We start from the raw sequence: 121,896 nt of genomic DNA, 5'->3' as shown, positions 1-121,896 counted from the left end.
GATTGTGTGGTTTGGAGCTCGTTGCCTTCAATGAGAATTTTCAAAGCCACCAAGGAGTTAACAGGTTATTTTTGAAGAAAGGTAGATAGCTACCTTACTCATGCCATGGCAGCTCAGATTTCTCAACCTGTTACGGGAGGAGTGGAATAGTGTACAAACAACAATGGAAGTTGCTGTAAAGAGACTGGAAGCTTAAGTAGATTAAGCACCAGGTTCAACTAACATACAGCCACAGGTTTTATAAAAGGCTGTTAAGGGAAAAATAAGATGTTTTAACTGATTGCAAAGCTGATGACATGGCAGATTCTTGCCAGCTGGAGTGTGGCAGGATGCAGCAGAGAAATGAACTAGCTAACTTTCTTCTACAGAAGATCTAAAACTACATGCCTCTTTCATAAGCTCCACACTGCCTCAAGCTGTGGGGCACCTCTCTCTCAGGTAAGTGCCATGACTGCTAGGCTACAGAATCATGCTGACTCTTTGTCTCTGGCCCAATTAATATTCAGGTTGTTCATGTTCAGTGGAAGAGCTTGAAACAGGAGCGAATGAATGCATCTCATCCTGGAACACCATATGGCCAGATATTAGATGTCAGTTTGAATCCCATCAAGCAGAGGAAGATATTAAACTTGGTCTCCCACATGCTAGGAGAATTGCTTTAAACAGTGCGCCATTTGATAGGCAGGAATGACACACTTCTTCAGCCATATTTTGTGCCCGGCCCAAACTGCAAGATACACTCTGAAAACACAAACCAAACTGGGCCCTGAAGGCAAGATAGGTGGAGGTAGAGAATGGGACACACCTAGTTACTGGAACCTGAAAGGACTGAGGTGCCCAGCTCAGTAGTGTAAAGACTGAGGAACTTTCAGGCACACCTAGAAATGGAACGTAATTGCCACACACATCTAAACCTTGGCCCAAGCAAAAGAGCAAGCTTCAAAGCACATCTTGATCAGACCAGGAGAAAGGAGAACATCCTTCCTATACAGTCACATTTTTCCATTTAAAAACAAGGGCCCCCAGTACAAGTACCTAGGCTGATTACAGCCATGATAGCAAGGAGTGAGGATAGGGGAACTTGAAAAAAGGTAGCTCCCATGCCAGCTCTGTATGTAAAAGTAAAAAAAAAACCCAACATAGTAAATATTGCATATTTCTTTTTATAAACTAGACCAAAAAGACCCTTTTACAAACAAACCTAGTATCACTTTCCCCATTTTGCCCATAAGGAATCAGGGCAGACTGCTTTACCTACTTGACCTCAGTCACATACTGCAGGTCAGAGAGAGTGGCAATAGGACCTCAGTTCTCTGTCTTATGTACTCTGAATGAAACATCTTTTTTATGCTTCTTTTATAGTTATAGAATCCCAGCCAAAGCCAAGACAACCCTGTTCTAGTACAGAAGAATCAGAAAGTTACCAGTTTAGCTTCCTCATGCAATCATATACACAATATAAAGGAAAAAATAGCATGTACTAATCTATAGTTTCTACGAGTTGCTCATATAGCTGTGTAATTGTTTTTTCCTACAAAATCCACGTGTGCTTCTGTGCTTCTCAAACTCTCCAATTTAATCCAAATTCAAACCAAGAGTTACACAAAAGTATTCACAGAATTTGGGGGTTGATGGACTTTACAGCTTGACATTTAATAAGAGGCAGAATATTGCGTCTCTTACCAAGGCAGCAGAAGCTTTGTGAAACTCCAATTCTAGTAGGTATACATTAAGTTCATTGGCACTGCAGTGCTGGTGTATATATCCTGTGGGTCTGTAATTAGTTTCATAGTTTCATGGCCCTATCTTTTCTGTCCCTATCTTTTTAGAAACACTTTATGAAGGCTAACTTGCAGCGGCCCAAGCTCCCCGGCTCATTTTGTCACACTCCTCCTGAACAATCCATCTGGGTGAGTGCAAGCTGTGTTCTACCCCAGTTGTCACCATTAATGGCTATGACTAGCTATTTAAAATGAAATAGATGAGCTTACTTTTTGTACAGGTGACACGTTTAAGTATTTTCTACCAATCAGTTAAAAATTCTATATATGACGGTCATACCATCAACACTGAAGTTAAAGGACTAAGTGGAATTGATGTTACTAAATGAGGTATGAATACATTTAATAAGCCAACACGTATTGTAAGCATCTCCTTTATTTGTTGTAATATAAAGAAGCATACATCATTCAGTTCTTTTAAGTACAACTCAAATTGTACACTAACAAAAAAATCAATATACACAGACATCCGTGAGCCTGTCACAAAAGGACTCATTACATTTTTGCTCTGCTGGTATTGCACTTTGAATAGTTTTTAAGTAAGGCACAGTAAAAATAAAGTCATTTAGTGCTTCTACAGCAGATGTCTTTTTAAACACATATGCTACATGACATAAAAGTAGCTCTTCTAGCTTATATATATACACACACATGGAAAAAAGGAAAAAAGAAAAAGGCATGCACTAGAAGGCTTAGATTTCAACATTTCCTGTTGCTTCATAATATACAAATAAAGTAGTTTAAAGATGTAAACAAATTGCATGCACATAAACTAGAGCAAAATCTTTAATACAGTATCTGAAAGCTATTATGTTTAAATAAAAAAATATAACTTAGTACTCAGCGTTTATGTGCCATTTTTGTCCTGTAGAAACTAAAACTTGGGGGGGTAGGTGGGTTGCCTTACATATTGGCAGCATGCATATTGATAGGAAAGACAGATATGGCTTTTGCAATACACAACACAATGTAGGGAAGCTTCTCCTATTCCATTTGAGTGCAGCATCCTGGGTATTCTCCAGTTGAGGAAAAAAACCCAAAAAATTCAATAGGATTTAATGCTCTGAATTGGAAAAAAAATGGAAGTTTCAGCAGCCCTTTCTGGAGACAAACTCTACCAAAACCAGACACTTTGCTGAATGTAAATTCTTAAAAACAAAACACACAAAGCCTGAACTAACCCAAGCTTTACTTTCCACTTCACATACTAGAGAACAAAAATTAGGTCTCCATCTTTCTTTCCCCCCCACCATGTCTCTGTGATAGCTGAAGTGCTGTTGGATTGTCCAAGTAGTTAACTGGGTGGAAGTTTTGGGGAACATTTACTCTTGAAACTAAGCTTCCATCTTTCTTAAATCAATTAATTTTGGTTTGCTTTGGTTTGTCTGCTTGTTACCGGTTTCTCTCTTTGGCAAAGAACAGACCATTTTTCAAATTAAGTATAGGGATAAGTACAGCTCCACACCTCAACACACCAGGTGGAAAAGGCACATTTCCTTCTGTATAGGTGGAATGGGAAGACTTCTTCTTAAATAAAAGGAACAATATTTAGTATGACTTCTCCCTCCCTCCCTCCCTCCCCCCTTCCCTCCCACAGAGTGTTTTAATTAAACCAGATAAAGTTCTACATAGCGACTTCCCAGGAGCCGTCCGTTTTTCTCAGCCACTGCTTTTTTAGCAAGGTCCAGGCTCGGAAAAGTCACCAATGCTTCCCCACTGGGCCGGCCACTAAAGTTGTAAAGCATAAGGATGGAATCTGTGTGGAGCTGCAGGAATAAGAACACAAGAGAAAGAGAAAAAGAAATACTGTTAAACTCAGAGGCTTTGTCTCTAGTACTTGTGCTCTCTTGCTGGTTTATTCCATTCCTTTGTCAAACTATGTTTCTACTGACCTAGAAGTTTATAAAGAACAACTTCTTCATTTCGGATCTTTTTTCTGGCTACAAACAGCCAAGCATTGTAGAATACTGAACAGCATGGCTTTTAGGTTATCTTTGGAAGCAGAAGGATCACAAGTTATGCTGGTGTGCCAGGCAGAAAGATTTAATATGCCTCCATAGGAACAGTCCAATAGAGGAGCACTGCACATGACTCAGAATGACGGTTAGCAAGATGATAGAGTTTAAATGTTAATAAAGAGCAGGCCGAACCAAGCTTGCAGTGAAGAATTCTTGTCCTACCTGGCTTGCTTGCCAGAATAGGTAGATGAAGACTAACCAAGACAGCATGAATACTCACAGAAAAGGTAGGAAGTGACATCAGAACCTCATGGAAGGACAGAACAGCTTGAGGCGTGGCATAAGAATTAACAGAACTCAGATAGATAAGAAAAAATATTTGCCAAAAATAAGACAGTTAGATTTGTTGGGATACTTTAAACTGAATCAAGAAAATCTCTATTAAAATGTTAATGGGGGGGAAGGAAAGGAGAGGGACTGAGGCAATTAAAATGCTCTGTGATTGAACTTAAGTCAGTTGGGGTAATGTGTCCTCATGTATTCTCAAAGATTTACATTTTATAAAATGTATTTCTTTCTTTATTAACTAGTCTGCAGACATGCTATGACTTCTCTGTGACATCTCGGGCATCTCTCACAAGAGCCTTGAAAAGTAAATTTAGAAGTCATGTGTATTTGAGTATGAGAAATCTGACCCAGGTTTAAAAATCAAAACTTGAAGAAACAAGGAGAACAGAGTACAAGATCCTCGTTTACTAAAAACCTCAGATGTGTCACTTCAGTGCCAGAAAGCACACACAAACACCTGCTAAGTTGGAAGACCAAACTCAGTTTTTTTAAATTTGGTAATGCAGAGATGAAGCTTAAAATATTGCTTTGTTGAGTCTGATTTAAAATGTGAATTTTGTGGCTCAGGAAAACAGCCACAAACTTAAACACCTGGTCTAATGCAAAGAATTTTGGTTATCACCAGCATTAGCTTGTGACCAACTTTATATTAAAACACACAAAGCCAGTACATGCCTGAACTTTAAATCACCCAAATGCTTGGCAGGACATGAAAGCACTCAAGCTATAAGCAACAGTATGTTGGAAACTTAAAATATTTGTCAGGAAAGTTACCACAGAAACCATTACATTCATTCAGTGATACATTTCCTCTCCAGAAATGAGGTGAATTAGAAAAGAAGCATGCAGAAAAATCTTCACAGACTTCATATAAACATTTCTGAAAGAAGCCCAAGTTAGGGTTAGAAATAGTCCTTGTAGGTTCTACATTACCAATGGGCTCAAAAAGAAAAAGTGATTACTTTGTGTACAGCTTCAACTGGAGAAAATATCATAAGTGCAGGTGTCATGCTACAGGCCCACACACAGGTCACAATACAATGGATATGGTTACATTCCTAAGTGCAGGAGGCATTTAAGAGTTTTCATAACCATTTGCATGTGAAGTCAGTGTTTTAGGATGTCAAAATCAAATGTTAGAAATAAATCACTTTTGGTTTGTTTGTTTTTTTAATGAAATGGGGATAGTTGAAAATTCATTAAAAAAAACATTTAGAAGGTCAGTGAAGGTAGAACTGCACCTTTGTTTAAATCTCTTTGGTCTAACTTGTTTACATTCCCAACTTTAGACACATTAAGTAAACTTATTAACATTTATATATGTTTTTAATTATATGCGTAGAGGAATGATGCATTCAGTCCCAACTATGTCTCAGAAGATATAGTGTAAGTGTAATGCTGAGAAAGCCAGAATCAGCATGCAGAGACAGACAAATAGGTGTGGTTCACTATTAGACAGCTTATTTGCACATATGTAAAAAAAGCCCTCTTGCCAAAGCAAGAACTTACTCATGCAAAGTGAGCAAGAGCACAACCACCTCTAGATAACAACACAGTGTGGGAAAAACTGATTTTTAAATGTGTGTTTTTTTATGTCAACATTAGCGGAAGTATATACTTACTGCTACATTCAACAAACAAAAAGAAAAGCACCGGATTAAAATCTCACAAGAAATACTCAAAACAGCAATAAACTATTGTGAAACTTTAACAAAAACATTTTTGCACAAAGCCAAGCCATCACAACCTCCACCATTTAACACTGCTCTCCCCTCAGCTAAAGATCATAGGAGTGGCCTCAGTTTCACCAGGTTAGTTGATTTTTATAGGACAGGAGAAGGGAAGTTAGGAGCAAGGATCCCAAGGCAAGCTAGGAAGGGAAAAAAATCTCCATGTCACCAAGCCCTTCATTTCCCTTCCCATTCACCACTGGAGACCCAGTTTCTTCCAATCTTACCTTCTTTGGAAGTTACAAACAGTTACAAACAGACCCACTCTTTCGGTGCTTGTAACACACTCCTTGCTTGATCGTTCAGCTGAATAAGGCCATTGTAGTCATCAGGTGCATACTACAGTACAAGTGCGATACATGATAATCAGCAAGAGAAGGAACAGTTCTGGTATAGCAAGCCACACAGACTAGAATTTGCAGCCTTAATATTAAGGGCATCAGCTACAGTAACTGGCAGGAGACAGTGAATGTGACACACACTACTTAATATGTAATCTATAGAATAAATCATGTGAATACTTGGTTGCAGACTAGATTTAAGGGAAGTGTACAGAGAGGATTCCACAATGCATGTGGTAGCTTTTGCAATGCAAGTTTTCCTTACACTATCTAGTACCCTTTTTTCCCTTGATATTCATAGAAACAACAGCAATAGCTGTGTTGGGTTAAAAAAAAATAAAAAAAAAATCAACAATGTGAAGTCTACCTATCAGACTTAGAGCAGAAACTCTCCTCGAGACTGGAGAATTCTCTCCAAAATGTGCACTGAAATGGGAAAAGAAAAAGGGGTAGAAGACACCAGGGTCCCAATTCATATAACTTATTCACACCTCTGTGAGTGAGAAGTCCACTGAAGCAAAGGGAACTGCAGTGGTGTAAAGCCAAAGCGTGGCCTTGTCTACGCACAGAAGCTGTACAGCACTAACTACACCAGCATAGTTAAAGCAGTACAACACCCTAACATGAATGCACTTACAACAGCATAAAAAGTGCTCATACTAGCTCATACTACCATTGCTTATTCATGTACAGAAAAAGGTAATAAGCCATGTCAGTGTAAGGCCCTTTTATACCAGTACTCTCATCAGGGTTGTCCCAGCATAACTATTTCAGTAAGAAGGAAAAAAAAAAAATCATACCTCTAATCAACATACCGGTACAAAAACAGTATGTAGACCAGATAGAGGGAAGAGAGAATAAAGTCCATGGACATTAATCATGTACATTTAGAGCTTAAAGAGCATGATTCTTGCATGCAGATAAAGTCAGACATTGAATGAGACCAGATACTGCTGGATGCATCACCTCTCCAGAAGTGCACATGCTCAAATGAGACTAAGCCTGCATATGATATGGAGATTATTAGAATGATTCCTATTACTTTGCAGCAAAGAGATATGCATGACCCAAGTTATATTACCTCCTTTCTGCAGTAAGAGGAAGAGTTTTCTTTTCTCAAATACCTTTCTTTGCATGTATTGGTAGATTACAATATCACACAAAATAAATAATAACCACATAAAGCATGTATGTACTATGCTGCCCTTTGTTCCTTTGGTACAGAAAAATGTCTCCTGCCAGTTTACAGTGAAGAATTAAATACTGTACTTATAAAGGGGATGGGGGACAAACACTTCGTAGCCATCTAAAGTGAAGTTTAAAGGATCACATCATACACCTGCCACACAGACCAACATCCAAGAGCCCAGAGACCATAAGGAACAGAACCCCCACAGTCTTTACTACTGGATTCTAGCCACCTTCACATCTAGACCCATGCCATTAAGTAAAGGACAAACATAAGAAGTGTTTTCTAGATAGTCTCTACCAGGGCAACCAGGCTGTGCAAATATTAATCAGCTCCCAGACCTGCCCTTGAAACAAATCTACAAAAAGTTTGTTCTTTGAAAGGAATGTCTCAAGATAGTACATACTTTAGATTACCAGTAGATGTACAGTAGGTAAAGCTCTGTAAACTCTACAGAAAGTCATGGAGCAGGGGTGGGGGGAAGTAGTTGAAATGCATAAGCCACAAGGAAAACAGAGAGGACTGGGAAAATGTTAAGGTACTAAAATGCCAAGAAGAGCGTTCAGTCAGAGCTTAAGCATACAGGAAACTCAAACAACTAGTATTAGAGAAAAATAAGGTATTTACAAGACAGAAATATAAGAGAAGATCATATTTAATTAATTAAACAGACATTATGATGTAGAGAATGCTTTAGAACAATTTCTAACTTAAAAATATGAAAAGCAATATTGTAAATCAAATTTGAGAAATAATGGAATAGGATAGACCTTATATAAGACTGGCTCACATTGACAATAGCAACTCCCCCAATTAAGAGTGCATTAAAGAGTGTTTCAGATGTTGGCTGTATTTCAGGTGCCTCCTAAACCAGCAAGCCCAAGATAGATTACTGCAGAAATCTTGTTAACAGTAGCATAAGTCAAGCTCGGTTTGTACTCAAAACAAAACTCAAAATGGAATTGCATTGTTACCAGATGTAAGCACTAGAAAACTATTTACAAACATTAAGCTTGTCAATTCAACATTGAAATTCACATGTTAAACCAATCCCCTAATTTAAGACTGTAAAATAATGATCATATAAAAAATGCACTATCATGGTTTTGCCAGGAAATATCCAATGCCCCATACTCTACTAATGACAAAACCAACATGTTACTGAAGACAGCCTCAAAGGCAGACAAAGGCAAAACTGCTGTCACTTCCTTGCCTCCTGTCTGTTAAAACCTGGCATGGGTAACATTGTCTGTTCATGGCCTTCGTTCTTTCAAACCAAGGCAAAAGACAGCATTTTCAAAAGAACTTGGTATGGGTCTTATTCTATCTCCATTTGAAATGAGGGGAATTTAGAGCAGTTTGAAAATCCCAGCCAAAGTGCTCAACTGTGAATTAATGAAACTGGAGGTTATTTGATTTGGTTTTATAAATCCACTGACACATCAAGCTTGTTCACAATATCTAATGTGAATAAAGGCTGCATTTTAAAGACATGCTCTTTAGTGTGCACCTGTGACTCACTGAAGTTCACCGATGAAAGCTTAATCTTTAGTAGATTGCTGCAGCCATTGATGCTTATTATGTAATTATTCACCACTGAAGCAAGTTTCTATTGAAAATGGTTTCTCTCCCCTCCCCAACCCACCATCATATTTTCTTCGATTAGTGACAAAAGTAATTCTTCTTTCCAAAAGAGACAGTCATCAAGTCCAGCAGAAGATGATAGAGGGGGGTCACAACAAAAGGCAGGAAGAGACCACACTGACAGGCTGCCACTATATGGCTTCTTTAAGGAGCTCATCAACTCACATTGAGGCTGAAGGGCAATAGAATATAGTTTTCAGACTGCCCTCCAGTATTATTGTTCTCTCAAGCAAGGAGTAAAATTGCATCAAGAGGGTAGGCTGGAAGAAAGTCATATAAAACAATGGCAAATAATGTATATAGTAAAGATCTTACAGGCTAGAAATAAATCTAAAAGGACTCTAGACAAAAGCCACAGACAAAAGATTGATACCAGGCAGAATAGGCAACTGGAGGGGAAGAGTGGTGCTACCAAAGGAAACAGTATTACACCGAGCTGGCTTGATCAGGCAAACAAGTCAATCCTCTGAACAAGCATAGCTCATTTTGTTATATTAAAAAAGCTTGGAAACTGCTTGTTCAGCCTCCTAGTGACTGTTTTACCGAGTGTGAGACATCAGACAGTTATTTCCAGGATCTCCTGGACAATCTTTGTGGGACTTTCAAATTGAGAAATCTCCAGATAACTGGATTAATGAAGGCTGAAAAACATTTACAGCAGCCCCATTATACCAAATCAAGACTTTTTATATATTTCCCTGTGTCTCAGTATGAATTGGTAACTTTATGTAAATATTAATCTTATTCATTGCTTTGTTTTCAGAATGGATGGCAGGTTCCATCTCTTCAGTAAGTCCTGTTGAAGCAACTTAAGTGTTCAATAAATTTATTTTTGCAATAAGCATTCAGTGCAGGATCTTGCAATCCAGGTTCTCATTCTTGTACAATTGTTTTGGTCTTTCTACAGGTCCTCAGCACAGATAACAAAATGACAAGTTGAGTCCCATATGGTACCAGTAGGAAGGCTGAACCTCAAACAAATCCGTGGGCCTATGTGAGCTCACCTCTCCCTCACGAAGCTTTTTTTAAACTTGTAGGTTTATATCTTTTCCCTTTGACATTTCTTGACTGAAAAATATTCCCTCTGCAGTTTCAAGTGGTAGTTCAGTACACAAGAAACATGAACTTCAATTTAATATTCACTCTAACAATTCTCTCAACATTTTCCATTTCTGACCAACCATCTCCCGGTCATGCTAACCTGGCTTATAACCATCAGCTATGGTGACTGTAGTATGGTGCTTTCTAGGGAGACATCCCTGTTTCTTCAACTTCTTTCCTAAAAATGAACTCAAACATGGGCAGACTCAGCATACTGAAACGAGGAGTATAGATGGTGAGGTGCATCATGGCATATAAACCCAATGCACATTCTTCTCCAAAAGAAAAACGATTTTAATACAATCTGCAAGGCTCTCAAGTAAAAGCTTCAGTACTAGGAGCAGATAACAGACAGCAGAATTACAGAACAAGGGCTTGCTTGATTGGTGGAACATCAAGACCATTAAAAAGAAGAGAGGGTTGGTTAATACCCATGGAATTAAGAGTTTAGAAGGGATCAGATAAATTACAATGAGCCATGAAGTCATCGACTCCTTCAGCGCTGCCTGACTTGAAATTCTGCTTCCAGGGTGGAACAGGAATGAAGGGGGAGGCTTCAAATGCACCCTCCCTGGACCCACCCCTAAACTCAAACCTAAATCTTCAGGAGAACGTTTAGTGCACCACTATCCCCACTGACTTTACTTTCAATCTAATCCCTCACATTTTCTCTTCCACTGTCTTAGTGCCTCCTGAAATTTCTGCTACCTCAACAGGAATAAGAGCTTGTCCTCATCTTCATATACTTTGTACACATATGTAATCATTTTAGAAACTAATGTTTATGTAATTATTACACCTCCTGGTGTGGATACTTAAATCTGTTTAGCCCATAAAAACTGATGAAACAGTGCAGGTGAGGAGCTTGCACCAATTTAGCTAAACTACTTAGATAAATAAAGGAAGGTGGTGTATTTAGACCAACACTAGGAGGAAAGGAAATAGGAACCAAGACTTGTTTCCAGCTGGAGAAAAAAGATCACTTGTAGCAGTTATCATTAAAATGGCATGTCAGGGATGCAGCTGCAATTCTATCCCAGATATAAATGTATCCAGTCACCAAATGATGATGCTGGTGTATGGCCATAAGAGGGTGAACCCCACTAGATATGGTTTAGTAAGGTTGAGGGGAAGGGGGAAAGATTCCTAACTTTGAGATTGGGGGGGGGGGGGGGGGAGAGTGTTAATGCATTGTGTCATGAAACAAAAATAATGATATAAGCACAGCAGCAGCAGCAACCTGCATGTTCAGTGAAAGAGCTAGATAGACCTGTTTCATATTAGTCACCTTCTGGGCACAGCTGAGAAGCAGTGCCACTTAAATATGTTGTTTAATGTGTGGCAAGCAGCTTACTATCAGAAGTAACAGCAAGTTTGCTATCCCAGCTTTTGTAGTCTCTCTCCTTTCGGGCAATGCTTTCAATCAGAAAAAAAAATATATCCAGGTCAGAAACAACGTAACATAGGCAGTGGGCTGGGGAGATACCCAATATTCCTCCTACTGTCTGCAAGCTGGCTTCTAGATGCTACAGTGAGCAAAATTATCCCAACTTCACATCTCCAACCCGCCCCCTTCTTACCCTCTCCCAAATCACAAAGGGGCCATGACTAGAATTGGCAGCTAGACATGGATCAAGAGAGTGTCCCTCCAGGACTGTGTAAGGTGTCAGATTTCAGTAGGAAGTAGAGAATGTGCCTTTGTTTAAGCGTGCACTTCAGACAAAACTTAATCCCAGAGAAGTCAGCAACAAAGAAGCCTGCTGTCCTGATGCTAGAGAGAGGGAGAGATGGGTTGCTAATGCCCTTGAAATTTTACCATCAGTCCATCTCCGTTATTATTGTTTAAAAGTAATATATTTATGCCTTGATTTCCATCTGTGAAGACTCAGATGATTAGGAAATGGCAAACATCTTTTTAGCTATAGATGAAGAAGGGTATAAGAGGAGAAATGACATCCTGAATCAGGTCCATCTAACGTGGTATTCTGTTTCACAGTGTCATTGAGCTTAGTGCTCTCCCTAAGCACAGTACAGGTTTAAAGGATACTTGAATTTATTTTGAATTTGGCCTCCACAGAAACACTAAAAAGACATCAAGTCTCTATCCTAGCCTTGTTTTAGCAAATTTAATTTTATGAGCAAGTTTCTGATGTTGACAGTAGTCTCTCAAACTCATTCTTCTCAGATTGTTTAATTTATGACTGTAGTTATGAATGATACAGGATGCTCCAGTTGGTACCAGTACACTGACACTAAGGTTAACTAGGTAGGCAGGTCTGCCTTTTAAGAGGCCTCTCCAGGATACTGCAATTCTGTCAAGGCTACATACACTCCTATGATGGGAGCAGGCATAAAGAGCCTGGAGTGTTCTTGCAGTCCAAAAACATTCCACACATATGTATAAATTCAATTAATGATCACAAGAAAGAGGATGAGATGTATGTATAGTGGTTACAGCAGGTGTGTCAAATATACAGCCCATGAGCTGTATCCAGCCTGCAGAGGTGGTCCAATGCCCAAATCTGGCCTGTCAGGCTTCTTGTGGCAGTTCCCAGAGCCACCATGTTGGCCTTTAACACATGGGATTAACACCCTGCCCCTCCCCCCCAATCACCACCACTACCTGCCCCAGAATTTTCAGTTTTTGATCACCATTCAGCATGCAGACTGGTAACAGCAGCATTAACATATGCTGGCCATGCTGACCCAGAAGCTTTAGGAAACCTCTGGGCAGGACATATTCCATCAACTCATTTGAGGGTCCTTAAACATGTCCAGGTAAAAGTGCAAGGAGATCTAATGCACAATCCACACAATTGCACCTCCTGCCATGTCACACACACATGGCAGAAGGCATGATTGTAGGATCACACATCAGATCCCACTGTACCTTATTGCCAGTGCAGGGGAGCACAATCTCAGACTCCCCTTGCACCAACAAGAAGCAAGCTCCCACAACCAGGAGCCTGCTCAGCTGAGAGACTGCCAGCCACAGAAGCACCCCCCTGCCCGAACATCACCTCCACAGCTGGAAGATGCAGCTGCTGCGATCTCCCAGCTTTGGGGGTATGAAGCTGGGACCCAGATTTGCTGCTGCTGGGGCAGGCCCAGCTGGGCATGGTATATCCCTGTGGCTGGGACCCTGCTACATGTACAAATTAAAGCTCAATAGCAACCAGCTAGGAAGTTAGCACACATTTTCAAAATCTAACTGGTTGATTGTGTGATACCTGTGCCGTATAGAGGTGGGATGAGTTTGACATCCTTAAGCTAGTGTAACATACAGAAATAGATTAAATCAAATATGTTACTTTTTCTCTTTTTCATGATTGCATGCCTTTTTTGCCTTGGCACACATTATTAACTGTTTTGCATAAAAACACCATCTTACTTCTACAAATACCTAACAAGCAGATTTCAGGTTTTGTGTTTTCCCGTTACTTTATTCTTTCCAACTTTTGTGACAGCTGCTTAGAGAGCTAGGCTGAAGCAATCAGCTGAATATTTTACTAAATGCCAGTATAACCAGCAACTTATTTTTCTATTCTCCTCTCTGACACTTTGGCACCTGGTGCAAGGACTTTACTGCCCAGTATCTTGGCCAATATTACTTTATTTTTATCTCATTTATCTCGTCTGTGTGCATTTACCTGTTACCTCTCATTATTAAGGGATTTTAAGATCTTTTGGGCTTTTTCCATGTATTTGTACAAAGGGTTTATGGTCCTGAATGGGACTCTTAGGGAATACAATTGTAAGAATTACATATACAATTAATAAGAAGTTACATAATGAGTTATTAAATGTCAATATACTAGAATTAAATATTAAGCACACTGCACTACAATTTAGTGGGGTCTAAATAGCTTCAAAGATGTTCAGATTAATAGCTTTTTGCAAGGACAGTTCATGTCTATATGATTCGACTGACTATAAATTGTAGGAGAGCTGACAGGCCCTACAAGAAAGAAGCCCAGTTGCTGAGCTATTAAATAGAAGAGGTCAATACTAACAATTGGAGTCAAATAGTTAGAAATGTAGAATTATAAAAGTTGAACATTACGTACTATTAAAAGCATGTACTGAGGTTGAGACCAGCTTGTTAAAGCACAATCTAAGCCAGGAGTATCTCTGTTATGAGGCAGGTCTGGTGTGAAAGCTGTTTTCAGTTATGTAGCAACATGTGCTTACATGCAGTACATGGAGCCCATGAAGACCAAAGAAATTCAGAGAAGGAAACAGCAGAAAATAAATAAGCAAGAACTGAAACTTAACTCATCCCTTCTAAACCAGGACACACAGATAAAAATCACTCTTTGTTCACAGCATCTCAGATCCAATTCCCATGTCCACTGAACACCAACTGCAATTACTTTCACAAAGGGATTAAAGACCATACCCAAGCCACTGGTGGTTAATAATGGCTCACTTTATAAAGGACCTGAAGCATCGTTCAATACATCCTTGAGGTAGCAGCAGAAAGAGAAGAAATGAGGGGGGAAAAAAAGATAATGTTAGATATTCTTACCAGAGACAATACACTGTCCCAACACAATATACCAACAGCTCTTTCTTACAAAAGGGTTTTTCCTTTTTATTTTTGCAGGAGTGGGTATTTGTGTGCATGTGTGAGTGCAGAGCTGGGGTTACCACTTATGCATCCCAGTGATATCATAGTGCACTGTAACTGCTCAGCTCCTTCACAAACCCCTAAAGTCCACATCTTGTTGGAATAACAAGATTTTCTAAAGACTTATTTAAATCCATCAGCTCTTTCACCATAAATAGCTGATGATAACTGTGGTTGTAAACTTGCAAGTACTTTGCCAAGTTCTTTATATCATCAGCAACAGGAAGAGAGTTTATCTGGGAACATGAAAAGAGAAATGCCAGTTCAATTCCTGGAAAGGACAGTGACTAAGCTGCACTTTTAAGACCATTTTTGAGTGAAGCAGAGTAGTGATATTTTTTATTAAGAAAAATTAAAAATGAAAACTAGAAATACATCCCTGATTATCAATGCTATTTCTATATATTTTAAAATGTTAGATATCCTTTAAATACTCCTTCAAGCTGCCTTCCAGGGAAGGGGAAATGGAAAAGAAACTGAGCAATAGAACTGAAAACTATATACTATCAATCTAAGATCTGGTGCATAAAAACAGGCTACTATCAGAGATGAAAATTTCATTGATCCATAAGCAATTGCCTGACCAGTCCCATCTACAGAAGGGTCAGATCTAATTGAACACATTTTTCATGCTGACCGGTATTTACATTTCTACCTGGTATTTTAGCATGGGATGCAATTCAACATCCTAAAAATAAAAGCTCATATTAAAATCTAGCAGGCCGAACCAAACCCCCCCCCACCAAAAACCACATGTAAAGTAAGTAGTAGATGCAGGGCTACTACTAGGAAAGTATCACTTGGAAGACTGGGAGGGGGGACAGCAGGGAAGGAGTAAGAAATATGTGCTTTTTTTTTGGTTTGAACTTTTCTTTAAAAATATTCTGAGAAGTAGAGGGGAAAACCAAAAGCTCTGCCAATTAAAAAAAATAAAATTAGGAATTTGCTGGCATAATTCAAGAAACCATGTTTGATCAAAACTCAGAGACTAATTAGCACTTAATAGAATCACAGAAAAACAAGTCTAGAAGGACCACGTGAGGTCACCTAGTAGAACCTCCAACGATGTGAGCAGATGTTGCAATGTAACTGCTACCTCTCCACAGTTCTACAGCTGTAGAGGCCTAGCAAAACCACTGCATCTTTAACCTTGTTTAATTCAGGGTTAAAATTACAGCAATTTAGCTCACTTACAGAAGCATGGAAAGGTAACAGTTATATAATTCCTACTGTTGTTCATTCCTAAGCAAGAACTCCCTCCACTTAAAACACTAAAAAGTTAGATCCATCCACAGCCCAGAAAAGTTTTTGAGTTAGAATTTCAAATCACCGACTGCAAAAGACATGTAAAATGTTATAAAATTATTTCTGAATTAGCAAAATAGAATGTGTAATGAATAATTTTTTCTCTTAAAACAACACTAGTTCTCCAAAAGGCTCAGAATTCTTAAGACATATCTAAGCATATTATCCACTCTAAAAATACATGATCATATGGCTGACACACACAGTAAAATGGCTGACACTGTAAATAAAATCTGCCATAGCCCTTTCAGAAACTTGGTGAAATGAGGATCTGCAACGCTTATCTCCTATTCTAAAGCATCTTTCTTGCCTCAGATTTGTCATTGCCCATTAAAAATACCCCATCTACCTTGCAGCCTCTAAAGCAGTGGTTCTCAACTGGGGTACCACGTGCCCCTTTCAGTGGTGCCACAACATGGGAACTGCCTCAACTAGGTGGAAATGCACTGTGCACCTCCTGTGGCAGCAGACCAGAAAGCAGCTACAGCTGGAGCCTGCACTCTGACGGACTTTACTGGTTCAACCTTACACAGTCCTCCTGGAAACAGAGGTGTGCCAAGCAGGGGAGACTGTCCCATGTTTCCAGAAGGAGCATATGCAGGGTCTGATCAAAAAAAGGCTGTGACCAGCATGCACACTCCAGCCACAGCCCTTTACTCTGCCTGTCCAGGGAACTATGCTGGGCTGGAATAACCCCTTGCATTGCCTAGCTAGAGGAGCTGGGTATGGGAACACCTGGGCCTGATAAGACCACCCTTTCCACCCCCTCCTCCCCAGCCCTACCAACACAGGAGTTTTGCCCACAGCACAAAGCTAATTAATTACACCTCTTCTCCTACTTCTGACTTAGGTTTATCAGAAAACCCTAACATAGGCAGGGACACTCCACAGGACACTGGCTGAAAACCAGAGGTAAGCAGAGGCAGCCAACCATGGTTCTCAACCAGGGGTGCTGCCACAATCAAAAAAGGTGCAGAGGCATGCTCTGACTCTAAACAGGTTGAGAAACACTGCTCTCAAGAGAGAATGAAGGTCAGAATCAGCACTAGCTTGGCATCCTGTGGAAGTTTAAAGGATGGACTAATGTCAAAAGTGTTTGTTTTTTAAATCAGTCTACATGGAATAGGAGGCATGATATATGTTGAGTTTTTAATAAAATCTCATCCCAATCAGCAAAGGTTTGGAATCTGTACTATGTCTTATTTTTCCACAGACAAAATTACCACCTTGAAAACTTCAAGCTGGTTATTTTTGCCTTTCCAACTGTTTAATTACAGTACATGGATTTAGGGAGCTGGTACTATAAGAAAACAGTCATCATATGAGCTGTATGGAGGAAGACATAGAGGAGTACCATCCCATACATTCAGATACCTATGCTTGTGAATTTTCCAGGGATAGAGCTCAGGTTCTTTACCTTTAAAAAATGATTCATTTGATACTCAACTGCCCACTGACCAGTACTCAGTGCCTCTGATACCAGTAGGTAGCTAGTTATCTGCAACAGTTGCTTAAGACAAAGTGTGGTTTGAAGGGCATATTCTCCTTTTGAATGAGATTAGACATGATTATTGTAAATAAAATGTTTCAGCTTTGAGGCCAAAGCAGTTAGTCCTGGACTGTATGACCTTCATTTTCAGATGCATCTCTGTTCCCTCCCCACTCCACTCCCTGCCCTCAAGTAAGGTAACAGAGGGAGCCTTTAAAAACTTTTGTTAGCTTTAAGAACTCTCTAGCACCCAGTCTTGTGCTTTGACCACTAGAACCTACTTCCAGAATTTGAACAGAAATGCCACGATAAATAAAAAGGGTATAGGCTGTAGCCGTGTTCGTCTAAAGACATAGGCAAAAAAACTTTGTCTGCCTATGATCAATAGAAGGGTAAGATTTCCAGAAATGCTTTTGAGGGCATGCCTCGTATGAAATTTACCTTATTCATCTGCTTAGTTGCTGACATGACAGTGAATGTACAGTCCTCCTTTTCCCAAAGCCAAGATTGACTAAGTTTGGACAGAGAGCAATTCCTGTCAGAAGCCCAAGTCAGAAAAACATACCATATAAAGGAGAAGCACTGAATACTAACCTGATATCCCTGGAAAAAACTCAGAATTTCCTTCATTCCTGTATTATAAGGCAAGCCCTGCATACGGACCAGAGCTCCAGGCTGGGGCATTATTGGAGTGTGTGTGGCTGTGGCAGCAGCTGCTACAGCTGCTGGTGGAGCTGTGATATAGCCCACTGTGGTGGGAGATACAGGAGGGCTGTAAAGAAAAAAAGAGAGGAGCAAAATGGTTAACATAGGCCAATGAGTGACTTGAGAGCTTGGAAGGAGAGAGAGGTTTTAGTGGCCATTTTATCTTAGTTTTGATAGTAGCTTGTGCAGGCTGCCTCTGAATATTGCCCTTTCCTACTTCAAAACTTACTGAAATCTGTGGTAAAGGGAAAATGAATCAATAAATCCCAAACCAGAAGGTGATGGCTCTTCTTAGTGCACAAAACAGGTTATTAAATGATGATGATCCAAGCCAAACAGGGAAAATATTAAACCACATTATCTTAGGGCTGAGAGAGTGAGGCATGGAAGAAAATGAATAGCTCCAGGGTTATATAACTAAGCTATGAAAGTAAATTCTTGCCTAGTAGGGGGTTTTTTTTAGTGTATATTCCATCATCAAGAGGGGGAAAAGGTCACAGGGACATGGTTAAATTTAAAAACTCTGCAGACACCTGGGTCACATCCTAGTGACTGAAATGGCATCTAATGTTAGGATCCAGTTTAATTTACAAGGAGCAAATTAAATAAGGTATTGCTGTAGGCTTATCATAAGGGCTGGGGAAGACAAAGTAAAAAACTCCTTTCTTCTTTTACCTCTTAACTAGAGCACCATGTGTTAGGACAGTAGATAAAGACTATATTGGTGAAGTGTTTACCTGCGTTGTTTGCGTGTGTGACTACACCCTCTAAAATATTGCTTGTCCTTTCCCTCAGTGCCCTTTGCTAGCAACACTTCTTCAATGCTGTGATGCTCAAAACTACAGGAGGTTTGATTCCAGCCAGCAAAGGTTAAGCTGCATTATGAGACCAGGAGAGAACACTTACAGGGTCATTGCCAATAATGGTAGTGGGTTGTTCAGAGTAACAAAACAGAGTTACACGAAGTGGGTTAATAGTTGCCTCCAAAAAAAAGAAACTGATTCTGCTCCACTTATATCAAAGAGCTTAAACAGCAGTCAAGGACAACAGTACCTGGGATAGTAAGCTGTGTAATTCATGTAAAGCTGAGCAGCCTGAGCTGGGTAATAGGTAACAGCTTGAGGGGCAGTAGCAGAGGCCTGGGGAGTCCTGGTTGTCGGTAATAAGGCTTGAGGCTGGTAAAGTGCTGCTTCTGCTGGGATCACTGCTGCTGCTGTTTGGAAAGCAGCATAAGCAGGAGGAGAAAGACCTAAAAGCAAGCCAGAAGACGGGTCAATCAGAGCACTTGGGTGGGAATGGAACTCTCTCTTCCAATGTGACTATTATGCATTCTGAGAGCACCTGACCATGGTTAAGTAATGCTCACACAACGACTGATCTCAAGTCTGTTGTACTAAAGGCACCCAGTGCACCCAAATGGCTCAGTTTCTGGGATTGTTAAACTTAAATACTTACCAATGCAGAAATGAGGACTCTGAACCATATTAAAAATTCAGGAACTGCAGAATTATTCAAAGGAAGCATGAAGCAGGGGGATTGAGTATGCATCTAGGCACATCCTTTGTTCCTTCTAATAGAAGCTGCACTCTCTGGGGTATGTTTAAAGATAATGGCTGCACAGGTTTTCCTACATCTGTTCACCAAGAGTCTATATACCTACTGCAGCTTGACAAGCTAGCAAGATATTGTACATACAAAAGACTAATCATGGGCATTTTCATACACAGTTGCCCGATTTGTACATGAGAAGTAGGTACAACAAGCTTTTTTGAAAGCCCAGCTGTCTATATTGTTTTGAAAATTTATATATACCAGCGCCCACTTTGTAACCACACTAGTTAGAATGGAAGACTCCTACCCACAACATTAAACTAATACCCCAAACATTAAACTAATATTGTAATGTTTATGTATTCTTAAAAGACCTTAAAATTATTCTTTGCTGAAAGCATTCAGTATACAATATTCACAGATGATAGCCAATATAAGCCATCCAGTGCCACTATCCACTGGTCCATTAGAAGTGCATCCCAATGGAAGTTCCCTTCAAAAACAAGTTATCCCCAAAGAGCAGCACCTTCTCAATGCTCAGAGGCAGGATAGCAAGAGCATTCATTGTCAGCTAGAGTGTAGCATTTTCCCCATTAAAAATATCCAATTCCAAATAGGTGTCACTACAGGCAAGTCTACTGCAGAGCTCAGAAGAACAGTACACCCAATAAAAGCAAAGTGCACCACAAATACACTGGCGAGGCATTGCTGCCATCTATTTCCCCACCGAAAACATAATAAAAATGCCTCAATCAGTCCCATTATTTCCCCAAGGGAACAACTTCCAAATCTCAGCCTGTATACAGATGGATGATTACTGATCATGGCATACCCCAAGTCAAAAAGTGAAAGGCCACAGAGCTTCAGCACCTACCACGTCAGCCGTTAGCAGCAGAGAGCGTGAAGAATTGGAGACTTACATGGTAACTTACATGGCGGTGGGGATAAGCCACTACGATTTAAAGTGCCACCCATTAAAACAAAGTTCATCTCTTCTCCTGAACACTGGAACACTTCCACATAGCGGTCCTTCATCATTTTTTTGTGACATTTCTGGGCCACCAAAAAGGCTTTGTCAGCTGATTTCATTTGGATAAATGCATCACCTGATGGTCGTCCCTGAAAAGTTGCAAACAGCCATGTTCAGTCAGTCAGTCGCACAAATTTCCAGAGCATAAAAAATGAAAATAGTTCTAGCCAGTGCTATGATCAAGTGTTTACTGAAATTTTACAGGATTTTTCCCCTCTGTTGCTAACAGTTAATGACTCAGCCTCAGATCATTTCAAAAGCTGGGTATGCAATCCTACATCATTACGCTTGGCTTTCTTCAGCAACAACTTATTACCAATCTGTTTGGGCGCATAAGTGTTCAGGTCAAGCCTTGCTTCAATAAAGTCTACAGGCACTTTGGAAATTAATTCCCAGGTTCCTGGTGTTTTAAAGCACAAGAGAGTTTCGTTTTATTTGAAGCCGATAAAAAAACACCACACACAAAAAGAACCCGAGTCAAAAAGGCTTTTTGACAGACTGTTCGTTTAGACAAAAGAACCTGTCAATTAAAGAAAAAGTGGGGGGAAAAAAACCCTCAACTTGTTCAAACAAATCTCCCCACCTTTCTGACAGGGGCTAAAGAAGAATTAAAAAGAAGGTGGCAGCAAGAAAGCAAACCACTTCAAAACCACATTTTTTATTTTCTAATTTAGTTTCTATTTAATTTTCACTTTGAATGTTTTGATAAAAAAAAAGCACTGGTAGCCAACACAAGCTCTGACGTGATAATCGTAGGTATTATCTCCTTTTTATAGAAGAGGACACCAAGAGCATTTTATCCTCCAAGCCAGCAGTTCCCAGACTCTGACAGATTGCATACCACCAATTTAAAATGATACAACCTTAAGTACTACCAGCACATTTTTGTCATATAAAGTAATTATAATAAATCTGTTAATGTGTACCACTAGTGGTACCTGTATCACAGATTGGGAACTGCTGCTCCAAGCAAAAGAACTGTTGTTACCTGTTGATTAAGGACCATGTGGACTCCATGCGGCTTGATATCTCCTGTAGCATCTCCCATGAATTCTAAGATATCATCAATGCCAGCAGTGTAGGGAAGGCCTCGGAGTCGGACACAGTCACGTATGCTACCTGTGGCAATGGTGTAAGGTGGGGGTATGACAGGAATTATGGGAGTTGGCAAAGTGGGTATAAGAGGAGTTGACATGTATCTATTAAGAACCTGTTGGCCAGAAAAAGAAGAAAAAACCGTAAGTGGGTGGATAGGAATATAAATGGTGATAGGATGCACACTACCACTTCACATATTTAAGTGTAACCAGCTTTATTAAACTGTGAAAAAGGAAAATTTTGCACAAAATAATCCTGTCTTTTTTTGTTGTTGCTGTTTGACATCTACCAGTTTCAAATAAAGTAAAAAAAAAAAAAAGACCCTCTGAAAAATGTGTTTGATGGAAACCAAAAATAGACCCCTCATTGGATAAAAACAAAGAGAAGTGGATTGTTGTTACTCTGAGAACATCCCCCCCAAAAAAGTATTTATCATTTGAAAACACTGGCTATGCTGACAAACCCAAGTAATTATTATTGTCAATTATTAAATTCCCTTTGCTTAATGCAGTATTTATAGTCAGGATTTTCTTTTCTTTTTGTTAAAACCAGTTTTACTCCCCTGCTTTCCTGAGTAAAGCACTGTTAGAGCTACATACTAGCCAATTATTCTTTTTATTTAGCCAGTGCTCATACTCACCCTGCATAGAGAAGAGTAAAAGGCATGGGAGATCCATTTTCTCAGTCTCCTCACACCCCACCTCTTGTTAGCATTTTATTTGCTCTCTGATTTCTCCCAAAGGAGAAAGAAAGAGATAATTGGGAACACCTTAGTGACAAAAATGCTGTTGGGACCTATTCTTCAAGAGATAGTTATACGATGAGTAATAAAATAAGCACAGACAAACAGGTTATACTGATAGAAGCAGCCTTCTAGTAGCAAGCCTTCATTTTGTCAGCAGCAATTCTGCTTAAAAAAGTATCTTGCTTCATTAGAAACACCCTTGTAGGATTCTAATGCTCTGAATATACTGTACATGACAGGTCAGAAATCATCTTTTTCAGTTAGTTACTGAACTGGCTATTGTGGTTATGTTTTAACACTAGCCAGTGGGCTGGCTCTATATGGTTGGCTCCTGAACAACCAGGTTCTAATCCCTCTAATTTCTTGCTATTCACTCATGAAAGTGCTTCAGTCATGAGATATGAATGCCTTACTTCAGAGACAACCCACAGCAAAGAAAAACAACAGTATTTTCCTAGGACCGGCATGGCATCTTAATCTAGCTCTCCTTAACCAACACAACTTGGTTGGTGGGCCTTCAGTGATTTTGGTCCTAGAGGACTTATGCCCCCCTCTCAAGGATACAAAACAAATAATCTAGTAGTGCTATTTCACTAACAAAATTAGTTAGCAGTGTCAGATACTTTGCTCTTCTCATGGCTATTACCCCCAGTAGTGCTGGTAAACAGTAGTGATCAACATTCTTCTGCTCACCCCACAAGCTACTTAGAGAAAGGATGCTTATGATGTGGCTTGGACAAAAGTTGATGGAATGCCCATAAAATTACTAGATGGAATCTTACAGCTCCTGTTCTGCAGGAGGTTAGACTAGATGTGTGTAATGGCTGCTTTTGGCCTTGAATATTACAATATTCCATAGGCAGGCAGACCCAGACTGCCATATCTGGAAATGTTATCTCCTTAAATGTGGTACAGTACTTTCGAAGATTGAGTTTGCTAATTTCAAAGTAAAGAATTTTTTTCTGAAGTGACCTATCACTGCTGTGGACAGTGCTTGATTTTGCAAATATGAGCAGGTGCCCATTAACACTATTTGAAGTTTATATATTACAGGAGGTGGAGAGGGAAGTAAAATCAGAAATCTGAAACCATAATTTTGAGAAAGTGAGAATTTAGTTCCAATTTCCCAATTCAGGCACTTAAAAAAAAAATCCAGGGGCCAGATCCTATTCCACCCTGCTCAAGTCCCTGGAAAACTTAATACAAAACACACGCGGTTCCATCCTATTCATTGCCTTTTTTTGCAATTCTCTCAAGGATGACACAGCAGCATTTTACAAAATTAGGTGTATTAATGGCTTTCAGGGACTCAAGCAGGGTGGAATAGGATCACACTTATGTACCGAAGTCCACATTCATGCATAACAGGTGTCCAAGCAAGAGCATTTTAAAAAGTTCCTTAAATATGTGCAAGTTTGAATGCTGTATTACGCTTCCATTTGAACATGCTATATTAAGCTTCCATTTGTAACTGGTTTGTAATAAATATTAAAAAAGCATGTTGTAAGTATGAGCAGGGTTTATTGATAGGTGAGATGTGGAGAGCATTGTAAATGTCCATTTAGTTAGAGAGCAGTGATTTATCAACCACTATACATTTTGTATAGCTAGAGCCTTAACACTTTGACTTACGTGCTCATAAAGCTTTTCGTAGTTGGGCACCAGAATGTCTTAAAATAATTCACAGATTTTTGGAATGGCCTGTCCCTTAAGGACCTACTGCAAATTTTTAACTTTAATTTTTAAATTTAAAGGCAATCTCAAACTTGTTTGAAAAAATATTATTTTTCCTATATTTATATTTGATTAGATGGTAAAGGAAGAAACCATTTTGAAATACTATGCAACCAATAGTTATAAAATACCATCCATTGTGTATGATGTCTTTATTATAACAGCAATTTCTGTTTTTATATGTAACAACATGTGAAGTAGAGTTTCATAATACGAACATAAGAACCTAGGAAGTGCCTTATTGGGTCAGACTTATGGTCCACTTATCCCACTACCCTGTCTCCAACAGTGGCAGCAGTGAATACTTTAGAGGGAGGGTGTTGAACTGGATATAGCTATATATCTAGCAAGGGTATTCAGCCTCCTGCAAAGGTGGCTAGAGAGCAGTGGCAAGTAAGACTTGCCACCGGCCACTCTCCCTTGCTGCCAGATTCCTTAAGTTCCATGGGGCTGGACCACACACCCCTGCAACTGGAGTGGGGTTGAGCCACACACCCTTCCTCTCCCCTGCACAGCTGGATAGGGGCTCCTCCCATGCCTCCTCACACCCCCTGCCCTGTACAGTCAGATCAGGGATGGGCCATACTCCCCGCAACATGCAACAAATTGGGCCCGCTGGCCAGATCCAGTCTGTGGGTGGACTGAGCACTGTTCACCAGACTCAAGGGGAAAAAAGATTGGACATTACTGATTGAGAGTGATCTATCCCCTATTCATTACCCTCCCTGGCATCCAACTTCATTAGTTTAGAGATGCCAGAGGAAACATCCCCAACCAGTCTGTTCAATAGCTATGAACAGATCTAATATCCATTCATTCCATCTAGCCCTTTTATGAACCTGGATGTACTATGTGCCTCCACCACTTTCTGCAGCAATGAATTCCACAAGTTAACTATACACCATGTAACAGTTCTTTTTCTTGTTAGCTTTAATCTGTCTCCTGCTAATATCATTGGGTGCCCCCTAGTTCAAGTATTCTGGAACTTGGTGAAAACAGTTCCCTGTTCACAGTCCAACCATTTCATGATTTTGTAAACCTCTATCATATCTCCTTTTCTGCATCATTTATGATTTTACTACGACTTTTTTGGGTGGCAGACACCAGAAGTGTATGCAGTATTCAAAATGTGTGCACACCATGGATTTGTATAACGGCATGATGATCTTCTCTATTTTCAATTCCCTTCAGTGATACTCAACATTTTATTGGCTTTTTTTGATATTGAGCTGATGTTTTTAGAGGACTATCTACAGTGACTCCAAGGTCTGTTTCCTGAGTCTGGTTCAGTACCCAGTATTGTGTACACAGGGTTAACATTCGTAGATGAATTATATAAATAAATAAATAAATTTTTCTGGGCTTCACAGCCCATGGTTATGACCTGCTGGACTTCAGCTGCTGTGCTCCTGAAGAGTTCAATGTAACGTTTTCCAAGTATCTCCTTGTGTTTTTTAAGTGCATTCTGTGCATATTCTTCACAGGAAAACAACACAAATGCATCTCCTGTAGGTCTGCCATCTGGATACTTGACAAAGAGAAGTCCCTCTTTCCCTCCTGTGACAGGACACTCAGGCCCCAGGAACCCCAAGACATCTTCCTGAGTAGCTGTGAATGGAAGACCTCTCATCCGGATGATGACTTGATTCTCTTTGGATAAGAACTGAGCCACTTCATTGGAGGTACCTGACAGAAAACGGGTTGGGGGTGGGACGAAGTAGGTTAATTTTGTTTGAAAAGAATCGGAAACCTAGCCACAGAGGAAGGAATGAAACTGCAAGAAGATCCTTTGTAAGTCACGAGTTCTGTAGGGCCTGCGACAACAGAGATTTAGTCCACAATCCCATAAGATGTGGAGCTACCCCTAGCTTCTTCAGAAAGCAGTTTGGCACTGTGCAGCATCATGACGTTAAGTAACAACATGAGAGACACGTAGCTGACAAAGCTTCAGATCACTTAACTGCATGCAGCCCTTTCAGGGTGCTTATACCCTGGGCACAGTGGTTAAAAAAGTGACATATAAAAAGTTAAAAAAAAAAAAAAATGGCAGTTAAAAAAGTGACATACAAAAGGACTGGCTGAAAGCTTTTCACATTATGATTTTAGGTTTGGCAAGGAAAAATAAGGCAAATAATGGACTTTTCCAGTGCACACATTCTGTTTCTCCCTCTAAACACCAAGCTGCTTGCCTGTGGGTGTCACAATCAGAACAACCCAACTAGCACAAGCTCAGTAGTCCCAAAACAGTTGATAACAGCATACAGCCATATCAATTTCTGAAGAGTAAATAAAAAATGCTATTTGGTTATTCCTTTTTTTTTTCTCATACAGCTAAAGAATAGAAAGAGAATGGATTACAACTACTCACCTCCAGCAATCTTTAGAAACTCTTCTCCAGTAGCTTTGTAAACCTTTGTAGAAGGGGAAAAAAAAAACCCCAAAACAAAAACACTCATATTAAAATTACAAAGGTCATTTAAAATTGAAACGGAACATTTTCTAGAGTAATGTAGAACTTTGTAAAGGTTCTTTTAATAGCTGCCGAGTTCTGCCAACAAATAAAATTTATTTTTAAAAATTAGAGGAAGATTGGATTTTCAAAAATAGTTGGTGAGGGTAAAAGTGGCCCACCTCCCAGTAACTTTCAATAGAAGCTGAATGCCTTAATTTTCATGGATTTTTTTTTATCTTTCCTCCCAAAGAGGAAGTCAATTCCTACTAATTATATAATAGGTTTATGCTCATTTAAAGCAGACTGCTTCAAATATTCTCAGCACAGTAATATGACAGTTGGCATATCGTCAACATATGTTCTTTACCTCAATGTATCGACTACCCATATGATGCTTATGTCTTTCTAAAGCCAAGTCTCTCTGTTCAGCACTGACAAATCGCACTAAGGCTTCCCCATTTCTTCTTCCTTGAGCATTCAGACACAGAGCCACACCACCTCTAAATAAAAGACAAAGTAAAAGGAGAGATTGAGTTATGAAAGTTTTATAAATCATTGGCATCATTTCCCCACTCCTATTGATCTGAAAAATCTTGAGACCAGACTTTAAAAATAAGTCGCTACTTTTAAGTAGTGTTTAAGTGCTGGTGCTGCTGCAGTGATGGTCGAGGAAATCTCTCTAGTATAAGCAAATTCCCCCCCCCCCCCCCCCCAAACTCTAGATTACAAAAATTGTTTATACAAACTATGATTTTGGTATCTAATCCATTGTTTTATCAAATCAAATCAAAATAAAGTCTCTTGCCACACAATGCTCTCACTAACTTACAGTGCTTTGCTTTTCCTGTTTTCTATTTTTCATTATAAAAAAAGAAAACCTTTAAAAAAAATTCCATCTTCAAACTGATATGTTCTTAGAATTAACACCTAAAACAAACTGATGTCTGGGATATTCCTTCATTTTTACTATGAAATATATTAGGGCCCCTAAATGAATGAGTATATTTAATGCTTAATATATTCAACAACTGTGTGTGTTTTGTTGTGGGGTGTTCTTCAAGCAGTCTGAAGAAGGGCACTTGATGCTCAAAAGTTTGTCCAACTTCTCTGTCAACTATGCAATTGATCCAATAGATACCACAAAAATGTCCTTGCTTCTCATACATTTCCTGGACCATCACAGCTATGACAACACTCCAATCCTATTATATTGATATAAGAATATATGCACGCATATTCACCTACCATGCTGATTAGATTATATCTTAGACTATAAAAGATAATTATGCAAAACTTGACATATTCATCTCCTACATCTGAGACTTAGAAAAAAATTCCTCTAAGCAATGCTGGCGGTGCCAAGCCTGTTCTAACTAGATGAGGTGACATTCAATCCTGACTAGCTCAGAATTCCCATAAGCAGCCAGTATTAACCAAAGGGTCATAATACAACACGCACATGCACACGTACCATGATCAACATCCAGTTCAATAGGAAAAACTGCAGAACATTAATTAACTTCGATGGAAACAGACAAATTGCAGAATAAACAACATGCATTGGGTATGTTCTTACACACACACACATATTTTAGCAGGACTTTTTCCTGCAAAGAGCCATAGGCGATAAGCTGAAAAGCTATTTGTAGTTTGTGGCTTGTTTTAAGCATCACTGCCTTAAAAACTAAACTAAAACTTTGAAATGTTATCCCCAAATTAAAACTTCTCCAATTAGCACAGAACATCTGAGAATATTTTTGATTACACTCCAAGTCTGTAGCTGTAGAAGATTACAACAGGTGATTTAAAATTTGTTGTTCTTTAAAACAAAAACAAAAAATCCTCTTCATTTTCTTGTTTGAAAATGCTTTGCTTGCTTTGTAGCTTTATGAGAAGAGGAATGACAACTTTTTGGTAGAAGTCTTACCCATAAGAATCCAAGCCCTTGGAAACCTAGGATAGGTTACTCAAAACAACCCATGGCTTATGGCAAGTTACTGCAAGATAAACTAGGGTGTTAGCTTATAGCATGCTAGCTACTCTGCAGCAATGATTCCTGTGCATCCTCCTACCTTCATAAGGGAGATGAAGTAGCTTAGCCTACTTGCATTAAAGACAAGCTACTTCACACACAGAACAGGGTAAGAGCATGCATACAGGCAGCTTTCCCATACAAACTCCTATTCTGTGAAATTCACATCCCACTTTGCCTTTTGGTAACTTGCTTGTGTGGCCATACCATCTGTTTCCTCACTGGCAAAATATGCATCCCAAACCTCATAGAGGTGAAGCAAACTTCTATACTGTGCTTTATATCCAAAGGTCTTAACAAAGTTATCAGTGACTGATGGCTGGTAATATAGCTCCAAGTTTACACTAAATACTAATTTGCCCTTTCTAAAAGCATAATAAAGGGAGGGTAAATATGGAGGGTGGGGGGGGAAGTCAAATAAGATGAAGCAAGATCTGAAATAAGGTATGTGTCGTTGGGTTTTTTTGGTTTTTCTTTTACAAAACAAACCTGTTTGACAAGGTTTTTCCCCTATCAATGCACATGTGCAGTAGAGGATGCACCAAGAAGTTATGAAATAGGAGTAAGAAGGAAAGAACACAATGTTAAAAAGGTAACATAGAAATCATTAACTATGGTTCTGTTCCCTGAATAGAAAAATCTCTTAAATTCTGATTGTTCACATATCAATATGGTATTCAGTTACGTCTTTTAAAAACAAACAATATTTAAAATTATACATACGACAATACTGTCATATTCCTTTAAGTCACAATATCTATAATTTCTATATACAAATTTTCCAAGGTTATGCATAATACATTACCTACAATTCTTTGTTTTGAAGAATATATGTAAACTAGACAAAAACTGCAAATTTTATTATAATTGTATTGTAAATAGTAAATATTTACAGTTAAGATATCGTATAATTATAAATAATATGTAATATTTTAAAATTGTACAAACCTGTGCAAGTATCTTTGAACTACAAGAATAAAGAACATAACAGAAAGATGTGGATTATATAATCCCAGCCTTGTGTTCTTCTTATTCATGCAGTTCACAGTGAAGTGCATATATACTTCATATATACTGTGAATATATTTTATATAATAAAATTATGTACTACATTTTAAAAGGATTGATGTTAAAAGCAAAGTTAAATGATGTTACAGAAAATCTCATACTCTTACTTGGCAATATTGAGTCCTTTGAAAAATCGGGCAATATCTTGGTCTGAAGATTGCCAGGGCAAACCTCTGGCACGTATTACTGTTTCACTGTCTACTGCTTCAGATTTGCTACTGCAGAAAGAAGTCAAAGTAACCATTAAGCCAAATCTTCTGTGATACCATTACCACCAAATTTAATTACAATTACTCATTCAACAAATGAGTCATTGGGATATTTGCTGCTGCTTCATTTCCTTTTTCGTGTCCTTGCATGACAAGGTATTTAGCAGAATTCACATATTCGTCAGAATCTGACAGGGCCAAACTGCAAGTGCTTCTGCTACAGCTTTGAACTTGCGAGCTCTGGGCTGTCAACCATATGGCTTTATGCACCTGCACCACATCATTTCCTTTCTTAACTGAATAAGGAATATACCATAATTTTCTCATATATAATATGCCCCTGTATAGAGTATGCACCTTGATTTTGAAGGAAGACTGAAGGAAAAAGATTCTTTGACTGAATGGCAGAGGCTACTCAGTTGAGTACCAGCTCCATGCACTGGATGGGAACCATGGACCAACCAAGAGCACTAGGTCTCGGGCCATGCATTGAGTCTGACCCCATGTACCGGCTTTGGAGCTAAATGTCGGGGCAACCCAGTGAACCGAGTCCAGCACCACATGCCAGGTCTGGGGCTGCCCACCAACTCGAGCCACATGCTTGGTCCGACTCAGTGTGCTCAATCTGGGGCTACACTCTGGCCCTAGAGTCATGTGCTAAGTCCAACCTAGCACACAGCCCTGGAGCCACCTCATGGTCCCAGACTTAGCATACCAGGTTGAACCCATCATGCCAAGTTTGGGGCCATGTGCAAGGTCAGATTCAGTATGCAGGGTCTGGCTGTGGCCTGATTCAGCACATGGCTAGGAAGCAGGGCTCCCCATGGTTCCAGAATTTGGCAGTAAGGGGTAAATTTGGGGGTGAAAGTGGTGACTGCGCTTCTCACCGCCTCAGCTTATCCCTGCCCCCCACCGTATTTCCAGACCTATGAAACTTCTTTTTCCTTGCATATAATGCAAATCCCATTTTCCTCACCTGGTTGGAGGGGGGGTGGGGGGAAGGGGAGGTGCAGATTATGTAAGAAAATACAGCATTGCAGTCGTCATACCACGACAAGGCCCACGTGTGACCTTAAATGGTGCCATCTTAAAAATAAAATAAAAAACTTTAACAAGTCTGCAGGAATTTTAAGAAGGTTCCTCTTAGTGGTAGGCCTGACAGTACACTGCAAGATGGTTACATGCCAATACTGAGTATAAATGATAGAAATCAAAGCAAATTAGATCATGCAGATTTCATATAGGAATATTCCCCATTTACTCTAATTTCTTTCAAAACAAAAGTACATATATCCACTCTGCACCTCCCCTCCCCCCCCGCCATTTTTTTAGAATTTAGAAAAGCACAAATACTGAACTCATCTAAAGAGGAAGATGAAAGAACCATTATTTTACAAATAGTTTGTTAAGGTAAAAATATTTATCAAAGAAAAATATATAAAACAGTAATATGAAACATTTAATGATAAGAGTTGCAAGATGCCTGATCACTTAAATTTAGGTGTTGGAAGACATGAGGTTGTGAAAAAAATGTATTTCTTTCTAACCAAATCTCTTCCTTTCTTTTGAGTGAAAGAAAGAAAAAAAAAATTCAGAAGAGAAAAGAAAACTAATTCCAGAGATACCTGTGAAGCAAATATCTTTATCCAAACCAAAGGCTGAACACCCACTCGGTCATGAGCAGTAATACACATAACAAGGCATCATATTAGCCCCAAAATTCACATTATTTGAGCCATCAGCAACAAAAGTGAGGAAGATCCAGGGGCCAAGACATAGGCCTGCTAATCATCAACTTTTGTTTAAGGCATATGAAGGAGTCACAGCCCAGGGGGAGTCATAGAGTCTTTGCAAGTGACATCTAATAAGCTCTGGTTCAACAGCAAGTGATTAACGTTTCATAGTTGGCAAGGTTGGAAGGGACCGGAGCAGATCATCAAGTCCAACCCCCTGCCATGGGCAGGAGAAAGTGCTGGGGTCAAACAATCCCAGCTAGGTGATTGTCTAGCCTTCTTTTGAAGAGCCCAGGGTAGGAGCAAGCACCACTTCCCTTGGAAGTTGGCTCCAGATCCTAGCCGCCCTGAATGTGAAGTAGTGCCTCCTGATGTCCAGCCTGAATCTACTCTCAGTCAACTTATGGCTGTTATTTCTTGTTACTCTCAGTAGTGCTTGGGGGAACAGAGACTCTCCCACTGCCTGCTGATCCCCCTTGGCAAGTTTATAAGCAGCCACCAGACCCCCCTTCTCAGCCTTCTCTTGCTGAGGCTGAACAGGCTCAGGTCCTATAGCCTCTCCTCGTAGGGCCTGCCTGCTGCCCCCTGATCATGTGAGTGGCCCTCCTCTGAACCCTCTCCATGTTGTCCACATCCCTCCTGAAGTGTGGCACCCAAAACCGGACGCAGTACTCCAACTGTGGCCTGACCAATGCCGCATAGAGGGGGAGGATCAGCTCCTTGGACCTGCTCATGATGCATCTATGGATGCGTGACAAGGTGTAGTTAGCCTACTCAGCCTTTGCACTGAGTAGCTATCTTATTTCGACAAAAAAGTTTGGTGTCTGTTTCTACAAACTGTCCAGAATCCTCACTCTAATCTATTCAGCCTTACGTTGCTCCAATTGTCTAATTAATTGCAGTTTGCAACAGCATCCTGTACAACTGCACCCTTTTGTAAAGGCAAATGGTATAAGAGATTATGTTAGTTTAGTGTATACAACACACTGTTCTTATCTATGCTAGGGAAAGTGTCTAGGTATTTTTCTGAATCAGTGGGTTCAGCTCTATTCAGACACTAATATAGGGGGACAGCCAGCATTTATACATGGTATCAATTTCACTTGAACACTAGGCCTAGATAACATTGCTTGGAATTTCAGTTGCAACCTGCCTACATTTGAGTTTGTTCTTTTGTGACTACTGCCAGAGCTGAATAAAACTGTCAGTGAGGAGACACATTAGAAAAAAACATCCTTCTCCTTAGTTTTTTCCTGCACTATCAGCTGTAGACAGTTGTAAATGCACTCACCAGGGACCTGTTTCATACTTGTATTTCACAGTTTCAGGGTCTGTAAATATGTGACCTGTAATAAAGATGAAGGTAAAAAAATATGTAACTCAGAATATATATAATTCAGAATATATCACTTAAAAATATATAATTTAGGCTTTTCAAGTAGTATTGAAAAAGCCATTGATGATTTGTTTGAAGGAAAGTATCTTAAAAAAAATCACTCCACAAGAAAAAAGTGTCACTTACTGCATGTTTCAGATAGCATGCTGAAAATAATAGCCACCATAGTTTTCACTTGCCAGACACCGAAGTCCTCCTCTGTTTCATCTGTTCCTAAGCTTAGAACTATGCAGATGGTTAAAGAAAATTAAGATTTTCACAGTTATTTGCAACAAGTTGTAAGGCTTTGCTATTATCTACATAGAACTGGAATCCAATTGACTGGGGGGGGGGCATGACCTCTGTGTATGTGTTGCTGGCCATGACTGATTAATATTCAATTGACTGGTGAAGTATTGTTATGCTAAGATGATGCCATCTACCAGTACACAAAAGTGAGAGAACTTTCTATGAAGCAAAATGACAGATTCAGGGAGGCTATAAAATTTCGTTCAAACAAGGGTGTTTTTACTAACCTCACACTGAATCTGTCAGATACTTGGAGAACTACCATTGTCTGCAAGCACTTTGAGCAGAACATTAGAAACTCCAGTCCAAAAAAAGGGGTTTTTGACTCGTTTCTCAAATAAGCATTTACTTGAGGCCAAATAAATTTCAATATCTGAAAGAATGGAAAAAAGAAAAAAAGATAGAAGTACCATAAACATTACTAGATGAAAACTAGGTGTGAAATAAATTTCCTGACTTGAAGTAGCAATGCTGGATCCTATATACATAGGATGAAGTTGAAAGTTCCTTTGGCTCTGCACAGAAAATAATTTTTATAACCAGGTTATTGATTTATTTGCAGGATGGAAACTATCATAACTGCATGGAAATGCACAATTTATAAGTAGTTAAAAACTTCTCAGTTAGAAGCAACAGCATAAGGATACATTCTGCCATGGATTTGATAGTCTGATCCCTCACGGTGGCCGAATTGGGGTAACACATGTGGAACTCTTTGCGTAGATCATAAAATGAATAAAAGTAGTCAGACAGCAGGAAGTTCTACAGAGAAAGGAGGAAGAAGGAACATAAGCTGACATTATGAACACTACATTCAAATACATTAAAAGCCGATTCAAATCCATTAAAAGCCAAGGCTTCTCTAGGCTGAACAAGGATCTTCCTGGCCATATTTCATGAATATTTTGTTATTTTCTAAATACATATTTGCTTTTTCTTTCTGCAATTACAGCAGTATGTCATAGGCTTGGGAAAGAGAGCCATACATAGTTCCCTTATAACCAGCCTCTATTTTATGAAAGAAGCAATTCAGAAGGGTTTTGCAATCACAGAGATAGGCAAACCAATTGCAATAGAACCCAGATTTTTTCCAGGATTAGGGTCCTAACCTCGCATGAAGATGAGTGCAAATTAGCCAGGGTATACCAAGTAAACATCATAGGCTGAAATACAAAATTGTTCTAGTACCTAGAACACTAAGTACTATTGGAACATCTTACATCCTAAAATAGGATTACATTACTCCTCCTCATTATGGTCTTTATGAGGTTTTTTCTTTGGCCAAATCTGATCAATCCCCTACCTTTTTGGATGCTTCTGGGTGGAGAACCTGTCGAATGAGTAACTGGCCATCAGTACAGAGAGTGTAAGAGCTTCTTCCTAGTAACTTCAGATCACTGGATACCAGCTGGCTAAACTAAAAGAGATAAAATTCCATTGTATTAGTCCAGGGTCCTCTACTTCTGGCCCACAGGCCAAATATGGTCCAAGCAGCCATGATATCTGGCCTGCAACCCCCATGAGTCAGAAAAAATTGGCAGTTGGGAAGCAGGGGAAGCTCCATGCAGCTGGGTCCAGCCCTGCCTGGGCTATTGCAGCACAGTGGGATCAGAGTTGGGCCCACTCACTGCACGTCCAGATCAGGCTAAGCTGCTCCCCATCCTCTCCATGTATCCAGATAGGGGCCACTCCAGCCTCCACACCACCCCAGGCATCTGGATCAGGGCTGGGCTGCTCCCCACCCTCCCCACTGCATGTACAGGTTGGAGCCGCTTCCCCCTGCCCCTCCACCTCCTTAAGCATCCAGATTGGGACTGCTCCATCCTGCCTTGCGCAGCACATCCAAATTGAGGCCAGTCCATACCCCCAGTCCTCCATGCATTCAGTCTGGGACCAGGCTGCTTCTACCCTTCCCTGGGTGGATGGGGATGCCAGGGAAATTTGTGGGGTGGGTGCGGACACTTTATAGGAGGGTGATGAGCAGGGTTCTGGTGAGGAGTTTTCTGGGGGAGGCATTTGGAGCGGACTCCAGGGTGAGACAACAGTGTCGGCTGTTGCCAGGGCTCTTTGTTTGGTGCCATTGAGCCTCTGGCACAGCGGATCAAGGGGGATAGGGTGATCAGCGGGTTTAGGGTGCTGAGGGAAGGGGAATTAAAAATCCTCTTATACATGGCCAACATGACATGTGTGGTGAGGGAGGAGGTGTCCCTGGAGAGGGTGATGAAGCATGCAAATCAGTTTGGGGAGGTATCTGGGGTGAGGGTGAATGTGGAGAAGAGTGCTGTCTTGGCAGTGGGGAATTGGGGGATTTGGGGAAATTTGGATTGCAGGTGGAAAGGGAAGAACTTAAGGTACTGGGTGTATGGATGGATACCCAAGGGAAAGGGAAGTGGGCATGGGAGGTACTAGAGGGGAGGGTGAAACAGACAGTGGGGTTGTGAGGAACACTGGGTTTATCATCTGGGGGGATGGGGTTTCCCCAACACAGAGGTTTTTGTTTATGTCCACTTCTTGAAAATGGTGCCGAGAGAAGTGAGGGGGGCACCAGGGATGGTTTCAAACTTCTGTAGGTTCGGGGGGGGGGGGGCTATTATGAAGGTTGGGGCTGTTTGGGAGCAGGTGGAGAGGAGTGTGGGCTTGGCACATGTCGCTCCCTTATGCACGACTGGGAACTTTTGTTACGGGACAAGGCTTGGAGGGTTTAGGACTTGAAGGGCTGGGAGATGCAAAAAGAGAATTTAAGCTCATGAAGGGGAGGGAGAGGATGACAGATGTCGGGGAGCTGAGATCAGAGCAAGTAAATAGGGTGTAAAAAGGGGTGGTGGGAAAGGAAAGGGGAGCATGAGGAGCTGGCATGGAGGGCAGTGAGGAATGCTTTGCTGGTGCAACGGGTGTTGTATCGTTGGGGGCTGTCGCAGTACCCCAATTGCCCAAGGGAGCTTTGTTGGGCTGCACACTCCCCGTAGCTCGGGGCGGGGAATTATTTTGGGCAGAGGGCCGCTTACTGAGTTTTGGCAAGCCATCGAGGGCCGCATGACAGGCAGCCTAGGGCAGATAAATATTAATTTTCTAAATTTTTAGGGGCCCCGTGGGCCGGATAGAATGGCCTGGCAGGCTGCATCCGGCCCCCGGATTGCATTTTGCCCACCCCTGCCGTAGATGGATCGGGCACCCCTACAGACCCTGTGTGCCAGCTGGATTGAGCCCACTGACTGGATCGGACATGGCACTGTCCATGAGGTTCACAGGGCAAAACATTTGGGCCCCACTGCATTAGTCTATATTACTGTTATTATATTATTTTCCATAATATATTTTTAAAAGATACCAAAGGAAATTAACTACTTCATAATAATCATTGAAAGATCACAACTGGGAGAAAGTATAGGCAGAAGGCAAAGACACATTAGGCAGTCACAGGCTAGAGACTAGGTAAAGGACCAAAACACTACAGGCAGTGCTGAAGCAACAAAGTTTGGCGCCCGGGACAAAGCCTGCAGTGGCAGCCCGCCCTTGCCCTGCGCATGGATGTGGGGGGCACATGCCCCCACCCCCATGCTTGCCCAGGAGTGCATGAAGCAGCGGGAGCTGCCCTTCCCCCATCCCCGCACCCCCCCAAATGTGCACTTGCAGCTCTGTTCTGTGCTCTGCCCTAGCTCAGCAGAGCTTGTTGGCACCCCTTTGCTTTGGGGCCTGGGGCGGTTGCCCTGCTCGCCCCTGCCCCCACTATGGCACTGACTATAGGCAGCACTACAGCAGCACAAAAACATGTTGGAAGCTGCATTGAATTCTCATCATAAAGTTCAAATAATTGGACTTTTTTCAGCCCAATTAATTGCAATGCTGTGAGAAGAAAGAATACACTGGAATATGATGCAATCCTGACTTTGTCACATCATTTCTTGACCTAAACTGTCCAAGCTGGTTTAAAAGCTTGTGTTACAATGGTCTGTCTTTCTTTTCTTTTCTCACTCTCTCTCTCTCTTCTCCACTACCCTCCCTCCACAGTTAAATGGAAAACAACAAGAGCCAGGAAACTACCCAGCAGAGGTTATCATTAACTGCATAATAACTAAACCCAGCCCTATACCCCCAATTCTGGTGTGTTCATTACTCATGTTATAATAAAATCTGCAAAGACCACAGAAATGTTGAAAATAAGAAATTATACAGAACAGTGATCATTAACTGAAACAAAGCTACTAAAGTTTTCTAGGTTCCAAATAGGTTTACTCTGAAAAAGAAAAGAACAGATAAGCATGTGTGCACAATTTCTGAAGTACTCTAATACTAAACCAATACTAAAGTCCCCATCTTTAATTGTTAGCAACTATGTTACCATAGCTAACAAGCTGCTATTTACTAATTTGATACATACAGATATCTTCAAAGGGAACAAACATAATTTTAGTTTTCTTCTCAATTCCAATCCCCTCCCTGGAAAAAGGAACATGGTTAATAGCATGAGTCAGTATCTTACAACTACTCTCAATGTTTTTCCCCCTCTAGAGAGCACCTTGTAGAACTTTATATTATGGCCTCCTCTCCTATTCTTATTTACATAGATGTCTATGACATCATGTTAGACACCAGTCACTGCCTCTGACTGGCTCGTTCTAAAGACCTGAACATGTATATATTATACATGCAGTTAGCCAAATCACGTGCACTCTGTACGGAAACTGTAGAAGCAGATCCTAAAGTCCTAAGATCATGTCTACACAAGGTGGAAAAGAAAACATGGACTTCGGTTAAAATAGCAACTAAAATATCAACTCAAGATGAAACTAGAATTGTTCTAGGTTTGCACTCAGCAGACCATTGTAACAGCTAATCACTTACTATTTCTTTGCTAGTCTTTAACCTGCTAGTATTTAACCTCAGACCACACTTTTATTGCACACTCTCTGTATTCTAAGACATAACAGAGTGAGACTAAGCCAGAACACTGGAGCAGTTAAAGCAAGTTACTTGTTTCTGGAGTACAATCATTAAATCTACTTGTAATTCACCATTTTTATTTCCCTGACCCCACGATTCTGTGGCAGGTGGCTAGGTCAGCTTTGCCAATAGACTTGAAAGCTGGTTTGAAGGAGAACATGAGCTATCTGGCCTCAGAGCATTACAGGTTAAAGCGAGGGCAATTCCTGTGCAATGACAACACAGATTCAAGCCTGTTTTGAATGGTTGCAATTTCCATTTACTTAAGTAAGATTTGTCTCAACTTCAGTCAGGGCTGAATCTTACCCATTATGCTGAAGTGTTCTGCCAAAATTCTGCCTGGGGGTAAGAGACCTTTCTTTCTTTGAATGCCCAGAAAGGAGAAAGGTCACTGCCAGGGTGCATCAAAGGAAACAGTATTGACATAAGCTAACCACAGAGGATGTATACTGTCCTCAAAACTGGCTCTTTCACCATCTTCCCCTTTCTCAGAGTAGAAAATTTCACCAGGGTTTGGCACTGTTTCCCTATTTTAGAGACAGCTGCTGCAGAGCTCCTTTCCCAAGCCTCAGGTCTACTGTGGAAAATGAGTAAGGGGGATGCAAGAGGAGCTTGTGGAAGCTTCTAGTGCAGAGAAGGACAATTATTTTGGCCAGAAGGCCACTTACTGTGTTTTGGCAAGCCATCAAGGGCTGCATGACAGGCAGCCCAGGGCAGACTAATATTAATTTTCTAAATTTTTAGGGGCCCTGTGGGCTGGACAGAATGGCCTGGTGGGTTGCATCCAGCCTCTGGGCTGCATTTTGCCCACCCCTATTCTGGTGAGACGTGCTGTATTCTGAGAAGATGACAAGTTCCAGCTCAAATGAACAAGCAAATATTTCTGGCAGGGAATAGTTGGGCAAGGCATACGTTTGTGTCTCCCACATGCTCGCAGTTCCCTCTCCAATAGCTTTAGAATTCTAATGGTCTGCCCAGCTGATCTTCTTTATAATATCTGCTTGACCCAGAGATTGATCAATCCATCTATCTATTGATCTATCTAATCTATTGCCCAGGCAAAACGTGTATACCAGCAAGTTCCTAGCAAAGCAATCATGATATTCTATAATTAATATTGCTTTTCTCCCTCTTAGCGCTTTCCTCACCAAGGGATCATTGCATTTACAATGATGAGTACAGCATTGAGGCCCTGAGTGTGGATGGCAGACAGAATCCTCTTTATGTAAAACAAAACAAAACAAAACAAAACAAAACAAAACAAAACAAAACAAAACAAAACAAGAGATTCATAGTGTGAAAAATATTCCTACCTGCTGTGGTCTGAGTTCTCATTCCTTGGAGTCTCAGAACAGCAGAGACTCCCTATGGCTCAAGAAGGGAAGGGTAATTGCACCCGAAAGCTTGCTAAGACCTTTTCCCCCCCAACTACTGAGTTGGTCTAATAAAAGATATCACATCATTACAAAAAAATGGATGGGTGCAGGCCATCGACGGACTTTTTTTCCCCGCTGGGCCCAGGCAGGCGTGGTTGTGCCGCCGCCGCTGCAGGGGCCGGGCTGTGCCGCCTCCCCGCTGGGCCCAGGCTGGCTGGGCTGCACCGCCACAACTGCGGCGCCTGGGCAGGCCGGGCTGCGCTACCGCTGCCACAGGGGCCGGGCCCCGGGCAGGCTGGCACCACCTCCCTGCTGGGCCCAGGAAGGCCGGGCTGTGCCACCTCCCCGTGTATACGCTGCTGCGGGGAATACTCAGGAGCAGCGTATACATGGACTAATTTATAAAAATACAATTTTCCACGGGTTATACGTGGGTGCAGCTTATACCCGTGGGCGGGCTATATGCGTGAAAATACGGTACTAAAAAAACCTAGTCTGCCTTGCAACAAAAGAATAACTATTGTTTTTCTGTAGTAAAAAAACTGGTATTTTCTGAGGGATGCCTCAAATTTAATGAGGGGTGTCTTGAGTCTAAAAAGGTTGAGAACCACTCCACTACATTTTAGTTTGGCTTTAAACTCTGTTCCCATGCTGCCCATTTCAGAAAGATGGCTTTCACCAGAGATTATTTCACTTGCTAAAACTGTTTTTTGCAAAACAGTTTGAAGTGAAAAGTCTTCTTTTTTTTTTTTTTTTTAAGTTAAGTAGGGGAAAATATTCAACTATCAAAAGAAAGTGGGGGTTTTGTTTTATTCTATTTTTTTCTTCTCTCTCAAGAGAAGTGTGATGGTAAATGCATTTAAAAAATAAATTAAATGCTCCCCTCTCACTTTCTAAACTTAGCAGTTCTACCATATTTCCATGTTAAAACAAAGAGAAAAAATAGGTAGGTTTAGGGAAAAATGCTTTGACATTTTTTTATTTATTTTTGCCCTGACCCTTCAACTAGGGTCAGTTGTAGTAGTAGTAAAATAGTAGTAACAGAAAAGTAAAAGTTTATAAAATCCTTTTCCTACTTGAAGGGGAAGCAAAAGTATTGCTTAAATATTTTATATATTGTACACATTAAAATAAATTAATATATTAAAATTAATAATATAACATATTTTATGTATTACAATAAAACTTAGAGAAATGGGGAGGACATGTTCCTCTCACTTTTTAGATTTAAAAAATGTAAAAAAAATGGGGAGAGTAATTTTATCTGCCTCCCCCATTCACCCCTTGGAAGGTTTGGGGTGGGGGGGAAACGCTTATATATCTATATCTCCACATTTCTCCAAATTTTACTTTTTTAAACTTTTGTTGCATTAGGGGGAAAAGCAGAAGAATGTGCAAAAATCTAAAACAAATGTTTTAAAATGAGAAAGATGATTTGCATTTTTTAATTTTATAGAATTTCTTCATTGCAGAATGAAAACTATGAAGAATTTGCAACAAAAATCCCCCTACACTATCCCCAAAGAAGTCTGTATCATTATGAACTCAGAAGGCTAGTTGCCACATAGACTATTTATCTTGCTGCACCAAAACTCATGTTCATCAGACCTTTGACTTGTGTGCTTGAAACATGAGATGGCATGTCACTGTTTAGGATGGATTTTCAGTCACTGCTTAAAATTCAGAAATCAAGTTTTAAGAGTGTTCAAACTACCTTAACTGCAGTGTAAACACCAAAAAGACAAACACATTCCAAAGAGATGTAGCCACCCTCAGAGATGCAGTTCTGAGTATCACCACATTGGCAGGATAGCAGCAGTCAGGAGCTCTGTCTACTGATCAAATGAGGCAGCTTGTTACACCTCTTGTCTATATAGTACATATAAAGAAGAAGAATTGCCTGCAAAAAAATGGACATGATATAGGAATAGAAATTAACCATGCCATGAATAAGAGTCTCAATGAAAAGAAAATGATTGCACAAGTGGTAAAGTATTTCTGAAACAATCTACTTTGTACCCAGACTGTGCACAAATCTTAAGAAAGGAATACAAATGGGGACAGATTTGTTATCATGAATCTGCATGGGATTCTGGCGTTCTTTTCAGGAAAGGAATACAATGGAAAAATGACCACTGCATTTCAATTGTGAAGCTGCAGATCAGACAGCATAGGAAAAAGAAGATTCCCCTGGGGAGAAAATACTGCAAGGCCATATACCTGGCTGGTATAAATCAACATAGCTCCACCAGAGTCTGATCTTAAATTTTTCAGATGTGTGGAATTCAAATCAAGTGATGGAAAAGGAAGAGAGATTTAGGCTAGTTATTTTCATCTAGCAGGAGTTTCACATAAGGCAGCATGCCACATTTCTGTTAAGAATGATGAGATGTCATATAAAGTCACAGAGGAACCCAGCACTAAGCAGGCAGAAGAAATAGAGGCAGCCTTTGGAAAATGGGCCGGAACAAACCCTGGTTGTATTTTTGCTTTGTTTTGTTTTTAAATTAGCAAATTATTTACACTGTTTATTTATAAAGGTAAACAGTAAAATTCAGCATGACAAACCCACAACTACTGATAGATATCTATCAGACCAGCAACGCTGACACAGTCCCAAATCACCTACCCTAATTAACAGAGTTTATAATTTTACCAATTTGTAGCTTGGCTAGAGAGTTAGCAAACTGATCAGATTAAAAAGACTTCATAAGGAGATGCACAATGAAACAGGCAGTTGCCTACAAAAACGTAGGCATTTATGAACAAATTAGTCTCCATGGTAGCACCCTGCCCTGCCATCTGCCTATTAATAAAAGACATATTGAACAACTATTCATGCAGAGAAATGGCAAAGAGTAGCAAAGATTGGTTCCTTCTTGTCCCTTCCACCTTCCCCACTCAAACTGTGGAAAGTTCAATATGACTTAAGTAGCTCTGGCCAAATTCTCGCTACCACATGCTCATTCATGGTCTTATACAGAGCTCCAAAAAAACAGTTACAGCCCAACATGTCTGTGCAAATGGAGCTGGAACTTATCAGAACAGAAATGGTTATGAATCTACATTAAAATCCAAGCCAAGAAATTAAAGTTTTCAGATGAAATGCTGCTTTCTGCTTCTCCTTTTGTGCCTAGGTTTTCTAGGTGGCACCTTAAAACGATGATCTAACACACTCTTGAGTTCATTTTGGCCACCACAGGACAAAGTAATGCCAGCCAGCTTTACACTATACTTTCCTGCTTAAAGGTGGTTTTGTACATTAGCCTGTCTCAAATCTTTTTTTTATCAGTTTACCTTTTAACTCGTTCACACTATTACTGAAATCCATCTCATCTCCATCTCCTTTTTACACTCTTTCATGCTGCCTTCTTGCAGGTGCCGGTCCTCCATTTTGAGATGCAAGACACCTACCCTCTCAATTCCAATTCCTCTTTAAAACTACTCCTGTAAGGCTAAGAAGCACTAATCTACATCAGTAACATGCTTTAACCACCCCATTATTATACAAGAACTGTGTTAATACTGCTGTCTGCATCCTGCAGCAGTTCTCTCCTCATCTTTGATTATACTACGATCCTGAGAAAACAGACAGCAACTTTGTGTATTGTGCAAGACCAGTCATGCTATTGTTGTTTTAATAAAATCATTTCATATATGGGGATACATTTAATAATTCAACACTGAGATAAAAGCTTAATGGAGAGAAGTTCTGTGACAAGCTGCTTTGCACCTTAACCTCCAAGACTGTTATTTGAGGAAGGGTGGTGGGAGGGGAGAGTGTTTGAATGCCACATTGAAAAACTGGCTGAACAGGATTCTGGTCCTGTAGCTGAGTACAAAGAGAAGTGGAGAGACGTGTTTAGCCAGCAGCAAGCTGGACAGGAGCCAGTGCAGGCTGCTGTGTTTTCTACAAACCAACCCCAAGTGGCTGAAATGACATAGCCCCCCTCGTGTTTCCTTAACTGTGACTGAACAAATAAGCCATGGGTCATAGAAATATGAGGATTCCTCCACAGGCTCTTTCCATTATCATGATTTACAAAGGGTTAAAATAAGAAGTTGTGGGTTATTGGGGAAAATGGGAATATCCAACAGTCAATAATCTCTCATCCCTGAAAGGCCAATAAATATCTTCACCAGTTCCATATGACATCTACAGCTGGCACAAACAGAGCAGGAGCACAATTCAACTGTGAAATCACCACCCATGATATCCCAATCAAATTTGCCATACCTAGCAATAAGAGAGAAATTTCATCATGTGCTTCTGCTCCAAGAAATGACAGGAAACATGACAACTTCTTCCTCACCAGACCTGCTCCTCTCAGGACTCAGATTTACTTCCTTTAAAGAAAAATCCAAGTTTTCTGCTTTGGGTAATACTATATTCCAGCTCCCAAAGGCAAGACTGCTAATGGCAATGGAAAGATCCAGAAGGAGCTGAAACTTAGGTTGTAGACTATATTAAATCTTTGTTTGCCACTATCCCTGCATAGATGTGCTCAGGGTATACAAAGCTTTCTTTCCTTCACTCCCCTATGCAAAACCCAAATGTCCTTCACCTTTGCATTTTGAGAGGAGTGTCTGCATGATAGGAAAATGACAAGATCTCTCTCATTAAGCAATGCTGCACGGCAGCAGCATCACATAGTGCACATTCTGAAAGAGGTAAGCAGAGACTTCCCTAGTCAAGCTCCTCCTAGGGACATGACATCCGACTTAACAAATAAATAGATAAAAAAAAAAAAGACATGCTCTCTCTGGAACCTCCAGTAAGTGTTGCATGATTCTGTACCTCATTGTGCTTCACTGGCTATAGATGTTATTCAGAAGGCAAGGTAGATAAGCACTTTTATAAGCTAATTCAATTATATGAATTATATATGAACGAGAGAGAACACTTTTTTGTGAAGCCAAGTTCACTTCATCAGATGCTGGGAAAGGACAAGCAGAATGACCTTATCCCAATTTTGCTGGTTTAGTAGTTAAAGGGTAGAGGAATCCAAACCATCTGCATTCCTCTACCTCTTATATTTTCCATCTACACTGCACTATAGACTAATTGATTACAGACAGAAAACTAGTCTTACGCACATACAAACATGCAGCCACCCAATTCTTCGGTGCAGACTCACATTATGTCAGAAAGGAGAGTTTGTCTGCTGCTTTACTTGCTAGGCTATTGTAAGAAACATCTGTGTAGGCAAGAGGCCTTTCAATTAAAAATAAATAAATTTCAGGGACAGTTTTAAAGTCCAGTTCTTGGAAAACTGCATGATTTGGCTCCACTCATGTTCTGTTATCTTGCATGTATAAACCTCACATTTAGAGGAGCATAATTTACAGAGTCAAGATCCAAACTATGGATTTGTAACAAACTATGTATGATCCATGCAATATAAATTTTAATTTGAAATTCTGTCTGGGTTTCACACACCCCAGGTTTGGAGATCAACCAAACCATGGTTTACTTCAAGTCCACTCTCAGAAACCGAGTTTATATGCAGATATCTAATTACGGTAAGAGTTGGGTTCTTTAGTTTTCATTTCAGACCCGCATTTCATAGAGCACACATTCTGTGCAGCTCCATGCAACAACTCATAAGCCACAGGAAAGAGGGAGTAATGGCAATTGTACAGCTTCTGCTCAAGTAGGTAACGATATTAGCCCTGCCTCTGGGTCTGATCCTGAGAGAGGTCAAATACCTACTGTCTCTATTGCAAAGAAAAAAAAAATATCAATGGAAAAGGATCACAGGTCTGAGTCCCTAAGATGAGACTTCCTCTGCACCTTCTATACATGCATTTCGTATGTTCTGGCTGGGACAAGGAACCACACTGACAAGCCATTATTTACAGAGCATTATTTTGTTTAAAGTAACAAATAAACCCAAACCCCTACCATTCACAATACACACACCAACTAAAACATGAGCGCCTCCCAAATGTTTCCATTGCTTCTCAGTCTGTGCAAGATAACTGAACTTTAAATATATCAAAATAGAAAACATAAGCCTTAAAGAAAAAAAAACACACAAAAACAAAAACTAAACTAAACCAAGCAGATGTGCCTCTCCTAAAGTGCTTACAATGGCCCTTAAGAGTTACAGGCTATACATAGCATAAAAGGTGAAATCTGAAAGACCAAATCATGAGCTGGGTACTAGACAGAGACTTGAAAACAACACACCTCAACTTTAGAAGTGTTCCCATTTGTACTCTGGTGTCTCAGGTCCTAGCCACATCTAGTAATAATATGATCCTTAAATGGAACTGTTTTCTGCCGCCTTACTCTCTATATCTGGATGCTGGCTGTCTAATCCACACACTGAAATAATTTAAAATTTGCCAGTACTACAAAGACGTGTGTGGACTGCTTCAATAGTATTTGCAACCATGATAACCCCTTATTATGCTGGGTAACTTTTTAAACAGAGAATCCTATAGTAAGCCCTTGCCTTTGTTCATCTGTTAACTGTTATTCCACATGGCTGATAATGGGTACATGGTGACCTTGTACTGAAATCACAACACACGCAAAAAATGTGCAATCCATCAAGCCATGGCTAATTTCTTTCTGCTTCTGGCAATGCAAAAGAGCTACCATATCTGGTTAGTACTCTGAGCCTGGCACAAGAAGGAAATAATGCTTCTACCCCTCCACGAGAGCAAGGCTTCAATTTAAGCTGAATTTATTTCTGATGAAAAATCATGCAGATCAAACACTTCTCACCTCAACTTATTAGATGAAGTTACCTTCCATTTCAGAAAAAACAATACAGAAAAAAAAAAAAATCAATACTCTTCTGATTACCAGGTTATGGCTATACCCTCTTTTTGTACTACCACACAGAAATAAAGAATATCAACCCAGCTGCTACAACATTCATTTTCAACTCAAGGAGATGGGTTCAGTCACTCCTCTGCCACAGACTTTTGGAGTGACCAAGTTACTTAGTTGCTCTGTGCCTCAGTTTCCATTCCAAAAGTCTTGAAAAATAACTATATTAAAGATGGTACGTTGCTCAAATATTATGCCAAATAAAATGTAAGACAGGTAAGCAGGTAGGTAGGTAGATTCACTGGTTCTCTTAACCCAGTCATTCACATAGTCCAACTTCAAATAGCTTCAAAATGTGCAAATTTAGGGCTAGATTTTCCCAAACAGCAGCCAAACTGTGCATCAAGTTTGGAACCACCTTGAATAGTTTCCTCTTGGAGGAATCTTAGGTCACGTCTTAAATGGCTGTCAAGTCTTGTCTTTTCTTACTACTGCTCTGAAAACAGAATTCTAGCAGCATTTTTTGCCCCTTTTGTGCCTATAAAATAGCTAGTGTGCAGCGGAATTACTGTTTGTACTCCAAGTTGATGCCATCTACATTGGCTGTTACTATGAAACTAATCTATTGTCATTAACTCAGCCAATTATGGAAATTGACCCATTTCATCTTCCTATAGCAGACTCCAAACAAAATTCTTCGGAGAATAGAACAAGAATTATTTAAAAATCAGGCTCTAAACCAGTATCTCATTTTTCTGAGTGTGGTCTTCTCATTGCCATTTTAAAAAATATATACTTTTCACCAGTAGAAGTTTTCCACCCTTATATTCAATGTGCCATGAAATCTAACTCTTGGGAGCTAATGTGACTGACGTCACAATCCCCTAACCACTGGGAAAGAGAGTAACTATGGAGCCTTAGGGGGAAAAGTACATAGAGCTCTTACAATTGTGGGAAAATGTCCAAGAAAAAAATAGAATTACCCATATGAAAGTCTGTTAGAAACTGTCCCTTAACAGAAAATGGAAAAATGAACAACTATAAAGGAAAATGGGTTCTATAGTATAGTTGAACAGTGCTATCTAAAGCTGTTTGACCATGCATAGATTAGTAAGGAATAATTAGAATGATAAAATATCAAATATCAGAAAAATGTTTGCACAATATCTGTTTAGGGCCAATTTATAGCTGTAGTTAAATGATATGCTGGGGTTCAAGACAGCATAAAGCAAAACCCACCCCTCTTACAAGACAGTCTTTTCCATTTTCATTACAACTGGTGACATATATAGTTAAGATAGTAAACAACAGCTGGCTATTTAAGTTTCAGTTCTTCCTGGAAAATAAGTAGAAAGCTAGTTTTGACTTTAGGAGAAAAACACTGCCCCAGCCCTGCCAATACAGAGCATTTTATGACTATTTTAGATTAATTATTTCTTAGATGGAAGTTTACAAGAGTCAGACTATTTGCATGCCTTCCAGCTATGGGTACCTACAGCATCTAGCTCAGGTAAGTCAGTAAAGCACAAAAGGCAACACCATATTACACAGTAATTAATCTGCAGCTTTTATCTGCAAAAATATAATCAGTTTATTTTAATAGCGAGTGTTTATATACTGAGGCCAAGGACAAGCCACTTGATGTGCTCCTCAGAGAAGACAGAATAGCACATGCCAAAGGTATATAGAACAAGCAGCCCAATATTCCATTATTGTTAGGCTTGCTTTGATACTGCAGCTGAAGCAGCTGATGATTAATTAAATGTTTGCTTATTGAGGAAAAAAAATCCCTCTACTTTCCAACTAATTCTCCTGGTCTCTTTGTTAGACTATGCAATGGCAACAACAGACATTGCACAAGTCTGCAGCAGAATATATGCCCAAAGCAAGATTCAGAGCTTTGAATGACTTAATCTCAGTAAAAGAAGGACTTTGCTGGGACTGAACAGCGGCAGCAAAAAAGTAAGGATAAAATCTCAAGTGTTTGAAAGGAAACTCAGAAACTTTAAAAACCATGATGTAGCATGGAGGAAAAAAAGAAAACCCCTGTAGCCCATATAATTTTTCTGGACTTGCTCTTTCATACCAAAACATTTTCTTAAATAGAAAAAAACCCAAAAGGTGAGGCTTCTTCATAGCTAAAAATAGCACATAACAGTGGATTGAAAAGAAGAGATGAACCTTATAGTCTAACTAAATCAAAGATGCATAAGTAGGGATCTACCTAAATTGTGGTTCAGCAGATTTTGTGGAAGCCACAAAATCTGGGGAAGCCCACAAAAAAATAAAACTTAATAGAAATAAGTTTTTATTATAAGCAGCCTACTTGGGAGGGAGAGATGCATGCTGGTGAGACAGCACAAAGGGTGCAACAGACAAGATGGCAGCTGCCCCCCCCCATTAGGGGTGGGGCCAGACAAAGGGCAGAGCAGTCAACTGCTGGCCACCCCCTCCTCCCCCCTGGGCTTCTGTCAATCAGTGCGGGGGGGGGGGAATGTGTGTGTGCAGGGTCTTCTCACCAATCAGCACCAAGGAGCAGGGCCACTGTGAAGTGCCTGGAAAATTAGCTCTTTGTGCCCAGACAAAGCTGTGAAAATTACTGTGTCTCACTGAGAGCTAAGTAAGCCTAAGGCTGCTCTGATCCAGCTTAGCATACTGCAGATTGTTTGGCTGGGGCATGAAGGTGCCTCAGTGCAGGGCTACTCAGCAGGCGGCCCGCACACTAAAGCACCCTCATGACCCAGCCAGCCGGGCCAGTGTCTACATGTATACTACTGTGGAGTTAAAAAAAAAACTGCAGCAGGACAGTACTTGTAATACAAGTACTACCCTGCTGCAGAGTTTTAGTTTACTCCAGCCTAATAACCCTGCACATGTAGATGCCAAGATGTTCACTGCAGAGCTAATCAGTCTGTTCCACAGTAAAAGTCTCATGTAGGCATGCCCATCTGGAAGTTCACGGTGACCTAATTCGACATGCATAAGGACTCTCCATAAATAATCAAGTTCCAAAATCTCCTGAATTTTCATGCAAGTGCATGCTCCACTAGATATTGCCTGTTAGGCTGAATGGTAGGACTCCTACCTTAGTAACTCCCCATTAAAATCATGCAAGACTGTATCATTTTATGGAGCTATTTGCTTAGGCTTAGTCTGCTTTCACATTCCATTATTAATATATACACATAAAAAACCGAAAACTAAAAGCTACCTTCAAGAGCCAGCTCACAATACCGGATTGCCTCTCTTTAACGAAGGCAAAATGCCCACTGAATAGTTAAAGAAACAACAGAAAACTTTTAGAGCAATAAAGACTACCCTCCGTGTTGATAATTTTACTGGCACAACTGCAATTTTAAAGGCTCCTGTACCAGTAAAAGCCTTTGGTAGTTGCAGTTAGAGCTGTATAAAGAGATTTTATACCACTATTTCCTGTTTGGTTCACAAAACCAAAATAAGATATAGCTATGTGGAAGTGTCCCTGCACTTCCACAGCAGGGCAATGTTGTTGGTTTATCCATGTCAGTATAATTAAAGTAAAACTGTTAATAAAGAAATAAATAAGTTGACCAAGGCAAAATTCTTCAACCTAGGGAACACACATGTTGGCACCCTTTGCAGAACACCTTCAAGCCAACTAAACCAGCACAGCATTTTTGACCCTTTACCCATATTTCTAGATTGTACAATAACAATGTCTCATATTCATCAGGGGCTGGAGTATTGTGCACTTTACTTGTGCAATCTATTACTTCAGCATGAAAGACAAGGTTGAACATAATTCCAAAACTGGATTACTTTGTATGGTTTCATCATTATATTCCCCACAGTGATGTCTTGGGTTAAATACAACCTTGCGCACACAGTATTTTATATTCACCCCCCACCCCCTCTCTTTCAAGGGCAAACTTTCATTAGCAATGTGATCTTTAGCACTGACTCTATTGATTGTAATGCATGGGACTACTGTGTTTACTCAACACTGTCTCATTGTTTGTAGTGCCAGCCTAACCAGTTGGAGGCCAGCAGCCAGTCCCTGCAATGAAGGAACGCACAAATCTGCTTTTTCTAACAGCAATTTTTTAAAAGAAATGTTTTTCTCCCCTTTTATTTTTTAAGCAAAAGATGAAAGAGATGGGTAGGTTGGGGAAGGAGGTGAAGGAATGCCACTCAACCCATCTCCATACATTTCAGTCTTCATCAAGATACTTCATGCTTCTGCTTTGCCCTGATTCTTAATCTTACCACAGCAGTTTAAGCACTTGAGCTGGATGTAAGAGGAGAGGCCTTTGGTTTCATGAAGGAGTGACTTTGCTCCATCACATGTGAAGAGCCCTAAAACACAAGCCTATATGAACTGGCTGCACCTTAAAAATAAACTGGCCTCTCTGACTCCCCTCACCTCCACAACACACAGGGGTTTTTGCTTTCCCCAGCCAGGATACTCTTTTTACAAACACTAAAGGATGCTGTTAAGTGTGAAGTGGCCCCTTAACACGCTATCACACTCCAGAATCCTCAGCCCAAAACTGTCCCTGGCAGCAAGATCCTTCAGGACAGACACTGGCTGTGCCTGAGGAAAGGGGAAAAAGGAACAAGCAAAACAAGTTTTTTAAAAAATGCTAAAATGTCTAAAATAGTCCGTCTCCTTCAAGGCTTGGAAAACCTATTCCCCTTCCCCCATATATCAGTGCTGCTAGCACTGATAGTGGTATCTATCTGAATGCAGTATAGAAGGAGGAAGAAAGGAAGGTAAGCTTTTACTACCTTGATAGAAGCTGTCTCCATCACCCCTCCCCCTCCAGCTGTCTGTCTGTACCAGCTAGAGAAGCCAGTACCAGAAACCCTTCTGTCAATAGGGCAATCCCAACCAACTCATACAACTTCCCTAATCAGGAAGCAATGGACTACAAGATACCACCACTACAAACAGAAGAGGTATATTAGGAGAAAAGCCTCTGTCCCTACCCTACATCCCATGTTTCTGTGCTCAGTTACCTCCAACAGTGCTATACAGTAGCTGTATGCAGACTAATAGCGGAGAAGCATCAAATCATTAATGTAACAGAATCACTCATTGTGATATCGGTTCGGAATAGATGTGTGCATATGCCTATGCACATGCTGTAAAAGCCAATTCATACCTACTCGTAGAACGTAAAATTTAAGCACGTTTATGAGTTTTCCCAAGAATGGGACCTTCAGTCACCTTGCAAGGCTGTATCACTGTCAGATGGAGATCCACACTACTGACAGCTCAAGAGAAGTTCTTGAGCTCAAATGACAACCCTTTTAAAGCCAAAAGATGTTTCAAGGGAGTCGAGAACTAAGAATGACCACTATTTTCAGAGCTTACAGAACCAAGTGCAAAACCCATTCCTTCAAATTTCTCTACTTTTCAAGCTTTTCTGTACAGATGACAGCAGCAAGAAAGTAGGGACATATTTGTTACTTTTCAATCAGCTCCTACAGGAGCAGAAGGGAAGCTGGGTTTAATTATTATTATTATTATTGTTGTTGCTGCTGCAGCTGCTTTTCTGCTATTAAATTACAAAATTTCTCTCACACTACTCAGCATTTAGGCTTCTACTCTGAATACACTGTTTGGCTTATAATGAACGTCTAGCTTTGCAGGACATGAGCAAAGTGGGTTAAAGAACAGGTTGGCAAAGCAACTATATCTTTCCTACAAAAGTGGCATGGCCATCCTGACAAATTTAGAGACTAGAATAGGTTGGGAATGGTTTCAAGAACATAAGCTCATCAAACATATCAGAGGTGAGACAGATAAGGTCCCAAAGGAAGATACCACAGCAAGCAAAACTACAATCCAATGCATTCTGATGGCTTTTCAAACAATTCATTTCCTACCCTTGTACTGAAGTGAGGAGACAATTGCAATAAGAATAGTAGGAAAAATTGTTCATGACCAAAAGAAACAGGAGACATGTGGTTTTCTGGATTTTTTATGCAGCGTTTGTGATTATGCAAAGCTTTTCTATGAAAAGACAAGAAGAAGAACCTTATTTGCAACAAAGAAGAAAATATCAATGAAACAATTATGGTTTGGGGTTTTTTTAAGAGATTTAATGCAGCAAAATGAAGAAAGGAAAGGAAAACTAATTGAGAAGTTCAGCAAACACATTTTAAAGCTTTGTTGCTGTTGATAATGGGTCAGGATGGATAAGTCCATGCAACTGATGCATCTGTAAACCCTACACACTAAGATCATAATTCCTTCCCAAAATCCTTCTGTCAGTGATTGACTAGATGGTAAGCAGACAAGCTTCTTTGGGTAAATGTGATATCTTTTATTAGCTCAACTAAATAGTTGGAAAAAATGTTCTTTGCAAGCTTTTGGACACAAACACCTTTCTTCAGGCATAGGGAGAGTCTCGATGGTAAGCATTTACTGTTATATTTAATATGCCAGGTTAAGTCTATGCAAAGAGTTTCTTTTTCCAGAGAAAAGGGACTTGGATATCAAATACTATCTCTGCATTTGTGGATTACTGAAATGTTTACACTTCACTGAAAGTTCTCTCTTTATAATCATTCTTCTGAATACAGGTTTGTCAGCAAGGAAAAAAATAAACAAAACCAGAAGGCAGCCACTCACATAATTACAGACAAGAGATAGACAGAATTAGTGTTTGTATTTCTATCAACACCCTTAAACTTTTAGGGGAAAAGAAAGCAATGAGCCAAAGGACAAAAAAGTAGTGTCTGAAAAAAGGGACCATCCCCTATATTAAACAAAGTATTAAATGCAATGGTTTTGCATAAAGCAGGCATTATGAGGGCAGTTACTCCAAAACCAAAGTCCAATTAGCCTTTTTATAGCTCTTGCCACAATACTGGCTTGCTACCTACACCAAAAGCCAGTCAGCATCTATGCTTTACTAATATGCCAAACTGCCCCACCTAGATGTGCCACAACATGTTAAGAAAGGTGTTGTCTTGATACAGCAGTGGTTAACTACACAGCATCTGCAAGAATGAGGCTTAGAGACACTTAAAAAGTGCTGAGTAGAGCAACGTGCAGAAGCACTGGCTCTGCAGTCCTAGAGGCCAAGTGCAGCTAGTCAGAAAGCCTGAGGCTGAATCGATTCAATCTTTACTAGTTAGTCTAAGCTGTGTAGATTGAACCAATAAGTGAAAGGATATTCACTTCTGATTCTGGAAATGCAGCCAGATCCCTGCAGTGGCCCAGGTCAGAAGTCTGGGGAACTAGAACATGCCACCCTGGAACAGACAGCTTGGGGCAAGGCTAGCACACCCGCCCTGCCAGGGGGATTTGCGGGGAAAGTGCAAAGCATCCTGGGGGACAGAGAGTTGACTTGAATTTGGAGGGGATCTAGGATAAAAGTTCCAATATACCAATTTAACCTAAATCAGTTAAGTCTATATTACATCCACCCAGGTTCATCTTAAACCAGTTTTGGTCATTCTGAATGCAGTTTATGTGCACTGAATTTCTGTTGTGTTACAGATTTGAACTGGCTTCTGATCACTTATACCGGTTTATGTGCAATTTCTCTGTTTAGCCCAAGAGCTTCCACAAGGACAAGACTGAAGACTCATAGGAGAGCAGTGGAATAAAAACAAGGCAATGTGAAAGAACCAATATTGTTCCACAGAAATAATTTAGTTTCTTAAGCTAGTGAAACCATTTCTCACATCATTCTCAGGTCTGCGGGTTTTGTTTTGATTGAAGTGCTTAAACTCCAGGACCAGGATTCTTAGTTCAGCAGGACACCTAGGGGGTATTCTGACAGTACCATGACTCGTTGCCAGCACATTTGACTGAATAAATGCTTACAGTAAGGTCAAGAAAATAAGCCAAATATCCTCTGGGGTCAGGTGCTCCTAACTCAGCAGTCACTGCATTAGACAATGAGCCCTTTGCTTTCAGATGTGGCTCAGTGTTTTTCTAAACAGTAAATAGTGTCTCAAGAGCATTCAAGTCCTACACACCACTATGAAAATGTTAGACTATATTAATGACACATGCCCTTTAAAAGCTACATGGCTTCCAAGCATGTCATCATGTTAGCCAATGTGAAAATATGAACAATCCAGGCAATGCTTAAACAGGTCATTGTGATGATTTACTTTCTTATAGCTGCTAAGCCATCCCAACCTGATAAGAAGTTTCAGTTACTGTTTAATTTTGCCAGAAGTAGGTAGTAGCATCAGGCAGGAAAGAGTATGCAAACTTTTCCTGTCCACAACTGAAACAAGGTATAATCTCTCACTAAGAGGCAGGACTAATCTGGGCCAGTTCTCAAATGATGACAACAATGGTAGCTAGGGATACTGGATTTTATTCTTCGATCTGCAAATAGTCATATAACTTCAGGGACGTTGCTTACCCTATCCATCTCATTTTAATCAGATGTAAAATGGATTTAAACATAATTTGTAGAGGAAGCAAATCTTAATGAGGCTTATATGACAGTTTTATAAGATTAATAATCCTTATACAGTAGTTGGGTTGATCAAAACTCTTACGGCCTTTAGACACGTAAAACTTATTACATTGACATATTCCCTATAAAGCATAAACTCTGCTGATAATGCACACATCTATGGGACATAATGATCCTTTTTACAGAACCATTTTATATGCAAGCCCTTGTTTGGCCTAGAGGTCGATCAGGGGTAAGCGGTCCAAATGTGACCCACAGGGAACTGCATTTTTAGTGAAAAACACACCACACCTCTAAAGGTGTAGACTTTGGGTATCAATTAACCATTCTTTTCCACTGCCAATGATATGAAATCCCACTCTTGTATCCAGAGCCCAAAGTACAAAGATCTGGAGAAACTACACACTGCAAGACTAAATGCAAGACTCTTTTTAACTAATATATCGCTAAATTCAGAAGTAAATTGGAAATAGAAAAACAACTGACATGCAGGACCAGAATATTACATAAAGCTGATTGTGATAGGTTTGTTTCTGTGGTTGGCACTGGAGGAGTTTGCTGCAGGAAATTGCACACATGCACAGAGCAAGTTTTTTTTTTAAAAATGGCATACAGTATCCTTCTAATTTACTCTCAAGCAGGAGTTCCAGCTTGCACACCTATTCAACAAAACAGATAATTAAATACACTGTCCTGTTCTCCTGAGCTAGCCAGTTAAGCCAAAACACTATTCAAAAAGTTTGTATTCAGCCATTCAAAACAGTTGTGAATTTATTTTAAATCATTAAATGCCCTCCTTATAAGGAAGATGTTTTTCCCTCCATTCCCCTGAAGCAGTTTTAAGAAGTTGAGCGAGCTAGGCTTCTGTTCCCCTACTTCCTTCGAGAGCAAATCACCATCAGCATTTACATGATTGGAAGTGCTGATAAACTTTTCAACAGTGGCCTCATTTCACCCATTTCCTAAAGTTAATCAAAGGTCCCCATGTAGAAGAAAATATAGAACTGGTAAGCGGAACTGGGAATATACATGACCATCTAGTCAACGGGTGTTGTCCTTTGTGTCAAGAGAATTCTAGTTTAGCATTTGCATCTGCTTCCTCACACCCATGCAAAATTCTACACTTCGCTTTGCACCCTGAAGACTGGTTTGGCATGTCAGCAATTCATGCTGAGGATCTAAACACTGCTGTAGAAATAACAGCCTGCTTGGTTACAAATGCCAACTGATCACTAAACACCTGTTCCAAGTTTCAGAGAAATAACAAGGCAATTACTCCAAAACTCAAATGTATGTGATAGCAGTGTTGGGATAAAATTTCTTCAGAATAATTTGAAGTTGAAAGACCCATTATAAACTTCAGTTCTTAAATTGCAGCTTTTTGTGGGTTGCAAGTTGAGTACTTCAGAGAATCTATCTAAAGTTTGTCGTTAACTGCAAAGTCAACTCAAGTTATCTACACTCTACTTACTACTTGAGTTTGCCTAGAAGTGAGGGGTGTCCTTACCACAAAATGTCACATGAACTGCTGTGTTCAGATTGATGCTGAATGTACTCTAGTGTAGTGCTAAAGCTTTGGGGAGCAAGTCCCACAGCTACTACACTAAAGTGAGGTGGATCATTCTACTGGTTCTATTTTACTGAAGTATGAAAGAATTTGTCCATGGCACAGTAGGAACTGTGGGAAAGTACTGGAGGCCTAGTGGCAGATTGGTAGAACAAGACCATACCCATACTAAACTGCCTTGTTTACATAACTCACCAGACTGTAACTTGGGCTTTAAAAAAAGTTACTGCACTTTAGCTAGTAGGTTTTGGGCATCAAACCTGAGTTAGGAATAACACTTTAGTTGTGACTTGAGCTCCATGATGAAAACAAATCTTGAAGCACTTGAATCACCATAGTCCCTTTCTCCTGTTCCTTAGTTTTTGCTCAGTTAAAGCCATCAGCCTACCACGTGATAACAGAGTTCTTAAGTAAAACTGCTATTTTCCTTCATCCACATCAATTGCTCCATTTTTTCAAAATGGAAGCAAAAAACAAAAAAAATTCAGCCAATATTTCTGCTAGTATTTTGGAGTGCAGAACATGGAAAAAGGATGCTGAAAGTCACTGGGGAACGAGAAGCTGCACTGTTCAACTATTGAGTGAGTTATGTTGTTTCCATTATTGCAAGATGCCCACAGTACTGCCAATAGAACACATTTAAAAACCACGTCAAGCCTCTAAAATCATGAGATTACCATAAAAAAAAAACCTTTAGATATGACTGATTTTGCATTCTTTTTATTTTCCTTCTGGCATCCGTGCTCTTATGGTAAGAAGAGGATGCAATACAAGTCTCGTTAAATGAAGTTGCAACCTGTTGATCAGGCTACAGGAATTTACTGTTTCTTTCCATTTCCTAGTTTAAGGGCAAACAACTACCTTGTTTCCTGATGGCTCAGGTTATGTTTGGTAAAATATGTTGTGTATGTGGCTCATTTGCTGGGTTGATAAAAGAAAAATTTTGCAATGATGCATTTAGCAATTTGCTTTTATGGCCATCTAAGTGAATGGTAAACCTGTTAGTATTTTCAACTTGTGCTTAATTCCAGGTTCTCTAAGTGAGAGAAGATTAAGTGCTCTGGGGTAACTTGACTCAATAGATAATGTGATGAAAGGCCTGAAAACTTAGGACAGTCCAAAAGGAAAATATGCAAGTAGAACTAAAAGAGCCATTGCATACGGTTCCATAACTGAATTTTGGGGGCATTTTTTGAGAGGGGAGATATGTCAGTTCCTTAATTATGGAAACCTTCCTCTTTTTATGAATGTTTTTCAAAGTAAATCAGTAACAGGGCACACAAGACACCACATATTTTCATTTTGTAAACATTTCTCTATTGTAGTTACTTTTTTAAAGCTGTGTCCACTGTCAGGTTGGTATGTGAATGGCACAACTTTGATAGAGAAGCAGGGTAACCATATTATTTTTTTAAGGAAATCCAGGAGACTATCCCCTACTCTCCTCCCCCAAGTCAGTAGTGCTGCTGCAGGCATCGGCAGGTGAGCAAGGGTGCGGTACAGTGGAGGTGGAGTGGCATGGCGCACCGGACAGGTGCCACCCTGCCCACATATGCCCCGTCCGCTCCTCCTGAGCAGTGGCTGGAGGCAGGGCATGGACCAGGCTGAGCACTGGTCCAGTCTCCTCGCCTTACTCCTGGCCCACTGTGCCACTCCACCTCCCCACCAGACTGCGCCCTGTGCCCCTGCCTGCAGCAGCCAATTCCAGGACTTTTCTTTCAATTTGCACCAACCAGCCAGGATATTGAGACAGCCTGTGAAATCTGGGACTTAAATAGGTGAAACTTGCTATGTTTAGCCATGACCCTTGTAAAGCACTCAGAGAACTGAGACATAAGCAGTGTTATCATTTCTTACAGCATTTTGTGTTTTACTTAAATAAAGTTCCATCTCCTAGAGTCAGAGAAATTCATGAGAAGCTCAACCTTTACATTTTATTTGAACACAAATAAATATCAGCTTCATGGTTGGAGAGGTGCCTGAAAATACACCAATCTTACTGTAAAGGCTCAGAAACCAGAAAGCAAACAAAGACTTAAATTTAGAAAAATCCCATGATTTTTAAGACAATCTCATGACTGAGAATTGGAGGGTGGCTGATTAATGCTTGGAAGAAAATAATGCTAAAACTGGCAAGGCTTTCCTTTTAATGCCAAGCCCAGATACTTCTGTGTAGCTTTGCTCTATATTAAGAGGCATTTATTTAGGATTTGTTGCTTGTACCCTGACATAAATCCTAACCAGCAAAAGGAGTTTATCATAGGTTTTCAAGTACAGAGAGGACTGATTTAGAAATTAAATCTTGGAGTCATTTCCATTTTGGATTCTCTGCATATGACACAATATAACTCAAAAGATACAGATTTAGAAATTCATGAAAGAGCCATATGTCAATCTTTGTGCAGTAACACAAAGCTTTCCAACTGTGACACTGTGGGTGTGTCTACATAAGATGCTTACTGTGCAAGTAGCATGCTGGGCAAAAACCATGCTAATATGCTACTGTGTAGTAGTACTAATCTACTAAGTACTAAGCATCACTAAGAACCTGTGTGCCAACACTACTATGCAGCACAGCGAGTTACTGTGCATTGATTTAGTACTTGGTTAGCCAAGTACTAAACTTAATGTACAGTAACTACGGTGCATTAATGAAGATGCACACTGTATATCATAAAATGTAACTGCACACTCAGATCTCTACAGGTATGGGAGCGTACTGCTTTAGAACAGCCAAAATAAATTTAATAAATTGATTATTTTTCTTTGAAAAAGATACTGTCTGAGCTTTGAAACTATTTTTAGGATAATGCTGCATAGCTGTCCCTGGAGAAGATGGTCAGTTTTGTTCAGGGGCACACATGTTTCCTAGAACTAACATCAAAAAATCTAATTAGAAGACACCTCTTCAATTAAAGCCTCTATTCCACAATTAAGGAACTCAGAGCATATGCTTTTGATGGTGAACATGGAAAGCTCTCTGAATAAGAAGTAATCTCTTTTTGTTCAATGGAACAGCTCAGCCTCACTCACTAATTGCCACCTAGAAAACAAAGCTGAGAGTTACCATATATTGACATACTGTGATTTGGAAACAGTCTCCAGGACAAGCAGAGACTTAGAAACTCAAGGCGAAGTCAGAATAGCCAGTGAGGGTTCTGATGACGTGGCTGGCATGGGTGTGTAACCACCCATCCACTTCTCCACAATGATTCAAGCAAATGGAAAGCCAGTTTCATATACTCAATTTTGCAATCTTATATCCAGGCATATGTTTATACTGGTGTTTTTAAATAACAACTTTAGTTAATTCCCCTTTTTAAAAGCACGTCTCCATTTGCAAAAATAAATTTAAATGAAAAAGAAAATAAAACCTAGATTTACTGACTAGACTTAAAATACTTGATACCAGCAGAGCATTCAAGGGTCATAACAGATGCAGGATTTGGCACTATACCCATAGCATTCAAATTCTCCTGTTCTCCACCCCAGCATATGAGCACTTCATAGACATGAATTAATAAACCTTTCCACACTCGCATGAAATCAAATAGCACCGCCATCTCCTTTTTCCCCCTTCCTTCTTCAGATATGGAAACAGAGGCACAGATTAATTGAACTGCCTATGGCAAGAAACTGCAACAGGCAGAGGAACACACATCTTAAATGCCATTCCAGTGCTTTAAAACAGAATCCTCCTTCCTCAACTGGATGGATGTACCACCCAAAAAGAAAAAAGGAAAAAAGAAAGATGTTTTGCAAGAGTCTGCACCACACCTCCACACAAAGGTACTATTTCCCTTTATAGGCTGAAGCTGATCCACCTACAGTGCAATTTATGACAATAAGATACAATCTCTCATAAAAGTATTGAGTATAATTAAAGTATGTCTGTTATAAAGGTAAACAGAGTGTACTTTGCTAAGCTGTTCCAGATGCTTTAGTGTAAGATCTGGGACAAGATCAAACCTGCAGCTGTACATTTTCTCAGGGGTTAGTTCAAAGCTACACAAATCACTTTACACTCTTAGCCTCTTGTGAAACCTGTGTAACAAACAATCATAAAAGATAGTGCCAGCACAATTAATTTTGAAAGATAAGTTAACACTGAGGGTACATAACTGTGCATTAATACTTCAGAACACAGTCAGGTCAAGTACAGTGAGACGTTAAATATCCAGCGACAAAAAGGATTTGTACCCACTCCGCCAAGTTGTACGTGTTTCAGGAGATGTTAAAGCAGCATGAACCTGTTTTACTGCCTAAGCAAGTTTCTCTCTGAAGCGCACCTACAATGATTCAAACAAGGTGTGGAAAGCCAGTTTTATATACTCCACAAAACTGCACTACTATTTTTCCTTTCATGTACATTTTACTCAGCTATCAAGTTTTAAAAAACAGACAGAAAGCCACTGTATATAGTCTATACACACTAAAAATTGAAAAAAAACCCAACTGTTTCTTGAACTGTGAGAATCATGAAAAAGTATAAGTTATTGTATTACCCAATATTGAAGTGACACAAAGTGGTTCATAGAGCAAAGTGTATCAATAGTAGAAACAAGAAACAAAAAGAAAGGTTTTATCTTCCCTCTACTATGAATTTAGACTCAGACTTAAAAATGTCTCTATCACTACAATTACCCACTTTGGTAATTAAAGATAATTCAGTGAAACATGAAAGAGAAGTCATGCACTCACTGCACAGGTAATACTTTACAGAAACAAGTTTTCCAGTTAATTATTTTTTTAAGACTGAATTATTTTTTCAGAACATGAGAAAGACAAGGCTTGACATCAGCACTGAGGCTGCTGGATCATAGTGGACAGATACTTCTTTGATCAAATCTTTTTTTCAAAAATGTAGTTAGCATGGTTAAATTCAGATGGAGCCTTGAGTTAGAAAATTAGGTTAAAGTCAGGACAGAGGTGGGTCGGAACAAAAAAAGAGGTCAGAGCTCCAGAGTGCCAGCTCAAAAATTGCTACATTGTACATAGGCCATTATTCAATTCCTCTGTTTGTTTTGTTTCCCCAAAAGTCCAGTTGCAGCTAGCTCAGGTCTCTCCAGGGGGTCAATTTCGAGGTGTTGCTGGTTCTGAAACAGCAGTGATTTCAAAGCAAAAGGCAAAATCAAGTCTATTTGCTTTATGGCACCAGTTGAATCTTGCTCCCAAGATTAACCCTCAGCTGCCCTGGTTGGTCCTCACCTGTTGGAGAACTCGGTCCAAAGGCTCAGCTTTGCTCAGTCCCTCTGGTGTTAAACCACTCACTTCTTGACATGGGTCACTCAACTCCGGATTGTCTGCTTTCACCAGGGATTTGTGCAATGTCCCTACCTGAAAACATTTAAGCAGGGGGAGATGTGAGGAGCCAGGGAAGGAGTCCCTTCTTCCACTGCACTCAGAAATGCGAGGAAGATCCAGGCCCCTTTCCAAAACAGATGCACACACACACACCAAAAAGCAATGATTTGACCAAAAACAATTACAAGGCATTTGTCAATTTCACAAATCAAAGCCTCTGACCTCCTCTTTCCTTCCCTCCCACCCCAAAACACTCCTCTGCTGCCAGGGCCCAGGCGGGTTGGCGAGGCCTCGGGAGAAGACCCAGTGCCTCTCGCAAGCCAGGGCAGCTTCTGGCTGGAATCGGGTCATTTTGATGAGAAAAATATGAGAACGGTAACAGTGCCTGGAGGGGCAGGGGTGCCTCCACCCCAGCTGGCTCCTGCCCATTGTGTTTTAAAGAAGCCCTGCAGGTTGGCCTAGGAATGAAGCTCATAGAAAAAGCGAAGAGCTGGAGCATGAGGAGAAGAGGCGAAGCACAAGGCCGGCCCGCTTCTTGAGGGGGTCCTTTTAGACCGGGGAGGGGGAGGGGGGGTGTCTTTTAAGGCTCCAAAAACGAAGGGGAAAAATCTCTAAAGGGAACGAATGACTTTAAAGGGGAGCCCAAAGGAGAAGGGCTTTAAAATATATATACATAAGTCTTTGCAAACTAAAGCCCGCGCCCTCCTCCTCCCCGGTGCATTTGTGAAATGAACAAACGGCCCCGGGCGCGGGTCGGTGCCGCGGGCCATGTGGCACAGCCGGGCGGCCGCGGCCGGGGGCTCCTGCAGCCGGCCTGGAGCCCTGAACGCAACGTGGAGGGAAGAGGGTGAAGCCATACCTTCTTGCTGTGCAGATCCACAACTTGCCACACCAAGAGAATTAGTTCCCTCTCATCCGAACCCAGTTTAGCCCCATATGCACCAGCTGTTGCCCCAAACAACACCACCAAAGAGTCACTGTGCGAAGCCGTCATGACCACAGGGGGAAACAACTACAATCAAAAGCAGAGGTCAAAAAAAAAAAAGGGGGGGGGGAGAAAGACAGACAAAAACAAAACGCAAAAATCCCCACAAAGGCTCGTCCCCGTCCTCCAAGTGATCACAGGGGAATAAAAGGACAAGGAGGAACGATATGAAGAGAAGAGCTCCCGGGGCTGGGAAGGTTTGAGGCGAAAATGGAGAAAACTTCTTGCAGCTCTACCTGTTCCCAGTGATTCCTTTCCCCGGGTCTGATTGGGAGGTGAAATTAACAAGCTGTGGGTTTCTCTCCCTCTGACATCATGGTAGGACCCAGCCTGGGCTTGGGCTTTTTTTTTTTTTTTTTTTTTGCCTCCTCTCCTAAGTTACCTGCCCTGGACTCAGCCCATGTGACTCTAGTCAATCTCCCAAAGGGACAAAGCCATTGGGTCTTTGAAAAAGGTGTAGGAGGGACGTAGGGAGAATCAACGCCTGGAGGATCCTGCCTGATTGGTTTTTGAGAGAGATCAGAAGAACCCCCCCCTCTATTTAATTCTGCCTCCAGGAAGTGCTTTTACCTGCTTTCAGTTTTACAGGAGTCTTTTATCAGCAAGTGGAATGTGACGGGCAGCTGAATTTTAAAGAGACACGGGCCTTCGAGGGTTTGTTCGCTCACTTCTGAAGTGGGGGTTGTCCAAATGCTGTCGGGTATTTTCATGTTTACCTGGGAGTCTGTTCTCTTGGGCTAAGTTTCACTCGTTGGAAAGCTTAATAACGTATAAGCATAGCTATGCCTAGTGCATGATTTTAGCCCTCACATGTGCCCGGTAAAAACCTGTCTACAGTACTTTAAATTCAGAGGTTTTTGTCTACAGTGAATGTTAATGTCTGTGTACTCAAGGATACATTTGTCAGCTAACAAGAATGAAAATGAAAGTACCTTATAATTGTTTAAGAAGATATTCTAAATGGTTGGTATTTCAGTCAGAAATGCCCTGTATTCAGACCCTAACCCTGCATGCTTTTATTGCAAAGTATCCAGTGAACTCCTTTTGCTTTCCTTGAAAGTAGGAGCATATACCAAATCCTTTGCTGGTCATGGGCCTCAAGTGCAAGAAACTATAGTTCTTTTAACCAACTGCCACCCAGTAGTGGCTGTTCCATAGGTATTAGTTGCAATCTGATTTTCAATGGTTACACTTCATTTTTTTTCTTTTACCTACCTAGCTATGTGTAGGGGGCTTAGTTTGGCTTGGGGTTTTTTTCTGCTTTATGAAACAAATTGGGAGAAACTCTTACTAAAATAAGTGGGAAAAAATGATACGAAGTAAGGGCTTGATACTGCAAAAAAATGTACACAGTAGTTTGACTGGTTTCATAGTAGCTAGGGTCAGGAGGAACCTGAACAGATCATCTAGCCTGACCCCCTGCCACAGGCAAGAATGAATGCTGGGTCACAAGACCCCAGACAGATGATCATCCAACCTCCTCTTGAATTTGCCCAAGGGAGGGGTGAGGACCACTTCCCTGGGAAGTTGGTTCCAGATTTTGGCCACCCTAACTGTAAAATATTGCCTTCTGATCTCCAACCTAAACCTATTCTCCATCAGCTTTATTACCATTGTTCCTTGTCACCCCAGGTGGTGCTGGGGAGAAAAGGGCTCTACCTATTTGCTGTTGATCTCCCCTGATGAGTTTGTAGGCAGCCACCAGGTCCCCCCCTCAGCCTCCTCTTGCTGAGGCTAAACAGGTTCAGGTCCCTCAGTCTCTCCTCACAGGGCTTGTCCTGCTGCCCTCTCACCCAGCAGGTAGCCCTCCTCTGAACCCTCTCCAGGCTGGCCACATCCCTTTTGAAATACTGTGCCCAGTACTGGATACAGTACTCCAACTGCGGCCTGACCAAAGTCACGTGGAGGGGGAGTATCACCTCTCTGGACCGGCTTGAGATGCACCTCTGGATGCATGACAAGGTATGGCTGGCCTTGCTGGCTTTGGTCTGGCATTAGCGGCTCATGTTCATCTTGGAGTCAGTAATGACTCCGAGATCCCTTTCCGCCTCTGTGCTTTCAAGAAGGGAACTCCCCAGCCTGTATGTGTGCTGTAGATTCCTTCTCCCAAGGTGCAGCACCCTGCATTTATCTACATTGAACCCCATCCTATTCTCATCTGCCCACTTTTGTAGTCTGTCTAAATCTAGTTGCAGCCTCTCCCTCCCTTCAAGCGTGTCCACCTTGCCCCACATCTTAATGTCATCAGCAAACTTGGACATCGTGATTTCCACCCCCTCATCCAAGTTGCTGATGAAGATGTTAAACTGTGGGCCTGAGGGCCGAGCCCTAGGGTACCCCACTGCTCGCATCTCGCCAGGTTGAGTACAACCCATCCACCACTACTCTGGGTGCACCCCACCAGCCAATTTTTTACCAATCCAACTGTATAGGCATCAGTGCCACAGTCGGTTAATTTATTGATGAGGATGGGGTGAGAGACAGTGTCAAAGGCCTTCTTAAAGTCTAGAAAGACTACGTCCACAGCAACACCATCATCCAAGGATTTAGTTACTTGGTCATAAAAGGTAATTAGGTTGGTCAGGGTGATTGCCCCTGAGCATGATCTCCCTGCAGGCCCCCCACAGATGTGCTCCTTGATGATTCTCTCTAAGATCTTCCCAAGCACCTACAGTTACTTGGGTCCTCCTTCCTCCCTTTCTTGAAAATTGGGACCACATCAGCCAGTTTCCAATCCCCCGACACCTGGCCAGATGACCATGAATGCTCATATAGCTGGGCCAAGGGCTCTGCAATGACCCTTGCTAACTCCCTCAACACCCTTGGGGACCTGCAGATTTAAAAATATCTAGCCCTTCCAGAAGATCCCTAACTACATCTGCACTGACTGAAGGTCTGACAGAGCTATCCCCAAGGTTGAAGCCACTCAATTTAAAGCCAGCTAGTGGTGGCTAACAAGTATGAAATATGTATCATATAGGGCTCACAATATTTTTAGCACCTGTTGTTTAAGCCTGCTGTGGTTCAAAATTCACAAAAACTTCAGTCCTCCCTATCCTACAGCTTCCACCATTGCTAGCTGTGCTGGAACTGCACAGAGAGTGAATTGCAAACACTGCATTTCTGTCCAGTGGGATTTCACTTGGTGAAAATCTCCCATCAGGTCCTAAATTTCAGCTATGTTGGTGGTCTGCAGCCAAAAAATTAAGCTTATTTCATGCATTATGGCACTTATAGTGGCAATTGATTGCTATTATCTTGGGGAATAAGCAGAGCTGCACATTTCATTATGGCTGTTGAATAGACCTAGTTTTTTGAGAATTATGTTTTACTTATACTTCTGTTTAATGAGATCTTGTAGTTAAGGGAAAAAATAACCATCTTGAAACACTTATGGAATACTACACGGTATGCCCCAATCCTGCAAACACTGGTGTACATGCCTAACTTGGTTTGTGTTTCTTCCAAATGATAAAGTTTAAATGTATGTGTTTGTGAGATTGGAGCTCATGCAATATCTTAAGGATTTTTGCATTCAGAATATTTGCATGGTAACAACCATGCAGAGAAATCTCAGAGGGCATCTTTAGGTGTGCTCCAGAGGTGGGTGGAGTTGCTTTAGTTAGAGCAGCTCTCAGGAGCCACTCTAATCAAAGCCCTCCAGCCTCTCATGTATTCAGCATCCCACTCTTCAAAATGGTGGTGGGAAAGCTTTAAGTAAAGCTTTAGTTAACCCCCCCCCCCCCCACTGTTTTGAAACACAGGGCTGTTGAATACCCAAGATGCTGAGGATACTATTTAGCATGCTCCAGCACGTGATTAATTGAGTCTGCTCCAATGTGCTGTAGTTACAGAGCATTGGAGCAGTCGTCCTGCATGTCTACATGCCCAAGCTTGGCAACTTGGAATTACCATAAACTAAACTAACATCTGTAACATAGCTGAATGCTTTTCAGCTTTTGCCTTTCCTAGGCAAATATGCAGCTGCTTAAGAATTAGATTTTTGGGATGCATATTCATCATATAAAAGAAAAAACTGACCCCAAACTACTTGGACTAAAGCAAGCTAAAAGTTGTATTGCTTTCATAATACATTTATTTAGACAAAAAAGCAGGTTTGGTAGTATCTTCTAGGATTGTGCTAAATTTTCAGGACACCTCTAGCTCTTTTTTTTTTTTTGCTGCTAGAATTTCAATATCTGAACAAAATATTCCATTGGCAGGTGAGTAAACATCACGGTGATGAAAGAGCATAATCACCCAGACAGTTAACTTTAAGCAGTCTTTCTAATTATACTATATACAATATATGAGCATAATGTGGGATGTGTAGGGCCGCTTTAGCTCCCACTGAAGTCGACAAAGTGTTATGTGGACTTTGGGAGTAGATTCATACCCAGACATCACCCACACAAGTGATTCTACCTGAAACTGACCTTAGATATGGTGTAATTAAAATGGCTGCTAAAAATTAACTGTCTGGGTGATTTATACCTTTTATCCAGGGCTGGACACGGGCATGGGTGAACCGGGTGGCTGCCTGGGGCCCGGACAGAAAGGGGGCCTGAAAATAGTAATTTTTATTGTTATTATTATCATAATCTCTGACAAATGGAGGCAATACTAAAAGTTCACCCAGGGCAGCTAGGAGTCTAGGTACAGTGCTGCTTTTATCGCCACGCTATCTGACCACCTGATGCAAGTATGAGATTACAATCAGCAGGCCTCTGTGAAATAATAATACAAACAGTATATTAATCATTAAGAAATATATTTGAGTGGGAAAGATTCAAGTAATGTAATAAAGATATCCAGCAAATATGCAATGTCCGTGATTGCTCTCTTTAATTCCAAGATTGTTGGTATACATAATTCAATGTCATGGAGCCAGAAATTTTGGAATGAAATACCCTGTTCCGTTAGCAGGTTTTGGTTCTGCTTTAGAGGTGAATGGAGAGTTTCATGGATGTGAGTTGAGGAAGAAACTGTAAAAGTAACCATGTCTATTAATAAGGCTTCAACTGAACCTGCTGATGTTGTTGTTGATGATGATATTATTGGATGCGTACACATGTACTAACTTTCTGACAGTTAAGACAGCTTAACTTTGTTAAATCAAGTTAACTCAGAGCATACACATGTATGTGGAGCAGAGTCAACTTAAATGCAGCACAAGTTAATGCACCTCCAAGGTATATTATCTGGAGCCACTTTAGTTAAGGTGATTTAGCTCACAAGATGGCTGCCATCATGGCAAGGAGCTGTACGTGTGTATGCTCCAATGTGGCTTAAGTTTAACTTGCCTTGGTTAAGTCACCTTACTTTAAATTGACTTAGTATGTGTATACACCCATTGAGCCCATTGGTCAAAAGGGGGGCAAATATATAATCTACTTTATGGACCTGGAGCATCAACTGACAGAATACTGAAGTTAAAACTCTTCTACAAAATTCCTCTTTGTGTTTTTGTTTTTTGTTTGTTTTTTTTTGTTTGTTTTATTTGCCACAAGTAAGTTCTGAATAGAGCAATGCCAACTTTAAGTTTATTTCCTAAAAATATTTCAGAAGATCCCCTTGATAAACACTTGATGTGGTTTCTTTTGGTATGTGTACCTAAACACTTATTGTTTGGTTTTTTTATTTTGGTATATCTTGAAAACTGGTCTGCTCCTCAACAGTCTGCCTGTATCTCTGACTATAAGAATGATAGAGTTATTATTGGACTGTGGAATTATTATTACATTATGCCACACCTAGGGGCTCTTTAAAAGCAAAAAAACCCTTCACCAAGATAAAATATATATGTGCCCATTATATCGGCTTCAATTGTGTTGGCAAAAGTAACCGAAACATTAGAAGGTTTAAGTAAAGTTAATAAATAAATATATATAACTGAGGTCAATAAGTCTCTTAAACACTCTTGAAAATTGTGCTGTTTGTCCTTATTACTTTGTCAGTTAACATCAACACAAACTGCTACAGTCTAACACAGCCTAGATACAGTCACATTTAAACCTGTAAGTAAAAAAAAAATGCCTCAGACACAGCATAAGTTTGTTAAATGTTTTCTGACCATTTTTGTAAATGGAAAGATGTTTTTTTCAGAACTGAACCTCTTGTGAAGGAAGGTGGGAAGAGAGAGAGAGAGAAATCCACTTCTATCAAACACTACCAGATTTTCATCCAAAAACTGACAACTTTCTTTTGGCATGTGATCATTGATTTGGTTTTAGTTTTTTCGAGCAAGTGTTTTAGTATGTTGCCTCTTGAGAGAAACCCAACATTTTTTGAGGAAAAACTTCCAGAAAACTAGATAATTTGTATACCTTTTCTGTGGCAGAGAAAAGGAGAATAACCTTCTGGCAAGCTGCTATATATGTTGTCATGCCTCAGTGAAAGGGAATAGAGAATACCAGTGTCCATATATTCATTTCCAAACAAAGATGTTTAAATGCTATGTTGTGGGTTTTTGGGGGTTTCTTTTGTTTTTCTTTTAAGGAATTGGGCAACAACATTGCTCAAGAAGAGTATAGATTTAAAAGAAATCTTATATATGTTGGGGTCAGGTGACAATTCAATATTTTATATAGAAAACTGAAATCCAGTTATCTGGAAGGAGAAGGTTTTAAAAGTGGCTTTATGAAAAACATTTAAACCAAAGCCTTCAAGAGATCTCCAGTTTTGAAAACATCTGCAGCTTATGTAGCTGGTAATCCATTTGCTTCTCCCTATAACCTCTACCTCTCCATGTGGAATCCTGAATAATAATAGTTACACAATATTATCTCTTGTGTAAAACTTGGAGAACCAATACAGTATGTATACACAGAACAGCAACAGGATCCACTTCCTGAAGCGATGTGTAGGGTAGGCCCTTGTGCACTAGTGCCAGCAAAGTTAATTTGTAACCAAAGTCTTGCTGAAATAGAGTTATTGCTCACCTTTAACTTTAATTCTAGCAATCATATTTACCAAGGTTCTTGTTTGCAGTTTACACACAAGGATAATGTCCCATAAGTTCAACTGGCTGTAGAAAAGTTTTGAAAAAACACCACTGAATGTTGTCTTGGCTTAATTTTGCAATTATTTTTGTTTGGTTGTTTTTCAGCAAACTGAATGAGGCATCTGGAAAGCTTGGGTAATTTTTGGTTTGACCATATAAGTTTGGAAAGCTGAAAGGCTCATTACGTGCTTTTTGCTTATAATAGACAAGTCTACACTGATAACTTCAGTTCTTGCAGTGGTGTATTCAAGCCCCCCCTGATTTTTTTTTTTAAGCGTTTATTAGGAAATAGTCTTTTGAAATGGGCATTGAATTGAGAACTGGCTGCAGCTGGGAGATGTGAGGTCTGTAGTGAAATTGTGACCCATTCAAGTTTATGGCAGAACTCTTACCAACTCCAGTGAAACACTTTTTCAATCATGCCTTCTAGTCCCAGCTTGTGTTAAATAGAGAGCATGTTGCTTCCTTATTGCCAGTTTTATTAATCAGTAAAGAGAAAGATGATTTAACAGTGTAGTACACTTTGAAATAAAATGCTCTAGACTCCATTAAACACATAATATCTTCATTTATTGCCTGCCTGCCACCCCCTAATAAATAACCCATAAAGTATTTTAGTTTCTCTAAGCTGTGCTGTTATATCACACATACCTGAAAGAACCACAAACAGACATTGAGGGGCTAGGAGGGGAAATAGTATTTCTTAGTTTCTGAAAGGAATATAACCTTGGTGTTGGAAGTTCTAGAGCAGATACTAATTTCTTGTGGACAAGGCCATGCAAGTTTCTTTTTCTGACAACTTCTTTTGATGCATGTGAGAATAAATTTTGAATACTACTGCTAGAATAACTGCCTTAGGTGTTTTGAGAAATCAGTTTTGTTCCTTACTTACCTAGGTTTGTCATGACCAAAATGCAATGTAAAGCCTACCCAAGCACTTTGTCTTTAAATGTTTACAAATGTATCAGTTTGTCCCATGCCCTTAGTTTCTTGAAGATGCCCCTTCTCTCTGTTGATACATGTTGCTGGTATCCACTTGTCATCCTGGGCCCAGTAAATGCTTTTCCACTTGCATGCATGCTCAAAGTATGAATTAGCTGCCGATGCCAAGCTAATCAAAACAAAAATGATGAGTAGTGTAGATATTAAAAGTACTTCCTGCATTATTTTACACGGCTCTTTTCCTTTATGCGGGAGACACATAATCCTGTACCCTGATCCTGAAGAACTTCTGCATGTGCTAAACTTTATGCAAGTGGAAGGCAGGGCACAGTAGTGGCATCCTAACTGGTTCAGAGAAGCATAAACTTTCATAGGCAACAGCCTACTTTATCAGTTGCTATGCTATCCTAAATCATAGCATGTGACAAACTAGGCTGTCACCTACGGAAGTTTATGCTTCTCTTCTACAGTCATGCTTTCGTTCAGGTAACTTAATTCAGATGTTTTTTCAATACAGTTTTTGGACACATTTACACTCTAGTTGATTGTGAACAGATCAGTGAAACCATTCTACACTTGCTGTCTGACAGATCTGATCCTGGATAAACAATAACAATCAACTGTTACCTGATTGGAAAAGTGGTAAGCACTTCTTGCATGACCCTCCCCACCTCCACTTCTGACTCTGAAAACTCACTTTTTCTGACTGTTCTTAATCCTAAAGTCTGATTTAATAAATGCATGTTGAAAATGAAATTAAAAGGAGGCTACTGTGGTAACAGCAATTCACCTAGACAGTGCAAGAGTGTGTGTATTTCTACCCCCCCAATATTAGCTTACCTGTAATCTAGTCTTCCTATTTTAAAGTAAAAGCGTGTAGGAACTGCATTGCAGAAATTAATGAAAACATGATGATACGATTACTTTTCACCTTCAGGTCAGCAGTTCAAATGCAGCCCAGGTGCACAAAAACTACGCTAGGTCTTTGGGTGTGGACAAATGTATCCTTGGAGTGGCTTCCGAAGGGGAAAGAGTTTCAGCTCAGGACTGCACAGCATCTGATAATACATCACAGCTTATTGTGCTTCATCCATGGTCAAAACTAGAGCAAATTAGCTCACTTGTATCACTACTGAATCGTGCATGCACAACAGTTAAAGTTTAGTTAAATTTTTGGAGCTTTCTTTCTAAATCCTCCATGTCAATCAATCTAACCTTGTCCAGGATAGGCAGAGGCAGTACTATAGCAAGGGCATTGCCAGAAGTGCAGCGTCACTGAGTGCTCTTGTATGAGAGGGGCCAAATCACATGTGGCTCCAGGCACTCACTGTCACCTACACATACACAGAAAAGAGGCTCAATAAATAGCCAGTGGCATGCAGTGCATGCATGCATACACAGCTTAGAGAAAGATACTGATTCACAGCCAGCACTGCCTGACTCCTCCAGCACACAGAGCACACATTGTACTCAGCCATACAGCACGCATTTGGCACATGGCACATGCAGACATGCAGCATACAACACAAACTGCAATACATGCATAGATACCCACGCGGCAACATAGATACAAGCACAGAAGGCACACTCCAAACAAAGCCCATCACATAACACAGGGGTGGCCATCCTACTGTGTGTGCACCACTAGTAGGATGGGCAGCCTCTGTGTGCAGTACCTGGCAGACCAGGAAAGGAATTGACAGCATAGGGTAAACAGGGCAGGGGGCAGGAAATAGAGCAGAGGATTGGGTAGGGAGCCAAGGTAGGAAGCAGATCAGGCAAGGAGCTTAGAGCAGGGAGCAAAAAACAAAGCAGCCTGTTAGGCAGGGAAAAGGGGGTTGGAGTGGCACTTAAGAAAGATGTAGGGCTAATTTGTGGCATGGGTGGCAGAAATTCATGTATGATTTTACACAAGAAAATATACAGTATTTATATGGGGAAACATATTTTTAAAAATTGTCTCGGGCCAAATTAGTCAAATTAGTTTCAAATTCCATCCACTGAGCAGAGCTCAGTCATTCAGTTCCATGTGGTCTTACCACCAAAAAGTATGTTATCTCCCAGATTCTTCAGCCTGGGGCTGCAGATACTCCCAAATCTCTGTATGTAGCTGCACTCTCCAGCCCTATCTCAGGTAGCTGCACACCATGCATTCTGCTGTCCTCCCTCCATGGAAGGGGGGTGGGACTTCAGGAAGCAGTGGGCTTTGCAAGAGGTCCCACAGTCAATCGGGGCTAAAAGGAAGGACTCCATCAGCCCTAATCTATCAAACACAGGTGTTTGCCAGGTTCTGTTGCTACCACACTTCCCTGGCTAGAAGCCACATGTTCCACAACTTCTGGGTGAAAGGGCACTGCTTATGCTCCCTGTTGCACAGATGGGAGCTTGCCCAATGAAGCTGGAGCAAAGAAGGGAATTGGACCTTGGTAACTAGTGCAAGGCAAGTGCTCTAATCCATGAGCCAGTCTTCCACTTTGGTCAAGACATTTGTGTGTGCTGTCCCATGTGTGCATCAGTACACTCCAATGCATATACTAGTCCTAATTAATGTACGCATGGTCCAGCAAGCACACACTCCTCTTCAGCACCTTCAGACCTTCCAACAGCTACCCATGCATAGATATAAACATGAACGCTCACACAAGCAGAGGCATACTCGGCTGCCAACACCCATAAGCATCAGGGTTTTGATTTTATATACATTTGCATGTACTTAAGGTATCCTCATTTATATCATACATGCATCTTCTTTCAAATAAAAAATCCCAAAGCAAAGAATGATACACAATAATTTGTGTTATGTAGTAGCACATAGGGAAGCATTCTGCACATGACCTGTACCAGGTGCCAAAATACCTGGTTATGGCTCTGGGCAGAGGACAAGGAATATAAGCATGCAGGGCTCTGAACTGATGTCACATTCAATGCCATCCAATTTGCTGTACACGTCTTTGTTAGACTTAATATAATAGCAGTCTGTAACAGAGCTGGAGGCTCCTGTTACTTTAAAGGTGAAAAAGCAGCAGAGAGTCTCAGGAGGGGGAAAGCTGCCCATTAGGAGATACCTAGGGATTTAGCTAGTACAAGTACTTACTGCTGAACCAGCTGCACAACAGTAGTGCACTGGGCTGGTATCCTGCAAGAGAGACTAGTTATTGTTACAGCAGGGGTCAGCAGTAGTAAGTTGCCCTGGGGGTTGAGCTGGCAACCTAAATCAGGAAGCACCTGTGGGAACTCAGGAAGTCACATGACCGAACAGGAACATGGCTTCCAGCCATATAAACTCAGGGTCTGAGTGAGTGTATTTGGTTTGCCTCTGGGAGCTGATAAGGGAAGAGCTCCAGGGCAGGAGCACTGCAGAGGAGCTTCTGGCCAGTGTCTGGACTGTCCTGGGAGAAGAGCAAGTAGAAATGCTGCTCATTTGCAGGGGAGTAGGAAGGGTAGGGGGCAGCTGAGGGATACAGCCAAGGAGCTGAGGTTTGGGCTTTGACCCAGCTGGGGATTTGTGTAACAGCCAGAAAGCTTATTTTGGGTTAAAGTTCTATTCTGGTGGTTTGTGGAATGGACTAAGGGGTGGTTTGGAGGTCGCATTAGTGCCTGAGGGGCACACAACTACCTTGAGACCTGCCAGGGTACAGCTTGGAGCCAGTGGACCCAGAGCATGGAGAAGGGCAGAGCTTGGGGCCAGAGAAGGGCAAAGGTAGGGTTAGAGATCCCAGATAGTGCTAAAGCAGGCTCAGTGCCCAGAGCAGGTTGAAGATGGGGTCAAAGGCCCAGAACCAATGTAACTGAGCTAAGAGCTGGTGCCTAGAAGCCAGGTCCAGTACAGTGGGCCCAGGCTAGAGAAAAGGGGTAGAGGTTAAGAAAACCTAGGCCCTGAAATGGGAATGATAGTACAGTGACATCTGTGAGGCATGGCTGTAGTGGAGGTACAGAGAACATGATTAGCCCATAAGGTGACAGGTGCCTTGGGAGCACATGCAGGCCAGGAGGGCCCACTTAATCGGACAGACTTGCGTGACCAGTGGATTCAATGAGGGAGAGGGGATCCACTGATGGGAATTGACTAGGGCTTCTTTAATCTCTTAAGAGCAAGGCATGGCAGGTGAGGATTCAAGGGAGGGTATCTTGGAGACTGAGCCAGACAGGAGCCATTCCCCCACCAGGAGACATCACATCCATCCCTGGGGGCCTGGTCCTACTTAGTCACACAGGAAAAAATGTCCATCACATTCCTTTCCTCACAACTTAATGGAAAGAACAGATACAGATACAGTTCTGCTTCTCTAATCTTAATGGAGGAGAACTTTTTTGCAAAAGACAAGCACAAAAAAGTTTACTTTCTTTTAGTAATGATCAGATATACCAAATTGCATTTGCCCATTCTTCTTTAAGCAATAAAATTTCAGTGGACTTCAGTGGAGTGGGGCTAAAAAAAATCTTACCTTTTTGCTAGCTCAAGAGGTTAACCTGCATCTAAAATCAGAATGATCTGAATGGGTGATATCTCCATAATCTGGCAGCACTCTTATCTATTGAGAATGGAATCTGTCCATCTGGAGTACAATCTTTCAATCTGTTAACTGAGTCAAGGGAGCATTTTCTTGTTTGCATCTGATGCTTCATTATTGTAGGATACCCTGGAACTATATTGATTATGTTCCTAACATCATCAAGTGGGAAAGGGTGATTGTTGTTGGGTTTTTTTTGCCGGGGGAGGGGTTGTTCTTTGTTTTTGTTTTTGTTTTTTTTGTAGTTCAGTTCTTTTCTAAATGTCTCGGCCTGAAATTTCAGTGCTCTGTTATCCAAAATCTTTAGACGCTCAAGTCCTGTTAAAAGTATCCAAAACCCTTAGACATGATTGAAAACCCCCATGCCTACCTCCAGCAAAATAGCTGTTTACAATATGCCCCTCTCGACAAAGGACAACTAATATAAACATTCTGCTATTGCTAGCCTGCACCCATTAAACCAAAATTAAACAAATGCCTTCATACAGTGGGAGGGAGTTAGGATTGTCCAGCTAGCTATGGTTTTACCCAGACTGACACTTACTGTTTCTTGGGCTTCATCAACACTTAGGTGGTGCTAGGATCATGGTGGTGCTTTGAGACAGATCAGCCAAGTACAGCTTTATCTTTTGATTTAAATTATGCCACAAAACTCTTTCTGGACTAGATTAAGCCCTTCTGAATAATGGATGGATTTGTGGTCATCCATTGCTTTGTTCCGATTTGATTTAACTCAATAGCATTAACTAGATCCTGGCTGTCAACAGGGATGGGGAGCAAAAAATAGCTTTTGCTGTAGCTGCAAGATTGTAATTGTAGTAGCAGTGGCAACTGGTAGTTGCTGCGGCTCCTGTGTGTGGCAGCTGTCTTGGACACCCTGCTGTGTTGTTACACGGCTGATTTAACTATTGTCAAGGCTGAAAGCTTTTCTCTAGTCCCCTATGTATCTTTTTGTTTTAATGTAAAGTACCATAATGTATATAGGTAAAAGTAGGCTAAGTGTGTATCTTACTGTAAGCATGACTTGCACATAAGCTAAATTTTACAGGGTACTACTAATTAGTTAGGCCTTAGAAACATTTAAAGAAGAACTTTTTGAGAATGAGTGAAACTGCATCCATAATAGAGGTGATGAGCAACTTATCTTTTATGGGTCTTGCACACATAGTATATTTGTTTCAGTCTTCCCCATTGCTAGCAACCCCAGATGTTTAAGATCTGAAACCAGGAATTCACACATGCTGATGGCTGGATGTACTGGTTTCTGTCTGCTTAAGAATAGGGAACATCTGTTGCACTGAATTAGGTCACTGGTACAACAGCCTGTCCTTGTTTTTACTGTTCCATGTTGAAAGAAATGCTCAGGAACTGAAAATGTTAGATCATGCTATATGACTGCTTACTAGTGGATCTTGAAAAAATGGGTTTGTATCTGCCTATATAGTTCAGAAGATGTAATTTATTTGCAGCCTTAGAATGTGAAAAATTAGCCAGGACATCTATACTTGACATGGTGGGCAGTTTAGTTCCCTCCACATTGTGATATTTACTACTCCAGGGCAATTTAGATGTTTGCCTACCTCTTAGTGACCTGGGGTGCACTAACTAGTGCATGTATAAAATGGTGTACTGGCCAGCTGGCTCTTACTCCAGTAGGGATCATTGCTTTCTGGAGGGCATGGACTTACTTTGCATGCTGAGCTCCTCTGCTTCTTTATCCTGATGCGCATTATGGTTACATAACAGAAGTCAGCCAAAAGCAGTGTTTATCACTGACACACCTGAACGATAATCCCTCATGACCTGAATTGCTGAGAAACAGAGGCATTAAGGAGGCATGTTGCATGTAAAGTAACTATATCTGGATAAAAAAAGAGGGAGCCTCCCCCTTTGTGCACTGCAGGAATTTTTAAATGTAAGATGCCAGATGATGCAATTCAGTGCATTTAATCACTTTATAACCTTGGTATTGCTCTGCAAACACTGATGATAGCTTGATGCCTGGTAAACAGGTGTAGTTAGCTGTACTACTCCCCTGACTGGTGAGCTGGAGCTGTGATAAGATGCCATGACAGAACCCTCCTATGTGATTTTTCTTGTAAGCACCACCCTGTGTCTTTTCTGTATCAGCCTGCTAGCCTGGCACACCCTTATTTGACTGGAAATAGCACTTATGCTGCTTCTGAGACTTTTTTTTTTTTTTATTACCATGTGAAATATTCAGATGGCATTTGTACCAAAAGTTAAGATTTTGACCCTATTTCCTAGAAAATATCTCTGATTCATGCACTTTGCAGTGGATACTTTCTGGGATCACCTTCACTCAACTGGGGGTGGTACCAATGCTTAAAGTATGACAGTCAAGAAAAGAGGGGATGCTTTCTCCAACTATATCTGGTACCTGTGCTACTGTTCTTCCAGGGGTAGTGCTTCCCAGTGCTCTATAATATGAACAAATGGTGGGACCAGATCCCATATACCCACTGTCTGATAAATGTGGGGAGGATATAGGGGTCTGGGACAGACGTTCCATAAACCAGTTTGACCTCAATCAGTTAAGTCTGATACTACATAAACCAGTTTCAAAATGGTGATACTGGTTCAAGATAAACCTGGTTGAATGTGCACTGAACACCTGTTCTGTTACAGGTTTAAACCAGTTTCTGTTCACTTAAACCAATTTATGTGCAACTTCTGTCCCTAGCCTGGGTATTGGTGAGGAGTACCAGCAGGAACAAGTAAATGGAAGGAAGTGCCTGGGGTGTTCTGGGACTACCTTATGGTGAAGACAGTGAGTGTAGCTGACAGTGCTTTGGGTATGGGAGGTGTCTGAGTTGAGGAGGGCAATTGCTACTGTAACAGGAGGGTGGTCAGGGTCGCCGTGCTCTCCCCTGCCGCCTCTTTTACCATGCCAAGTTGCCAACAATCACCCTCAAATCCTCCCCTGCCACGACTTTGACGTCATATGTATTTTATAGGGAGGCTGCCTTTCGTCCTCTTGTCCACAGTTCTCCTGTTATCACTAGTTCCTCTCCTGTATTGGGTGTTCTGTACACCCCAACCTTATGGGCTGTGCGTGGCTCCAACCACCCCTGTACTACGCCCCAAGCCTCGCAGATGTAACTGACGTTGTTCGGTCTCTCTCAGCGCCCTCTCTGACACTCAGGCTCTCTGCGGCCCTGCCTCTCTCTCTGGGGCTTCTTGCTGCCCCCTCTCTCTCTCTGGGGCTTCTCAAGTGCCTCCTTTCTGGGGCTGGGGTCAGTGTACCCTGAATGCTGCGCCCTCACTGGCGCTGGGGTCCCCACACTGCTGTGAGTCCCCTATGAGGCCTCCTCCATCCCCTCTTAGCCTCACCCAGACCACCGGTAACAAACAGCAAACGAAACACAAGCCCCTGAGCTACAACGCAAACTCCAGCCATCTGGCTATAACATTAATCCAGCTACCCCTCAGGTGCTCCATCCTTTACCAGTCTCACTGCTAATACATTCAGACCTCTGCTCATGCAGGCAGGACTCCTTCCTCCTTGTCTGCCAGCAGGGAACTGCTTCCTGACCTCCTGCCTGTGATTTATATAGGAGCCAGGCCCTGCCCCTTCTTGTCAGCTGGCTAGACAGGTGTGGGTCATTAGTTCCCTCTAGTTGCTTCAGCAACCGGCACCTGAGGAGTTATCCCGGCTCTCCAAGTAGCAGGCACCTTAGTGCCCTGCTACAGCTACTACCCCCTCCCTGTCTGAAGCTTCCCACTCTGAGAGCTAGTAGAAGGACCTGTCAGTAGGGAGGTAGAAAAATCCCTCAGGGCACTGGCAGAAGTGACATTTGTTGTGCAATCAGCCCCTTGAAAGGGCTCTACAGATGTGCCATAACAGAAGTGCATAGCTGCATACCACTTTAAAAGTGGCGAATATGCGACAAATTAACCCTAGTCTTTTAAGGGATCAGATGAAGGTGCTCCAAAGCAGAGTGCCTTGGGTAACTCCTGCCAATCCCTGCATGTGATCAGAGCTAGGGTGATGCAGCCTAGTCCTGCCTTTGGTGCTGCCTACGGGAAAGGAGGGGGAGTGAGCTGCAGGCTGGGGTTTGCCTGGACTGAGCTGGAGGTGGGGGAGTGGATTGGAGCTCTTGTGCTTTGCAGCCCCCCTCCTTCAGTTCAGGCTGGGCAACCCCCAAGCTTCCCCTCCCTTCCTGCACTGTGAGGAGGGGGAAGGAGGGCTGCATTAGTCCAACAAGAGGTGAATGTCTGTTGAGTTGTGTGGGGTTGTTCTAACTCATGGCACTTTATGCAAAGTGTCATAATTTAAAGCTGGGACCTGCATGTCTGTCAGCACCCTCGGCTGCCTATGTAACGTAAGCCACAGGGGCAACTGGCATTTGTTACGGGGTACTGCAGCAGCTAACCTGCCTGATCTGAGGGGATTGTATTCATACCATGAGAAGGGGCAAGAAAAAGAATGCTGCTTATACATTAACTAAAATTCAGCAGAATGTTGTATAATGGACATAGGGCTGTGGAAAAGGTCAGCAACCAAACCCTACACAATGTGACACTTGCCTGGCTTCTTATCTGGTTGCAAACTCGCAATTTCAGTCTAGGTTTGCTGCAAGTTTCAGTAAGATCTCCAAAAGTTTCAAGTAACATTAACTTAGTACAAAGCAGCTTGAATTTCATGTTGAACTGAAGCTCACTTTAAGTTTGCTCAGAATCAAACTTGAGATGTGAACCTCTGCAGCACATAACACCATGTGCAAGCCCTAGACAAAAACCAGGAAACCCAAATCACCAGGCTCAGAGCTTTAGTAATAAACTTTTAGAACAGTATACAAGGCTTTGAGTTCTACTTCAGTCAGCTTGATTATAGAAGTACTTCTACAATGATCAGCTAATATTGAATGCCTATGTGGTGGGAGACCTTCAGACAGTTTAGAGGACTAATTTGGATGAATAATGCACGCACAGAGGACCTTCTAAACCCTCTGGTTTGCAATATTGGAAGTACAAGTACAGTGTTCTTTTGTGAGATTTCTTGCGTGAACTATGTGCAGTGGGGTTAATAGTTCAATGAGAACTGTCATTCTTGTAGCTTGATGGTTCTAGACTTCTGATGCCAATTGTAATTGAGAAGATGGAGACTTCTGAGAATGCATTGGGAATTAATCCAATTTCTACAGCAGACAGGTTCAGCCACACGTAATTGAAAGGATGAGCTTATCTATAGTTGTTATAGGCTCTGTGTCATCAAACCCCATCTCTACCTAGAGATCAACAAACCCCATATCTACCTAGAATGTTTCCTGTAATGTAATCTGCATGAGCAAAATTTCAGGGCTTCAAGCCATGAAACTCATGTGGTGACACAAATGCATACTTTTTTGCCACATTCAAATCAGAAAGCCTTAAACTTTTTTCCCTTTATGCTTTTCCAAAAAACATTTTTAATTATTAAACAAAGTCCATTCTTAGTACAGCTCTACACCTTGAAAGGATGAATAAAATGCTTCAGTGACCTTTACTCTAAAAAGCCCTCACAAAACTCAAAGATTGTGGCGAATCATCTTCACAAGCAAACAGTCAATGAAACAAATCAGTGTCACTGAATATGTCCTTCTCACTACAATGGAAAATGTATCTTGTTGTCAAATAGATGTTTCAAGATCCCAAGAATGTATTACAGTAGTCTGACTTAAGAAATCAACATTCCTAAAACAGCAAAATATTCACTGTTAGGGCCTTTTAATTCATCTTCTATGGTTTCTTAAATCAGTAGCAAAGGGGAAATCTCACTAGGGTTAGAAGTGGAGCTCAACAACAAGTACAACCATTTGCACAAACGCAATGAATTATTAAATAGCTCTCTGTTCTCTGTCTTTTCCCTTGGTGACTATGGATATTGTGTTGCCTGAGAGCAGACTTGAGCCAGATTTTGGCATGCCGAGAAACTTGTACAGCCTGTGGGTGAGAGTGCTCTGGGTTTGTTGATTTGAATGCACTGTTTTCCCCAGGATGTCCTAATAGATCTCCTAGCTTCTCCCAGTTGCTAATATTGCTGGCCCCAATTTCCTAGCTAGGGCTGGATAAAACTTTTTCAGAAAATAGTAAAGTCACTGAAAATGCATTGTAGGATGACCAACATTATTACTTGAGTCTAGTTTTGAAAAAGTTAAAACCTTTTTTGAAAATTCAAAATATTTCCTCTGGAAATAAATAACCTTATTGTTTAAAAATTGACCTACTATTTTTTTAAAAAAAGGTAAAATAAAAGTTTAAATATCCAAATACTAAACAAGACATACAAAAAAAATAGAATTCTTGGTTCCAAAATGATACCTTTTTATTAGACCAACTGGAAAATGGCAAGAAAATTGTCCTTTTCTGCAAGCTTTCAGAATCAAAGTCCCTTCATCAGGCTCTGGGAAAAGTGTAGATGGTACAAGATGGTAAAAAGTCCCCATAGGTAGGAAATAAACTTCATTTTTGCATAGAGGGAGCTGAAACCCCTCCAAACAAATACTTTATACCCCTCACTTCTCTTTTATTCTTCCCCCCTTTTTATCCCTGCTAATTATCCAAGGAATAAAACCATGAAAACAGCTAGAGTCCAGTTTAATTTGGATATAATATTCTTCTTTTGCTCTCTGCCAGTCTTGCCTTGTTCTATTAAAAATATATACTTTCTACCTCAGAGGTGGCAGCTTTTCTGTGATGGGTGGGCCTGTGGGCCTAGTTTATTGCACATAAAACCTGATCCTCCACTACCTTCCAACTTGGGTTATGTCTATGTAAAGTGGGTATAAAATGCTACCCACATAAGTGCAACTACATCAGTGGTAACTGACCTGGTTATCATCAGTGGAAGCTAATGGTACTCTATACCCCTGATGATCGGGCTCCAGGTATTTTAAACTGGTCACATACACACAAAAATGGAAGCATTGAAAATCAGTAAATGCTTTTGAAATCTTAGGGCATGGTAATATGTAAAGAGAGAGAGAGTTAGCTTTCTTCATCTGAAGTTAAGCAGAAGGCAGGGTAGTGTGGCACCTTACAGACTGAACATTATGTGCTTGATTCCAAAGGATCCCAAAGCACTTTACAACCTTTAAACTATATATAGGCTACTGTATAAATATGTTTTTGCAATGTGGCAACTAATACATAGTAATGCAGTTTTAAGATGTTAGCAAATCAAAATGAACTACAACCTGCTTTGTCTTTAATAAGATTTTACATTGCATTCATCCCCACATGGTAAGAACATGCTTTGTCTCCTAATGAAGATAAGTCCAAAGTTATTAGTACACAAATGGATGGGTTTGTTCTGCATCATTTTTTTTACAACATTTAGGGCTGTGCTTTGCAATTCCACTATGTGAGATGTGCTGTTATGCTTTGGACAATGGGAATACTGAGCAGGATTAGAGAGTTTGTTCCTTAGTGTAAGTTTTATTCTTTATGATAATTTAATTCAAAGATTATTTCTTAGAAAAAGCTTAATGCTAAACTGATTGATTTTTCTTTTAACAGTGCCTTACATGGACTCCCCGCTCACAGCACTTAAGCCTTTCACCTCATGAATTTGTTGGGTGTAGAGGGATAAGGTGGAGTGTACTTTCAATCAAAGATTAGCTGCCTGAATCAGAGACATGAACAGCTTGCATTCTCTGCTTTTGATTTCTACATAGCCTGTTTGTTTTACTTGAGGCTAATTTGCTACACCCCTGTTACCATGGAATTGCTAGGCAGCTACGCCACACCTTTCTGAAACCACCTAATGTTTCCTATGGGAAGCAGCTTTAAGAGCAGTTTCCTGTACTCATAAGGGTAATTGGAGGTAAAAGAAGTAGGAACAACTAGATTCTTAAGATCATGGCTGGCAGGTAATCTGTCAGTGCACATCACCTGTGTTTGTATTATTATTATGTGCTGTTCTGGCTGAATGGGTCACACTGAGATTTTGGCTGGTGTTGAGGTACAAGATTTAATAATGTTTCTTTAGGGAGTATTGGATAACTCTGAGGTCTGTTATGGGGCATTCTTGCCACTTGTTTGCTGTTCCAAATCCAGCTCTTCCATTTGGCTGACTGGTTTGTAGCTAACATCAAATGAATTGGTGGGCTCATTCCAATTGTCTTTGCTCAGGTATCCATGGTGAAAAACTCACTGATTTGCTGGCTGGCTGTTTCGGCAGATAAAGGTTGTTAGCTGTGTTAGTCCAAAGTCAAGCACAAGGCAGGGTTGATCAAGGATTAAAAATATAAAAAATACTCTCTCACTGCTAATAATGGTCCCTCTTGGAAAGGTTCAAGGTATATTTGCAGGACAGTGTGAGAGCCTAAACAGAAGCTCAAGTGCTTGTTACCATTCTTTTGTGATTTAAATTCTTATCTTTATCTAATGCTGAGGTCAGTCCTGAATGATACATATTGCAGTGTGTTTTACCTAGTCAACTTTACAAAGAGCAGCAATTAAAGAAAATGTGTATGCAATGATATAAAATCCAAGCACAGAATTGTTCAGTGGTGAAACTTTAAGCTGTGTAAATATTTCCAAAGCACACACTTTGTATTAGAAAGCTATTCCTATTGGTGAATGATTCTACTAGATGCACAGACTTCCAGTATACCACTCCCTGTGATTCAAAGTGTAAAATCAGGTTTGGCTGCTGAGTTGCTCAAGTGAATGGGCTAATAAAAGACTTTGTATGAAAGGCACCTTCTAAGGTCTATGAATAGTAAAGACACTTCATGATATACAGTTGTTAAGCAGGAGTAAGGTGGAGTAGCTATGAGTAATGGTTTTTCTGTGGGAATGTGTCCAGCATCCCTAACTCATGAGAATGTATTTTATTTTTAGTGAAATAACAAAAATTAAGATTTTTGTTGGCAACTGTTTAGTTGGTCTAATAAAAGATATCACCTCTGCCAAAAGTTCTGCATGCAAAAAATAAGCACATATAAGCTTCCCACAGGATTTTGGTTATGCTTTTAAACTTTGGAATTCTTACAAGGTAACACTTTTTTGCAACATTTAAAATAATATTTGATATCCAGTTTGCCACTCATACTATTTAGCATACACTTAGCAAACACCAGTTACTCAGATTTGCTGGAGAAAGCTGCTTTAAATATAACCCTAAATAATGTTTCTTTCAAAGGGCCAAATGTTGCAACATTGAATGTGGTCATACCAAGCCAAACAATGAAAGGTTTCCTCACATTTAAGGATCACCTGTTAGTGTTACAAAAGCCTCAGGTTATCCACCATCCCCACAGTGCAGCATTGAGTGAAATATGAAAGGGATGGGGATTTGGTCACAGGAGCCATGCAAAATATAGATATACTAGGTGTGTAGATATGAGGTCTGCAGGTGTGTAAAACAGCTGGCAGCACTGTATCATCTACTTTATCTTCTAGTAGCAGCCACACTCGTCCTGTGAAAACAGCCTGGGTGGCTGGGATCGAGGTATCTGCCCCCAAACTCTGCAAAGCTTTTATATAAAGCAACACCTTTTTCTGGGGATTAGGTCTATTTCCCAAAGATCAGATGCAAAAGGATTTACAAAACTACCATGCACGCACAATTGGGGACATACAGCCACTTCTGGGCTGCCTGTCAGACAATACACTATACAGTGGTGGGAGGAGAATTTTTTTTTTGTCTTGAGACACAGGAGAAAATCCCTTTTCTTAGAAAAGCCCTATGGGATCATTAGTGTTTGTGCAAACCAGACAAGATTATGATGTCTCACCTGAAAGAAACCCAGCTACAAAAAAATCCAACCTGCTTCAAAAAAGGGAAGATGAAGGAAGGGTGCCCAGGCCAACTGTTCTGTAAGTCAAACCCAGGGGTTGTATATTTTTGTGATGGGAGCTGCCATTACAGATTTTGTTATAGAGCAGTGGTCTACGAACCATGGGGGTCTATAGTCTATGTCTAAGGGGTCTGCAAAAATTACTATGATCAATCAAAAGTGTGTGAATATTCACAATTCAAAGGCGTCCATACCTCCATTCAAAATCTTTTAGGGGTCTGCAAATGAAAAAAGATTAACAGCCACTGTGGTAGAGGCTTCTTTCCCTTTTCATAGATCATACTTCTGTAGGCAATATTGGTCAGATGATTTAAGACCACTGTCATTTCCTGTGGTTTCACTTGCTATTTTGCATTAAAAAATCAGTACAGTTCCAAATGCTTCACAGTTTTGTTATAATAGAAATAGAGTTAAATATACTTTTAGAAGAGAAAAAAATAAAGAGGAGATGCAAAAAAAATTGGGAACAATTAGAAAACAGGTAGAGAGTTTTTAAGAAAAGATACTGTAGTAGGGCACCTTGGTGCCTGCCACTTTAAGGGCCTTGAGCTGGCTACAGACAAGTCTCCAGGTGAGAGCAGAAAAAACAATCAGGTGGTCACATGACAGCTAGGAGGCTGCCTGATTGGAAGAGGGATTGGTAGCCTGAGCATAAGACCAGGCCCAGGGAACAGGGCCGGCAGTGGCAATGGAGAAGCTGATGGAGTAACTTTTCCTGGCTGGAGGAGTCTGCTCCTGGAACATCCTGGAGGTCAGGGTAGGAACTGTGGGGAAGAAGCAGGTTCCTAGGGACCCAGGGAGGGTCCAGAGCCCTTAGGAGGGGGTTGAAGGCCTGGGGCTGTGGAGAGGCCAGCCTATAGTAAGGGACTGTGTATACACAGGTCCAAGGGAGAGGCCAGGATGGCCTAGTGAGAGAGACAGGGTATATGAAGGCCTAGAGGAGATGCAGGCCAGCCCGAGCAGAAGGGGCTTGATGTTTGTGGGCCTACAGAGGGGCTAGGTAACCACCTCATTAGACCTATTGAGAGTATGGGTGACTGAGGAAAGACCTGAGGAAACCCAAGGAGTTGGGGGACCCTGGAGGGGTCTATGGAGGGACTCGGATGAGCCCAGTGAAGTAAAGGGCTGCTTTGTATAAGATCTGTAGGGAAGCCCAGATCTGTAGGCAAGCCCAGTAGGAGAGGACTGATTTATGGGAGGGCCCAGGGGTGGACCCATATTGAGGAAGAGAGGGAGGGTTATGTTATAAGGTGGAGGTTGGAACTGAGTGCCCAGGAGTGAGCAGCCCAGGAAGAAATTTTAAGGAGCCCAGAGAGAGAGGAGAAAGACTAGGGTAGGTAGGCCTGCAGTGTGTCATAGGTAAGACCTGAAACTGCACCCTGCTGTGGTTGGATGGTGTGGTAGGGCTGCCTGTGGCAGGGCAGTTCCTAGGAAATGCCACACCTGTGCCTCCCCAGTGAAAGGCAAGGATGGGGCACCACAAAGCTTCAACCCTCATTGCCTTGTGGGTACCACATGGTGGGGAGAGGCTAAGGGAGCGCACCCTGACAGAAAAACAACAGGCTTGGGTGGCAGCATGGGGCCAGGAGGGCCCAAAGCCAGTGGGAACAGGCTTGAATAAGAGTAAGGCATAGTGGGAGGCTGAGAGAAGGAGGTCCAGGTACGTCAACAGACACTCAGGCCTCATGTGGGCCATAGACAGAGTTTGAGATGCCTGAGCCCAGAGAAAGTCAGGGGTTGGAATCAGCCCAGTGTGTGGGGCAGTAGGCCTGATGCCTCGTCATAGAGGAGGGCCTGAATTGGGAGGCCTGAAGGTCTGCAAGGGACCAGGACCAAGAGTGAGAGAGGAAGCCCTAAAGTCTGTATGCAGTAGAGCCAAGGGGGCTGAAGGGTCATGCAGAGTGTGTGTGGCCCATGGTGGGACGAGAATGATTGTGACTCAATAAAAGGGGCAGTGTGAGTGAGACCCAGTTATGAGGGCATGTGTTGAAGGCCCAACATAGAGCCAGAGTTTGGCCCTGGAGAGTGCTGAGTGAGTGTCAACTGTTTAGAGGCCCTCTGTGAGGCATGGGGCATGGTAAAGGGAAGGTTGGAGCAGTGTATTTTGCTCTGGGCATCAGGACTTAGAATGGTAAGCCTCCCACTTAGATTAAAATCAAATTTGATGTAATGGCAAAGATGTGGCAGGTGAGGCAGGGCAGACAGGTGGGTGGACCAATGTTGAGCTCAGTGGGGACAGCCCCTGTTACGGATACAGGCAGACTGTCTAAGACAGTAAGTGCTGGATAGGATAGTCCTTTCAAGACTACCTCATTTGGTTTGACCAGTATTGGTCTCGCTAAGTACAACAATATCAAATCAAGCAAGTTCTCTGGCCACTGATACTGTCCTTTGCTCTTCAGTCACTGTTAAGGTTGTCTATCAGGGTGCAAATGTTCTAGGTTGCAAACTTTATTTCTTGATTTGGACCACAGATAGTGATCCCACTGGATGTGGTTTTCTAGTCAGATGAAATAAGACAGAATAGGAAATGTTTTCTGCTTTGTGGAGAGGAAACCATATCCTGATGGCAAGGAAAACCTAGATGACTGGATGTTTCTGTTCCACTGCAGCTTTCAGCTGCCTTTGCAGCCATTAAGAAGTATTACTTCTTCATCTGTCTGCTGTACCGTTGAGGACTTCTGTTTTGTTTTTGGATCACTATTACTCTAGAAACCTTGCTCTTGACCTTGCCACCATGGGTGACCCTACCAGGAGAGTGAAACTCCAGTTGACATTGCTCTCAAGTCATTGGTAACATACCAGCCCCTCCACCTTGTCAAGGTTGCAGCCCTTATGAGGGATCATGCATAGCAGATAGTCAAAGGTAGATGACATGATGCTGCCAGTACCACTCTGTTCTGCACTACTGGCCAGATAAACTAGTGTGCCTTAACCACGCTATCCCAGTGGGCCAGCAAGGCTTAGGATCAACCTGCCCTCTAATTAAAAGCAGGACACTTAGTCTGTTAAACAGATCATTTTCTTTATATAAAGAAAATGTAAGTTGATTTAAAATATATTTAGAGAATTAATATATATATATATATATAGGGCACACATGTCACTGTGTTGACATTGTTCCTGTGCTGTGATTTAGTACTTCCTTTTGGAAGTACTAAATCACGGCAAAGTAACAGCTCATACTGTGCTGTATGTGGTGCATGGTTATTTTTAGCTGCTACTTTGCCGTAGTGGCACGCTATAGCAGGGGACTGCATCATGACAGTGAAGTAGCTGCTGGCCATGTGTAGATCCCCATGGATGCTATGTTGCTGTAGTGCATTGATCTGGTGACATAGTATCGTGTGTAGACATGCTCATAGAAAGTTGATTCAAATACTGAAGCATCTTCCTGCCCAGGGCAAGAGTTGGATTTGAAGATTGAGATCCCTTCCAATCCTAACATCTATGAATGTGGTATCAGTAGTGGAGACTTGAAGGACAAATTGGTGGGTTCTAGTATAAACATTTTTACGATGGGGCACTTAGCTTCTACTCATCTGCGTTACCTCTCAAGTCCCTGAAAACAGAAAGTATGTCAGGTTAGAAGCTGCCCAGGATAGTTAAAGATTTTACAAAGATCACAAGGTTCCCACAGTAGGAATGTAAATGGTTCAAACAAGCAGAAAAGAGATGCCACAGGGAAAATGATGATTAAGACTCAAAACCAAAAAAAGAGGATCTTACAGTCACTTCTAATGGGGCAAATCATTCCTTTCGTAACACCATTACAGTTGAAATTTTCACGTTGGGTTTGATTTTTGGCTTCTCGTTAACTTCCCAACTCCTTCTCTACCGATTGTAGTCAGGGACCTGTTCTCCAAGGCAAATACTTCATCTTCATAAAACGATTACATTACCATCCATTACAGTGCTCAGGGGCCTAAGAGCAAATTTTAAGACCATGTTTATGGCCTATAAAGCCCTAAATGGCATAGCTTTGGACTATCTGAAAAATTGTTTCTCACTCTGTGCTAGACTGCCTCATACACAGTCAACCACAGTGCCTGGCTCAGGTTCTTTCATTACAAGGGGGAAGGCTGCCTCTGAAATGTGATACCCTCCTTGCTCTAAAATTGATAATATGCAAAAGATGCGTGTCTGACAGGACTTGTGGAAGGGGCTGAGGACATGCTTCCCAAACTGATAAAGGGGAAGAGAGGCTTCTCTGCATACACCTTAGTTCATCTTGAAAGTGTTACTTTAATGATTTTGGGATTTTATTGTGTTAAGGCACTTGGACTTTCAGATAGACATCTTTTTAATTCTTTGAAAAAAGATAATATTATTTCTATTTATGCAGTAGCTATGCTAGGTCTTCTAAAACCTAGATCCTTTCTTCCACTGAAAAGAAATTACACAGAAGACTGCATGCTGTTCACTGTTCCTTTTCTGCATTTTCTTCTGTCTGTTCTTGACAGCAGAATCATAGAAAATTAGGGTTGGAAGGGAGCCCATGAGGTTATCTAGTCCAACCCCCTGCTCAAAGCAGGACCACCCCATCTAGATCATCCCAGCTAAGGCGTTGTTTAGTTGGGTCGTAAAAACCTCTAAGGATGCTGATTCCCTTGCTAAAGTTGAGACCATTACTCTTTGTTCTGTTGTTTGCCACCACTGAGAACAGTCCAATTCCATCCTCTTTGGAACCACCCTTCAGGTAGTTGAAGGCTGCTATTAAATCCCCTCTCAGTCTTCTGTTCTGAAGACTAAATAAAATAATTTCCACCAGCATCTCTTTATATGTCATGTGTCTCAGCCCCCTAACCCAGGGGTGGGCAATAATTTTGGGTGGAGAGCCACTTACTGAGTTTTGGCAAGCCATCAAAGGCTGAATGACAGGCAGCCAGGGCAGATCAATATTAATTTTCTACATTTTTTAGGGGCCCCGTGGGCCAGATAGAATGGCCTGGTGGGCTGCATCTGGCCCACCCCTGTCCTAACCAGGGTTTTTTTGCCCTTCACTGCACTTCTTCAATTTGTCCTTTCTGTGGGGGGGGGGGGAACTGGACACAGTTCTCCAGATGTGGCCTCCTCAGTGCTGAATAGAGGGAAGAATCATTTCCCTTGATCTGCTGGCAACATTTTCTACTAATACAGCCCAGTATGCCATTAGTCTTCTTGGCAACAAAGTCACACTGCTGTTCCTTTCTGCAGAGCTGCAGCTTAGTCGGTGGTATCTAACCGGTACTGGTGCATGGGATTGTTCTGTCCTAAGTGCTGGACTTTGCACTTGTCCTTATTGAATCTCATGAGATTTCTTTTGGTCCAATCCTCCAATTTGTCTAGGTCTCTCTGAATTCTAGGCCTACTCCCCAGAGCTTGGTATCTACCATCTGTAAACTTGCTGAGGGTTTGCTCCATCCCATCTTCCAGGTTGTTGATGAAGATTTTTCCAAGTCATTGATGAAGATGAAGTAAGTGCATACCTCAGGTTATTAATAATAATTAACTTTCCATCTCATCCTGAAGTCCTCAAAACTTTTTAAACTTTGTGATCTTTACTGAAGGGCAGAATTCTCCTAAGTCAAATACTGTCACCTAACATTGCAACACAAAACTATATACCAGGTTAGGAGCAGACATGGAAGAATGTTATTAACAATTCACACTGAGGGGAAGAGGGCTTTGAGTAAGCAGGATATATTTTCTGATAGTAGCAGAATGCCATGGTCCTCCTGTGGGAAATGAATTGGGACTCTAATGAGCAAGAATTCTATATTTTATCCAAGATATGGTCTCCACCAGCAGCAGCACAATGCCTCTTACCAATAGTGAGCAGCCACTAGCTAACTGATAAGTCCGATGGAAGGTACCATCTAGTGCATCTGCTTCCACACCTGTATCATCAAGGATTCTCTGCCATCCCACTCATCTGTGAGATGAGAGTAGAGCACAGGCCCAAGTAAAACAACAGTGGATTGTATTACCAGCTGCACCTTGCCTGCTCTTATCTTTTCTGAAGGTCACAGACAATTGGAAACACTGGAGTTAAATGTTTGATTTTATTTATTTGTTTATTTATTTTTAATGAGTCTCTCTCAGTGATTACATAAGATTTGGCACCTTTTTTTCAGTTTTCTCCCTTTTATTTCATTCTTAATCTCTTATGGGAAAACACAGTCTAACATCATTCTCTAGTTAAATATTTTTAGATTCTCTTTTTTTTCCTGAGGAAGTCTATCAGAGTAAGAGTTCCTTAAAGAAAATACAAGAGGAATGTTCAGATGGCAGTAAGTGTTGCACTTCATAAATCCTACAAGCTGTAGAAGAAGAGACATTTCCACTTATAAATCCATATGGTTATATATAAAATAATGACGTGGAAGCAAATATGAGGCATTCATGTACATGAAGGATGATAGATTGAGAGTATGGATATTCCAAAGGAGAATTCATGTGTATTCTCTCTCCTCTCTGTCTTTTCAGTAGTCAGTTGTTTAAAACTAGCCCAATACTATTTGGTATGTCTTTTAACACAGAGCGGGAACCTGTACAGTAAATGTCTGATTACATGGTCAAATGTCTCTGTGCTGCTATCTATACATGGTATTTTTCCTGGTTTCAAATTTTTATACAAAATGTGAATGAGAACTTGGGGCTCTCTTATGCTTTGGGTTCTGGGATCAGTAACTGACAAATTTGAAGCCCCTAAAACCATTTAGCAGTAGGACATGTTTTCTTAAAGAAATATTCCATGTACTTGGATAGCTACTTGCTCAGCTAGTTTTTCATCACTCTAATTACTTCAAAACCTGGCTTCTTTAGTATGGGGTACATGTATCTCATCCCCTAAGAAAAGCAGCTAAAATTGAAGTCAAGTGTTGCATTGCTTTTTCCAGTTTTATTTTCATGAGTTTAATACATTTATGGTAGGCATCTTTGCAGTTCAGTTGCAGGTATTTTTTAGTATCTATTTTGCCTTATGTCACCCTATAATTAAGGAAAATGGACAGCATTAACTTATCTTTGAGATTTAGGGTGTGTTTGAATCTAGTGGTGTGTCTACACATGTACTTTGATGGGCAGTAGCTTATTTTAGTGTACATTAAATTGTCACACAAAAAAACCTGCAATGATGCTAATGTGCAGTAAAATAGGCTACTATGCATTAAGCATCACTTAAAAATTGTGCACATTCATTACTGCACATTAAGGCAGCCTAATGCGCATTTGTTTAGTACAGGCTTGTCCAACATGCGGGCCGCCATTTGGCCCACCAAGGCATTTTCTGTGGCCCATGGTGCTGCAATGGGAAATGAAAGTAAACACAGTTTACTTTTGTTCCCAACCTTTGTCCCTCCCCCATGCCCTCAGCAGCTTCCTAATGGCTGCTGAAGGGCTGGAGAAGGGACAAGTTTCCCACACACACTGCGTCAGCGTGGTGCGGCCTGGCCGGGTCCCTTGTGGGGCTGGACCCCTCCCCGGCCGGGGGCGGTGCTGGCTGTGGCTGCTGAGCGGCTCTGCCCGCCCACCCTGAGGAGCTGGTGCCTGCCCGGGTGGCTACAGCTGGTGCCGTGGGCTCGGGGCAGGCGCAGGACAGAGCCTTCACCTGAGAACTTTGCTGCCGGGTGGCAGAGGAGCAGCTCCACTTGCGGGCCCAGGACACATCAGTCGCTGACGGGGAGGATGCACATCCGGGAGTGCCCGTGCTCCTGCCTCTGCCTCCCTGCCCTGACATGAGCCTGTGCCCATGCCCATGCCCTGCTCTGCTGGAGCGGCCCCGCATGGGAAACCAAATAGCAGCTGCTGGCACTGCCAGCCTGTGCCTGCCTCCTCACCTGCCTGCTTCAAGCCAGCCCCACTGCCCTGCCCTGCCCCACAGCAAGGCGGCGCCTGCTCCCCCGGCCAGTCTCCCCCGGGTGCTGCGGCTCTCCGGGCCTGTCCACCCGCATGTGAGGCCCCGTGCCCCAAGGGGGCCGCTTCTCATGTGCTGCTGGGGACAGGAGGCGGCATAGGCACACATGCCACTGGGGCAGTGAGGTGGGCAGCAACAGAGTGGAGGGCGCCTTTCCCACACATCCCAGGGAGGCTGTGGCCGGGAGGACAAGGAGGAGCCTGGACTGAGGCTCCCACGCGTGGCAGCAGCTTTCCCTGTCCTGCTCCGCTCCGTGCCCGGCTGCAGCTGTGGCCAGGCCCGGCTAAGTCGCAAGTGTTTCTCGCAGCTTCTTGGATGCACTGAGGAGCCCCCGCTCCCTTCTCCCTCCCCTCCTGCCTGCCCCTTGCAAGGCAGTGAGCGGCGGAGGCTGCAAAGTGCCACGCAGGTGTCTCCCACCGAGACACATCCCTCCACCTTTGATTAGTTTCCACTCTGGCTGATATCTTTTCCACATTTGATCTGTCGACTTGAATTATGCTTCTTTCATTATGTGACAGTGTTTATTTTAGTCAAGTGTTTGTATTATTTCATTGTTGCTTTTATATTGTTTTTATTTTGGATTTTAAACCACATTTCCAGGCCCATTTCATTGCCACTTCCTGCAACTTCATTGGTGTCAAAGGTCACGTGACATTACTTCCTGATATGATACCGCTTCCTGTGAGGCCTCTGAATATGGCTCGCCAGCCCGCTGGGTGATAAAAAGTTTGTGATCCGGCCCCACATTTGAAAAGGTTGCACACCCCTGGTTTAGTACCTCACATTGGGGATACTAAATGTAACATGTGTTAGGAAAAGCCTTAATGCATATGTAGACACAGCCTAAGAAGATTTAAAGAGATACCAAACAGAAGGTTCATAAAGGCTCCTGTGAAATAGAGCTGCTGAATTTTGCAGTGGTTAACATACCACTCAGAAAATTATTATTCAGATTGCATTTTTGTACATTTTAAACATAAATAGTTGATTATGCACATGGAATTAAGAGCATGTTTAATAAATCAGGATCTAAGTACTTTGGGCAGCTTCAGTGACTTGCAGTCTCATCTATTATGTATCTTAGTGTCCTCCAGTGATCACATTTGAAAAGTCCACCTTTTTCCTGCTTCTTCTGCTCTAGTGAAAGCTAGTGTAAATATTGAGTAAGAATGCCATGAGGCTGACAGTTGACACCAAGACAGATCTCATGCAAGTGACCCAGCTAAAGCATTATGGCATGTTTTTAAATGAAGTGGCTACAAACCCAGTGCCAGGACTGGTTTAAAGAGATATCAGTTATTCATTCCACAGACACGTGACACACAAACAAACAAAGCAACTACATGAGATTAAACAGGAAGTAGCCAATTTATCATTAACAAATGGTTATGTATTCATTTAATATTTTATTCTTATTCTAAATAGCAACAATAAATATTTAAACCAATTGATAGTCTGTTGATAAATCTGAATGTTTATGTATATTTATTCTTAAGAGTTTTATATCTTCAAAATTCTTTGCAGGCACTAATGGGGGAGGTATATGGCAACAGTTAATTGGCAGGAAGCCTGAATCATGCAACCCATGCTAAAGAAAATGTCTTTACCCATAGAATTAGTCTTATTAGAACCAGTGGCACTAACTGTGCGTGTGTACAATTTCCAATATTATACACTTGGACTGCCAAATGGAAACAAATGAGCTGAGTAAGAATGTAACTATGATTTACCTGGAAACAGACAATCACTTCTGTAGCTCTGGAGAGAGGACAGTCCTTTGTAACTGGACTAGAAGCTGACTCAATATATTTATTAAACTGCCCCTTTAAACTGAACAGTAGTCTTTCCCTTGTGTGCAGATAGAGGGAGAATTGAGCTCCCAACCACTTGCTTTTCTGAGCTGTTGGATCAATATTACTAAACTGGTAACATTTTTATATTTCTCCTCTTCAGTAGAGCACTTTCCTGAGATTCGGGATTCTTGCTTCAAAGAATATTTAATTATGATACCAACTGGAAGAACTCCAACATCCGAGAGAGAGCATGCATCAACCTGCAGCCAGCCAGCCTGGTAGTCAGGGCACTCTCTGCAGATACTGTTAGGCCCCTGGGCTGAGTCAGTCAAAGCTCTACTCCAACATCTGTGGTGAATGGACTGACAACAGGCCTGTTTAAGGAGGAACATCTCACTTGCATTTTCATCAGCCTTTTGACATAGTGTGACATGTCATAATTGGCATGATCACCACTGGCATGTCATGAAATATGTAATAAAAGAGTTAAATTAAAACAATGTAAATTATATTTGAAATTTTCTGAAATAAAATTTGTTTTGAAAATTGTTTCATGGGAAAATCCATCAAAATTCATATTAATTAATGAAAATAACAGTTGATAGAACTGCATTTTCTGATGGAGAACTGTTTTGACAAATCTTAACAAATTTCCCAAACTACTAATTATAGTAGTACAAAATCTGTGTGTAGACAAGCCTTTCCACACTGAGTTTTAAAGTGCAGGTCTAAAGTATTGCAATAAATAAATAACATGACTGCTGTGACTGTCTAATAGCCAGCGTATTCATTCAAGAAAGTCCCTGTTTCTTCAATCTGCTGAAACAGTATCACTCAGGAATACATTCCTTACGCCCAGCTTTGTTCTCACCATTGCCATTTTTACCAGCAAAAACAGCCGCAGGCCATCAAGTTTTCCCCATCAATTATTAATGTCAGGAAATGGCATCCTTTTCCATTGTTATTACTTAAATAATGTAACATGAACACCCTACATGGATCAGTGCTGTGTTGCTGGTAGGATTATGATTCTAGCTCACTTGATATCTCAACAGCCTGATAGTAAGAATATAAGCCTGGAAGTTCAGGACTCAGGTGTCCAGTAAAGACACTAACTAAAACTTGGGGAAAATTCTTCTTTTGGTTATATTCCTGTATCTCCACTCAAATCAGTAATGAGACAGCATAGTTATACTAATCATTTTCATTACTTTTCTTCCTGCTAGAATTTTGGTTGTTTCTAATTTTTTAATTTTGTCTAACACAGATGTTTTAAAGCTCTTGTCACGATAGTATCTTGATATTGTATAGGGTTTAAAAAAAATCAGAATTGTTCAGGAAGGTAAGTCATTTACCTGTCCCATAATAGGATAAATTCTGGGCTGCACGATGTCTGATTTTCTTGCTGTCTGGGGAATATTTTGATGTGATCTTTAACCAGATCTGAAGGTTGGACTCTAAATTATCAATTTTGGAAATATGTTCCTAAGCCCAGGTCTTCCTCTGTGTTATTCTCTTGCCTGCTTCTCATTTGAAACTGTATCTGAACTTTGATTAAATATGATTCACTTCTATTCAGTATTTCATTCCAGCTACAGAATAAATGACAGTTAATTTTGGTTCGTCTAAGATGGATTGTTTCCATAAACTTCCCCAGGTTGTTAATTCCTTAAACTTCAGGAATTTGGGCTGTAGCACAATCCTTGCACAGCTTTCATTATTTCCTGTACTAAGCACTTGTGTAAAGCAGTAAAAAAGGTGCAGATGCCTAAGAGACACTGTACATTTGTACACATTATATTAATGTGACACAATAAACTCCAGCACAGTTTACACCGTAGTATGGCTCCTGGGTGCAGCATTTACATGTGTGCCTGGGAATGCAGCACGTTGAGCCAGGGCAACTTGGCCTCAGATGGCAGGAGGTCTGGGGGTCAGCCTGCCAGCCTGAAGCTGCTCTCCCCCTGGCTCAATGTGCAGCTGGGGCATGAGGGTGCTACAGTGGGGGTTAGCTGGCAGGCAGCCCCACATGGTAGCACCCTCATGCCCCAGCCAGCCCCAGTCACCTTCTACATGTGTGTAAATAACTCTGCCATAGAATAGGACTTGTGTTGGGCAATACAATCCTATAGTGGAGTTAATTAAGTTACTCTTACCTATCTAGGGTCATCTGACCTCATCAGTCTTTCCTGCCTTGAGCAGGGGGCTGGACCTGACGATCTCTGAGGTCCCTTTGAACCCCAAACTTTTATGAATCTATGAATAAGATCATTGCTTGTGCAGATAGTGACACTTTACTGGAGAGCTAATTAGGCAAGTCCACAATAAGCATCTCATGTAGATACCCCCACTGAGGAGGTAAAATATTTCCTCAATGGAAAAAAATATTTTTTTCTCTGATCTAAGTCACTTAACAGGAGACTGCAAAATCAGATGGGAAGGCAAACTGATCAATGCATTTGCTATATGTCCTTTGTTTTTTAAAGATGTTTCTTTTTCAAATGCTATCTTCAAAGGAACATCTATAGAGAAATCCCTTTGGTTCCTGTCATTTTGGGGTTCTAACCTGTTCTTTTTTACACCTTCTAAAATCCCTTTTCCTTCTAACATGGTGAAATGATTCTGAGAATAAAAGCAGCTGCAGCCATTAAGATTTTATCTTCCACATTTAATGCTGAAAATATAATGAAGAAACTAGAGTTTATTCCTGCCGTTCAGAGTTGGGAAATTTGAACTTCCTAAAAGCATAGTCCTTAAGCAATCACCCTAGCAATGTTTGCTTTCACCTGTAGCAGCTGTATGTATGATCTTACTCACAGTCCCCAAAGTAGGGAGTTATAGGCTGTGTTACTGAGCAGCCCCCTTGCGGATAAAGCAGGAGCAGATTCAATGCATGTCTACAGCATAGAGCAGCAGTCACAGAAGTAGCTCAAGTGTAGATGTATCTTTTATTTCACAAGGATACTGGGCACATGGTCTTTAGCAGGTCCTGACATATTGATGGAGAAAGAGTAAGATCTGATGAAGGTATAAAGATTACAGTAACATTTTATATTGAAATACATGTCTCAGGGGAAATTTTTACTTTTGAAAAGTACTTGGCAATTAACCCCCCTGTAGTAAGCAGTGTTAATGACCTATGATACAAAAACACAGCCAAAAATGCTGCAGGAGAACAATGGCCACAGTGTTTTTAAATGCCCCAGTTATACAAAGCACTGTGTTAGAAAGGTTATGCCCAGTAGGAAAAAGAGAGAATTTCTGAACTAAGCTACCACACTAATCCCTGGCAGGCTTATTATTGAGATAAAATAGGATTTCCAAGACTTTCCATATGTTTATAGCAAAATCTTCTAGTGGCTAACTTCTTGTCCGATTTGTAATTGCCTAGCCACCACCTCTGCCATCTGTGATGCTACATCAATTGTTAATAGGGAAAGGTACAGTGGGAAAAATGCATGCAGCATGATGTGTATCAGCTGGATCTAAGGCAGTGGCTCCCAACCTCGGGTCGCGACCCAAATCAGGGTCGTGGGGGTCTGCTTCTTGCTCCACTCCTCCCATCTGTGGGGCTCTCCTGGTGCACGTTCCACATGGCTCTCTCTGCTGCTGCCCCCCACAATCCCGGCCTGGGCTCTGCTGACACTGCCAGGCATGAGTGAGTTGGTGGCAGGGGTGGAGGTTGCAACCTGAATTTAGGGTCGCAGCAAAAAAAGGTTAGGAGCTACTGATCTAAGGAGCTACCAATACCATGAAACTAGCCAGCTGATCCAGGAATCAGTTTGAAACCTCAAGGGAAAAATTACATCATGAACATCAATAGATTCTACCCATGTTACAACAGTAGGAAATGAATACCAGAGTTGAGCTTCCTACACCAAGAATGTCAAGCTCCTGTTCCCTATGTTCCAATCTTCCTTTAGCAAGATCACTCTTGTTGATTCCTAGTGTGGACAGTTAGAGGGATGGCTTGTCCTTTCATTAAGACCTTTTAATGGACTTGGCATTGGGCAGAATCATGAGATTACTGGCCTCTCTGCTACCAGTATCAGAATGCCATAGCTCATTCAAACTGCTTAGGTGATAATGTTGCTAATCCTCCCTTCTTCACGTGCCCTTCCCATTACTGTTTTTAATATTTCCTGAGATACATTGTTTCCCATGAAAAATGTATCTGACATCTTAAGGAAGAAGAGGATGGGGGAAGACAATACTTACTCAAAAGAAATTAAATTATGAAAATCAGAAGACTGGTTCCTGTATCTTAATGCAACAGGTTTATCAAAGCAAAAATATTATTCTCTTCCCAAAATGATCCTCCCTGATTTAGCAGGCTGTATATAACGAACCATCACTTGGTCAAGTTCACTATCCAGCGAAGGGTGCGTAAAGTAACTAGTGGGGCTAAGGTGTTGGACTTCAGAAGGGCCAACTTTAGCAAGCTTAGAAGGCTAGTTAGTGAAGGGATGCAACTCGAGAACATAGAGCATATGGAGGTCCAGCAGGGTTGGAGGTATCTCAAGGGAGTGATCCTTGGGGCTCAAAAGGAGTCTATCCCCTTACGTAGGAAGGCAGGTAAGGGGGCAAAAAAGCCCCCTTGGCTGAACAGGGAACTCCAGGAGAGTCTGGGGGCAAAGAAAGAGATGTATAGGCAATGGAAGCAGGGGGCAGCCACCAAGGAGGAATATATCTCCCTGGCGTGCTATTGCAGGAAATCAGTTAGACAGGCCAAGGCGGGGCTTGAGCTCAGGCTGGCTTCAACAATCAAGGACAATAAAAAGTCCTTCTTCAGGTATATAGCAGGCAAAAGGAAAGCTCAGAGCAACATAGGGCCCCTGCAGGACAAATCAGGACAGTTGGTGGTCAATGCAGGGAAAAAAGCAGAGCTCTTCAATGAGTTCTTCGCTTCAGTATTTCTATGTACCAACCAAGCCAATTCCCCCACCTCGATCATTGATGGATGTCCATGTGGCACCAGTCTGCCTACGGTTAGTTCTGAAATAGTTAAGGAGCTCCTGGAGGAGCTGGATGGGTACAAGTCAGCAGGCCCGGATGACCTCCATCCATGGCTGCTGAAAGAATTGGCCAGTGTCATAGCTGAGCCACTGGCATAGCTGTTCAAGCACTTGTGGTGCTCTGACCAGGTCCCTGAGGACTGGAGAAGGGCCAATGTGGTGCCCATTTTCAAGAAAGGGAGAAGGGATGAGCTGGGTAACTTTAGATCAGTCAATCTTACCTCTATTCCTGGGAAAATGCTAGAGAAAATAATCAAAGAGCACATTTGTGCAGGCCCAGCAGGGGAAACGATGCTGAGGGGAAACCAGCATGGGTTTGTCACAGGTAGATCATGCCTGACAAACCTTGTAGCCTTCTATGACCAGGTCACACACTGCCTGGACGCAGAAGCCAAGGCTGATGTCATCTTCTTGGACTTTAGGAAGGCCTTTGATACAGTTTCGCACCCTATCCTCATTGGGAAGCTAGCAGACTGTGGAGTGGACACCTACATGGTCAGGTGGGTGGCCAATTGGCTTAGGACCGCACCCAGAGAATGGTGGTGGATGGTTCCTTCTCGGCCTGGAGGGAGGTGGGCAGTGCAGTCCCGCAGAGTTCGGTCCTTGGACTGATATTATTCAATATCTTCATCAGCGATTTGGACAAGGGCGTGGAGAGCACCCTCTCCAAGTTCGTTGATGATACCAAGTTATGGGGCAAAGTAAGTACACCAGAGGGCAGGGAACAGATTCAGGCTGACCTGGACAGGTTGGATCAATGGGCAGAGAGAAATAGGATGCAATTTAATAAAGATAAATGTAAGGTACTCCACCTGGGAAAGAGGAATCCCCAGTATACCTATAGGTTGGGGAGTGTCCTTCTCAGCAGCTCAGAGGCAGAGAGGGATCTTGGAGTCATAATTGACTCCAAGATGAACATGAGCCAGCAGTGTAACGAGACCATCAACAAGGCCAATCGCACCTTGTTGTGCATTAGCAGGTGCATGACTAATAGAACAAAGGAGGTTATGTTCCCCTTCTATGCGGCACTGGTCAAGCCTCAGTTGGAGTACTGTGTCCAGTTTTGGGTGCCGCACGGACGTGGAGAATCTGGAGAAGGTCCAGAGGAGGGCCACTCGCATGATTAGTGGCTTTTGTGATAGACCCTACGGGGGGAGGTTGAGAGAGCTGAATCTCTTCAGCCTTAACAAGAGACGGCTGAGGGGAGATATTGTGGCCGCCTATAAATTTATTAGGGGAGGTTAACGGGGAATAGGGGAAGCGCTGTTTACTAGGGCACCCCAGGGAGTGACTAGGAGTAACGGGTGTAAACTAGTTGAGAGTGGATTTAGGTTAGATATTAGGAAGACATTTTTCACAGTAAGGGTGGCCAGGATCTGGAATGGGCTTCCAAGAGAAGTGGTGCTATCACCTAGCTTGGAGGTCTTGAAGAGGAGGCTAGATAGTCACCTGGCTGGGATCATCTGACCTCGGTCCTCTTTCCTGCCGGGGCAGGGGGTTGGACACAATGATCCATTGTGGTCCCTTCCGACTCTACAATTTGTGAATCTATGAACATTGCACTACAGGTAAGGTTGGATTTCATTTTAAAATAATAGCTACTCATTGAGTAAACCAAGAAAATACTGGGCTATATTCTGATCTCATGTACCCTAGTCTAAATCTGGAGTAATCTGAAGTAATGCCTTTGTCTGCAGCATAGTTTTTTCCATTGACAGTATCTGCCTTGTTTTTGCCAAAATAACAGCTCAAGACTGATCAAGGCTTTCAAAAAAAGCTCACAGTGGATCCATACAGTTAGCTAATGCTTTATAATTACTTTTACAGGATTCAAAAACTTGACAAACTGCAGCTTGTTACATTTACGGTCCTTATTCAAAGAAGATGAACAGCAAGTGAAGGAAGAGACTTTTTCATTTTTTTGAAACAACTAAGTGCTGCCAAAGTTGGGGGCTTCTTAGTTCTGCTCTGAGATCTTACACAGTTTGATATCAGGGCTTAACAAGTTTTTTTTTCCTTGACATTTCCACATTCCTTTATTCTGATCCTGGAGGGATCCCCAATAGGCTGCAGTGTGACCAAATAAATCGGTATATTATAACGAAAATTTTTACCAGGGGTGCAAGGATAGAGATTTTTGTGGCCAATACAGATTTTTAAGGAGCCATATCAGCCAATACTGATCTGATTTCTGATACCAGCCCTGCAGTGTGGAGAGCTGCCTCCAGCTGGTAAGTCTGGTGTGGTGGAAGGGGAGGGGGGAGGGAAGGGGCATTGTGGGGCAGATCAAGGCCCCTGTGGTGGAGGAGGGGTGGGACTGGGGCAAGCACTGCCCAGCCAGGCGGGGCAGGAATGACATGGAGCCTCAGCTCGTCCAGGGCTTATGGAGGAGAGTGGTTCTCACCAGTGTGTGCCACTCATCCAGGAGCCACTGGTCCAGTGCTCACCCTCTCACCTGGGGACTCCCACTGCTCATCCAGGAGGGCATGAGTGTGTGCCCCTGGATCTGCATGGGGCGGGGCGGGCTGGGCCCAGGGCTGCACCAAGTTCTTCCTGGCAGGGTGGGGCTGTGCTGGGAAAGGGGCTATGGTGGGGGGGGGGTTGCAGCCACAAATTCTCCATAGCCCCTTTCCAGCGCAGCCCTGCCCTGCCGGGAAAAGCTTGGCACAGCCCTGGCCCCAGCCTGCCCTGCCTCACACAGATCTGGGGGTACATGCTCCCTCCATGCCCTCCCAGTTGAGCAGCAGGGGCAGCAGAAGAAGCTGCTGGGCAAGCAGGTGAGCACCGGATCAGTGGCTCCCAGACCAGCAGCACAAGCCACACCCCCCAGTTGAGCTGTGGATCCATCCTGCACCTGCCCCAGCCTGGCTGAGCAACAGTTGCCCTAGCCCCTGCTCCAGCCCCAGCCCCATCCCTCCCTCACAGCGAGGGCCTTGACCTGCCCCCCACGCCCCTTCTCTCCCATCTCCTGTTCCACCATACCAGACTTACCAGCTGGAGGCAGCTCTCCATGCTTCCGGGCTGTGCTTCTTGCCACCTGTGCTGTGCTGTGGCTGCATGCATGCACAGGCCATTTATTGGCCAAATTATTGGCCTGATATGGCTGATTTTCGGTATAATAAATTTTCTTTGTATCAGTGCCAATCCAATATCAGACTGATGTATCAGTGCACCTCTAGGTTTTACCATATCCTCTCATTATAAATCTCCAATGTGGCCTACCTACTAGTTGCCCATGTAGATCACAACTGAGATATATTTGTCAAGGCATTGTAGAAAAATAAGTATAGTTGCTGCCTAATTCAAATTTTTCAGAATTGGCTTAACAGATACCATATTTTCATCTTTCAAGATGACAATTTTCACCAGAAAAACAGATGAACTTAAAGTAAAAATATCTTTCATTATTAGAGTTAATATGTAGTAAGTAATTCTCTCATAAATGGCCCTGGGGACCTCTTTTTCCACTGGAACGTTTATCTGTACAAGTGATGAAGAACAATAAAACTTTAATGGGATTGTTCTTAGAAAGTTAAAGGAATCTTAGAATTTCAGGAAGACAATGCTAATCATATGCATTGATTTTTCTACTTAAACAGCCTGGTAAGTCTGAGACAACAGTTTGTGGGTGAAGTCAAAGCAACTTAGTTACGCACTCACTGCTTTCATGAACCATGAGGTGGTTAGAGCTACATTTGCCTGCATAAAGAGCTGTTTTCTCATAACATGTATGGATTTTTGTAAATGGTGTAAACTGCAAACTCATTAAATATTCCAAAAAATATGTGCAACAGTATGAGCTGCTTTTTATAGCCAGTCCTTAAGCCCCATGAGAATGACTATAAACAATTGTCCTTGAAGACTGGCTCACCTGGTGTCTCAGGTAAAGAGAAATGAATATTATGCACCAGTTTTTCCCTAAATATTTGATATCCTATCTGCAACAGAGGGGTAAAATTATCCCCTGGTGTTTGCTTTGTCATGAAGCAGAAAACAATATTCCTCCTCTGTTTCATATTATACCAATATAAACTGGAGAACCCAGGATCATGTGGCATCTGTCAATGTAGTTTTTTTCAAAACCTTCCAAAATTAAAAGTAGTAATATTTATTTTTCTTCCCAGCTGGCTGAAGTGATTTAATTAGATTGTTGGAAAATGTATGCAATGTGTGCTGCGGTTTGCATTTAGTGTTGACCATTGTAAGATTCTTTTCCATGAATAAATAACATAGTCTTAGTTAAGCTCTTAAAGAAGTTTTGTCCCTGTCGACTCAGGAATTTAATATTTGCATGCACTTAGGAGTTTAATATTTCATATAAAAATAAATAAAAAGGCTTCCAGGGGCAGGGTATTGATGAAAAGAAAGTGAAGCATGCAAGGTGAATCCATAGTTTCTTGATTGCTAAGTCTCCTTTGCTTATGATGTTGTTGAAGATATAAATTAGGCAACAACTGAAGCCCCAAGTTATGGGGCTTCTCCCTGTTGACACCAAAAATGGTTTCTGGCCTTCTTAACCTTGTGTTTAAGGTAAGATTCAGAGTATTGAGGAGACATATTAATAACTTTCCTGCTTCTCTGAAACTTTTTAGAAGTCTCATTCTTTGCTTACATTTTAATGCATAAACAAGAGGAAAGCAAACATTTTAAACTGGAAAAATAAAATGAGAATCTCATTATAAGGGTGTCACTAGTTTCAGAAATAAATTTGGTGCTAGTGATGTTACCAGCAGGATTCCCATTAGACCACTGTGGTAATTGGTAATGCCAAATGACTCATTAAACAACAAATGTTATTAATGCTGGAGAGGCTGATCTGACATTCTTAAAGTTTCCTGCTTACTACTTATATTCAGGCTGTGTGCTTTTATGTTGAGCATTCCATCAGGTTCTGCCTCTAATCTAAAGCTCCTTTGAACTTAAAATAGTTATTGAAAGAATTAGTACAGTTACCTGCTTGACTGAGGAAGGGAACAAATTTGCTTCCCACCCCAAACAAAGGGATTCCATAGTATTCCTGTGGGCAGAGAAGATACTGGTGCCAGTGCTCCCTCTCAACTACTCACACTTAGCTTTCTTCCTATCGTACTTTCTTGTCCCCTTCTTCTAACAAACACAAACACACAAAGAAACCGCTCTCCTTCTCTTCCCCTCTCCCTTCTCCCTTTTCTCTCTCCTCCCTGTTGACAGAAAGCTATTCTTCATGACAGAACTATTTCCTGTCTTGTTGGTAGGTGAACAAGCCCTCTGGGTATTCAGAGTATTGATGGTGCAGTAATATAAAATGAATCAATTCCTTGGAAGCCAGTGTTACTCAGTATTTGTCCAGATATAACATTTGTTTAAGCTATTCCTGAGAACTTAACAAAGTTTTTCAGGGAGGTCTTCCTCCTCCTCCTCACCCTACTATCCATACAAAACAATATTCCTAGGACAACACTAACAGGTAAAGTAAAAAATTCAAATTGAATTCATATATTTAAATACTGACAACTACAGTACATCTGTTCCAATCTGTATTAAAATTAATATAGAGTACTTAGGAACATTGCTGCACCTGGTTCTTGTAATGTTCAGGAATTGAGTAGTAGCCTTTTAAATATTTTGTGAACCTTTTAGTGGTGCTCTGCCTGTTTCTCAAAACCACCAGATCCAGAGCAGTTGTGTATACATGTAGCTAGGTTTTGTATTTCATTTATAGTTAGAAAACAGACTTCACTGTACTTGTAAGATTCCTTTATATGTATAGCATAGTTGTAAAAAGAACAACCCCCTCCTCCTCCCTTTTTGTTTATTTTTAAAATTCTGTAGTCTTAAAGACTGGAATGTACTAAGTACCATAAAATTATCTCTCCAAGTGTTTCATACACCAGTTTTTATCCATATCAAAGCCTAAATAAAACACCAAACCCTCACATTCTAACTCAATGCCTAAATTTTACTTTTTGCTCTCCCTAAATAAAAGCTGAAATAACTGTCCATTTTTAACAAAAGCCATTGCTAACTTTTAAAGGAAGTTTTTAAAGTTTTGCTTAGGTTTGATTTTTTTGACAACTTGCTATAAATGGCAGCTAAATTTTCAGTATTTATAACAAACAAGGAAAATGAATTTGCAGTTCTATTTCTCACCATAAGAAATCTTATAGGTTTTCATATGAACATTTTGACTTGGAATCCTATATTACACTGGGGAACTTGAAATTCGAACATACTCATGGACATCTGTCATGTTTCCTAACCCCTGAGGCCTTTACTCATCTTTCTCTTTTGGGTTCAGTATTTTGCAACACACTATAAAAGTTCAGATGACTGGTAAATATGACAAATGTATTGAGAGAAAAAAGACTATTTAGCACCCATGATCCTTTATGCTGCTTTTAAGTGTAAATTATGAATCAAATTACAATATTTATTAGTTGTAACCCTTTTGCTACTGATTTTCTTTTGAGAGTCAAGAGATTTCTGATTAAATTCCTCTACCACAGAATTTCTGTATTTACTCTTTGCCCATCCATTCCCCAACAGCTGTGCTTCAGTTTCCTCCATCTGTAAATGTGGCTTTTGCTTCTCTAGTTAAGATGGGTTTTGTAAGGGTTAATTCACTGACATTTTTTAGATGCTTGGGTGTGATGGTGATAAGCTCTAACAGAAATGCAGACAAGTGAAACAGGTAAAGGCAAGGTGAGGATATACAAGAAGGGGAAGGAGCAGCAGTTCAGGCTGTGCAACCCAGAGAAATGTATGCTGTGGTTAATGGCTAACCAGCCTGAACCAAGAAACTATAGTTTTATGCTAGCAAGCCTGGGGTGGAGCTAAATGCTATCCTGTGTCAGACAAACAGCAAGTCTGGTGAAGGCAAAGGGTGAGTGAGGCACATAGTAAAAGGATCTCACTTTGGAGAGGAGATACTTTGTAAAAATTGGTGATATGAGCTTCCGTATAATTGTCTATCAATGTGGCTCAGCTCCTGCTAACCATGAGTGAGGAGTTCAGTTTATATTTACACATAGTGTTTTGTCATAATACTATCTCCACTTTCTCATATCCCTCTGTGAGGCAGGGGGGTTGACCAAGGATTCTGCTTGTTTGCCATTGAAGTTGCAAGGGCAGACTAAAGACAATTTTGCCATGGATAGCACTAATCAGAGAGCACTCCAAGCACTCCTTTCCAAAGTGGCTAATGCAACCAAGCAATTGCAAGAATTATGTAGTGGGTAAAAAAAGAAGGGAAGAGAAAGACAACTCCTAGTTAATGTGCTGACCATAATGTATCATCCTGATATTCGCAGATACAGTTAGATCTGTACCTTTCTTGTTAAATACTAAAATATGGGAAAATAGGTGCACAACTTACTTGAGTCAGTCTGCTTTCATACTGGATTTAAACTTGTGTAAAAGCAGAAGCTGGTTCCTGGGAGTCGTACAAAATGGATCAAAAGCCTTCTTGATGCAACTCTTGGTTTCAGGTCAAGTTGCATCAAGATTGAATTTAGTGCTCCCTTTCTTGTCAAAGATTTGTGAACCCCAGCAAGCTGGTGAGCAAAACTGTTGACATTTCCCATCAGCAGGTAAGCCCTCAGGCAGAGACAGATAAAACTGAGCTCATCCAGATTTTGATTTATTTATTATCTCCTCCTCCCTGCATTCAGCTGGATCACTAGTCAAAACATGTTTATACTGGTTTTCATTCTGGATTGGCCAGCCTCAGGTAAGTCAAGGTGTTTCTATCTGCTTCTTATGACTAGGTTTTAATCACTTTAAAATCTGAATGTTTCTGTGATCTTGATACACTTGGAATACAGAAGCTGCAGAGTTTATTGTAAGTCAGAAGAAAGTGTTTTGATTTGAACACCAGGCAATAACAAGGAACAGTTGAGAGGCACATAGATATTGTGAAATGATACCTTAGAAGTGACTCCACCCGTGTTACTGTCTACATAATGAAGGGATCTCACCTTCCTCACCCAAACACAAAGAAAGGAATCTTCACAAAGCAATTACAAGGCCCTGTTTACAGGGACTAAACCACCCCTCACTGAAATGCAATCACCCCTCTAGTAGGAGTCAGCAGCCTTCAGAGAGGGACCAGTAATACAAAGTACCTTAGATTAGAAAATGAAGACTACCTTATCTAATTGAAATTAGAGGGGAGACTTGAGGGAGGCAAAATGTAATTATCCCTTGGAATTTGGCCAGGACACCAGGATTAAAACTCTTCTCACAAAGGGTGTCAGGCAATCTTTAAGGACTGAGCATGAGCAAAGAAAGAACACCTTTGTTTTGCATCTTATCAGGAAGATGGCAACCTTCAGCAATGTAATGATACCTGATACCACACTGAATAGATCTGAGGAGAAATAGTCTTTCCCTAAAATATAACATGAAAGTGTGTGTGGGGGTGTGGGGAGGTATTTAATGCTGTTGGCTTTGTTGTTGCTGTTTTTCAAAGAGAGAAAATTGTCTAGAACATTTGTCCTAAAGGCTTGTTTCAGTCAAAACACCAATTTGCATAAAACATCATTTCTGAGATTTTTTGACCAGCCTAATGCTGGTGACTTGCTTAGTACTGGTTGAAAGAAAATAAATATACCCTGCAAATCCACCAGTGTAAATTTCTGTGGCATCTATGTTTCTTTTGGCACTTTCATATTCAGCTCCCACATATCTTCATGACTGGACTCATCTGTGACCCAGGAGGCATCTCCCATTCTTATGTTCAGAGGAGAACTGCTGCACCAAGACGAGCCACTGAAACTTTATTTCCATAGATATAATGGTACTTTTAAAAGGCAATTTTGACATCTATGAAGAAGGCAGAAATTTGTACAGTCAAAAAAAGTAGAATAATTTCATTTTTTCTTGGTTCTACATCTTACATGTAATGAGGGTGTAACTCTCCACTGCATTGTTCATATGTGGTCATTTCCATCTGGGTGATTGGTAATAAAACAAACAAGATCAGAGCAGCATAAAATCACCCCCACAAGATGCAAGGCAATAGATTATCAGTCTACCCATTCAATTTTACAAAGCTTTTCCAGATGAAGCACAGACTTACAGCTGTAAGAAGGGGAGAACAGAAAAAACCACTAGTTGGCATAAAGAAAAAATGGAATCAATACTAATAAAATGTGTGATGACTTCAGTAAATATAAGAGATCCAACCCAGCAAAATTTTCTGCAGTTTAACACCAGAAGTTAAACAGCACAAAACAACTAGTTTCCATAATTTCTCAGTAAATCTGTTCACCCTCTGAATGTATATATGCACTGTCTTGGAAACTCAAATGCTTGTCAACGAGCCCTATTAATCCAATGAGAGCATCCTGCAGGTGAGGTGGGGATGCTGATACACTTAATCTCTGGCAGCTGTGAGGCTACTGTTGCCAGGCAGCACTATGGATCCAGGTAGCCCATCAATGACATTGAAATGATTTTCTCTATTTCCTTTGGATTTCTGTTGCATTCTCTAAAGAAATATCGTGTTGCAGCTGGCTGTTGCCACGTGTTAAAGGTTGGGTTAAATCTCACTGAAACTTTGGTGGGTAGAACCACTACTCATCATTTAAGATAGCTGGTGTGAGCCTACATGGGTATTTTGTTTTTTCCCCTGCTGGTTGCTGTTAATTGTGAAGATCTGAGTGCCTATAATGGGATTAGAGCAAGTGCAGGAAAAGTCCAGCCTGCAGGCTGGATTGGGCCTGTGGTGGACTCTATTTCCCAGCAGCCCCTGCATGCATCACAGTGGCTGGTTTCCATGGAGACCCAGCAGCAGTGGGCTGTGACAGTGCAGGGCCAGCATTTCCATGGAGACTGGCCCCAGTAGTGCTGGCAGGGTACACAGCTGGGTGTGGAGCTGCTTTGGGGCTGGGCTCTTGCGGTGGTGATGGTATGGTCTGGAGCCAGGGCGGAATTGCAATCCGTTGCCTGCACACCCTGGGCAGGGATGTGCAGGCAGCAGATTGCGCTTTGCTAAAGCTCCAGACCACGCTGTCACCACTGCAAGGTCCCAGCCCCAGAGTAGATTCCCACCCAGCTGCGCACCCTGCCAGCGCTGCTGGAGCCGATCTCCATAGAAACCCTGGCCCTGCGCTGTTGCTGGGGTGTCCATGTGTAAGGAGTGACCTAGAAACCACTACTCAGAGACGAAGCAGAAGAGAATGTTATGTGACGAATGCCCATCTGTGATAAGTAGGAGACAGTCCTAGATAAAGGGGGCTTGAAAACAAAAGCAAGAAGCAAAGTACTGGGTTAAAGGGCTCATTAAAATACTAAAAATCACGCCCCTAGGTGGGGAAAAAGTATGCTAATGAAACATATATGTATGTAAATGTGGAGCCTGCGCCTCGCTCCGCCTGGCCTATCGGGGTGTTGCCCCTCCCCTCAACTCGCCTGCCACGACTTGGATGTAATCAATTACCTTCAGAGGGGTCTACAGTGGAGATCTTTATCCTGGGTGGAGCCTCCCGATAGACGGTGTTACTCACGGTTGTCTGATGCGGTGGTCCACGGGGCTCCGCCTCCCCTACACCCCGTCCACATGCCAACCGCTGGGCGATGCGTTCCAGATGTTTCCAGGCCCAGTATGATGGCCTCAGACCGGTTCCCCAGTTCCCAGTCTTTCTCCCTCCTGCTGGGAGTGATTCCTCCTTTCTCCTCTCTTACAGAAAATACTCCTCCGAATCAGGAGGAGCTGGTGGGTGCTCCCCCTGGTTCCAGCTCCCTCCTGGAGCCTCCGCTGTCTCCCCTCTCCTACCGTCAGCAGAGTGCTCCCCTGCCTCCTGAGCGTCAGCCGCTTCAGGATACAGAGAGAGTGCCTCGGCTTGCACTCTCTGACCACCTTTCGCTCTGCTGTTTGCGAAAGGCTTCCAGCTCTTGGCTAAGCTGCCTGCTTGAGACCCGCAGGCTAGGTCCTCTCCGCTCCGTGCGTGAGCCCACAGCACGGGCAGCATACCCGTACTCTCTCTCCCTGGCTCTCTCTCTCTCCCTGTCCTGCCGGCGTTTTTAAACCTTCCCGCAGCGGCCGCTACGGCCGCTGGGATTGGCTCAGCTGTTCGCCGCGCCGGGAACAGCTGTTGCCAGAGCCGGCGTAATGGCGGTTCACGCAGGGCTCCTCCTCCCGCTGCTCTTCAACCAGTACGTATGCTCCTCTGGGGGCTTGCTCTCGGGGTCTGGGGTCTGTGGGTCCTCCCTTCTCTCCCTCACTAGCCTGTGGGGGCACTTCGCTGCCACAGTAAATGAGATACGTGGCTAAAACACAGGTATAGAGACATGCTCAGTAAAGAACTCCTTGCGTCACTCCTTTATAACCAATCAGCAAACAAGGATGCTTATGAAGGCTCAAAAACTCCTGTATAAAAGATGCTTAGAAATAGTAATCTGGTGTGCTTGTTACGTGAAATTATTCCGCTCGCACCTTTTATTGCTAGCAATAAACCTTCTTTGTTCTTTCACCCCTGGTATCTTTATTGGCCTTTGCATACCGGGCACAATCCCAGACTTGAGCTGGGGCCTAACACATGGAAACTGGCTGTAGCAATGTGGACAGGGGCTGCTGGGAAATGGAATCTGGCTGCTGACTGGAGCCACCATTTTACCCACCCCTGGATTAGGGTGGTGTTATAGCTGTGATGGTGGGATAAATTGAGTGAGAGTATTGTTATAGCTGTGATGATCTAGGAAATGTAAAAGAGGAATGGGTTCTTTTGTGATATCTTTTACTGGACCAACTATATAGTTGAGAGAGAAATTAGCTAAGCTTTCAAGGACAAACTGCCCTTTCTCTGATCAAGATGAGAAAGAATAGAGAAGAAAAACCTAGGGAGGCTTTCTGGCTGAAAGGAGCAAATGATATCTTGTTTGATTCGTTTTGAGTTAAAACCCCCCCAGGTCTTATAGGATTGCATCAATATTACCTGATGCCTTCGAGCATTTGTACGTTTTCTGCCCTTTCTTGCACTCCACTGGTGGGACTGTTTGCATGAGCGGGTTTTCCTGATGCTTTAAAAGTATTTCTGGAACATTAAAGTAAAACTCCTCAAACGTAGTTTAGTCTGGCTTGCCATGAGTTAAAGTGCCGTGTCCATGGATTCGTTATAAGTGAACTCAAAGATGTGTAATGAGCCTCTGTGTAATGAGTCCACCAGATGGCACAGTGACATTTTTTAGTTCACCCCTTTGTCCACCAGATGTTGCTTTGAATTGCAGCTTCCCTGTTTTGGTAAATGGGTGTAATGTGTTTCCCTGAATGCCAGATGTAGTATGGCAGATGCAGGCGGTCCACCCAGCCCAACATGCATCCGTGTTCATTCTCCTGTGCGGACACCTGTGGATGGACACCCCACCACTCATGCCCTGGCCATGCCGTGGCAAGGGTGACAATGGTACCATCACTCCATTACCTGCCCCTGTCCCTGCTCCTGTCTCAGCACAACCTGTAGCTGCCACTTTTTTTTCTCTTGTGCCATGTGCTACCTCCCTGCTGCACCATTCGCAATTGCACTAGAGATCACCTCAAAGTCAGAAAGGCCCACAGCAGCTGGCATCCCTTAATTGAGAATGGCATAGCTACCACACCTGCCCCAGGTTCAGTCCAGGAATAAACTGCTTGTGTACCTATGGGGGGCGGTGGTGGGGTGGGGTGCCAAGGACTGCTTTCATTCAGACACAGCTAAATGGCATATGCCTTGTCAGTACATGCAGCCTGTAGCTGCCTTTTTCTTTTTGTGCTGGCTGCTACACCACTCATGAGTGCACAAGGTTACCCAACCACCCTTTTAGACTCATAGCAGCACACAAGAGAACAGCTGGAGCCCACCTGCTCCTAGCACTGTGTGCAGCTAGCCTGTAGCTGCCAGGTTCCCTTGCACTGTCGTGCTGGTCATGATTGCACAATCTCACCCTGTCTGTGCATGAGTCCCTTTGTATATAGCTTGACCAGCGACGCATACCCCTAAAGGGGTACACTACCTCCTTGATGCACTCTTCTGACCGACTTGATGATAATAACTGGATAATTCTCTCCCTGAGAAGGAAAGACCAGTTCTGCTGTCAGGGCTGTGTTCAATAATTCAAAATAATCAGTTATGGCCTGTAACAGAGCCTCACAGGCCTTATAGAGGGCTCCTCCAACCCCAATACCCCCACCACAATCCTCCAGGCTGAAGTACAGGCTCCTGCTGTTAAGGTGTCACAGCTAGGAGTGGCTCAGTACCTTCCTGGATGACTCCTAGGAAGCCTCTGCAGTCCATTAGAAACAGAAATGCAGAATATGGGCAGGAGTGTTCCTCACCCCTGGCCTCCATTGCTCTCCAGTACAGGGTTTTCCCTCTCACTACAGCTTGTGTTCTTTTGGGGTTCCCGCCCTGCACTCCCAGCCTATCAATGTTAGTTTCTGGTCCCCAGCTTGTCTGTCCTGTATTGAAGGGAGACACCTGGGCTGAGTTAACAGGAAGTGACTCCTCCCCTGAGGTTATAAACAGCCTGGGCTGTTCCAGCCCTGTTTTAGTGTTTCCAAATAGGGCTTTCCCCTTCCAGGGGTTCTGTTTCCCAGTGGGAACCTTAAGGGGGCCAGACCTTCTCTGTGTTCTCCCGGGGCTCTCTGCAACACAGGCTTTCCCTGCTGGGATACTTCTCCCCTGTGCTTGAGAGTGCTCTGCAGGTAAGGGTTTAGTCCTTTCCACGCTCCCAGACCTGTCTAGAGGTTTCTTCTGTTTACTGCCTCTGAGCAGGCTCTGCAGTTGCCTTACTTCAAGTGCTCCTGTGTCCTGCCCCTTTACTGTTGGGGCCACTTGACTTCCAGATACTAAGGGGTAGGGAATGAGCGTAGGTTTTCCTCTGCCCACTCCCCTGACTCTTCTACAGCATCCTTGTGGCTAACTTGCGGTGGCCTCCATGGTCCTGGCAGTGCCCATCACTCCCACTGACCTGCAGTCAGTGCCCCACCTCCACAGGTGATTAATGTATGGGCCAGCTGGCCCTGGGCCTGGGAGGCAGCTTGTCCCACTCTGGCCTCTGCTTCTGTGGTACCAGTCAGGGATGGAGCCCACAGCTGTGGGGCAGGGCTGTGGCTCCTGCCCTGGGCCCGGAAGGCAGCGCATCCCGCTCTGGCTGCTGTTCCTGAGGTGCCGGCCAGGGACAGAGCCCATAGCTGTGGAGCAGGGCACAAGATGTGGGGGCCCCTGGGCCATAGGAGGGGGGCCTAGGGCCCCAAGGAATCTTAATTTACCCCTGCCCCCCAACACATGCCACTTGGGGATTCACTGGGTTTTCCAGCATTGGTTAAACAACCTTCCCTGATGTTTCAAACAAATGTTTATTTGCAAGTGAGGATAGCAGACACATTGAAAGAAAAGGAGACAGACAGTTATCTTTTACATAATTAACCTTTACTGATTTATTTACCTTAACTTACCTAATTAACAACCCAACCATTACTGAATTTTCAAGGTAAACAATTTGCAAGAAGCGATAAGCACTGCTTAGTAAAACAACAGAACCAAGTGACACAGTTACATTTAAGAAAAGTGAGCAAAGAGGGGACCCCAAGGCTATTGGGACAGAGAGCAAAGGGAGCAGGTAGAAAGAACTACTCCCATAGTCCTCCTCTCCCTCCCCACGCCTGCCAACAATGCACCCAACTGATAGCATTACACGTGGGGAAAAGTGATCAGGAGCCAATCACTTTTCTCTCTGCCCCACTGGCCATGGGGTGCCCTCCGTGCTTACTCCTAGCATGAAAAAAGAGAAATGCTGTAAACACTTGTGCATGTAGACAGTCCAGCCAGTAAGCAAAGTATGGTAAACCTTGGACTTGTCCATACTGAAGAAGATATGGTATTTATTTCTTGGGGTAAATGAACTTGTTTGGTTGTAGTCTTGTAGCTTGCAAAGTCTATTAAGTCACTGTGTTGGGAGCAAGACAGATATCTTGTAGTTCGAAGGAACTCCTTACCTTTGATCATATATACAGTACTAGATAGTTAACCATCTAATCTAGACAAGGGGTTAGGACTGACCTAGTCAATAGACTTAAAAATCCAAGCAGCCAGTAGGCAGTGAGCCATAAACAGGGGTGTCTGTTAAAGTTATAAATCTTCTCATGTAAAATCTAGGGACAAAGAGGAGAAACAAATGCTACAAATGAGGCAATAGTGGAGAAGACGGAAAACTGGAGAGATACTGAAGATGATTATGTGTACAAGCTGCAAAGTGTATTTTGATTTGGTACTTGAAAGATAAACCAAGCGGGTCTGTAATTAAAGTTCTTGATTTCAAAATACATATTATAAATTGAGGACACTAGTTAATAAAATCAGTGATACTGAGAAGCACAGTGAGTCTCATGTAAAGAAGGTCTGGAATTTCTTTAAGGCAAGGTGTGGCAAAGCACTGTTTGTGCCTGCCACTTTAAGGGGCCAGAAGGCAGCAGCCAGCAGGTGCCTGATGGGGGCAGCCATTTTAGATTCAGGGATGCCCATATAAAGGCATTTTGCTGTTGGGGAGGCAGGCAATAACATCGCCACCCTGGCAGGGCTGCTAGTATCATCTGGAGGTAAGGGAGGAGCTATAGAGGATGGTCAGGAGGCTCCTGGTCCTGGGCATGACCTAAAACTGCACCCTGTCGGGAGTGGGTGGCCTGGTGGGGCTCCCGTACCACTGGGAGCCCCCAGGAAATGCCAGGCCAGTTACCACCCTCGTGAAAGGTGAGTCGGGGCACCTTAATCCCTAGCCCTCACAACCGGGTGGGTTACCCCCTTTGTAAGGTCTGGAAGGTGGACCCCAGAGGAAGAATGTGAGACCATGGACTCACAAACCTGTCTGAACATTCCCCTGACTGGTCAATGCTGGGGCCAGGACTGGAAGGGTCGAGGGGCCGGCGGCCCGCTGTGAGGGACGCCCAAGAGCTGCATGCCTGGGGTTCCAACTGGCCTGGAGGTGGGCCAGGGCTAGTAGCCGAAGGTCCCGGGGGGCGGGGGAACCACACCTATGAGGGGGAAGCAGCTGAAGGAGCTATGTTGCTGAGAATGAAGGCATATTAGGCCGCTGGAATGGAGGGATCATAGAGGGGTTCAACAGTAGGATTCTGGGGCCCAGCGAGGGGCTGGTGATTGTGAGAACTATGGATGCTATCTGTGAGGCTTGGGCTGTGGTGTAGGGGAGGAATGGAGCTGCAGATAGCACCCCCTGGCATCGGGGCAGGAAATGGGCAGCCTCCCACTATATTAAGATCAATTAAATAATTACCAGCAAGGCGTGGTGGGCGAGAAGGTGGGTGGTTAGCCCAGAAACAGGTGGGCGGGCCACAGTGAGATCTGCCCAGAGCAGGCCCTCCTCTTACACAAGGGTACTAACATTATCTGTAATTTGTATTCCAACCAAGGCAAAAAACAGGTAGGAAAGGGTTCTGGATCTAACTGGATGAATAACCTCTCTCAAAAATGTATTAGGAATAAGAAGAGCAATTACAAAGACTGGAATAAAATACATCAGCAAAGATATGCCTTGAGATGAAATGAGAATCACCAGAAGATAAATTGTGTTAGATAGTGTGAAGGAAAATAAATAGCAAAAAATTCTTAAGTCATATGAATGAAAAAGAGAACAAAGTGGAACTGCTATAAAGTGAGGATGAGGTCATGGTTAAAGATAATATAGGGGTTGCCTGAAAACTAAAATAAATGCTTTATCTAAGTTTTAATAAGGAAAATATAGCTAAGCATCTTGGGTTGGGGGTGGGGAAGAAAGGTATGAAAATGAAAATTGCCACAACTGAGGTAGAAGCAAAATTCAAAAACCTTAATTTCTATGTCAGGATACTAGAACAACTGGTATAAAAATAACAAATTTAGTAATAAGTATTTCTAGCAAATATGTCAAGTCTGGGGCTGTACCATATGGCTGGAGAATAAATTTAGAACTTGTCATAAAAGGGGTTGGAGTAGGTTAGAGAAACTATCTAGACAACTACAGAATCTTTAGTCTGACTTGAATAGTATGCAAGTCTTTAGAACAAATTTTTGAAGAACAGACTAATTCATTACATGAAGGGAAATGGGAAGTTCACTAAAATGCACTGTGGATTTACCAGACTAAACTGATACCCTTCTTTGATAAGATAACAGGTTTTAGACAGAGGAAATGCTTTATATCTTATCTATCTGTACTAACAAACATTTTATGGTGCCACATGGGAAATTATTCCTTAAACTGGAGATGATGGGGATTAGTAAAAGAATTATCAGGTATGTATAGAATTGATGCAGAGACCACAATTAGGAAGGGAGTATATTAAAAGGAAAGTTAATAGAGACATTACTCAAGAATCTTGGGACCCATCTTGTTACTTTTTTCATTCACAAATTTGGCACAAAAGGTTGATTGATGACATTTGCTGATGCCTTAAACTTGTAAGGCATCATCAGTGGACAGGAAGATCTGAGTTATCTCTGTCTTGAGTTATCTCAAGGACTGAAGTAATAAAAATGCAATGAAACAATTGTACATTTTGCAGAGTCATGCCCATAGCGAATAATGGCCAACATATCTGCTATAAATTGGGAGTTCCTCAGCTTGATCACAGAATAACTGGGAGCTACCAATGTGGCTAATATGATTTTTAGAAAGTATCAGGAGGTGAGGTATTTCTAGTGTAAAGAGTGAGAACTGATGCCTTTGTACAAGATGCTGGTAAGAACTGGTAAGAATGATGTGCCCAATTTTGGTTTGTATAAGCTTTTCTGACCATAAGTAACAACCCAGCTGACTTCCTGCCCTTTGGGCAGGGGGCTGGACTCAATGATCTTCTGAGGTCCCTTCCAGCCCTAATGTCTATGAAATCTATGAAATCTATGAAAGAACAGAGAGAGAGAAGAGTTACTAGAATTAGGTTTACCATATTTCCAGGTCCAAAAAAGAGGATACTGGGGGACAGGGAGCAGGGGGAATATGATCGTGTGGGAGACAGCAGTGCCCTGCCCCTGCCTATTTTGTTGCCTCCCACTGACAAGCCACACCCCCCCAGCCCTGCTGCTGCCCCTCACTCCGGACTCACTGACCCCCACCCCTGCCAGTGCCCCTCACTCCCAAACTGCAGTATCCTGCTCCCCACCCATGAGGCCCCTCTCTCCCGACCCCGCCAGCCCTCCTGCCCAAGCAGCTCCCACATTGCATATGCACTGGCTTTCTCTCTCTCTCCCTCCCTCCCTGGTTGCCAGAGCCTGTGCAGAGAGCATGTGACCTCCGGCAGCCAATCACCTTGCCCGCTGCTCCCAGCCCCAAGCAGAAAACCCAGACATTTGCTCTTATTTTAAAAACCTGCTCGGACACAGCACAGGGGTCCAAAAAAGCGGACATGTCTGGAAATGGCAAGGGAGATTAAAACCCTATCATAAGTGAAGAGACTAGAGGACCTTAGCTTGTTTAGGCTAGCAATATGAAAGCTGAGAAGTAAAGTAATTGCCCTTTATGAATTCACTGGAAGGCAGAAAGTATCATGCTGGGTCATGGGTGGGTAGGTCTGGGGGTTACATAGGAAGTCAAGGTGCCAACTGAGATCAAGGTGCTGAATGGGAGGGTGGGGCCATTGCTCAACAACTCAGGACAGCTAGTCACCGGCACTCAGGAGAAAACTGAACTCCTGAATGGCTACTTTGCTTCAGTCTTTCACTGGGACAAGGGGAAAATCATGCCAGCTACAGTACAGAATGAGCAGGGTTCTAATGACCACCTTCCTACTATTGCCATAGAACTAGTATATGATCAATTAAAAAAATTAGACACATGGAAGTCAGCAGGACTGGATGAACTTCATGCGAGAGTGCTGAAGGAGTTGACTGAAGTAATTGCAGAACCCCTGGTGAATCTCTTCCAAAACTTGTGGCATTCCAGGGTGGTCCCTGAGGATTGGAAGAGGGACAAAGTTGTGCCTATCTTCAAGAAGGGGAGGAGGACAACTTGGGCAACTAGAGGCCAATTAACCTAACTTCTATTGCAGGGAAAATCCTGGAAAAATTCATTAAGGCGTTGTCATGGCACGGGCTGCAGGATGGCCGTGATCTCTCCAAGGCCCCCTTACTGTGCCAAGTTGGCCCAATGGGCACCCTAGATTCTTTCCTGCCATGTCTTTGATGGTAAATATATGATAGGGAGGCTGCCTTTATGTCATCTTGGACACGGTTTTGTTGTACTCTCTGACTCCATGGGCACCTGGACCCCTTGTGAGTCCCGTTCTGCAATGGGTGTTTCGGGGTACCCTAGCCTTATGGGCTATGTGTGGCTCCAACCACCCCTTTATCACGCCCCATGCCTCGCAGATGGAACTGATGTTGTTCGGTCTGGGCCTTGTTACAATTTGGCCTGTGGGTCCCCTATGAGGATTCCTCCTTCCTTCAATAGCCTCACCCAAACCACCGGTCTTAAACAATAAAAAAACACAAGCCCCTGGGCTATAACACAAATTCCAGCTGCTCAGCTATAACCTCATTCAAGCCGCATCAGGGGTGCTCCATCCCTCACCAGTATCAGAGGCTGTACCTGCAGTCAGGCCTCTCCCTTTTGCTTACTCTGGGAAAGCTCCTTCCCCCTTGGCTGCTGGCAGGGGACTACCATTCTGGCCTCAGCCCTGGGGTTTATATGTGAGCCAGGCCCTGCCCCTTCCGGTCAGCTGACCACAGGCAGGTGTGGGCCACTAGCTCATTCTGGTTGCCCTGGTAACCAGCAGCTGGGGCTCCCCACTCACTGCTAGGGCTCTTTCACTAGCAGTTTCCACTCTTCAAAGGAGCAGGGCACCTAAGTGCTCTGCGACAGGCGTCTATTTGCAATAGGCTTGCAGAAGGTAGGATTTTGAATGACAGCCAGCATAGCTTCATCACAGGCAGGCCTTGTCTTACCAATCTCATCTCCTTTTACAATCAGGTGACTTGCCACATGGATAAGAGAAAGGAGGTTGACATTATATACCTCAACTTCCAAAAAGGTTTCCATCTGGTATCCCACATTGTTCTCGCAAGAAAATTGGAAAACTGTGGGCTTAACTGCAAGACAGTCAGGTGGGTAGGAAGCTGGCTACAGGGTAGGACACAGAGTTCTAATGAATGGATGTGTGTCATCCTGGCGGGAAGTGGCCAGTGGTGTCCCGCAGGGGTTTGTGCTTGGTCCAGTGCTATTCAACATCTTCATCAATGATTTGGATGTGGGGGAAAAGAGCATAATGGCCAACTCCACGGATGACACCAAGTTATAGGGAAGCATAGTCACACTTGAAGATAGGATTGCAGATACAGGTGGACCTAGACAGGCTTGTAAGTTGGATGGACTGAAACCAGATGAAGTTCAAAGTCGAGAAATGTAAAGTGCTCCCCCTGGGGATGAACAACCCTCTGCACCCCTACAGGCTTGGCAATGCCAACATGACCAGCATATAAATGAAAGAGACGTGGAGGTAATAATAGACCACAGTATGAACATGAGCTGGCAGTGTGACTGTAGCCAGCAGAGCTAGCAATACCCTGACATGCATCAATTGATGCATCTCCAGCAAAACCAAAGAAGTGATTCTCCCGCTGTACTTGGCATTGGTGAGACCGTAGCTGGAGTACTGCGTCCAGTTCTGGGTGCTACATTTTAACAAGGACATGGACAAGCTTGAGAGAGTTCAGAGAAGGGCCACCCATATGATCAGAGACTTGTGCAGCAAGCCATACAAGAAAAGGCTGAGGGATCGGGGACTCTTCAGCCTGAAAAAAAGGAGGCTGAGAGGGGACTTGGTAGCAGCTTACCACTACATCAGAGGCATACATCAAGGGCTCAGTGAACAACTGTTTACCGGGGCACCCTTGGGGAAAACTGGGAGTAATGGTCATAAACTCCTGGAAGACCATTTCAGGCTCAACATTTGGAAAAGCTGCTTCACAACTAGAGTGTCCAGACTGTGGAATGAGCTCCCTTCAGAGATGGTGTAATCACCTACCCTGAAAATCTTCAAGAGGAGACTGGATGGTCACTTGACTCCGGTTGTCTTTCCTGTTTGGTGCAGGGGGCTGGACCCGATGATCTTCCGAGGTCCCTTCCAGCCTTACAATTTATGAATCAGGAGGAACAAGCAAATTCCAGGGATAACCTAGGTCAGGAAGCCAGAAGGTCAATCAGAGCACCAGGTCTAGGAACAAACCAAATCAGGAAGCCAGGGGATCTGGCAGAGAGAAAGAAGGGTTGAGAAGCCAGGAGATCAAGTAGTGAGCAGAGTTGGTACACAAGACACAACAAACAGCAAGGCATTCTGATATCAGGTTGAGCCCTGTTACTCAAATACTACTTGTTCCAGGTTGGGGGTTTATATGAGGGAACTGAACAGTCAGCTGACTTCTGCCAGCCACTCCAGTGCCAGTGAATGGATGGAGAGCTAGGCCCCTTTGGAGGCTTCAGGGAAGCCTTGACCAGCCTAAGTGACTAGTTGCAGGGTGGCAGGCTGGGATGTTTAGTTGCACGGTTCAGGCTGAGGCCCTAGGTTTGAGGCTGTGGCCTGGTGGAAAGACCTGTCTATTGAATGACGGTGCCGACATAAAGATTCATGGGCATGGACTATGTGTAAATACATTACGTATGTATTAGCCTGAAGACTGTGATATGGGCTGGTTACATGGTTGTATATTTCAGTCCCAAGGGGCTAATTACCTTGCAGATATTATGTGTACTTGAAGGACAGTGGGCATTCATTTAAAAGATGTGTGTGTTTATGCAAATGATGCCATTTTCTATCTTTGTAGAATATGGCATGTGCTGTGTGTTGGCTTTTGTGCCCGCCTCTGCTCAATGACCCGCTCTCGTGCCACCTTTGCACAGGCAGCTGGTCCTGCTCACCAAGCAGCCTCGTTTAGGCCCCAGAGGGTCCCTCGATCACCTTCAGAGTGGCCCACAAATTCACCTGCCATGACTTCGGATGGATCTTCAGTGTAGGGGGGGTCTCTTAAGGGTGCCTCCAG

At 42.1% G+C, this 121,896-nt stretch overlaps 1 protein-coding gene and 1 long non-coding RNA gene across 6 annotated transcripts; one reads left to right on the top strand and one right to left on the bottom strand.

Moving 5' to 3' along the window:
• Positions 1 to 2,139: 2,139 nt before the first annotated feature.
• Positions 2,140 to 63,313, bottom strand: ESRP2 (epithelial splicing regulatory protein 2). 5 transcript variants are annotated; one of them, XM_006269305.4, is made up of 17 exons: positions 63,183 to 63,311; positions 62,821 to 62,973; positions 61,866 to 61,994; positions 34,861 to 34,974; positions 34,205 to 34,319; positions 33,396 to 33,494; positions 33,165 to 33,219; positions 30,039 to 30,149; positions 27,199 to 27,331; positions 26,748 to 26,790; positions 25,764 to 26,065; positions 21,791 to 22,012; positions 20,693 to 20,891; positions 19,275 to 19,470; positions 18,111 to 18,288; positions 6,045 to 6,156; positions 3,459 to 3,547 (listed from the first exon to the last, which is right to left on the bottom strand). In XM_006269305.4, the coding sequence occupies exons 2-16, from the start codon at positions 62,953 to 62,955 to the stop codon at positions 6,067 to 6,069; spliced, it is 2,121 nt and encodes a 706-aa protein (XP_006269367.1). In that variant the 5' UTR covers positions 62,956 to 62,973; positions 63,183 to 63,311; the 3' UTR covers positions 3,459 to 3,547; positions 6,045 to 6,066. The 5 variants fall into 5 exon arrangements, with proteins under 5 accessions (XP_019353043.1, XP_059569742.1, XP_006269367.1 ...); XM_059713761.1 differs by lacking the exon at positions 3,459 to 3,547 and adding an exon at positions 14,522 to 14,555 and having other exon boundaries at positions 6,074 to 6,156; positions 63,183 to 63,313; XM_059713760.1 differs by lacking the exon at positions 3,459 to 3,547 and adding an exon at positions 14,492 to 14,555 and having other exon boundaries at positions 6,080 to 6,156; positions 63,183 to 63,313.
• A 134-nt stretch (positions 63,314 to 63,447) lies between these two features.
• On the top strand, positions 63,448 to 96,520 carry LOC106739586 (uncharacterized). The gene is made up of 3 exons (XR_009455244.1): positions 63,448 to 63,600; positions 71,409 to 71,533; positions 95,062 to 96,520. It is a non-coding gene; the product is annotated as an uncharacterized LOC106739586 (long non-coding RNA).
• The last annotated feature ends 25,376 nt before the right edge of the window (positions 96,521 to 121,896 follow it).

Source organism: Alligator mississippiensis, chromosome 10, assembly GCF_030867095.1.
Source record: "Alligator mississippiensis isolate rAllMis1 chromosome 10, rAllMis1, whole genome shotgun sequence".
NCBI lineage: Eukaryota > Metazoa > Chordata > Crocodylia > Alligatoridae > Alligator > Alligator mississippiensis.
This window is presented reverse-complemented; position numbering and strand designations above follow the sequence as displayed.

Excerpts from the sequence above, each read along its gene's own strand:
- ESRP2 (XM_019497498.2), bottom strand. The coding sequence starts at position 62,955 with ATGACGGCTTCGCACAGTGACTCTTTGGTGGTGTTGTTTGGGGCAACA. Across the intron at positions 26,791-27,198 it reads TGGGTAGTCGATACATTGAG|GTTTACAAAGCTACTGGAGA; the intron begins GTAAAGAACATA and ends CCTTCTACAAAG. Across the intron at positions 19,471-20,692 it reads ACCGCCATGTAAGTTACCAT|GTCTTTCTCCTCCTGCTTAT; the intron begins GTAAGTCTCCAA and ends GCTTGCTTTTAG.